General features: G+C 42.8%; 1 protein-coding gene across 3 annotated transcripts; it reads right to left on the bottom strand.

The window, feature by feature from the left end:
• Positions 1–44,949: 44,949 nt before the first annotated feature.
• Positions 44,950–116,774, bottom strand: MXRA7 (matrix remodeling associated 7). 3 transcript variants are annotated; one of them, XM_073606222.1, is made up of 5 exons: positions 116,218–116,760; positions 87,122–87,182; positions 81,718–81,814; positions 65,433–65,492; positions 44,950–48,406 (listed from the first exon to the last, which is right to left on the bottom strand). In XM_073606222.1, the coding sequence occupies exons 1-4, from the start codon at positions 116,575–116,577 to the stop codon at positions 65,459–65,461; spliced, it is 552 nt and encodes a 183-aa protein (XP_073462323.1). In that variant the 5' UTR covers positions 116,578–116,760; the 3' UTR covers positions 44,950–48,406; positions 65,433–65,458. The 3 variants fall into 3 exon arrangements, with proteins under 3 accessions (XP_073462323.1, XP_073462320.1, XP_073462322.1); XM_073606219.1 differs by lacking the exon at positions 65,433–65,492 and having other exon boundaries at positions 44,950–46,774; positions 116,218–116,774; XM_073606221.1 differs by lacking the exon at positions 65,433–65,492 and having other exon boundaries at positions 116,218–116,754.
• Between the last annotated feature and the right edge of the window lie 27,405 nt (positions 116,775–144,179).

Here is a 144,179-nt window from a genome sequence, read left to right as displayed (position 1 = left end):
CAGCCCCTGTTTAACAGGGGCATGTAATTACAATTTTTGATGCAATACTTTGCAGCAGGGCTTGTTCCTGCGTTCCAACTTGAGTATCTGTGAGGGGTTGCAGTGTTGTGACACCAGCACCAGTGACTAAGGCCCAATTTTTCAGCCCCTGTTCAACAGGGGTATGTAATTACAATTCTTGATCTAATATTTCACAGCAGGGCCCGTTTCTGCGCCCACCAAGAGCGAGTCAGGACTTACAGTGTTGTGGTACCAGCACCACCACCACCACCACCACCAAAGGCCCAATTTTTCAGCCCCTGTTAAACAGGGGCATGTAATTACAATTTTTCATGCAATACTTTGCAGCAGGGCTCGTTCCTGCGTTCCAACTAGAGTATCTGTGAGGGGTTGCAGTGTTGTGGCACCAGCACCAGTGTCTAAGGCCCAATTTTTCAGCCCCTGTTCAAAAGGGGCATGTAATTACAATTCTTGATCTAATATTTCACAGCAGGGCCCGTTTCTGCACCCACCAAGAGTGAGTGAGGACTTACAGTGTTGTGGCACCAGCACCACCAAAGGCCCAATTTTTCTGCCCTTGTTCAACAGGGGCATGTAATTACAATTCTTGATCTAATATTTCACAGCAGGGCCCGTTTCTGCACCCACCAAGAGCGAGTGAGAACTTACAGTGTTGTGGCACCAGCACCACCACCACCAAAGGCCCAATTTTTCTGCCCCTGTTCAACAGGGGCATGTAATTACAATTCTTGATCTAATATTTCACAGCAGGGCCCTGTGAGGGCTTACAGTGTTGTGGACACAACAACACCTAAGGCCCAAATTTCTGCTGAGTATATAGGGCCAGGCCCCTACTTTCAAACATCCAACTTACAAACGACTCCTACTTGCAAACGGAAGGAGACAACAGGAAGTGAGATGAAATCTACTACTAGGAAGGGAAATTCTCTCCTGGAAGAGTTAATATGGGAAAAACATTTCTCCTTTCCACTGATGCTTTATCACCAATCCTTGTTTCACAAAAAAACCCAAATTTTCAAAAAACATTTGTCATTGGGACAAAAAGTGAGGTGATATCTTCTGAAGAGGAGCACAGACAGCAAAACAAATGTCACAGGGGTGATAACCCTTCCCTATGTTTTCAAAAAAGCTTAAAAAGATTTTTTGGCTGGAGCTAAACACATTAAAAATGTACCCGTTCAAAATTACAAACAGATTCTACTTAACAACAAACCTACAGTCCCTGTCTTGTTTGTACCGCCTGTATACTGCTGTTCAGAGTATATAGGGCCTGGTGGCCCCACACCTTTCCTTTTTTTAATTTGGGTGCGGGGTTCCCCTTAATATCCATACAAGACCCAAAGGGCCTGGTAATGGACTGGGGGGTACCCATGTCGTTTGTCTCAATGATTTTCATCCATATTGCCAGGACCCGACATTACATTAAACCCGCAAGCAGTTTTAAATGACTTTTTTTCCTTTAAAAATTACATTTTGTGCAGGGACTGTTCTAAGCATGGGAATCACGCGCCACTTTACAGGCATACTATAGACACCACCCAGATATGATATTTAAAGGAATATTTCACTTTTTTTTCTTACTTTAACCACTTGCTTACAGGGCACTTAAACCCCCCTCCTATCCAGACCAATTTTCAGCTTTCAGCGCTGACGCACTTTGAATGACAATTGCGCGGACATACAACACTGTACCCAAATGAAATTTTTATCATTTTTTCAGCACAAATAGAGCTTTCTTTCAACAAACAAAAATTAATTTTTTTTCTTTCAAAAATGAATTTTTTTTTCAAAAATATATATTTTTTTTCATGGGGCGGTCATAATGTTTTGGCTGATCATGGGGTGGTCATAATGTTTTGGCTGATCATAGGGTTGTCAGCTTTTGGGACCAATTTCACCACAAAAACAACGATATTTCATGAAAAATTCAGCAAAACGTTCCACAAAGTAATAGCACACCATTCGAGAACAATCCGCACGTTTCGGTATATTACTTGTCTATGTAGTTTAAAAGCTGTGGGAGGAGTTAGGGTGGTATGATCATGGGGTTGTCAGCTTTTGTCACCTCCCACTCTAGTTTTGAACATTTCGCCGTTCATTCCTATGGGACCAATTTCGCCGCAAAAACAATGATATTTCATGAACCATTCGGTGAAAAGTTCCACAAAGTAATAGCACACCAATTAAATGACTGATTCCAGATTCACACTGGTATTTTTCAGCTTTTCATAAAGTTCCACAAGGTAATAGCACACCAATTAAATGACATTGAACATTTCGCCATTCATTCCTATGGGACCAATTTTGCCGCAAAAACAATGATATTTTGTGAACCATTTGGCGAAACGTTCCACAAAGTAATAGCACACCATTCGGGAACAATCCGCACGTTTCGGTATATTACTTGTCTATGTAGTGTAAAAACTGTGGGAGGAGTTAGGGTGGTAAATTTGGCTATAATAATAATAACTAGAAAATGCATTTCCTGGGGAAAATGCGTGGGAATGCTGAATAGCTGAATTGCTAAAACAGCAGCCATCAAAACTGCCCCCATCAGAATTGCCCCATCAAAATTGTCCCCGTCAAAACTGCCCCATCATATTGCCACCATCAAAACTGCCCCATCAGAATTGCCCCATCAAAATTGTCCCCATCAAAACTGCCCCATCATATTGCCACAATCAAAACTGCTCCATCAGAATTGCCCCATAAAAACTGCCCCTTCATATTGACACCATCAAAACTGCCCCATCAGAATTGCCCCATCAAAACTGCCCCATTAGAATTGCCACATCAAACTGCCCCATCATGTTGCCACCATCAAAACTGCCTCCATCATATTGCCATCAAAACTGCCCCATCAGAATTGCCCCATCAAAATTGGCCCCATCAAAACTGCCCCATCAGAATTGCCCCATCAAAACTGCCCCATCATATTGCCACCATCAAAACTGCCCCATCAGAATTGTCCCATCAAAACTTCCCCATCATATTGCCACCATCAAAACTGCCCCATCATTTTCCTCTATTATAAATCAGTACATGGTGTGTCTGTCCCCTCCCCCGGGCTCTGTAATCAGAGCTGAGATGCTCCAGCCACCTTCCCCCTGTGTATAACAGAAGCTTTGGTAACCATGGCAACAAATGCAACACAGTACACTCTATTTAATGGCTAAAATTTCCTGAAATTACTTCTAAACAAAAAAGCTTTTTCACAAAAACTGTAAAAGATATCAAACTGAAAAGATATAGCCAGATAGCTGAATATTTTGTGAACATTTTAAAGTTTGTTTGGCGTCTGTAGGTGAAAGTATGAAGGAGCTGAAACTTTTGGGAGCGGAAGAAGATTTTAAGGATCTGAAGCATGCTCCCATTGACTTCAATGTTAAAAAAGTGATAAAAAGCTTAATATTTTAAAAAGTATAAATGGTAGAAAAAAGTTGAAAAAGTCCCATCATCAACTGAAAGAGACAAGCATTTTAATAGTTGAATGGTTTTAATAGCTAAATGTATGCAGAAGTTACGCAGAGCCAAAAAACATACGGAATAATAAAAATATATAAAATCGAATAACAATAGTGGGACTGCTAAAGCATTCCCACGAATAATATATATGTGAGATAACAGTAAGTGGTCTTGCTATGCAAGAACACTTAATTTCTGGGGAAATTGTGTGATGTGTTCTTGCCTCCACCAGTAGTCTACAAGCATTATCAAGCCTAGCAGATGAAGGTGTGACCACATGCATTTGGGGGGTCTCAGCATCTTGTGTTTACAAACACTGTTTCCTAGCAACGCTCACGCCCTGTTTATGCTTCACAACCACTGCTCAATACACAATACACAGGATCATGATAGCTGTAATAACTGTGCGGTACTTCAAACGGTCGTATTTTAAAAACTATAAATCCTACAGCGAAGAGCTTTATATTGTGAGAATCACAAGACCCAGACCTAGATTTTGATGCATAGTATGTCTCCAAAATTTTAAAAATGAAGGCACAGTCGCAGTTTAGATATTGCCCTTCAAATTCGAAGTGGCTAGAGTGGCGTTTCAATGAATGTCAATGGACGGCGTGAGTTGCAAACAAATAATCATATTATGAAAACTATCAGGACTATGGCTTAGCCGTGGACATGTTCAGTGGCAGCAGGGATACCTGAACGTTTTGATATAAGATTTGTGTAGGTGGGATTGAAAATGAGGGAGTGATGGCAGTTTAGATATCATGTCCTGATTTTTCAGCTTTTGTCACCTCCCACTCTAGTTTTGAACATTTCGCCATTCATTCCTATGTGACCAATTTCGCCGCAAAAACAACGATATTTCGTGAACCATTCGGTGAAATGTTCCACAAAGTAATAGCACACCAATTAAATGACTGATTCCAGATTCACACTGGTATTTTTCAGCTTTTCATAAAGTTCCACAAGGTAATAGCACACCAATTAAATGACATTGAACATTTCGCCATTCATTCCTATGGGACCAATTTTTGCCGCAAAAACAATGATATTTTGTGAACCATTTGGCGAAATGTTCCACAAAGTAATAGCACACCATTCGGGAACAATCCGCACGTTTCGGTATATTACTTGTCTATGTAGTGTAAAAACTGTGGGAGGAGTTAGGGTGGTAAATTTGGCTATAATAATAATAACTAGAAAATGCATTTCCTGGGGAAAATGCATGGGAATGCTGAATAGCTGAATTGCTAAAACGGCATCCATCAAAACTGCCCCCATCAGAATTGCCCCATCAAAATTGTCCCCATCAAAACTGCCCCATCATATTGCCACCATCAAAACTGCCCCATCAGAATTGCCCCATCAAAATTGTCCCCATCAAAACTGCCCCATCATATTGCCACCATCAAAACTGCTCCATCAGAATTGCCCCATCAAAACTGCCCCTTGATATTGACACCATCAAAACTGCCCCATTAGAATTGCCCCATCAAAACTGCCCCATCATATTGCCATCATCAAAACTGCCCCATCATGTTGCCACCATCAAAACTGCCTCCATCATATTGCCATCAAAACTGCCCCATCAGAATTGCCCCATCAAAATTGTCCCCATCAAAACTGCCCCATCAGAATTCCCCCATCAAAACTGCCCCATCATATTGCCACCATCAAAACTGCCCCATCAGAATTGCTCCATCAAAACTGCCCCATCATATTGCCACCATCAAAACTGCCCCATCAGAATTGTCCCATCAAAACTACCCCATCATATTGCCACCATCAAAACTGCCCCATCAAAAATGCCCCATCATTTTCCTCTATTATAAATCAGTACATGGTGTGTCTGTCCCCTCCCCCGGGCTCTGTAATCAGAGCTGAGATGCTCCAGCCACCTTCCCCCTGTGTATAACAGAAGCTTTGGTAACCATGGCAACAAATGCAACACAGTACACTCTATTTAATGGCTAAAATTTCCTGAAATTACTTCTAAACAAAAAAGCTTTTTCACAAAAACTGTAAAAGATATCAAACTGAAAAGATATAGCCAGATAGCTGAATATTTTGTGAACATTTTAAAGTTTGTTTGGCGTCTGTAGGTGGAAGTATGAAGGAGCTGAAACTTTTGGGAGCGGAAGAAGATTTTAAGGATCTGAAGCATGCTCCCATTGACTTCAATGTTAAAAAAGTGATAAAAAGCTTAATATTTTAAAAAGTATAAATGGTAGAAAAAAGTTGAAAAAGTCCCATCATCAGCTGAAAGAGACGAACATTTTAATAGTTGAGTGGTTTTAATAGCTAAAAGTATGCAGAAGTTACGCAGAGCCAAAAAACATACGGAATAATAAAAATATATAAAATCGAATAACAATAGTGGGACTGCTAAAGCATTCCCACTAATAATATATATGTGAGATAACAGTAAGTGGTCTTGCTATGCAAGAACACTTAATTTCTGGGGAAATTGTGTGATGTGTTCTTGCCTCCACCAGTAGTCTACAAGCATTATCAAGCCTAGCAGATGAAGGTATGACCACATGCATTTGGGGGGTCTTAGCATCTTGTGTTTACAAACACTGTTTCCTAGCAACGCTCATGCCCTGTTTATGCTTCACAACCACTGCTCAATACACAATACACAGGATCATGATAGCTGTAATAACTGTGCAGTACTTCAAATGGTCGTATTTTAAAAACTATAAATCCTACAGCGAAGAGCTTTATATTGTGAGAATCACAAGACCTAGACCTAGATTTTGATGCATAGTATGTCTCCGAAATATTAAAAATGAAGGCACAGTCGCAGTTTAGATATTGCCCTTCAAATTTGAAGTGGCTAGAGTGGCGTTTCAATGAATGTCAATGGACGGCGTGAGTTGCAAACAAATGGTCATATTATGAAAACTATCAGGACTATGGCTTAGCCGTGGACATGTTAAGTGGCAGCAGGGATAGCTGAATGTTTTGATATAAGATTTGTGTAGGTGGGATTGAAAATGAGGGAGTGATGGCAGTTTAGATATCATGTCCTGATTTTTCAGCTTTTGTCACCTCCCACTCTAGTTTTGAACATTTCGCCATTCATTCCTATGGGACCAATTTCGCCGCAAAAGCAACGATATTTCGTGAACCATTCGGCGAAACGTTCCACAAAGTAATTCGGTATATTACTTGTCTATGTAGTGTAAAAACTGTGGGAGGAGTTAGGGTGGTAAATTTGGCTATAATAAGAATAATAATAATATATATGTGAGATAACAGTAAGTGGTCTTGCTATGCAAGAACACTTAACTAGAAAAGCTACAATTTCTGGGGAAATTGTGAAAAGTGTTCTTGCCTCTACAACTGGAGTGGGCGGAGTAACTTGGTGGAGTGGCTTGAGTAACTGTGAAAAGTGTTAAAAAGCTTAATATTTTAAAAAGTATAAATAGTAGTAAAACAGTTGAAGTCCCATCATTAGCTGAAAGAGCTGAACATTTTTTCAAAAAAAAAATTTTTTTTCAAAAATGATTTTTTTGTTCAAAAATGTTTTTTTTTTTTCAAAAATGTTTTTTTTTTATCAAAAATGATTTTTTTTTTTCAAAAATGATTTTTCTGTTTTTCTAAAATGATTTTTTTTTTTAAAAAATGATTTTTTTTTTAAAAATGATTATTTTTTAATCAAAAATGATTTTCTTTTTCAAAAATTATTTTTTTTTCAAAAATTTTTTTTTTTTAATTTTTTTTTTAATTTTTTTTTTTAAAATGATTTTTTTTCAAAAATTTTTTTTTCCAAAAATGATTTTTTTAATTTTTTTTTTTCAAAAATGATTTTTTGTTTTCAAAAATGATTTTTTTTTTCAAAAATGATTTTTTTTTTTTTAAATATTATTTTTTTTGATGGGGTAGTCATAATGTTTTGGCAGATCATGGGGGGGTCATAATGTCAGCTTTTGTAACCTCCCACTCTAGTTTTGAACACTTCGCCATTCATTCCTATGGGACCAATTTCGCCACAAAAACAACGATATTTCGTGAACCATTCGGCGAAATGTTCCACAAAGTAATAGCACACCAATTGGGAACAATCTGCACGTTTCGGTATATTACTTGTCTATGTAGTGTAAAAACTGTGGGAGGAGTTAGGGTGGTAAATTTGGCTATAATAATATATATGTGAGATAACAGTAAGTGGTCTTGCTATGCAAGAACACTTAATAATATATATGTGAGATAACAGTAAGTGGTCTTGCTATGCAAGAACACTTAGAGCCCTTTCACACTGGGGCAGTTTGCAGGCGTTATTGCGCTAAAAATACCACCTGCAAACCGACCCAAAACAGCCGCTACTGTTTGTTCAGTGTGAAAGCCCGAGGGCCTTCACACTGAAGCGGTGCGCTAGCAGGAGAAGAAAAAAACTCCTGCAAGCCGCATCTTTGGAGCGGTAAAGGAGCGGTGTATTCACCGCTCCTAAACCGCTCCTGCCCATTGAAATCAATGGGGCAGCGCGGCTATGGCCGCGCTATGCGAGCGGTTTTAACCCTTTTTCAGCCGCCAGCGGGGGTTAAAACCACGCCACTAGTGGCCGAATACCGCCGCAGAAACAATGGTAAAGCAGCGCCTCCACCACCCCAGTGTGAAAGCAGCCTTAACTAGAAAAGCTACAATTTCTGGGGAAATTGTGTGAAGTGTTCTTGCCTCTACAACTGGAGTGGGTGGAGTAACTGGGTGGAGTGGCTTGAGTACTGTAACTGTTGTGTGGTTGGAGTGGCTGGAGTAACTGTGAAAAGTGTTAAAAAGCTTAATATTTTAAAAAGTATAAATAGTAGTAAAAAAAGTTGAAAAAAAAAACTTGAAAAGTTTTTTTTCAAAACTAATTCTTATTTTTTTCAAAAATGTTTTTTTTTTTCAAAAATGTTTTTTTTTCAAAAATGATTTCTTTAAATATTTTTGTCATTTCAAAAATGATTTATTTTTTCTAAAATGATTTATTTTTTCAAAATTTTTTTTTTTTTTAATTATTTTTTTTTAAAATGTTTTTTTTCAAAAACTTTTTTTTTCAAAAATTTTTTTTTTTAATGATTTTTTTTCAAAAATGATTTTTTTTAAATCTTTTTTTCATTTCAAAAATGATTTTTTTTTCAAAAATGATTGTGATTAAGTCAATCTGTGACGAAACATGTTGGGGGCGTGGCTGTGATGCGTGACTTGTGACGCTGGAAGCCGCACCATAGGAGAGGTGATTCGATCGAGTGGAGGACCATTGAGGAGGGGGTGAGATCGGAAGATATAGCATTAGCACACCTGGGGTCCGCCGTGACCGTCCATTTTCAGCTGTGTTATCCACTGTGTTCGGAGTTGCTGTGTATTGCACTTTGCTTTTGCTGGTTTGAAACATGTAAAATGTGAGTGGATCTTTTAAAGATTGTAGTGGTTTTAATAAACTTGCTGTGCTGTTTTACACTATTGGAGCACTTTATTATTTTTCATATGGAGCGATCCTTATACACATGCTGGATTTCGGATTGATCTTATTACCCTGGTGTGTGGTAAAAATGCGTGTTTGCTTTGCATGAAAGTGCTGGCAATTGGAGTCAGTGAGTGCATTTCTAAAGGGAGTCGGTTCACCTATCACTTTGGTGAGGTGGAAGACACAGAAAAGTCACTGAATCATCAAGATTCCTATTTTTTGTCACTTTATTTTTGGACTTTTATTTATCATTTTTGTTCACTGTTATATATTTATGGACTATTAATTTAATATGTAATTCATTTAGTCACTCACTTTTAGCACATGGTGGTGTGATTAAGTTGATATACACGTTATCAACATATTGTGATTTTTTTTTAACACTGCACTCATGTCTGTATCAGGTTAGCACCTGGTGAACATTTTATCTTGTTTATATTTCATATAGTGTTTTCAGACACTGATTTGCACTGTTATATAATAGAGTGCCTCTTTGTTCTTCCTATATATCTATAACAGGGAGTGATTTAGGTGTATGGATATATTAGACAGAATATTGCTTTTGTGATTCTTTTTATTTATAGGGGCAGCTCAATACACTTTAATTCACTTTATGGTATTGGTGGCGCAATGGTGATATTTTGAGTAAAGGGCGGAATATTTTTCTATTATCTACATATTTTTGACCTACCGTTTATGACCCTGGCCTGGCTTGACTACGATTCCGGTATCCCCTTTTGTTATATTTACTGGTTGGTTTGTTGTCACTGTTTTAGTTATTTGGTTTTCTCACTCTGTTTGTTATTGGTGGTGTACTCACATTCATATGCATTTATCTTAATAAAATCACTTACTTTCACCTACTTATGTTTGGTTTACTCTGTCGCAGTCACACAGCTCTGGTCACATCCGGTTTATCACAGAATAAAAGGGCCATCCCTGACCAGAATTATTTATTTTAAACGATTTTTTTTTAATATATATTTTTTTTAAATATTTTTTTTTAATATTTATTTTTTTATCAAAAATGATTTTTTTTTTCAAAAATGATTTTTTTTTTCAAAAATGATTTTTTTAAAATATTTTTTTCATTTCAAAAATGATTTTTTTTTTAAATATTTTTTTTCAAAAATTTTTATTTTTTTTTTAAATGATTTTTTTTTCAAACATTTTTTTTCTCAAAAATCTTTTTTTTTTCAAAAATCATTTTTTTTTTCAAAAATGATTTTTTTTTCAAAAATAATTTTTTTTTATTAAAAAATGATTTTTTTTTCAAAAAATTTTTTTTTTTCAAAAATGAATTTTCTTTTTCAAAAATCTTTTTTTTTTATTGTTTTTTTTTTTTCAAAAATAATTTTTTTTTGTTTTTTCAAAAATTTTCTTTTTCTAAAAAATTTTTTTTTTCAAAAATATTTTTTTTTCAAAAATGAATTTTTTTTTTCAAAAATGATTTTGATTTTTTTCCAAAAATGATTTTGGTTTTTTATCAAAAATGATTTTGTTTTTTCTAAAATAATTATCTTTTTTTTCAAAAATATTTTTTTTTTGTTTTTTCAAAAATAATTTTTTTTTTTTCCAAAAGGATTTGTTTTTTCTAAAACGATTTTTTTTTTCAAAAATGATTTTTTTAAAATATTTTTTTCATTTCAAAAATGATTTTTTTTTTAAATATTTTTTTTCAAAAATTTTTATTTTTTTTTTAAATGATTTTTTTTTCAAACATTTTTTTTCTCAAAAATCTTTTTTTTTTCAAAAATCATTTTTTTTTTCAAAAATGATTTTTTTTTCAAAAATAATTTTTTTTTATTAAAAAATGATTTTTTTTTCAAAAAATTTTTTTTTTTCAAAAATGAATTTTCTTTTTCAAAAATCTTTTTTTTTTATTGTTTTTTTTTTTTCAAAAATAATTTTTTTTTGTTTTTTCAAAAATTTTCTTTTTCTAAAAAATTTTTTTTTTCAAAAATATTTTTTTTTCAAAAATGAATTTTTTTTTTCAAAAATGATTTTGATTTTTTTCCAAAAATGATTTTGGTTTTTTATCAAAAATGATTTTGTTTTTTCTAAAATAATTATCTTTTTTTTCAAAAATATTTTTTTTTTTGTTTTTTCAAAAATAATTTTTTTTTTTTTCCAAAAGGATTTGTTTTTTCTAAAACGATTTTTTTTTAACCACTTCAGCCCCGGAAGGATTTACCCCCTTCCTGACCAGGGCACTTTTTACAATTCGGCACTGCGTCGCTTTAACTGCTAATTGCGCGGTCATGCAATGCTGTACCCAAACGAAATTTGTGTCCTTTTCTTCCCACAAATAGAGCGTTCTTTTGATGGTATTTGATCACCTCTGCCATTTTTATTTTTTGCGCTATAAATGGAAAAAGACCGAAAATTTTGAAAAAAAATTATATTTTCTACTTTTTGTTATAAAAAAAATCCAATAAACTCAATTTTAGTCATACATTTAGGCCAAAATATATTCGGCCACATGTCTTTGGTTAAAAAAATGTCAATAAGTGTATATTTATTGGTTTGCACAAAAGTTATAGCGTCTACAAACTAGGGTACATTTTCTGGAATTTACACAGCTTTTAGTTTATGACTGCCTATGTCATTTCTTGAGGTGCTAAAATGGCAGGGCAGTACAACCCCCCACAAATGACCCCATTTTGGAAAGTAGACACCCCAAGGAAATTGCTGAGAGGCATGTTGAGCCCATTGAATATTTATTTTTTTTGTCCCAAGTGATTGAATAATGACAAAAAAAAAAATACAAAAAGTTGTCACTAAATGATATATTGCTCACACAGGCCATGGGCATATGTGGAATTGCACCCCAAAATACATTCAGCTGCTTCTCCTGAGTACGGGGATACCACATGTGTGGGACTTTTTGGGAGCCTAGCCGCGTACGGGGCCCCGAAAACCAAGCACCGCCTTCAGGATTTCTAAGGGCATAAATTTTTGATTTCACTCCTCACTACCTATCACAGTTTTAAAGGCCATAAAATGCCAAGATGGCACAACCCCCCCCCCCCCCAAATGACCCCATTTTGGAAAGCAGACACCCCAAGCTATTTGCTGAGAGGCATGATGAGTATTTTGCAGCTCTCATTTGTTTTTGAAAATGAAGAAAGACCAGAAAAAAAATGTTTTTTCTTTTTTCAATTTTCAAAACTTTGTGACAAAAAGTGAGGTCTGCAAAATACTCACTATACCTCTCAGAAAATAGCTTGGGGTGTCTACTTTCCAAAATGGGGTCATTTGGGGGGGTTTTGTGCCACCTGGGCATTCCATGGCCTCCGAAACTGTGATAGGCAGTGAAGAGTGAAATCAAAAATTTACGCCCTTAGAAAGCCTGAAGGCGGTGATTGGTTTTCGGGGTCCCGTGCGCGGCTAGGCACCACACATGTGGTATCCCCATACTCAGGAGAAGCAACAGAATTTATTTTGGGGTGTAATTTCACATATCCCCATGGCATGTTTGAGCAATATATCATTTAGTGACAACTTTGTGCAAAAAAAAAAAAAATGTGTCTCTTTCCCGCAACTTGTGTCACAATATAAAATATTCCATGGACTCGACATGCCTCTCAGCAAATAGCTTGAGGTGTCTACTTTCCAAAATGGGGTCATTTGGGGGGTTTTGAACTGTCTTGGCATTTTATGCACAACATTTAGAAGCTTATGTCAAACATCACCCACTCTTCTAACCACTTGAAGACAAAGTCCTTTCTGACACTTTTTGATTACATGAAAAAATTATTTTTTTTGCAAGAAAATTACTTTGAACCCCCAAACATTATATATTTTTTTAAAGCAAATGCCCTACAGATTAAAATGGTGGGTGTTTCTTTTTTTTTTCACACAGTATTTGCGCAGCGATTTTTCAAACGCATTTTTTGTGAAAAAAACACACTTTTTAAAATTTTAATGCACTAAAACACACTATATTGCCCAAATGTTTGATGAAATAAAAAATATGATCTTAGGCCGAGTACATAGATACCAAACATGACATGCTTTAAAATTGCGCACAAACGTGCAGTGGCAACAAAAGTAATACATTTTTAAAAGCCTTTAAAAGCCTTTACAGGTTACCACTTTAGATTTACAGAGGAGGTCTACTGGTAAAATTATTGCCCTCGATCTGACCTTCGTGGTGATACCTCACATGCATGGTGCAATTGCTGTTTACATTTGACGCCAGACCGACGCTTGCGTTCGCCTTAGTGCGAGAGCAGGGGGGACAGGGGTGCTTTTTTTTTTTTTTTTTTTTCTTTATTGTTTTTTTGCTTTTTTATCTTATTTTTAAACTGTTCCTTTCATTTTTTTTTTTTAAATCATATTTATTGTTATTTCAGGGAATGTAAATATCCCCTATGATAGCAATAGGTATTGACAGGTACTCTTTGTTGAAAAAATTGGGGTCTATTAGACCCTAGATCTTTCCTCTGCCCTCAAAGTATCTGACCACACCAAGATCGGTGTGATAAAATGCTTCCCCAATTTCCCAATGGCGCTGTTTACATCCGGCGAAATCTAAGTCATAAAATGCTCATAGCTTCCGGTTTCTTAGGCCATAGAGATGTTTGGAGCCACTCTGGTCTCTGATCAGCTCTATGGTCAGCTGGCTGAATCACCGGCTGCATTCTCAGGTTCCCTGTTGAGACAGGAGAGCCAGAGAAAAACACGGAAGACGGTGGGGGGGCATTCCCTCCCACTGCTTGTAAAAGCAGTCTAGAGGCTAATTAGCCCCTAGGATTGCTTTTACATGAAAGCCGACCGCTGGCTGAAAAGAATGAAACCAAGATGATACCTAAACCTGCAGGCATCATTCTGGTATAACCACTCAAAGTCGTGAATGGCGTACCTGAAGACAAAAAAATGGTTAACAATAAAGCACAGTAAACAGTAAAGTATAAAAAATTGCATACCTGAAAAGCAAACATGATAAAACATAATAACAATAAAACATTGCAGAATAGAATACAGTAAAAAAGAGCAGAGCAATAGAGAGAGAATAGAGAGAGAGAGAACAATAAAACGACAACTATTTTTTTATTTTATATTTTTGTTTGTGTTTTTTTTTTTTTTACACTTTTTTTTGTAACTGTAACTTTTATAACTGTAACCGGTTCCTGGTTCGGGTCTCTCAAAATGCGATGGCATCTTGGGAGACCCTGTGAAAGTGTGCCTAGTTTGTGCAATGCTGTACCCTACGCTAATACTCAACTAGTGAATGGTAGCGTTCAAAACATTCACCAATGCAAAGACCAGGATTGTCAGGACAGGAGGGACAATAATAGCGGGTGTCACGCCTATATCCGCGCTTGCTGCAGACACGACATCTTTTTTGGGGGGGTTCGTTGGGTAGGGGTACTCAGGAGGACATAAAAATGCCTCTCATGCAGCCGACTGCATTTGGTTGGGGATGTGAATGGGGGAAGTACGGGTGCTGCAGAAGCGGTGGGTTCCCAATTAGGATTGGCGAATGCAGCAGGAAGGGCATTATGGGCACGATGGCCTGTGTTTGTCTTTTTGGTGGCAGCGGAACACTACTTGTGCTTGCCACCTCACCAGCTTGAACTGCACTTATGGGACTCGCCACATCACCAAGTGTTACTGCAGTGCTGGTTTGACTACGACCGGGGTGTACTAGGCCGCTAGTGCTTGCCAGTTCACCAAAACGCTACAAAAAAAAACTGTTAGCGTTCGCAGGGATCAGGCCTGACTCTGCGAACGCTGCAGTTATGCGTTTAGTGTTTTGTATGTGACAGTGATCGATCGATACTGCACTTGGGTGGGCTGGGCTGGGCCGGGCGGATGGGCAAAACGCAGGTGCTAGCAGGTATCTGGGCTGATCCCGCTAACACTGCGTTTTTGGGAACCCTAAACTGCTGGGGACGCTAGTATAGATTTGATCGGATCAGATATTGATCCGATCAGATACTATACCACTAAGGGAGGTGTACGGTGCGTGCATGGGTGTTAGCGCTACTGGCACTAACCTGACGCTGCCTGGGGCTGGTGCTTTCCAGTTCACCAAAACACTACCAAAAAAACTGTTAGCGATCGCAGGGATCAGGCCTGACTCTGCGAACGCTGCAGTTATGCGTTTAGTGTTTTGTAAGTGACAGTGATCGATCGATACTGCACTTGGGTGGGCTGGGCTGGGCCGGGCGGAGGGGCAAAACGCAGGTGCTAGCAGGTATCTGCGCTGATCCCGCTAACACTGCGTTTTTGGGAACCCTAAACTGCTGGGACGCTAGTATAGATCTGATCGGATCAGATATTGATCCGTACAGATTCTATACCACTAAGGGAGGCGTATGCTGCGTGCGTGGGTGTTAGCGGTACTGGCGCTAATCTGACGCTGCCTGGGGCGACGCATATCACCGCCAAGCGATCAGGGGGCTAAACCTTTATTCGGTAATAAACGGCGGGTGCCCTGACACTATAAAAAATAAACAAACTAACCAGCATCACCCGTAACGGTTATACGGTGATTAGTGGTGAAAAGGTTAGCTAGGGGGCAATCAAGGGGTTAAAACATTTATTAGGTAGTATATGGGGGTCCCTGTCACTATAAAACGCTAACGGCGAACCTAAATATTTACCTCCCTAACTAGCGTCACCAGTGACACTAATACAGCGATCAGAAAAATGATCGCTTAGTGACACTGGCGACAGGGGGTGATCAAGGGGTTAAAACTTTATTAGGGGGGTTAGGGGGGTACCCTAGACCTACAGGGGGCTAATACTAACTGCCCTACCACTTCTAATGCCGCGTACACACGGTCGGACTTTCTATCCTACTTGGTCCGGCACACTTTCCGACGGACTTTGTCCGCCAGGTGCGCCGGACTTTAAAACGGACGGACTTGCCCACACACACCCGGACTTTCCGGCGGGCTAAGTCCGCCCGTCTTTCCGACGGACTTTCGCCGGAGTTCCGGCGGACTTTCAGAATGAACGGACTTGCCCACACACGGACAAGTCCGTTCATTTTGAACGTGACTCAGGTGCGACGGGACTAGAAAAGGATGTCAATCTTGCCGCTTTTATCGGCGAGATTGACACCTTGCGAGCCCCGTCGCGGGGCATACCAGGCCCTTAGGTCTGGTATGGATTATAAAGGGAACCCCCTACGCCGAAAAAACGGCGTGGGGTCCCCCCTAAAATCCATACCAGACCCCGATCCGAGCACGCAGCCTGGCCGGTCAGGAAAGGGGGTGGGGACGAGCGAGCGCCCCCCCCCCCTCCTGAACCGTACCAGGCCGCATGCCCTCAACATGGGGGGTGGGTGCTTTGGGGGAGGGGGGCGCCCTGCGGGGCCCCCCCACCCCAAAGCACCTTGTCCCCATGTTGATGAGGACAAGGGCCTCTTCCCGACAACCCTGGCCGTTGGTTGTCGGGGTCTGCGGGCGGGGGCTTATCGGAATCTGGGAGCCCCCTTTAATAAGGGGGCCCCCAGATCCCGGCCCCCCACCCTATGTGAATGAGTATGGGGTACATGGTACCCCTACCCATTCACCTAGGGAAAAAGTGTAAGTAATAAAACACACTACACAGGTTTTTAAAATATTTTATTAAACAGCTCCGGGGGGGGGATCTTCCTCCGGCTTCGGGGGTCTTCTTCCGGCTTCGGGGGTCCCTCCGCTTCATCTTCTCCCGGCGTCCGGTTGGTTCTTCTCCGCTCTCTTCTCCCGGTGTTCCTGTTCTTCGGCCGGCTCCTCTGCTGTCTTCAAGTAGCTCTCTTGCCAGCAGAGGTCCGGACTTCTGGGCTTCTGGGCTTCTGGGCTTCTCTTCCCCAGATGTTGACACAACGCTCTCTCCTGCTGGACTGCTCTCCGAGGGCTGCGTTGTGACTTATATAGGCGGAGACCCCGCCCCCTTTTGATGTCACAGTCCCTGGGCATGCTGGGACTGTGACGTTTTAGGGGGCGTGGTCACTGGGTGATGTTGACCACGCCCCCTAAAACATCACAGTCCCAGCATGCCCAGGGACTGTGACATCAAAAGGGGGCGGGGTCTCCGCCTATATAAGTCACAACGCAGCCCTCGGAGAGCAGTCCAGCAGGAGAGAGCGTCGTGTCAACATCTGGGGAAGAGAAGCCCAGAAGCCCAGAAGCCCAGAAGTCCGGACCTCTGCTGGCAAGAGAGCTACTTGAAGACAGCAGAGGAGCCGGCCGAAGAACAGGAACACCGGGAGAAGAGAGCGGAGAAGAACCAACCGGACGCCGGGAGAAGATGAAGCGGAGGGACCCCCGAAGCCGGAAGAAGACCCCCGAAGCCGGAGGAAGATCCCCCCCCCCGGAGCTGTTTAATAAAATATTTTAAAAACCTGTGTAGTGTGTTTTATTACTTACACTTTTTCCCTAGGTGAATGGGTAGGGGTACCATGTACCCCATACTCATTCACATAGGGTGGGGGGCCGGGATCTGGGGGCCCCCTTATTAAAGGGGGCTCCCAGATTCCGATAAGCCCCCGCCCGCAGACCCCGACAACCAACGGCCAGGGTTGTCGGGAAGAGGCCCTTGTCCTCATCAACATGGGGACAAGGTGCTTTGGGGTGGGGGGGCCCCGCAGGGCGCCCCCCTCCCCCAAAGCACCCACCCCCCATGTTGAGGGCATGCGGCCTGGTACGGTTCAGGAGGGGGGGGTGCTCGCTCGTCCCCACCCCCTTTCCTGACCGGCCAGGCTGCGTGCTCGGATCGGGGTCTGGTATGGATTTTAGGGGGGACCCCACGCCGTTTTTTCGGCGTAGGGGGTTCCCTTTATAATCCATACCAGACCTAAGGGCCTGGCATGCACCGCGCTCACCGCAATAGGAAAATTTGTTTTTCCTATTGCAGAGAGCGCGAGATGCAATACCCTGCCCTCGCGTCGTATCTGGTCTGTCGGACCAGCCTACACACAAGCGGGCTTTCCGTCGGACCAGCACACACACGAGCGGACTTTCCGCCCGAAACTGAGTCCTACGGAAAGATTTAAAACTTGTTTCAAATCTAGGTCCGGCGGGCTTTTGGGAAGAAGTCCGCCGGAAAAGTCCGCCGCCGCCCACACACGGGCGGATTGTCCGGCACACTCTGGTCCGCCGGACCAAGTATGCCGGAAAGTCCGACCGTGTGTACGCGGCATTACTGTCACAAACTGACACCATGCAGTAATCAGGAAAAAAAAAACCTGCTTGGTGTCAGTGTGACAGGGAGGGATGATTGGGGGGTGACCGGGGGGCGATCGGGGGGGATCGGGGGTGTAAAGTATGCCTGGCATGTTCTACTGTGTTGTGTTGTGTTTTACACTTACTCACATGTCTTCTCTCCTCGGCGCTGGAACGGAAACTGCCGAGCCGAGGAGAGATGACATCACATCCTCTGCCTCTGTGTACTATACTATTCTCATTGGCTGGGAGCGATCGCGAGGGGGGCCATGATCGGATGGCCTCCCCCTCATCTCTGATCGCTCCCAGACAAATGCCGACCGCCGCTGGCACCGGGGGGGTCCGATTGGACCCCCCGCCCGCGGGAAGGCTATCACGTACCAGGTACGTGATTTTGCCTGCCCGTGCCGCTCTGTTCACGTATATAGGCGTGAGGCGGTCGGCAAGTGGTTAAAAATAATTTTTTTTTTTCAAAAATGATTTTGGTTTTTTCTAAAATATTTTTTTTTCAAAAATGAATTTTTTTTCCAAAAATGATTTTTTTTTTAATTTTCAAAAATGAATTTTTTTTTCAAAAATAATATTTTTTTTCAAAAATTATTTTTTCTTTTCAAAAATGATTTTTTTTTTCTAAAATAATTTTTTTTCAAAAATATTTTTTTTTGTTTTTTCAACAATTTTTTTTTTCTAAAATGATTTTTTTTTTCAAAAATTAATTTTTTTTTTCAAAAATGATTTTATTTTCAAAATAGATTTTTTTTCAAAAATGATTTTGTTTTTTTTTTCAAAAAAGATTTTGTTTTTTTTCAAAAACTATTTATTTTTTCAAAAATTAATTTTTTTAATAAAAATGATTTTTTATTCAAATTTTTTCTTTCATGGGGTGGTCATAATGTTTTGGCTGATCATGGGATTGTCAGATTTTGTCACCTCCCAACTCTTTGAAAAAAAATTTTTTCAAAAATTAAATTTTTATTTTCAAAAATTATTTTTTTTTTTCAAAAATTAACTTTTTTTTCAAAAATTATTTTGTTTTTTTTTTCAAAAATTTTGTTTTTTTCATGGGGTGGTCATAATGTTTTGGCTGATCATGGGATTGTCAGCTTTTGTCTCCTCCCACTCTTTGAACATTTCGCCACTGATTCCTATGGGACCAATTTCACCACAAAAACGACGATATTTCGTGAACCATTCGCCAAAACATTTCACAAAGTAATAGCACACCAATTAAATGACATTGAGGCCGGATTCACACTGGTATTTTTCAGCTTTTCACAAAGTTCCACAAGGTAATAGCACACCAATTAAATGACATTGAACATTTCGCCATTCATTCCTATGGGACCAATTTTGCTGCAAAAACAATGATATTTTGTGAACCATTCGGTGAAACATTCCACAAAGTAATAGCACACCAGTCGGGAACAATCCGCATGTTTCGGTATAATACTGTCTATGTAGTGTAAAAGCTATGGGAGGAGTTAGGGTGGTAAATTTGGTTATAATAAGAATAATAAGAATATATATGTGAGATAACAGTAAGTGGTCTTGCTATGCAAGAACACAACTAGAAAAGCTACAATTTCTGGGGAAATTGTGTGAAGTGTTCTTGCCTCTACAACTGGAATATGCGGAGTAACTGGGTGGAGTGGCTTGAGTACTGTAACTGTTGTGTGGTTGGAGTGGCTGGAGTAACTGTGAAAAGTGTTAAAAAGCTTAATATTTTTAAAAGTATAAATAGTAGTAAAAAAGTTGAAGAAGTTCCATCATTAGCTGAAAGGATTTATTTTTTTCAAAAATGATTTTTTTAATGATTTTTTTTCAAAAATGATTCTTATTTTTTTTCAAAAATGTTATTTTTTTCAAAAATATTTTTTTTTTTAAATATTTTTTTTTTCAAAAATGATTTTTTTTTCAAAAATGTTTTTTTTTTCAAAAAAAAATGTTTTTATTCAAAAATGATTTTTTTTTCAAAATTTTTTTTTTTTTTCAAAAATTATTTAAAAAAAAAATTATTCAGCTCTTTTTTATGGGGTGGTCATAATGTTTTGGCTGATCATGGGGTGGTCATAATATTTTGGCTGATCATGTTGAGGTCATAATGTTTTGGCTGATAATGGGGTGGTCATAAATTAATTGGCTAATCATGGGGTGGTCATAATGTTTTGGCTGATCATAGGGGGTCATAATCTTTTGGCTGGTCATAAGGTTTTAGCTGATCATGGGGTGATCATAATGTTTTGGCTGATCATGGGGGGGGTCATAATGTTTTGGCTGATCATGAGGGGGGGTCATAATCTTTTGGCTGGTCATAATGTTTTGGCTCATCATGGGGGGTCATAATGTTTTAGCTGATCATGGGGCTGTCAGCTTTTGTCACCTCCCACTCTAGTTTTGAACATTCCGCCATTCATTCCTATGGGACCAATGGGACCAATATTTTGTGAACCATTCGGCGAAACGTTCCACAAAGTAATAGCACACCAATCGGGAACAATCCGCACGTTTTGGTATATTACTGTCTATGTAGCAGGTATTACCTTCTGCAGACAGGCATCACCTGACTTTACTAGCAGCTGTAGTATAAATACCCGGCAAGTGCAACACACCTTGCCCTGGTATTGTCCTTGAGCCCTGACCTGCATCCTGTTTCCTGTTACCTGTTATCCTGATCCTGAACTTGAACCTTGATTCCTGTATCCTGAACCTGTTGTACCTGATCCTGTCCATTCCTGCATCCCTGGAACCTTGTCCTGCAACCTGATCCCTTTCTCCTTGTCTCCCCATCTGCTGACCTCCCGTTTATGACCCTGGCCTGGCTTGACTACGATTCCGGTGTCCCCTTTTGTTATATTTACTGGTTGGTTTGTTGTCACTGTTTTAGTTATTTGGTTTTCTCACTCTGTTTGTTATTGGTGGTGTACTCACATTTAATGCATTTATCTTAATAAAATCACTTACTTTCACCTACTTATGTTTGGTTTACTCTGTCGCAGTCACACAGCTCTGGTCACATCTGGTTTATGACAGAATACCAGGGCCATCCCTGACCAGAAGTGGCTGCACAGAGGAACCATCTTGGTTCTGTTGGCTTTGCTGGAATGAATCCTAATGTGATTTCATATTATGCTCTTCAAGCCTCAGAGAGTGGTGAGTATCTCCGCCAGACACTGAAAGTGTGGACCAATGACCAGCTGCTTGAGATGATCCATTTGGCCCACTCCCTGGTTGACCAAGGCTGTATGTTGTTTGGGGATTTGCAGCCTTTGATCCAAATATGTGCTGAGCTAGCCCTGTCCTGTGTTCCAAGGACCGGTTGATTTTTCTCCCCCTTTCAGTGCTGATCAGGTGGAGTCTCTGGTGTGGCTGTTAGAGGATGATCCTGCATGCTTTTTTGAGCACTATTCCTTTTGTCCTCAGCAGAAGCTTATGGGATGTATTCACTCAGTACAGACCCTTGTTAGACAGGCAGCATGTGATCCGTTCTTTGTCCAACCAATACTCTCACCAAAAAGTCTGTTTCCCCATCACCCATGCCAAACTCAGTTGCAGCCCTGTATACGTTGCTCCCAACCAAATACTCATATCCGGTCTCTGCTCCCTGTACCTATCCTGCATTCAACCCACCTGCCTCTTCTCAGGTGCCTACTAATCCACAAGTAATTCCCCCAGCTACTGTTACCTCTTCCCTGCCATATCCCAATCCTCCTTTCCAGTCTGCTGCACCCCCCACCTACAGAGCTTCAGTGACTAAGCCAAAGAAAAAATTAAAGGTTTTCCCAACCAAGACAATCCCGCCATTAACCCAACCTGCCTCTACACCCACCAATCTGTCCCAGCCTGAAGTGCCAGAGTTCCAGTCGGAAGTGCCAGAGTTCCACCCTGAGGTGCCAGAGTTCCAGCCTGAGGTGCCAGAGTTCCAGCCTGAGGTGCCAGTGTTCCAGCCTGAGTGCCAGAGTTCCAGCCGGAAGAGCCAGAGCCAGCGTTCCTGCCTGAAGAGCCAGAGCCAGCATTCCAGCCTGAAGAGCCAGTGCCTACCTTCCAGTCTGATGTGCCCGCTTTCCAGTCTGATGTGCCCACTTTCCAGTCTGATGTCTCGTTGCCTGCTGCCCAGCTTGACGACCTGGAGCCTGCTGCCCAGCCTGATGAGCCTCTGTCTTCTGCCCAACCTGATGTGTTCCTGTCTGTTGCCCAGCCTGATGTGTTCCTGTCTGCTGCCCAGCCTGATGTGCCACTGTCTGTTGCCCAGTCTGAGTGCCACTGTCTGCTGCCCAGCCTGATGTGCTCCTGTCCACTGCCCTGCATGATGTGTTCCTGTCCGCTGTCCAGCCTGATGTGCCATTGTCCGCTGCCCAGCATAATGTGCCTCTGTCCACTGCCCAGCCTGCTGTGCCACTGTCTGCTGCCCAGCCTGATGTGTTCCTGTCCGCTGCCCAGCCTGATGTGCCACTGTCCGCTGCCCAGCCTGATGTGCCTCTGTCTGCTGCTCAGCCTGATGTGCCACTGTCCGCTGCCAAGCCTGATGAGCCTCTGTCTACTGCCCAGCCTGATGTACCACTGTCTGCTGCCCAGCCTGATGTGCCATTGTCTGCTGCCCAGCCTGATGTGCCACTGTCTGCTGCCCAGCCTGATGTGTTCCTGTCTGCTGCCCTGCATGATGTGTTCCTGTCCGCTGCCCAGCCTGATGTGCCACTGTCCGCTGCCCAGCCTGATGTGCCTCTGTCTGCTGCCCAGCCTGATGTGTCACTGTCTGCTGCCCAGCCTGATGTGTTCCTGTCTGCTGCCCCGCTTGATGTGCCCATGCCGGCTGCCCAGCCTGCTGTGCCTGTTGCCCAGTTCGAGGTGCCTGCCGCCCAGTTCGCTGTGCCTACTACTCAGCTTGAGGTTCCTGTGCCTGCTATTCAGCTTGACGGACTGATTGCCCAACCTGATGTGACTTTGCCTGCTGCCCGGTTTGACGCCATGGACTTTCCCCAGCAACGGCTAGTTGGAGCATCCTGAGGTCGCTCCTTCGAGGGGGGGTACTGTCAGGAAAGGTCTCTTCCGCTGGTAATATCGATCATTTGGCGTGCAGTACTGAGGTCCACCAGCAGGTGTCTCCTGGCAGTTTGGAGCTGTCAGAAGAGCTTTTTCCTGCTGGTATTTTGTCATCTTTGGGCTGCAGTACTGGCATCCACCAGTGGAGGGATCCTGGCAGTATGGAGCAGGTATTACCTTCTGCAGACAGGCATCACCTGACTTTATTAGCAGCTATAGTATAAATAGCCGGCAAGTTCACACATACCTTGCCCTGGTATTGTCCTTGAGCCCTGACCTGCATCCTGTTTCCTGTTACCTGTTATCCTGATCCTGAACCTGAACCTTGATTCCTGTATCCTGAACCTGTTGTACCTGATCATGTCCATTCCTGCATCCCTGGAACTTTGTCCTGCAACCTGATCCCTTTCTCCTTGTCCCCCCATCTGCTGACCTCCCGTTTATGACCCTGGCCTGGCTTGACTACGATTCCGGTATCCCCTTTTGTTATATTTACTGGTTGGTTTGTTGTCACTGTTTTAGTTATTTGGTTTTCTCACTCTGTTTGTTATTGGTGGTGTACTCACATTTGTATGCATTTATCTTAATAAAATCACTTACTTTCACCTACTTATGTTTGGTTAACTCTGTCGCAGTCACACAGTTCTGGTCACATCCGATTTATGACAGCAAGACACAACACAAGACAAACCCTAATGTCAGGCTAAACTCTCCTAATATTGTCCTAATATAGGCCTCAATCTATAAGCAGTATAGGTCACTGATGCCCCAAGTTAAAATTATACCTTCATTAGTATGATCGGTGCTTCCGCTACTCCGTCCTCCGCTCACAGATCATAGGTACGACGCATGTGTGTTACGCTTTATAGACACTGCGCATGCGTGAAACTCCGCCCGCCCCTGACCTTCTTTCTAGTATATTCTCCACCCTTCTCTTTTGGCGCAGTGGGAGAGCACATGGCGGAGAAAGAACAAGTGCATGAAGACAGCAGCAGCAACAACGAAATCCCAAAGCCACGAACGTCCCGATCCCGGAGGAGATTTAAGGCCTCAAATATGGCCTTTGTAGAGATGGTGGAGATGGTGGACATCTTGAAGAGGGCCGACTATGATAAGAAGCATGGACCTTACCCAAACCCAAATGTCAGAAAGGCCAAGATCATGGCTAAAGTTGTGAAAAGTTTGCACAGGAATTTTGTGGTACGGCAATCCAAGGATCAACTGAGGAAACGATGGTCAGACCTGAAATTGAGGGAGCATGATCAGTACAGAAGAAAAAAGTAAGTATTTTGTTGTGTGTTCCTATTATTATTATTATTATTACGTTCGTGCTGCTCCATGTGCTTTTCTTTACTGTTGTACAGTTTAAAATGGCAAGTTTCAGGTTCGTGGACACAGTAATCGTTTGTAGTAAACATCGTTCGTTCGCCCACTAATACGATGTTTTTGGCAGATGCAGGTTAACTACATTTGTTCATGCCTATTTGGATTAAAAGAAGTTTAGTACATTGTCTAGATGGGTTTGTAACTAGAATGAAATGCAAACTTGATTCAGTGTAAGGAGAGGACACTCAGCAGCTGTTTACTAGGAGCACTAGTGTAGGACACAAGAACACCCGTTTTAGGGTGTCCCACACAGGTGCTCCAGTGGATACTAGGGGTGTCTACATGTGTGATACTTTACCAAAAAAGGTAAGTATTCCAGCTTTAATAAAGAAAGGGAAAAAAATCATGTCTTCAGCTTGGAACTCTGCCAAAACAGACAATTGTACGACACTTCCAAGCAATGTTTTATATTACTATTTCTGCCCTCAAATATCTGTGTGCTAAGTATACCTTTCTTTTATTCACATAGGGGAGAAAAAATTGGGACATCAGAGGACACCAGGGACCCACAACCTCCTAAAGAAGGGGAAATCCCAAAACCACAACCTCAGGATGTGGAGGAAGGAGAGGTTTATGAAGTGGGTGAAATAGTGACCACAACAGGTGAGTGTCTGAGACCACAGCTACAGGTAATAGATGTATGCCTGCATATTTATAATGGTGTGTTTTTTTTATTTTAGGTGATGTGGATGTTGTGGAAGAAGAAACACATTTCACAAGTGCAAGTGCACACGTCCTCATCGGGGAGATCATGGTGTGCAATCGTGATTTACAGAGGATCAAGGAAGACATCAATAATGTGGAAAAAAGACTCAAAAACATCATTGATGTTTTAGGCAGAATCTAAAACACACCAAAATTTTTGTAATTTTTTTTTTTATAACTTTTCTAAAAAATGTTGAAAGCCAAATTTTGAAGATGCACACAGTGTGTCAACATGTGCTATCTGCCATCACGGGATATCAATGTACGCGTTTTGTGGGTACAACCCCTTCCTCGCAACTAAAGTAGCTGAGAGGAATGGGTTGCACCCCCGAAACACGTCCATTGATCCCCCATGATGGGAGCTAGCACATGTTGACCTTAGGCATGGGATCAGGAGGGAAATCCCCATTTTGACTCCCAATTTGTGTGCATCTTCATAATTTGGCTTTCACAGGGGTGACATCACCCCATCTGATGAAGGCAATATCAACACAGTTTGGACATACTAATGTCTGATATTACCTTCAATTTAAGTTGAACTTTGTAAGTTCCTGAGTTGTGTATTGTTTTATTTTTTTTAAAAACATGCCTGTTTACCACAAAAAAGGATATTTCTACTGTCCAAAAAAAAAATGTATTCAAAAAATAAGTTGGTTTGTTCAAAAACCCTTTTCTAAACGCACATGTAAATGTGCAGAGAGTAAAATTTTTTCTACTCTACAATGTGTGGCCTCTTCTTTCAATGCTCAATAGCATTTTTTTGCTTAAGTTGGTGTTTACAGTGACAATGGGGGTTATTTCCTAAAGGCAAATCCACTTTGCACTACAAGTGCACTTTCAGTGCAGTTTCAGTGCACTTCCAAGTGTACTTTTGCAGTGCACTTGTAGCGCAAAGTGGATTTTCCTTTAGTAAATACCACCCACAGTGCTTTATAATTTACATCAATCAGGCCATTTTCGTCACTCCAAAAAATTAATTCATGGTGCTGAAAATGATGAATATTTTTATCATTAATGCATTACATACATTAACAACAAAAACAAGGTGTGTGTGTAGCAGACCACAACATAATAGTTAGCTGAAGAAGAGATTATCACCTCATGCATCAAAGAAATTACATTTGCACTATTGAAGAAAATGGCCAAAAAAAAAAGCCCATTGGAGAACCTAGGAGACAGCTAAAAGAAACACAAGCAGTAAATCAAAGGAACTATTTTTCAGTTTAAAATACAAATTTATTTAAAAATGCATTTATTTAAATACATATAATGTGATGTTAAAGGAGAAATCTTACCTTAATATAGTCCTTCTGCAGGACCTGAATGATGGCAGAACAGGTCTCTGGAATAATGATCCCCAGAGCCTGGGGGGAGATGCCTGTCGAACTTGGTGTCCTGCAGACTTCTCCCCGTTGCCAAGTACCGCAAGGTGGCAACTAGCCTCTGCTCGGGAGTGATGGCTTGCCACATGCAGGTGTCCTGCTTCGTAATATAAGGGGACAGCAAAGCCAACAGACGGGGTCCATCATCCGGAGATAATTCCTGAAATCATCAGGATTATTCTCACGGATCTCCCGCAACAAAGGCATGCATGAGAATTGGTCATGCTGGAGCAACCAATTCTTGGTCCATGAACTCCTCCCCGCCCTGTTTATGGACTGGGCTTGGGTCAAAGTAAGAACCCCAACACCAAGCTCCTGCACAGTACGAACTCTACGATGAGTACGTACCCACAACATGGCCTCAAAACGGTCGTCTGGTCAGAACGAACTAACAGAACGCACTGAAAATCAGAAAGGCCTGAGAAGAGCAAGCTGAAATTCAGAAACAAGCGGACAAGAACGCACTGGAAATCAAATACGTAATATAAAAATATGCACTGAAAACCAGATAGGAACTGACTACACACACTGAAAACCATATATGAACCCACAAGCACAAACTGAAGAGCAGTAACGATCTGAAAAGCATGAGGCTGAAAATCGCGAATTGTCTCTCACCAAACTTCTACTAACACGAGATAAACACAAGATTAGCAGAAGGAGCCCAAAGGGGGGCACACTGGCTATTGAACTTCCTCTTTATAGTGCCGTCGTACGTGTTGTACGTCAGCGCGTTCTTGACGATTGGAATTTCCTACAACATTTGTGGGACAGTGTGTATGCAAGACAAGTTTCAGCCAACATCCATCGGAAATAAATCCCAGGATTTCGTTGTCGGAATGTCCGATCGTGTGTATGCGGCATAACACTGCTTATACTTTTAGCTTTCTCAACCATTAAAAATGAAGCAATTTAGATCAAAGTCTATGTTGAATCCCCTGGGTGCCAAAACCTTGGTTTCATACACCCAGGCCCACTCACGTTGACTTAAGGCTCTTATGAAATTCCCACCCTTCCAGTGGTGATTAACTTTTTCTACCCCACAGAATTTATGACCTTTGGGGTTCCTCCCATGGACCTCTTGAAAATGGTTAGATACATTATGTTCTTTTAGTCCTTTTCGAATATATTTTTAATATGTTCTCGCACCCTCACCAGTAGTGGTCTGGAAGTACAACCAACATACTGGAGCTGGCATGGACATTCCAATATATACACAACCCCCTCTGATGTACACGTAATAAATTCCTTAATTATATGAGGTTTACCCATAGCTGTCGCTAAAAATCCTTACGCTTCTTTACATTGCTCCCTTTTGTGGTTCTACATGCCAGACATCTCCCGCACGAATAGAAGACAGTGAGGAATGGTGCTAGGGTCCCCGTTACCTTTTTTGGGGTCTAATAGCCCTGGGGCTATTAGATGCCTTAAACTCGGGGCTTTTTTATATAGAAATGATGGGTATGGGGGAAGTACTGCCCCCAATACCCTATCCTTCATCAATATTCCTCAATGTTTCTTAATTATCTTTACAATTTAATTTTTCTGTATATTATACCCTAATACTAGTCTGAATTCCACACCTATTTTATTCAAACACCCCTTTTTCTCTTTTGCTATTATTAAATCCTTTCTTTCCATATTCCTAACCGCTTCAAATTCTCTCTTGATAAATGTCTCCTCGTACCCCTTTTGCACAAATTTCTCACCAAACTGCAATGCCTGTTGTACAAATTCTTCTTTCTTACTAAAATTTCTCCTAAGTCGGACAAACTGTCCCCTAGGAATATTAAGCAACCATGGTTTATGATCACAGCTATCTATTGCAATATAACCATTTCTGTCTGTAGGTTTACAGTAATTTCTAGTATGGATTCTCCCTTCCTGTATATACATTTCTACATCCAGAAAGACCATTTCTTCCTTGTCATATTTCCAGGACAGTACTATGTTTTTACTATTTGAATTTAGTTTTTTCATGAAGGAGAGGAGACTAGTTTCATCCCTCAAATCATCTATAAACCTATTATAGCACACTTGTTTCGTGGGTCTGTCTGTAAAAATCACTTGAAACTCCCAGTGAGCCAAAAATAAATTGGCCACACTGGGAGCAAAGCGAGCTCCCATGGCTACCCCCGTCTTTTGTAGGTAATAATTTTCATCGTACCAAAAGTAATTATGGAGTAATCCAAACTCCAAACACCTTAATAAGTATTTCTGATGCTTTCTTTCTATATTGGAGCCACTTAATGCCCATTTAACCGATTCTATAGCATCTGTGTGCTCTTTAATGGTATACAGAGATCCCACATCTGCTGTTACCAAAAAGCAAGGAGTATCATCTACTATGGCATTATCAAGAATTTGCAGCAAAAGTTTGGTGTCTTTAAGACATATTCAGAGGTTATGAAAAGACATCCAAATATTGTCCAAATCTAGATGTTAGGGAATCCACCCTGTCACGGAACGTCCCACACTCTTTTTGAGTGCTTCCGTCATATACCACTTCCTCCCAGTCTGTATACAGATATCAGATATTCCAACCTCTCTGAGCACAAAACAAGGTGACACTTGCTTGTTGCTAACATGAACTCACTTTATTTAGAATCAAAATTACAAGACTTTATATGCCGTTGGAACCTCCTCTAACAATACAACTGTAACCCAATTAACCTAATTAACCTAATTAACATGAGCTAATTAACTAATCCTTTATACAGCCTAGGTGACTGAGACATGACCTATTGCCCAGACTGAGTTAATTATCACAGGACATTTTCTCACAATAGCAGCAGCTCCAACAGGAGTTGTCCCGTCTCCTACATTGTATAGAGGACAATGTGATCAGCTCATTCAATTAACAGGTTGAGTTCAGAATCAACCAAACCAATAATAGTCTCTACATACATCCTGGGAGATATTGTGGACAAATATTACTGTCCCATTTTAAGTAGTCCAAGATATATTTTCTCACTCACCCTGTGCCAGGATAGCACAGGGTGACTTAGACATAAGATGTGTTCTGAGTTCCACAGGCCCTCCCGTCACATCTCTCCCCTTTCGGCAGAAGACTAACACAGGAGGAGACCCCAGACGGGTTGACTCCAAAGTTAGTAAGTAGCTCCAGTCCTCTAATGCCTGTACCCACACAGTACCCCAAATAAATTGTTCCAAACAAAGCATTACTCACCCAGCCAACCTCTGCCTCTCTCAGAGAACATATCTGCTGCTGGGGAGAGGCCTGGACTGGCCCTTCTCCCTGGAGTCCTTTCTGCCGCTGGAGAGAAGACAGGGTGACTGGGCTCACTCTGATCTGGGCCCACTGCCCAGCATCCCTGGGGTTTAAAGGTGGAGACTGAAGTCCCATCCACCTTTACAGGAAATCCATCCTCTGTTAGTTGAGGGCAGAGTCCAGCAGTCATCAGCCCTGTTGCCAGCCCTTCTGCTGGAAACCCCACACCATCTGTTCCGGCTAACTGTTGGGGAGGGAGGCCGACTGCCCCGCCTCCCTGGAACTCTGTAGTTGTTGCAGGTGCTGGGCAGAGGTTGGTAACACTCTGCCCTGTTGCCAGCACTTCTGCTGGGGACTCTGCATTCTCCACTACGGCTAACCGTTGGGGCAGGAGGCTGGCTTCCTCCACTCCCAAACTGTGTAGCTGCCATTGGGGAGGTGAGCCGGCTGCTTCCTTTTCCATTCTCTCATCTGGTTGCTTGGACAACATGTTTATGGTACTGTCTTCCAGGTGCACTGATCTTTGCCGGGGAGGGAAGGCCGCTTCCTCCACCCTGGCCAACTGTTGGGGAGGGACAACACACACCTCCTCTCCCTTCTCCCCCTGTATCTGCTGCTGGGAAGTGATTGCCACCTTCTCACCCTGGGCCTCCGAAACTGCCACAGGTGTGGGGCAGAGGTCTTGGACCCTCTGTCCGGTTGCCAGATCTTCAGCTGGAAAAGTTGGTTCTAACTCCACAGATACTGCTGTTGGTGCTGGGCATAGCACAGTGAAGTTTGGCCCTAATACCAGCTCTTCTGCTGGAGGCTCATCAGGTTGTTCTTCCTCAGCAGAAAAGTCTATTAAATCCCCTATCTCTATAACTGGTGTCTGGGGATAGAGGTTCACCATCTCCTGTCCATGGAACCCAGAAGATGTTATCAGTGCTGGACAGAGGTTAGCAGAGCTCTGCCCTGTTGTCAGCACTTCAGGTTTGGGGACAGCAATCTTCAGATTTTCCACTGCCGATTCTCTGGCATGGTGCTGAACGTGTTCTAGCAGTTTCCTTTATGCCTTTTCCAGATGCTGTTCATCCTAAGCAAATGGTCCAGATCAGGCTTGAGCTCTGAGACCCCTGCAAGACTGAGCATAGCCTCTCTATATTCTCGCAGGTCCTCAAGGTCAGGCTCCCCTTCATCGCCAAACATAAAATGATCTGTAAGGCTCTCCCACAGCAATTCAGGGCCTCCAAAGTCATATCCCTCCGGAGAGCATTCTGTTGTCTCCCCTAAATATCCCTCCTCTGCGTGCCATTGCAGAGCCTGATAATGATTGTCCAGCTCTATCTCCTGCTGGACCAGCCTGTCCAACTCAGTCACCCATTGCTCCTGGGGCCGCTCTCCCAGGAATGCCATCCGCAATGCCCGTTGGTCACTGGCCCATTGCTCTTGGGTTGGAAAGCACTTGCCCTGTTTTATACCAGCAAGCTGGAGGGCTCCAGTCCAGAGCTCCACCCGAATCTGCTGCCTGAGCTCCAGGTATTCATCCTTAGACACAGTCCTGATGTATGTTGAAAGGATGATCCGCAGCAGCCCCGGGAACTCTGATGCCAGGTCCATATCTCCGCTGGGGTGACTGAAGCCCGCTATCCTGATCTTGGATCCAGGTGGAGGTTTAGATTTCCCAGACTGCAGGAAGCTTTCCCGCTGCTTGCCACCAATGTCACGGAACGTCCCACACTCCGCTTGAGTGCTTCCGTCATATACCACTTCCTTTCAGTCTGTATACAGATATCAGATATTCCAACCTCTCTGAGCACAAAACAAGGCGACACTTGCTTGTTGCTAACATGAACTCACTTTATTTAGAATCAAAATTACAAGACTTTATATGCCGTTGGAACCTCCTCTAACAATACAACTGTAACCTAATTAACCTAATTAACCTAATTAACATGAGCTAATTAACTAATCCTTTATACAGCCTAGGTGACTGAGACAACTGGGACTGTGGACAAATATTACTGTCCCATTTTAAGTAGTCCAAGATATATTTTCTCACTCACCCTGTGCCAGGATAGCACAGGGTGACTTAGAATTAAGATGTATTCTGAGTTCCACGGGCCCTCCCGTCACACACCCCTTTTACAATAGGTCTTCCTTGGGGGTTCTGACTGTCCTTATGTATTTTTTGAAGAAAATAAATGATAGGGGTTCGACAGGAGGTGGGGTTTAAATATTCAGCCTCTTTTTTATTTAGAATATTTTTCTTAATACCCTTCTTTATTAATTGCAATAGCTCGTCCTTAAATTGTCTAACTGGGTTGGATAGAAGAAGTGTATCGTTGATATATTCACAAATCGTATATTCTCGTTCTGTGGCACATGAAACTACTGTCTTGTGTTGTCTATAGTGTCTACTACAGAAATGGCATGTGTTATTCCCACAAATGTAAGAGCCCATTCAACCAATGTTTTTTGTATTGCTGTGACTCAAACAAACTTGGGGACAAAAGGCCTCCTAGCGTTTTAGCAGCTTGAAAACCTACAGCCCAACCTAAGTATTGGTGCCAAATCTCCGTCCGTGGAAAGTATTGGTAAATATTTATCTATGATGTTTTTAATTTTATTAAGGCAGTTACAAAAGTGACAGTACTTGTTTTCTTGTCATTAGAACTCTTATGCCCCGTACACACGGTCTGATTTTCCGAAGGAAAATGTGCGATCAGAGCGTGTTGTCGGAAATTCCGACCGTGTGTGGGCTTCATCGGACATTTTCCATCAGATTTTCCGACACACAAAGTTTGAGAGCAGGCTATAAAATTTTCCGACAACAAAATCCGATCGCGTCAATTCCGACCGTGTGTGGACAATTCCGATGCACAAAGTGCCACGCATGCTCAGAAGACTGGTAAAAATAGCATTCGGAATGGATACAACACTTTCGTCAAGCTGCAATGTAAAAAATGGTTTAATACAGCGCACTCTCTTCTTCTTTATAATGTGAGAAAAATGAAGTAGTTTTGCTGCTCATATTCACACAGACTTCTCACAAACTTCTTTCTTTATTATTTATCATGATTCCCTCAATATATTTTGATTTGTCACATCTGAGCAAATTTCTTTTTTGTTGTTTTATTTTATTTTATTTTTTTTCAAGGCTGTTTTTTTTGGGGGGGTTTGTATTTTTTTCAAGGCTGATCTTTGTTTTATTTTATTTTTAGTTTTACTCCATAATATTTTTGTGTGTGTTTTGTGTGTCAAGTTACCACAACACCATTATTATCTTGTATTATTTAATCTCAAGAAGATTGCTTGGTGTTGGTGTCCCTTGTTAATTTCACATTGTATTTTTGAAATGTACCTGAATTCTCACAAACAAACTGTCCTTTTTTAAGGAAAACACACATAGGCGAGTATAATTGAAACAAAAAATCCTTTATTAAGGGCTCAGAACCAAACAAAGAGGGAAGCAACGCTGGAGAAACATCATAAATTGGCGAAGCCTTGGACCCCCAGGGCAGACATCAATTCTTTTACTGCAAAATTGGTGGCCTGAGGAGTCCATATCTAAGGGAGTGCAGTCTGGTCCAGAAGTCCCAGAGATCATGAAAGCAGCAGATGACATATATGTCCCCAGGCTGTGGTACTACAAGAGCCTGCATCTTTTGCCAGACCAGACTAGACCCAGGGTCATCACTCTCTGGTCTTCTTTCCACGCTTCCTTACCGGCTGTGGCACTGGTGTTGGAGATGTGGCAGGAGGAGGAGTAGGACCTGGAGGAGGAGGAGGAGGAGGAGGAGGACTATGTGTGAGGTTACAAATGTGGGTAGCACATGTTATTTGGCCCCTCAACCCCTTATTGAGAGCTTCCAAAATTAAGGACTCACACTGGAGTTGTTGGCCCTCCTCCATCTGCAGCATTTTGCAGGCAGTTATGCCAGCAAAGTCCTCCTCCACACTGTTCAGGGTTCTCAGGGCCTCTGTAGCCTTCCAAAAGAGGCCTATGGCAGCCTCCTCCAGGTTACTCCTCTTCCTGCCACTTTGTCTTTGAAGGTGTAGGGGAGGGACCTGGATATCAGGCAGCCTGCTTGGCCCGGCCACCTCCTGGCTGAGACTTCCCTGTGTATGAAAAAGGGCCATGGTTTTAGTTTTTGCATCATCAATCACAATCATAAATTAGTATTCCAAACTAACATCTAGTTAACATCATTGATTGGACAAACATGAAGATTTAGAGGAATGCTATACCTGGATCAAGCTGGGCTCCTCCACCTGTTGCTGCCTTGAAGGCCCAGGTTGGACATCAGAAGCCTCAGCTGGGGGGGAAGGAAGCCTGGAAGGAAGATTTGAGAGTGCTGGCCTGGGTTCAGTCTGACCTGCCAGAAAATGCAGCCTGTCATAGTACCACAGCCTGGGGACATAAATGTCATCTGCATCTCCTGATCTCTGGGAATCCTGGACCTTCTTGTGCTCCCTTAGATAAGTGCTCCTCAGGCCACCAATTAGGATCTTCAAATAGGTGATGTCTGCCGTGGGGATCACCGTCTTCACAAATTCCAGCAATTGATCCAGTGCTGACTTCCTCTTTGTTTGGTTCTTATATTCAGGGTGGTTTATCTCCCATAGACAGGGCAGCACCCTGAACATTTCAATGAAGATTGGCATAAAGTCCTTATCTTTCAAGATATCCATTTTCACTGCAAGACACAACGCAAGACAAACCCTAATGTCAGCCTAAAGTCTTCTAAACTTGTGCAAATACAGGCCTCAACCTAGAAGCAGTATAGGCCCAATGTTAAATCTTACCTTCGTAATCACGATCGGCGCCTTCGTTACTCCTTCCTTGGCTCACAGATCGCATGAACTACGCACGCGTGTTACACTTTATAGACATTGCGCATGCGTGAAACTCCACCCACCCCTGACATTCTTTATAGTCTAATTCCCGCCCCTTCTCGTTCGTCGCAGTGGGGAAGAGCACATGCGGAGTCAGAGCAGGTGTCTGATAATTACACCTACGAGGAGGAGGAAAGCCTGGAGGCAGAAACGTCACGATCCAGAAGGAGACGATTTAAGGCATCAAATATGTCCTTTGGGGAGATGTTGGAGATGGTCGACATCCTGAAGAAGACCAACTATGACGGGAAGTATGGACCTTACCCCAACCCCAATATCCGAAAGGCCAAGATCATGGCGAAAGTGGTCAAACGTCTGCACCAGAATTTCGGGGTACGTCGATCGAAAGATCAGCTCAGGAATCGGTGGTCGGACCTAAAATTAAGAGAGCACGAGCAGTACAGAAAGATCCAGAGTGTGCTGCAAAAAAGTAAGTAGTTGTGCTGTGTTCCTATTCTTTTTGTGTTTATTACGTTCGTGCTGCTACATGTGCTTTTCTTAACTGTTATCCAGTTTAAAATGTCAACTTTCATGTTCATGGGCACATTATTAGTTCGTATCAAACATTTTTCTTTCGGCCTATAAAACACCATTGTTTTGGCCATATGCATTTGCCCACATTTTTTAGGGCCTACTTGTGTGAAACTAATTTGGTTGTGTAGATGGGTTCGTTACTAGAATGAAATGCAAACTAGATTCTGTGTAAGGAGAGGACACTCAGCAGCTGTTTACACATCTGGACGCTGGAGCACTAGTGTGGGACACAAGAACACCCTTTTTATTAGTGGGCCCACACAGGTGCTCCAGTGTATACTATAGGGGTGTCTCCATCTGTGAAGCTTGTACAAAACAGGTAAGTATTGAAGCTTCACAAAGGACAAGAAAAATGCAACATCTTGGAACTCTGCCAAAACAGACAATTGTACCCCACTTCCAAGCAATGTTTCATATTTATAGTTCTGCCAACAAATATCTGTGTGCTAAGTAGACCTATTTTTTTTTTACATAGGGGAGAAAAGACTCGGAGGAAATCCACCCAGAACAAGCACAGCAGGAGGAGGAAGACGTGGTGGAAATTGGCACCACAACAGCTGAGTGTCTGCGACCACAGGCTCAGGTAAGAGATGGATGCCGGCATATTTATAATACATGGTGTTTTTTGGTTTCTATCTTTTTAGGTGATTGTGATGAAATGATGTTATTCATAAAATGAAGAACATCATTGATGTTTTAGGGAGAGTTTAAAACACCTCAAAATCCCTTTGTTTTTTGTGTGCTAAAACATTTTTGACATTTTTTGACAAATTTGAGAAAAGCCAAATTTTGAAGATGCACACAGTGTGTCAACATGTGCTATCTGCCATCACGGGAGATCAATGGACGCGTTTTGGGGGTGCAACCCCTTCCTCAATAATCAAGTAGCTGTGAGGAAGGGGTTGCACCCCCAAAACACGTCCCTTGATCCCCCGTGATGGCAGGTAGCACATGTTGACATTCGTAGATTTGTGTGCATCTTCAAAATTTGGCTTTTCCTGGGGTGACTTCACCCCATCTGAACGCAATATCAAACATAGTTTGTAAATACTCATGTCTGATATTGTCTTCAAGTTCTACCAAATGTGAACTTTGTAAGTTCAAGATTTGTGTCTTTCTTGTTGGTTTTAAACATGCCTGTTTTATATTAAATGGACATTTCTACTTTTTCTAATGTGACCCCAAAACTTGTTATACAACAAACAAACATGTTGGTTTGTTTTAGAAACCTTTTCTAAATGCACATGTGATTGTGCTGGTATTAAAAAGATTGTTAATCAAGAATGTGTGGATTATTGTTTCCAACGCTCCAACACTTTGTGTCTTTGTCTTTAGTAAATAACACCCACCAGTGCTTTGTAAGGTTACACAATCACGCCATTTTCAGGACTCATCACATTTCTGTCAGGGTCAGCTAAAACAAACACAAGCAGTAAATGTCATGAAAGATTTGAGTAGTTATTTGTTTTTTTTTATTTGAAACAGGGTTTCAGACATTGGCATATTGATAGCCCCCCTACCCGCAAAGAATTCAAGGTATCTTAGCCGGACATCACGGGCACTCGGGGGGGGCAAGCCAGGACGGCCACTTTCAAGCGCCGTCAGGCTTGTTTCATTTTGAAGTCCAGCCTCAGGCCCAACTGAGCCAGCATAGTTGGCAGAATGTTGCCGTAAAAAGTTGTGTAGAACACAGCACGCCAGGATAATATGATTCAGTTTGTACTCCGCCATGTGTATGGGTGTAAGAAATAGGCGCAATCGGCTGGCCATGATTCCAAATGTGTTCTCCACCACTCTTCTGGCTCTGGCCAGCCGGTAATTAAAAACCCTCTGGTCCGGGGTTAGGGTCCTCATCGGGAATGGCCGCATAAGATGGTACCCCAGCGCAAATGCTTCATCAGCAACGAAGATGAATGGCAGTCCTTCCACATTGTCTTCTGGAGGTGGCAAGTCCAAGCTGCCATTCTGGAGACGCCTGTAGAACTCCGTCTGGGCGATGACTCAACCATCGGACATTCGGCCATTCTTCCCCATGTCCACATACAGGAACTCATAAGTAGCCGACACCACTGCCAACATCACAATACTATTGAACCCCTTATAATTATAATAGTACGACCCCGAGTTGGGGGGGTGGGACAATGTGGACGTGTTTCCCATCAATTGCCCCTCCGCAGTTAGGAAAGTCCCACCGCTGGGCAAAGTGGGAGGCCACAGTCTGCCATTCCTGTGGCGTGGAAGGAAACTGTGGAGTCAAACAAAAAAAAATTAGTCATTTTGCACATAAACAGGGAAAGCTGATTAGACACAAACATTCTTGTCCAACAATCAAGATAACATTTATTTGAGGGAGTTTTTAAAGACCAAAGCATAAGGTACACCTATCAGATTCCGCCCCCCCCCCCCCCCCCCCATGGGCCATTTCTAACATTATAGGGGGGGGGACTCTTCGACAGGTAACCCTCTCCACTTCATTGAGAGATGAATGCCTAAATAATGTGTATTATTTGAACAGCCCCTCCTTAGTTACACTATTGACAGCCCACTGGACAGGTAAGAAGTGTCATAATACAAAGATATAAATACACATTGTACACATTTGAGCACATTTGGACATTCTGCTATTACCTATCAAGATAATAATAGTATACAGAAACTTGAAACAGCACCATTTGAAAGTATACAGGCAGGCCCTTGTACTACATGCTTTGGGGAATTCATCCATAAATCTGAGCACAAAAGAGATGGGTATAGTGTTATGGGTTTGGAAAAGTCAGCAGATAGATGATTGAGGATAGATAGAGAATTTGTATCAGCTGACTTAGCAGTTGGGGGGAGGGAGGGTATAAAATGATTTGGGGACCCCCCAAAAAAAGCCTCTGGCACTCTGCCTGAATTTAAAGCACAAATCACATTTAAAAACATTTTAGGGGGTGTTTGGGGTAAAGCACTACTATGAAGCTGATAAAATACATTGTTAAGTGACTACATGAGGTGAATATAAGGCCAGGAGACCATGCTGGGGAGGTAAGTGAAGGCAAATATGTATGAAGGACAAAAAAAATCGTTACATAAAAATCCAGCATGCATGAGGACAAAGGGGACATTCACAGCATATTATAATCATGGTAATTAGGGAATGAGGAAAGAAATACAAAATATTAGCAAACATTAAATACAATAAAATGTGATATTAAAGGATATAAATCTTACCTTAATATACTCCTTCTGCAGGACCTGGATGATGGCAAAACAGGTCTCTGGGATAATGATCCCCAGAGCCTGGGGGGAGATGCCTGTCGAGAACTTGAGGTCCTGCAGGCTTCTCCCGGTCGCCAAGTACCGCAGGGTGGCGACTAGCCTCTGCTCCGGAGTGATGGCTTGCCTCATGCAGGTATCCTGCCTGCTGATATAGGGGGTCAGCAAAGCCAACAAACGGTGAAATACGGGGTCCGTCATCCGGCGAGAGTTCCTAAAATCATCAGAATTATTCTCACGGATCTCACGGAGCAAAGGCATATGACAGAACTAGTCACGCTGAAGCAACTAATTCTTGGTCCATAAACTCCATGTCATGGTCAGGACCCCAACACCAAGCCCCTGCACAGCACGAACTCTACGAGGAGTACATGTACGCAACATGGCTAGAAAACGGTCGGCTGCTCAGAACGCAGTGACAGAACGCACTGAAGAACAGCAAGGCCTGTGAAGAGCGACCTGAAAAACAGTAACGAGCGGACAAGATCGCACTGAATAGTACAATACGAACTGACTGCACGCACTAAAGAGTAGATACAAACCCACAAGTAGGGATGACCAGAAGTTTTGGCCGGGGTTCCCCTTAATATCCATACCAGACCTGAAGGGCCTGGTATGGAATTTAGGGGGACTCCCACGTCATTTTTTTTTTTAAATTTTGGTTCGGGGTTTCCCTGTGTTGAATTCCCATGCCGTTTTTATCAATGAACTTCTATGTGTATTGTCGGCAATGCAATAGCCGCGGGTAGTTTTAAATGGAATTTTTCCTTCGAAATGTCATTTTGCTGTCAGACTGTTCTAAACAAGGGAAACATGCGCCCCTTTACAGGCATACTATAGACACCCCCCAGGTACGAAATTTAAAGGGATATTACACTTTTATTGTTTGACTTTAAGCATTATTAAAATCACTGCTCCTGAAAAAAGGGCCGTTTTTAAAACTTTTTTTTGCATTGATCCATGTCCCCTGGGGCAGGACCCGGGTCCCCAAACACTTTTTATGACAATAACTTGCATATAAGCCTTTAAAATTAGCACTTTTGATTTCTCCCATAGACTTTTAAAGGGTGTTCTGCGGCATTCGAATTTGCCGCGAACACCCCAAATTGTTCGCTGTTCGGCGAACTTGCGAACAGCCAATCTTCGAGTCGAACATGAGTTCAACTCGAACTCGAAGCTCATCCCTACCCACAAGCACAAACTGAACAGCAGAAAACGATCTGAAAACCACGAGTCTGAAAAAGCGCGAATTGTCTCTCACCAAACTTTTACTAACACGAGATTAGCAAAAGGAGCCCAAAGGGTGCCGCGCTTGGTTCTGAACTGGCCTTTTCTCGTCGTACGTGGTGTACGTCACCGTGTTCTTGGTGATCGGAAATTCCGACAACTTTGTGCGACCGTGTGTACGCAAAACAAGTTTGAGCCAACATGCGTCGGAAAAAACCCATGGATTTTGTTGTCGGAATGTCCGATCAATGTCCTATCGTGTGTACGGGGCATTACTGTTACTATTACTAAAGTTCTTCTTGCGACCAGCATTCTCCAAGAGGGTACCATATATACTCGAGTATAAGTCGAATTTTTCAGCCCTTTTTTTGGGGCTCAAAGTTCCCCCCTCGACTTATACTCAAGTCACTGCCGTCTGTCTGCATGATCAGCGTGTCATGCAGGCAGACGGCGGCCGGCGTGTGATAATACCGTTTGGAGGCTATTCCAGTTTTCAAAAGCCGCGCCTCCTGCTTGTCTGTGATAGGCTGAACACTCCATTTCCCAGCAGTCAGTGTACAGCCTATCACGGACATTCTCTCATCCTCGTCCGTGGTATGAGAATGAGAGAATGTCCGTGATAGGCAGAACACTCAGCAGCCTATCACAGACGAGGAGGAGGCGCGGCTTTTGAACAGTGGAATGGCCGAAGTGTATTATCATACGCTGATCGGAGGATGGAGATCGCCACAGGGAGTTTGTACAGGACACAGGCAGGCTGCACAGGGACACAGAACACATGCACACAGGACACATGCACATGTACAGGACACAGGGACACATACACAGGACACATGTACAGGACACATGTACAGGACACAGGGACACATACACATGTACAGGACACAGGGACACATGCACAGGATGGCATGCAGCTGCCTCTTTTTCCACTTACAGTAGCTGCTGCATTTCTCACCCTCGTCTTATTCTCGGGTCAATACGTTTTTCCCAGTTTTTTGTGGTAAATTAGGGGCCTCGACTTATACTCGGATCGACTTATACTCGAGTATATACGGTAATTCTATTTTTCTCTATGGCGAGACATGCTGCTCTATCTATATTCTATTTGTCGTACTCTTGTGAATGAAGTCGTGAGGCTATAATGTTGCACTCCTTATTAAAACCTTCCTCAGAGCAGATAAGTCTGGCCCTGGTGAACTCCCCCATCGGAATGGATCGTTTGGTGTGTGCAGGACATTGATTGTTTTAAACCAGTAGCATCCCACCATAGCCAAATTTCTTTCATGGAGGTCACTTTTAAATTATTAAAAGAGGTTGTACATGTATTTTCCTCTGACAGAGGGATGGGATCCTTAGTATATACTTGTGAAATTTTTGATTATCTATCCATGTTGTAGTCCTTGTAGCTGTGTTGTATAAACTGAAATGTTCAAAAATATATGACATGTACTCACTGTTGTAATTTGTGGCAGTGCATATAAGAGTCAGCAACTTCCATAAAATGTATAGATAAGGAAATCCTTACTTCCACGGAGCATATAACAGGAGATACAGAATGATTCGATCAAAGGTTGTATGGCTCAGAACAGTGGAAAACAAAGTCTTACTTTGGAAGTTTGCAGTCATGGTGTCCAAGCCGAGGTGTCCTCCGACACACCAATAGACAAATGGTCATCAAGAAAAAGAAGCATCCGGCAACTCCATAACATCAAGCGTATTTATTGTAAAGCCTTCACAGTGAGTACAGTCAGCAGCACATTAGTTTCGGCGATAAGCCTTGTTCACAGCACACATACTGTATATGTTGAAAAGCACAAGCGATGGGCATAGTACAATGCCCATAACTCCAGGACTTTTTTGAACTTCCATCTCAATTTGGAATTTAGTTTTGATAGTCATAAGGATGCCATTACTTTAACAGGCTGTCCAGCTCAGAGCTTGGTTGCAGGCAATGCCTTACTTCTGGCTACTAGTTGCCATCCTGTACACACTTAACGATCCATTCCGATGGGGGGTTCACCAGGGCCAGACGTAACTGCTCTACTGAGGAAGGTTTTAATAAGGAGTGCAACATTATAGCCTCAAGACTTAATTCACAAGAGCACGACAAATGGAATATAGATAGAGCAGCTTGTCTCGCCACGAAGAAAAATAGAATTACCCTCTTGGAGAATGCTGGTCGCAAGAAGAGCTTTAGTAATAGTAAGAGTTCTAATGACAGGGAAACAAGTTCAGTCACTTTTGTAACTGCCTTCTCCTTGGAATTTAATAAGATTAAAAACATTATTTTAGTTACATAGTTACAGTTGTGCTCATAAGTTTATATACCCTGGCAGAATTTATGATTTCTTGGCCATTTTTCAGAGAATATGACTGATAACACAAAAACTTTTCTTTCGCTCATGGTTAGTGTTTGGCTGAAGCCATTTATTATAAATCAACTGTGTTTCCTCTTTTTACATCATAATCATAACAGAAACTACCCAAAGGACCATGATCAAAAGTTTACATACCCCATTTCTTAATACCATGTATTGCCCCCATTAACATCAATGACAACTTGAAGTCTTTTGTGGTATTTGTGGATGAGGCTCTTTATCTTCTCAGATGGTAACGCTGCCCCTTCCTCTTGGCAAAAAGCCTCCAGTTCCTGTAAATTCTTGGGCTGTCTTGCATGAACTGCACGTTTGAGATCTCCTCAGAGTGGCTCAATGATAGGAGACTGAGATGGCCACTCCAGAACCTACACTTTATTATGCTGTAGCCAATGACAGGTCGACTTAGCCTTGTGTTTTGGATCATTGTCATGTTGGAATGTCCAAGTACGTCCCATGTGCAGCTTCCTGGCTGATGAATGCAAATTTTCCTCCAGTATTTTTTGATAACATACTGCATTCATCTTGCCATCAATTTTAATCAAATTTCCTGTGCCTTTGTAGCGCACACATCCCCAAAACATCAGCGATCCACGTCCTTGTTTCATATTAGGAATGATGTACCTTTCATCATAGGCCTTGTTGACTCTTCTCCAAATGTAGTGTTTATGGTTGTGGCCAAAAAGCTCAATTTTGGTCTCATCACTCCAAATGACTTTGTGCCAGAAGGTTTGAGGCTTGTCTCTGTGCTGTTTGGCGTATTGTAAGCGGGATACTTTGTGGCATTTGCATAGTAATGGCTTTCTTCTGGCGACTCAACCATGCAGCCCATCTTTCTTCAAGTGCCTCCTTATTGTGCATCTTGAAACAGCCAAACAACGTTTTCAGAGAGTCCTGTATTTTACCTGAAGTTATTTGTGTGTTTTTCTTTGCATCCCAAACAATTTTCCTGGCATTTGTGGCTGAAATTTTAGTTGTTCGACCTGTCCGTGGTTTGGTTTCAACAGAACCCCTCATTTTTCACTTCTTGATAAGAGTTTGAACACTGCTGATTGGCATTCTCAATTCCTTGGATATCTTTTTATATCCCTTTCCTGTTTTATTCAGTTCAACTACCTTTTCCTGCAGATCCTTTGACAATTCTTTTGCTTTCCCCATGATTCAGAATCCAGAAACGGCAGTGCAGCACTGGATGAAAGATGCAAGGGTCTGTCAGGAGTCCAGAAACTCATTGACCTTTTATACACACACACTAATTACAAGCAAGCAGATAACAGGTGAGGATGGTTACCTTTAATAGCCATTCAAATCCCTTTGTGTCAACTTTAGTGCATGTTATCAGGCCAAAATCACCAGGGTATGTAAACTTTTGATCAGGGTCATTTGGGTAGTTTTTGTTGTGATTATGATTTAGAAAGAGTAAACACAGTTGATTGATAATAAATGGCTGCAGCCAAACACTAGCCATGAGTGAAAGAAAAGTTTTTGTGTTATCATTCATATTCTCTGAAAAATGGCCAAGAAATCATAAATTTTGCCAGGGTATGTAAACTTATGAGCACAACTGTACATAGTTACATAGTAGGTGAGGTTGAAAAAAGACACAAGTCCATCAATAGTCCATTATAGATAAATATTTACCAATACTTGCCATGGATGGAGATTTGACACCAATACTTAGGTCGGGCTGTAGGTTTTCAAGACGCCGTGTTAAAACGCTAGGAGGCCTTTTGTCCCTAAGTTTGTTTGAGTCGCAGCAATACAAAAAAATTGGTTGAACACTGTGGGCCCTTACATTTGTGGGAATAACACATGACATTAACACACTCTAGATAACACAAGACAGTAGTTTCATGTGCCACAGGACGAGAATTCACGATTTGTGAATATATCAACTATGGCATTATCAATATTGTATATGTTGTGGAGTGCGATAAATGTAACAAACAATATGTGGGTTGCACCATGAGACCAATGAGAACTTGAGTCAGCAAACATTTTCATGGTGCATCTTACAGTACTGACAAAGGCTTATCCTAAGCACTTTAAGTATGAACATAATGACAATATGGCGTCCTTTTCGTACTCAGGTATGTAAAAAGTTAAATTATCCTCACGTGGGGGGGGGGACATCCACCGTGCACTTCTTTCACATGAAGTCTTGTGGATTTTCCACTTACAGACAAGGGTACCTGCGGGAATGAACCACCAATATGATGTGGACCTTTTCATGAAATAAGTTAAAAAAAAGTCCTGAAGTTATGGGCATTGTACTATGCCCATCGCTTGAGATACATATTTTTTTTATATTTTTACATATTTGTTCATTAAAGATTCTCTCATAGAGCTTTTAATATATGTATTTTCTCAGATGTCAAAATAGTCTTTGTATGTTTTGTATCTCATGTGTTGTATTATAGCTAGACTCTTTGCTTCTCACTTGTCATCTTCACATCTGTTGACAATTTGTAACCAATCACCTGATTTCAATTGAACACATTGTTGATTGGAGAGGAGCAGTAGTCACGTGATAGTCTCTTATGTATAAATGTTCATGCTTTTCAACATATATGTTTGCTGTGAGCAAGGCTTATCGCCGATACTAGTCTGCTGCTGACTGTACTCACTGTGAAGGCTTTACAATAAATATGCTTGATGTTATGGAGTTGCCGGCTGCTTCTTTTTCTTGATGACCTATTTTCTTTTTTCCCCTGGAATTCACCTTTAAAGCTAAAGCTATACATCCCTTAGTAAAAGCAACAATAAAAACAGTATGGTAAGTTAACTGCATATTTTGCTACAACCATACAAAATAAATAGTCACACACAAAAACAATAAGGCTTGCAAAATATTTTATTAGAAATGATAAGAAATGTTACAGAAGAAGAAGAAACATCTGTGCAATTAGCACAGTCACAAAAATCTTATTCCCATCACAGGATGGAGCTTCTAAGGTATACTAGGTGGAGCCTCTACTGTACTTAGGTCATATGATTTCCACAAGCCTGGCTATTGTGCAATCTGCAGCTATTACACCCTGTCTCTTGCATGGAAGTAAGCCATGCTAGCAAATTCCTATACAAAATCACTGAAAAAAACACCAATATATATCAAATGTCAGGAAAATAAACATAAAATCATCATAATGACAGAGTAGCTGTGTTTAAATCAATGATATATATAAAGAAACTATTGCTCAGTACAGTGAAGCACCAGGGTTTCCACTCCTGGCAAGCTTACTATGGGAAGGCTTGCAAGCCTCTTCTTGTCTGGTCAAGTAAACAGTACTTATTGCATGGGACCAGATTGAAGTATCAATGAATTCATAAGCTAGCTAGTGCAATCTTGGTGCCAGTAAAAAATTGTGAGGTGTCCAGGAATCTATGCTACCATTGACAATAATGGAAATGGCTTTAAACAGTTAGGTGGCAATGTTTTAGGTGTTCTGGTGACCTGGCTCCTGGGATTGTTCAAGCCAGTTTATTGCATTGCTGTAAAACTGTCACTCTGCACTGCTTTTTTTGATAGTCTATTTTATCTCCATTTTAGGTAGCTATTAATTTGGTGAATGTGGTAGAATGAAGATAGCACCAAGCACATGGTTCACAGTCCAGTTCAATTTTTATTTATCCAGCAGATTGGTGACCAGAGCATGCCCTTTATCCATGATAAAGAAATCTACTCCAGGATACAAATTCTCAGTCCAGCCTACTCTCAACCCTCACCTGCAGGAGCCCTAATAAAGGGGGATCGGTATCTTTTTTTTGATGACCATAATTTGATCTGATCTGTAAACCATACACCTGCCACTCATAATTCTATTACATCTACGATTGTGATTGGGTCCCTTTTCTTCTAACCCATCGGCTTTCAGAGAGCAGCCAGTTAACTAATACAACAAAAGATCTAAATGTCTACAAAAATCCTAAGCTAGCGCTCCACCGACATATCTTCATTATTATGGTGATACAGGATACTGCATAAGAAAAGATTATTTTGCAATGGATTATTTTTTTATTATAGTGAATAGGGATAAAGCTCTAGAAAAAAAATGGTGGTATTGATCTAAGCTTCCAATGTACCAGTATTTTAGGTTGGCTACTCAAGCTACACCAGTCCTTGTAACATTCAGTATGCATATTTTAAAGATTATTCCCTTCCTAAATGAAATGAAAAAGACTGCATAATTGGCGGCAGAATTTCTCCAGCATGATGGGAGATCTCTGGCCATCTTTACAACCCTTTCATTATGTGTATTAATGGTATTTGGAATCACCCACATAGTTGCTGAAATTGGAATATTCATACTTATTCTGTTGAATGTTCACAACAAACTCAGTAAGGTCCTCTGCTAATTACATAAATACAATTGCATTATTGAAAGGTCATGCATTAAGTTCTAGGACAGTGTATAGACACATTCCCAAAATAATGTTATAGCCATTACAAAATGTTAACACCATCCCACATGGCAAAGCAGGCCTCAAAATATTGAGTTTGTGATACAATCAGAGATTTTGATTTGCTTCTAGCAGCAGAGGAGAACTACATGTTGTAAAGCCTCAGCTGATCCTTCAAGTCGACTTCTGACATCATCCCAAAGGTCTCCTGATTCTTCTCCATCATCCTAAAGATGGCACCCAGCTGTTCCCTCTGTACCCTGGTAAGGAGAATACATGATGCATCCATCTGTGATATAACATATGCCACATACAGGACTACAATCCAATTCACCCTGGAGAGCTTGCAATCTAACTGGTGGGATTGATACAGTTTTTAAAAAACCTATAAAAGCTTAGCTGGGATTAAACCCATCTGAAGCTTCTCTCAAAAACCAATAAATTAACGCCAGGTGCAGCAAGAGAGTAAATGTTTAAGATCTTTTGATTTCATTGCACATGAGCTGCTTTGGGATGAATTCAGCTTGTCCCCTGTCAGTAGGTTGCAGAGAAGACCACTGTTCTCTTTAGATAAGCAGCAGACTCCCTGCAGCAGTTTGAAGCTCCATGCTACTTGCACAGCTCTAGCTATGAATCAGCATAGGGGTGGGGTTCGGACTGCTTCAGAGAAGCTGCTGCTTACAAACCGTGGCTCACAGGCAGAAGACAGGCTGCAAAGGTAAGAGCTCACCCATTTACTGCATCCTTAGTTGATTTATTGACTAAGGGGAGCTTCAGTTATTCTTTAAATGGGTATATTCCAAATACCACACATTATATAACAAAGAACATTTGTAACAATTTAGTGTAATACTTTTCAAGACTACCTGGAGAACAGGCAAGGTTCACTATATTATTACAAATAGCTCTGTCCACTGGCAGCCATTATGTGGACCTAGTAGGCAAGCTAAACAGGTAATGTGATAAAAGGCAAAACAAACAAAACATCTGTATAGTTATTATATTACTACTGCATATTATGTGTGAGGACAGCTAGTGAAGTATATATCATGGTGATAAGGGGGGGGGGGGGGGGGGCAGAGCACTTAGGGATAGCAATGTACTAATCAAATCACTGTATGTATATTATTGATAATTCAATGTAACAAAACCCAGCTACCTAATGCAATGGCAGATCAGCACTTTCAAGGAAATATGGACTTATTTAATAACATGCAAAATGTAATGGTATACAGTAACCCATAGCATCCATTCAGATATTCATCTTAAGCAGCTACGATTGGGCACAATACTGAAAGCTGATTTCTGACTGGTTGCTGGGGATTTCAGGTTTTCCAGCACTTTGCCCTGCTATTAAAAAAATCCATTATAAACATTTATATATCCACACTAATATCTAGCAATGACAGTCCAAAGTCAATGATACAATTAAAATATTTTTTTTATCTCCCATTGTTTACCACACTATATAGTGAAAATGTATATGTATTTATCTACAATGTATGTATCAAATACTTAAGGCATTATTTGCATAGTTTTTGGACTGGTTATTGCACTCAAAGAAAAAGCCTCTGGATCTTATTTTCAAGTGCTGGGATTCAAATGGCTAAAGCAAGACAGAGGTGCTATATAGACCTTTTGGTTAACAATACGTGATCAGCACTGGACTTTGCATTGGCCTTTACTGTTCAAGGCAATTCCATCTAACTCCCAGCTATACACCTCTAAAAACAGTTACTGGTTTAAATCCAACAGAAAACGGCTGGTGTTCTCCTATGGAACTGGTTCAGAATTTTGGTTTGCTCATATAATATTGTTGGGTGGGCAGGTCTGATCTTTTCAGTAAATCTCTTTAGCTGGACTGTAAGGATAACTTCTTATCATCTTCAGTTCTGTAGAAAGACAAAAACAAGAGGAAATCACTAGTTTTAATTTAACTGGAAAAGCAGGGAGTTCCTCCCAAAATTATTTCTGTTTGACCTCATGCTTGGTATAGGATTGATAATATTTCTAAGATGCAACTAAACCTAGATTTGGAGTGTTTTATATGTAAGCCACATGCCTTTTTTTCTCTAATAATTTATTATAACTGAATAATCTATGTGGTATTGGGACCAGCAGACTTTAGATGAGTGCCACTCAATTCCACTTTAGTTTCTGGCAATATCTACTGTACACCTCATTGTTTCATCTCTGTAGCTCTGACGTAGGATATTGTTCTCACATTATACTTTTACCTACTTTTCTTACAGTGGAAAGTTCAGTGAAAAAACTTGTGTATGAACCAAAAATCCTAAAGAAGAATTCCAGGTATGGATATTTTATACATAGTTACATTGGTCCAGCTTAGACCAATCAACTATGTATATACCGTACCTGGCTGATCCCTCTGGAAGGTGAAAATCAATGAAATAGGCACTGCTACTCCAGTGAACTTCACTTGCTTCTGGGTACCGCGCAGAGTGGCTGCCCTGCTGCATTGTGAAGAGAAGAGGTCAGCAGCTCGGCACCAGCGCCATCCAGAGAATTAATGCAATGCATTTTCTGACTGGGTGAGGTGAAGAGGTGAAGGTTGATATCATGATCTCTACCTCATCTAATCAGAAAACACTTTGCATTCTATGAATAGCGCCAAGCAGCTGACCTCCTGTGTTCAGAATGCAGCACGGAACCTGGAAGCCAGTTGAGATCTGGAGATTTGGAGTAACAGTGTCTACTTCATGTATATATATATATATATATATATATATATATATATATATATATATATATATACAGTGGGGATGGAAAGTATTCAGACCCCCTTAAATTTTTCACTCTTTGTTATATTGCAGCCATTTGCTAAAATCATTTAAGTTCATTTTTTTTCCTCATTAATGTACACACAGCACCCCATATTGACAGAAAAACACAGAATTGTTTACATTTTTGCAGATTTATTAAAAAAGAAAAACTGAAATATCACATGGTCCTAAGTATTCAGACCCTTTGCTGTGACACTCATATATTTAACTCAGGTGCTGTCCATTTCTTCTGATCATCCTTGAGATGTACACCTTCATTTGAGTCCAGCTGTGTTTGATTATACTGATTGGACTTGATTAGGAAAGCCACACACCTGTCTATATAAGACCTTACAGCACACAGTGCATGTCAGAGCAAATGAGAACCATGAGGTCAAAGGAACTGCCTGAAGAGCTCTGAGACAGAATTGTGGCAAGGCACAGATTTGGCCAAGGTTACAAAAAAATTCTGCTGCACTTAAGGTTCCTAAGAGCACAGTGGCCTCCATAATCCTTAAATGGAAGACGTTTGGAATGACCAGAACCCTTCCTAGAGCTGGCCGTCCAGCCAAACTGAGCTATGAGGGGAGAAGAGCCTTGGTGAGGGAGGTAAAGAAGAACCCAAAGATCACTGTGGCTGAGCTCCAGAGATGCAGTCAGGAGATGGGAGAAGGTTGTAGAAAGTCAAGCATCACTGCAGCCCTCCACCAGTCAGGGCTTTATGGCAGAGTGGCCTGACGGAAACCTCTCCTCAGTGCAAGACACATGAAAGCCCACATGGAGTTTGCTAAAAGACACCTGAAGGACTCCAAGATAGTGAGAAATAAGATTCTCTGGTCTGATGAGACCAAGATAGAACTTTTTGGCCTTAATTCTAAGTGGTATGTGTGGAGAAAACCAGGCATTGCTCATCACCTGTCCAATACAGTCCCAACAGTGAAGCATGGTGGTGGCAGTATCATGCTGTGGGGGTGTTTTTCAGCTGCAGGGACAGGACGACTGGTTGCAATCGAGGGAAAGATGGATGCAGCCAAGAACAGGGATTTCCTGGACGAAAACCTTCTGCAGAGTGCTCAGGACCTCAGACTGGGCCGAAGGTTTACCTTCCAACAAGACAATGACCCTAAGCACACAGCTAAAATAACGAAGGAATGGCTTCACAACAACTCTGTGACTGTTCTTGAATGGCCCAGCCAGAGCCCTGACTTAAACCCAATTGAGCATCTCTGGAGAGGCCTAAAAATGGCTGTCCACCAACGTTTACCATCCAACCTGACAGAACTGGAGAGGATCTGCAAGGAGGAATGGCAGAGGATCCCCAAATCCAGGTGTGAAAAACTTGTTGCATCTTTCCCAAAAAGACTCATGGCTGTATTAGATCAAAAGGGTGCTTCTACTAAATACTGAGCAAAGGGTCTGAATACTTAGGACCATGTGATATTTCAGTTTTTCTTTTTTAATAAATCTGCAAAAATGTCAACAATTTTGTGTTTTCTGTCAATATGGGGTGTGTACATTAATGAGGAAAAAAATGAACTTAAATGATTTTAGCTGCAATATAACAAATAGTGAAAAATGTAAGGGGGTCTGAATACTTTCTGTCCATACTGTATATATATATATATATGTATACAGTATCTCAAAAAAGTGAGTACACCCCTCACATTTTTTTGTGAATATTTTATTATATATTTTCATGTGACAACACTAAAGAAATGACACTTTGCTCCAATGTAAAGTAGTGAGTGTACAGCTTGTATAACAGTGTAAAGTTGCTGTCCCCTCAAAATAACTCAACACACAGCCATTAATGTCTAAACTGCTGGCAACAAAAGTGAGTACACTCCTAAGTGAAAATGTCCAAATTGGGCCCAAAGTGTCAATATTTTGTGTGACTATCTTTATTTTCCAGCATGGCCTAAACCCTCTTGAGCATGGAGTTCACCAGAGCTTCACAGGTTGCTACTGGAGTCCTCTTCCACACCTCCATGACCACATCACGGAGCTGGTGGATGTTAGAGACCTTGCGCTCCACCACCTTCCGTTTGAGGATGCCCCACAGATGCTCAATAGGGTTTAGGTCTGGAGACATGCTTGGCCAGTCCATCACCTTTACCCTCAGCTTCTTTAGCAAGGCAGTGGTCGTCTTGGAGGTGTGTTTGGGGTCATTATCATGTTGGAATACTGCTCCGCGGCCCTGTCTCCCAAGGGAGAGGATCATGCTTTGAGGTCTGGTATGGATTAAAAAAGGGAAGCCCCTACTCTGAAAAAACGGCGTGGGGTCCCCCATAAGATCCATACCAGACCCCGATCCGAGCACGCAGCCCAGCCGGTCAGGAAAGGGGGTGGGGACGAGCGCCCCCCCTCCTGAACCGTACCAGGCCGCATGCCCTCAACATGGGGGGTGGGTGCTTTGCAACATCTGGAGAAGAGAAGAGGGAAGAAGCCAAGAAGACAAGAAGCCCAGAAGTCCGGACCTCCACTGGCAAGAGATCGGCATGAAGACAGCGGAGGAGCCGGCAGAAGAACTGGAACACCGGGAGAAGAGGCCAGAGAGAGCGGGAGAAGAGGAACCGGAGGAACCCCCGAAGCCGGAAGAAGACCCCCGAAGCCGGAAGAAGACCCCCGAAGCCGAAGGAAGAACCCCCCCGAGCTGTTTAATAAATTATTTTAAAAACCTGTGTAGTGTTTTATTATTGACACTTTTTCCCTAGGTGAATGGGTAGGGGTACCATGTACCCCATACTCATTAACATAGGGTGGGGGGCCGGGATCTGGGGGCCCTCTTATAGGGGGCTCCCGGATTCCGATAAGCCCCCTGCCCGCAAACCCCGACAACCAACGGCCAGGGTTGTCGGGAAGAGGCCCTTGTCCTCATCAACATGGGGACAAGGTGCTTTGGGGTGGGGGGGGCCCGCAGGGCACCCCCCCAAAGCACCCACCCCCCCATGTTGAGGGCATGTGGCCTGGTACGGTTCAGGAGGGGGGGCGCTCGCTCGTCCCCACCCCCTTTCCTACCCGACCGGGCTGCGTGCTCGGATCGGGGTCTGGTATGGATTTTAGTGGGGACCCCACGTCGTTTTTACGGCATAGGGGCTTCCCTTTAAAATCCATAACAGACCTAAGGGCCTGGTATGCCCCGCGCTCGCCGCAATAGGAAAATTTGTTTTTCCTATTGCAGCGAGCGCGAGATGCAATACCCTGCCCTTGCGTCGTATCTGGTCTGTCGGACCAGCATACAGACGAGCGGGATTTCCGTCGGACCAGCACACAGACGAGCGGACTTTCTGTCAGAAACTGAGTCGGACGGAAAGATTTAAAATATGTTTTAAATCTAGGTCCGGCAGACTTTTGGGGAAAAAAAGTCCGCCGAAGCCTACACACGGTCGGATTGTCCAGCGGACCCTGGTCCAAGTATGCCGGAAAGTCCGCTCGTGTGTACGCGGCATTAGGCTGGCCACAATAAAAGGCCACTCTAAAATGTGCAGTTTTACTGTATTGTGGGGGGGTCCGAAAACAAGTCAATATCTGGTGTGACCACCATTTGCCTCACGCAGTGCAGCACATCTCCTTCGCATAGAGTTGATCAGGTTGTTGACTGTGGCCTGTGGAGTGTTGGTCCATTTCTCTTCAGTGGCTGTGCGAAGTTGCTGGATATTGGCAGGAACTGGAACACGCTGTAGTATACGCCGATCCAGAGCATCCCAAACATGCTCAATGGGTGACATGTCTGGTGAGTATGCTGGCCATGCAAGAACTGGGATGTTTTCAACTTCCAGAAATTATGTACAGATGCTAGCAACATGGGGCCGTGCATTATCATGCTGCAACACGAGGTGATGGTTGTGGATAAATGGCACAACAATGGGCCTCAGGATCTCGTCACGGTATCTCTGTGCATTCAAAATGCCATCAATAAAATGCACCTGTGTTCATTGTCCATAACATACACCTGCCCATACCATAACCCCACCGCCACCATGGGCCACTTGATCCACAACGTTGACATCAACATACCACTCACCCACACGGTGCCATACACACTGTATGCCCTCTGCCATCTGCCCTATACAGTGAAAACCAGGATCCATACTTGAAGAGAACACCTCTCCAAAGTGCTAGACACCATCGATCGAATGTAAGCATTTGTCCACTCAAGTCGGTTACGACGACGAACTACAGTCAGGTCGAGACGCCAATGAGGACAACGAGCATGCAGATGAGCTTCCCTGAGACAGTTTCTGACAGTTTGTGCAGACATTCTTTGGTTAGGGAAACCGATTGTTGCAGCAGCTGTCCGGGTGGCTGGTCTCAGACGATCTTGGAGGTGAAGATGCTGGATGTGGAGGTCCTGGGCTGGTGTGGTTACATGTGGTCTGCTGTTGTGAGGCCGGTTGGATGTACTGCCAAATTCTCTGAAATGCCTTTAGAGACAGCTTATGGTAGAGAAATGAACATTCAATTCAAGGGCAACAGCTCTGGTGGACATTCCTGCAGTCAGCATGCCAATTGCTTGCTCCCTCAAAACTTGCGACATCTGTGTGATAAAACTGCACATTTTAGAGTGGCCTTTTATTGTGGCCAGCCTAAGGCACACCTGTACAATAATCATGCTGTCTGATCAGCATCTTGATATGCCACACCTGTGAGGTGGATGGATTATCTCGCAAAGGAGAAGTGCTCACTAACACAGATTTAGACAAATTTGTGAACAATATTTGAGAGAAATAGGCCTTTTGTGTCCATAGAAAAAGTCGTAGATCTTTGAGTTCAGCTCATGATAAAAAAGGGACACAAAAGTGTTGCGTTTATAATTTTGCTCAGTGTATATATAGCTACATTGGTCCAAGCTGAAACAATGTGGTTATGTACAAAATATCCATACCTGAAATTTTTTTTTTACTACATGCGGCTTGACAGCATAGCTTACCTGTGGCAAACAGGATAAGCTCCTATTGAATTATGTGAGTAGGTCATTTTGTTTTTAAGATTTTAGGCCTATATCAATGAGCAAATGCATTTTGCTTTTCACATCATTTTGCCCTCATTCACACTGAAGGGGGTTTGAAATCGTGCGAGTTCAGCTGAACTTGCACAATTTCAAACCCGCATTTCAGTGCGAGTTCAGGGGGGATTTGACAGACATCTGTGCGGGATCATGCCCAGATGTCTATTGAAATCGCCCCCGAAGTCGCCAAAAGTAGTGCATGAACTACTTTTGGGAATCGGTGCAGTGCCATTGCCGGCAATAGGCTCTAATTTGGCATGCGATTTGACATGTCAAATCGGCCCAATGTGAACAGGGGCTAAGACATGCTTCTGAGATCATATAGCATCTTAACTTCACCGGGACTCTGTTGCTGGGTCTCTGCACTTATGTTACTAGTTCTATCCAGCCGTCAATGGCCATGGCCATTTTTGTGATCTCAGTTTTTCTGTTGGACAGTAGGGATCAGAACCAACATTTTTTTTTAATCTCTTTTATTAGTGTTTAGAGATAGTATACAAGCAAAAGAGAACAATATAAAAGATGAGCGATGAAACAGAACTAGCAATTTTATTGAGAAGGATTTGCTGCTGGAGTATATGAGACTTATAAGAAACAAGTGTGTGATTCATCTCGCTAGCTTTAACCAAAAAATAAAGCTCACAAGGCCTTGAAAACAGCAGAATAGGGCTGTTTAGGTGCATTCCTAATCAATGCTATGAATGAATAGGACAATATGTTTCTTATGCTATAAACAAACAGTTATTTTTGCCACCAGGAGTAGCACTCAGGCCACGTTCCTGATGTGATAAGCCTGGGTTTTAAAGGATTAGAGTTAAGGTTATGGTCTTCACCAATTGGCTTTTGTTTCCTTGAAACAAGTTTTACATTCCAAATCTATGAAAATGCAAATCCCATTTGAAGCAGGTCATAAGGAGGTCAATTGCCAGTCATATGCACTTGTCAATCAATTCTAAATGATCTCAGAAGTGTCTCACTTGATGTAAAACCAAAGTCCAAAGTCCATCAACACAGGCCTTTAGAGTAAGGATTTTAGGGGTTGTGTTAGATTAAAATTTAGGGTTAAAGTGATTGTAGAGGATTATTTTAAAATAACAAGCATGTCTATACTTACCTGCTCTGTGCAATAGATTTGCACAGAGCGGCCCCGATTCTCCTCTTCTTGGGTCCCCCACAAGCACTCCTGGCTCCTCCTCTCTTGCTGGTGCTCCCATTAGGAAACTGATTCCCATGGGCTCACTTCCGAGCCCCTCTGCTGCGTCCATTGACACAGACAATGGACGCAGCCCTGTCCCCCACTCCCTTGTCACTGGAGTTGACTGACAGGAGTGGAAGCCAATGTCTCTTGCTGATATCAATCTGCCCAATGAGGAGGGAGACAGCGGTAAAGGCTGCTGCTCTCGTGCACATTGCTGGATCAGATCGGGCTCAGGTAAGTCTAAGGCAGGGGGCTGGGGAGATCCTGCAGCAGAGAAGGAGTTTTACCTTAAAGCATAGAATGCATTAAGGTAAAAAAACCTTGAGGATTTAGAACTACTTTAAAGCTGAACTCTAGGCCAATAGATAAATGCGCATTTAAAATTAATACATGGAAACTGCTTTACCTGCCAATGATTGTCACTTCTATTCAGCCTGTAATCCCCTGTCAGATAATACAGCCAGGATCGTGACCTCACTACTCTCTACTGCAACTAAAGAACCGATCTTGGTCACCTAGCCTGCCAACTGCACAATGAAGGAACTGCAGAACAATGATTAGATCATCTCACATTATTGAATTACAGCACTGTTCACAGCATCAAAGCCCTGATTTGCCAACGGGGCTGCCCCTCTTTCTTCTGCTTGGGGGGTGCTGTGGGTAGGAATAAAAAAGGTGGGCAGCTAGACAGATTTGGGTATTTATGACAGTAAAAATACATTTAATGTTCTTCTAATAAGTGCATAACTAAAGCTTTATATTGCCACAGGGTTTAGCTTTAAGGTTAAGTGTTTGGCTTCAGGGTTAGGTTAAGGTTTAAGTGTTAACTATTTGGGCCAGGGTAAGAACATTGTTAGGGGTTATGTTAAAATATAACTGTATCTATTGAACAAGTTGTCCTTAAAGCATGTCCTCACCATCCTAAATGCAGCAGACCCAACCCTCTTCATCTTGCACTTGCGAGCCATGGCCCCTATATTCTTATGGGGTGCTGCACTATTGGCTGCCTCCATAGGTCCTGGGGAATACAGATCTTCCCATAGAAATAAATAAGGCTGCAGCGAGCATGTACAGCATGAAGAAGAGATGGTGGGGATGTTTTCAGGAGAAAGGCTGTGCAGCTCTGGGAAGTTCCACACAATTAAAATCACTGGAGTGGGTTAGAAGGAAAGTACTGGACCTGGTGGGCTGAACTCAGGGGTATGCCTTAAAGGACAAATTATACAATTTGTCCTATTTTACAGCCCAGGTAAAGGAAGGGGGTACATGTTAGGGTCACAGTTAGTACTAGGGCGTCAAGGCATGAGGTAGTGTACTTTAATCCACTTTTTTAACATGGAAAACTCCACACCAAACACTACCAGCATGGAGTTCTCTGCTTTAAAACATAAGGTGCTTAAACAACCTATATGGTGACTTGTTTTAGTCAAAACCAAGTAGCAAGAAAAAAGAATTAAAATAGTGCAATTGATGCTGCTAATGAGTTTGATGTTCTTTACTACCTGCGGGTCTTAGTAGGTTGGTTTGGCTAATCATACAGCATAAAAATAAAACAAGCGTCTTTTTGTGGTTGTAAGCAAGAAATCATACGACAGCAGCCAATGTAGCCTTACCAACCACCCCATGGAGTGAAATGTGACCCCATGCAATGAAATCATGTTCCATCATCTGATCAATGTCTTAGTAGATGAACCAGAGATGGGTAGACTGATGTGGGCTGACAGCTGACTAGTAAAAGAAGAACTACTGATACCTCCTAATTATGTAATTATCACAAATGTTTTATTATATGAAATAAGCTGCATACAGATATCTTCAAAAATCCATTGCTCTCTATGCAGTTCTTATGTCAGCGTGGCTGCCTATACGGCAAGTCCAGATGTGAATCTCTTATACATAAAAAAGCACTGGCATACTAGTCAAGGTTACTAATACCTCCAAACTTCAACAAATATAAAATCTATTTTCCTCAATGCAAAGGGGGGCACTGTACGGGTAAAAAAGTAAATAAACCAGCCAAAGGTTTTTCTGCATATTTTTTAAAACAAGAACACAGCTGCATTCCTTTATTCATTTACTTCCCTTGGAGTTTTTTAAATGATTATATGTGAATAACATTTAAGTAATACCCAATATTAATGGAATAATTCAGATTATGTTTATACTTGTATGAGGGTTGTGACTCATTTATGTTGTGTGCACAATGATATGACCTGTGAACCTGTTAGTGAGCAATGTCTTTGTTGTCCTTTTCTCAATACATTGGTCTGATACCAGTTTAAAAGACCACAATTGTAAATAATACTGTATTCCTATAATGTGTAATTAATGCATGTATTGATAGTATTCAGCATAATAACTCTTTTTTATTTTATGTGTGGTTCACATTCTTATCCATGTATAGATGCTGACCAAGCTGACCAAGCTGTCCTATAAAAATGACAGTCATACAAGTTGGGACAAACTATGTTGGTGGTTATGAATAGTGGCAACAAGTTTTGTTTTAAAGCGGAGTTTCGCCCCCCAACCAAAGAATGAAAAGTCAGCAGCTACACATGCTGTATCTGCTGACTTTTAACTTTTAATATTAGGACACTTACCTGTCCTGGAATACAGCGATGTTGGCACCCCAGCCGATGTCTTCATCGGCTCTCGGGTGCTGCTGCCGCCATTGCCTGTTAGGGAAACCAGCAGTAAAGCCTTGCAGCTTCACAGTCAGTTCCCTTCTACGCATGTGTGAAGCATGCTGCGCTTTCTGAATGGCTCGGCGGCGGGGGAAGGAGGAGGGGGGCCAAACTTCCGAGAGATCTCGCCGTGGATGCAGCACACTAAGTGACTAAATAGATAGGTGAGCTTCCCTTCCAAATTCATAAACAATTCATTATTTACCATAAAGTGCTCATGCTTGTGTAAACGATAACACATACAATCAGTACAGATCAATAAAAACTGTGAATGTGCTAATTTATATTGCAAACATTTTTTTTTTTTTTTTTTTTATGTGCAAAGACCATGCAATATTCTTCCAGCAAGTGCACGGCATAAACAGCAGGTAAATATTTCTCCACGTGACTACTTTACCAAGAAATAATCAGCCTCTTACCAGATGTAAATGATCCCCCATGGTTAGAGAGATCAATATGCACGCAATACATATTAGCTTCTTTAAGCTGCCTCCTTCAGCCAGCACACTTTCCCAGATCCCCAGCAAGCCAGACTCGAAAGAGTTAACAGCACAGCATGTAAAGGCAATGTATCCTCAAGAAATCACAAAGGAGTCGACATGCTGTAAACAGGATACCTTTTTTTTCATCCAAATATATACTTGCTCCATCCTCCTAACGATGCTCATTGGTAGCGAAACATGTCAGGCAGGGCCTAGATGGTGACGTCACGCCCGCTGTGTCTTGGAAGCTCAGTATTTCTGTTTGTACTCTCTGTTCCTGTGTACTGTAAGTATGTATTTGGCTGAAAAATAAAGGTATCCTGTTTGGCGGTATTAAACTATGTCGGCTTCTTTGTGATTTCTTGAGTATACATTCCCTTTACATGCCGTGCTGGTAAGTCTTCTACAAGTCTGGCTTGCTGGAGATCTGGGGAAGTGTGCTGGGTGAAGGAGGCAGTTTAAAGAAGCTTCTTTGAATTAAGAGCGTACTGATCTTCCTTACCATAGGGGATCAATTACATCCGGTAAGAGGCTGATTGTTTCTTGGTGGAGTAGTCTCATGGAGAAACACTTACCTGCCATTTATACCTTGCACTTGCTGAAAGAATATTACATGGACTTTGCACATAAAAAGAAAATTGCACTATAAATTAGTACGTTCACGGTTTTTATTGGTCTGTATTGATTGTATTGCTCTGGTCACAGTAGGTAAAAAAAAAGAATTGTGAAAAAATGTGATAAAAAAAGAACAAAATGTTTAAAAATTAATTTTTTTTTTACATACTGTCACCAGTCAGTGTTCCAGATCACCAGTTTTACAATGACGCTGTACTGCACTGGTGACGGTATGTAAAAATAATAAAAAATGTGGGGAAAAAAACATTTTTTTTTTTTTTTTTTATTTCTTCATTTTTCAACAAATTACAACTCTCCGTGCCTCTTACTATATACATTGGTCTGTCTACTTTCCAAAAAGGAGTAATTTGGGGGATATTTGTATTGTTCTGGCATTTTGGGGACTAAATAAGTGAGATAGGCCAGCAGTACATCAGGATAGATCAATTTTCAAAAATATATATCATAGTTTTTGGAATCTATACCTTTCCTACAGAATAAATAATAAATACCGATTTGGATTATTTTCACCAGATATAGCTGAATACATTTTGGCCTATATTTATGAAGAGATTATTTATTTGCAAAATTTTATAACAGAAATGAAAAATGTTCAACATTTTTGGCCCTTTTTTTTATAGAAAAAATAAAAAAAAAACAGTGGTGATTAAATACCACGAAAAGAAATCTCTATTTGACTGAAAAAATGTTTAAAAATTCATATGGGTACAGGGGTTGATTTACTAAGGGCAAATAGACTGTGCACTTTTGAAAGCGCAGTTGCACTCTGCAAGTGCAGTTGCTCCAGAGCTTAGAAAATGAGGTAAAACTTCACTTTATAAAAATCAACCAATCACATACAAGGAAAATAAAAGAACAGCATTTTTTCTTCCACATGATTGAAAGATGGAAGTCAGCAGAGCTTTTGCTCATTTACTAAGCTCTAGAGCAACTGCACTTGCAAAGTGAAACTGCATTTTCAAAAGTGCACAGTAAATTTGACTTTAGTAAATCAACCCCACAGAGTTGCATGACTGAGTAATTGTCACTCAAAGTGTGACAGCGCTGAAAGCTGAAAATTGGCCTGGGCAGGGAGTGAAAGTGTCCGGTAGTGAAGTGGTTAAACCATGGGAATAAATAGTGACCATTGCAGGCATTTCTAATATAGCTTGTCCCAACCATTGTCACTTTTGCCTGTTCAGCTTAGTCTACATGTAAGTGTAGAAAAATCTAAATTAAAAAAAATGATTATGAACATTGTAATATACAAGTATTAATGGTATGCATTTTTAAGAATTCAATATTTTTGGGATAGTGATGTGCTTATTCTACATAGGACATTCAACTACAGCTAACTGTAGTGAGACATTACAATACCTCTCACTAGAACCTCAAACGGAACAGGCTAGGTTTACACTAAAAAGTGTTAATGTTTTCACTGTGCAGTGTATATAAAATTGTGTACATTTCTGTTTCATTAATAAATGCAGACTGATAATTTATATCTTGAAATTGTCCTGTACATTCTGTACATTCTGTATAAATTACTCTACAAAACATGCTATTGTGCATTACTGCATTCTGAACACTAGATGGAGACCAAGTTTCATACATTGGTATGATTAAGACACTAGATACAGCAGGAGCATTCTCATGCACACAGTTTATTACCATAGCAGTTTAAAGTTTTACCTTTTGGGAAAAAATGTAAAAAAGCACATATTTTTGCAGAAAAAAATGTATTTATTAATATTTCCGCCTGCAAAACATTGCATCTGTGGTCAGTGGATCACACGGGGGCAATGTCAGGCCCTACAGCTTTCAGCCTGTACAGCTTGTGAATAAACTACGAGTGCACTCATCAGCACCCTCAAAATTCATTGAGAATTGCAAGCCATCTGCCATGGTGGAACATGTAGTTTATTAGTTCATAGATTTCTGTGACTTAATTATGTGGCTGTGTGGGCGAAGCCCTGAACACCTGTGCTGTTTTATAAAAGTGACAGCGGGTGCTAGGAGAGGATCCCCTGCCCGCTGTCACTGTGTGTGTGGGGGGGGGGTTGCGGGGGGATCTGAAGCATGTTACAGGTTGCATCGTAAATACGGATGTACCATGCTGTAAAAATTTTGGAGGTTGACTAAAAAAAGGTATTTCCAACTTTAACCACTTCAGCCCCGGAAGATTTGGCTGCTGAATGAGCGGGCCATTTTTTGCGATTCAGCACTGCGTCGCTTTAACTGACAATTGCGCGGTCGTGCGACGTTGTACCCAAACAAAATTGACGTCCTTTTTTTTCCCACAAATAGAGCTTTCTTTTGGAGGTATTTGATCGTCTCTGCATTTTTTTTTTTTTGCGCTATAAACAAAAAAAAGAGCGACAGTTTTGAAAAAAATGCATTATTTTGTACTTTTTGCTATAATAAATGTCCCCATTTTTTTAAAAAAAGCTCATTTTTTCTCAGTTTAGACCGATATGTATCTAAATATTTTTGGTAAAAAAAAATCGCAATAAGCATATATTGATTGGTTTGCACAAAAGTTATAGTGTCTACAAAATAGGTGATTGATTTATATTTTTTGACACTATTTTAGGACCATTGGCATTTATACAGCCATCAGTGTAAAAATGTCATTGGCAGTGAAAAGATTAACACTAGAGGGCGATCAAGGGGTTAACTGTGTTCCCTGCGTGTTTCTAACTGAAGGGGGAGGGGACTGACTAGAGGAAGTGACGGATTGTGGTTCCTAGCTAATAGGAACACAAGATCTCTCACTCCTCTCAGAACAGGACAGGGATTTGTGTGTTTACACACACACTTCCCTGTTCTGCCTCTCGTGATCGCTCGTGGCCCACGGTCATCGCAACCGTCGGCTACGGGCATCGCCACCCCCCGCTGTGCAGCGGGCATGCGCGCCTGCTATCCCGATCCCGCGAGCCAACGTATAGCTACGACGGGCCGCGGAATCGTGCCGACCTGCTGCAGAAAAATGACAGCGGCTGGTGGGCAAGGGGTTAACCTTTTCTTTATAAAGGTTGTGGGGGGGATTTGCAAAGAATGCCGCAAGAGTGGAGAAAATTGCACCAGTTTCTATAAGCACACTTATTTAGTGCTTTATGCACCAAATAAATAAGAAAGTTGTATGACAATTTGTTAATTTCCTGTATGATAGCGGTGCTTAATCCACCCATACACATCCTTCATCCTGCTCCTCGCTGTCTGCCTCCCTCTCTAGAGTATTTAAAACACTGTGGTAATGGTGTATATCACTGTCATTTGGCACAGCTTGCGTAAGCTTACAGGGTACACGCAGCTAAGTGTACAGGGCATAAAGGCAGGTAATAGAATTTTATTGTAGACATAGTGGGGTTGTTTTACTAAAACTGTTGAGTGCTAAATCCGGTGCAGCTGTACATGTGTCAGAGAACCATCGTAACTAGTGCTCGTTCCCGTGCACCAGCCGTCAGCCTTAGTTCTTCTGATACGAACGTGTGGCAAGAACGAACGAGTCCCGTTCCAAGCATGCACGTTGGCGCACCCACACGAACGAGTGTACGTCAGCGCCTGCACGTTCGCACGCCAACGAATCATGCCACACGGCACCCTATTTAAATGATCAGCTTACTAGTGTCAGTGCTGGATTGTCTCAGCTCGTTCCTGTATTCTTGTTGCTGTCTTGCTTGATTGATTCTGATCCTGAACACCCAGCTTCCTTGACCATTCTCTCAGATTATCCCTGCATCCTTGTCTACCTCTGCTTCCTGCACCGACACCGGCTTGGACTTCTGACCACGATTCTGTCTCCGGATCTTGTACTCCGCTGCCAACCTGTTGATAACCACTGCCTGTCCCCGACTACGAGTCTGCCTACTGATTGTGTACCTCGCTGCCAGCACGTTGCCAACTCCTGCTTGCCCCTGACTCTGCAAGTGTTCCTGTTGGACTTTTCCTGAACAAGTCTGGTGATCAGTGCCTCACCTCTTCCACAAAGGCTCCGGTGTTCCTGATCCTGCCTGCAGGCACCTGCACCCTTCCACCGCCCTAGCAGTTCCTGTCTCAACCTCCTGGGGTGCTAGGACCGGGACCGTGCAAGAGGCCACCCTCATCATTTCAGGCTCCGCTATACGTGACAACATGGTAGCCAATCAGCTTCTAACTTCAGCTTTGTTCAATTAAGCTTTGAGAATAAAACCTGGAAGCTGATTGGTTTCTTTGCAAAGCTGTACCAGATTTTGCACTCTCCAGTTTTAGTGAACCCCAGTATGTCTCTTCTGCCTTAAAATCCTGCCTGTTTGCTGTTATGATGATTTCTTACTTAAAGTTCCACTGCAAATGGGGAAGGTAAATCCCTCGTTTTTGTATTGGTTGCAAAAGTGATAAAATGTACAGTAGATAGTCTCTTTTTTAACCGCCTCCCGTCCAACCGCCGCAGTTATACTGCGGCAGGTTGGCTCCCCTTGCACGAGCCGTCGTAGCTATACGTCGGCTCGCGGAGTAGGGATAGCAGGTACGCTCGCTGCACAGCGGGGGTTCCGGTGCTTGTTGCCAACGGTCGCGATGACGGCCAGCCGCAAGCGATCGTGAGCAGGAGAGACAGAACAGGGACGAGTGTGTGTAAACACACACTCCCCTATTCTGTTCTGACAGGAGTGACACATCGTGTGCTCCTATTAGCTGGGAGCCACGATCCGTCACTTCCTCCAGTCAGTCCCCTCCCCCTTCAGTTAGAATCACCTCCCAGGGAACACAGTTAACCCCTGGATCGCCCCCTAGTGTTAACCCCTTCACTGGCAGTGACATTTTTACAGTAATCCATGCAATTTTATAGCATTGATTGCTGTATTAATGCCAATGGTCCCAAAAATGTGTCAAAATTGTCCGATGTGTCTGCCATAATGTCACAGTCACAATAAAAATCGCAGATCGCCGCCATTACTAGTAAAAAAAAAAAATAATAATAATAAAAATGCTATAAAACTATCCCCTATTTTGTAGATGCTATAACTTTTGCGCAAACCAATCAATATACGCTTATTGCGATTTTTTTTACCAAAAATATGTAGAAGAATATATATCGGCCTAAACTGAGGGAAAAAATGTTTTTATATATATTTTTGGGGGATATTTATTATAGCAAAAAGTAAAAAATAATGCATTTTTTTCAAAATTGTCGCTCTTTTTTTGTTTATAGCGCAAAAAATAAAAACCGCAGCGGCGATCAAATACCACTAAAAGAAAGCTCTATTTTTGGGAAAAAAAGGACATCAATTTTGTTTTGGGTACAACGTAGCACGACCGCGCAATTGTCAGTTAAAGTGATGCAGTGCCGAATCGCAAAAAGTGCTCTGGTCAGGAAGGGGATAAATTCTTCCGGGGCTGAAGTGGTTAATGAAAATTTGCATTGAGAAAATAATGAGTAGAACTGGCTACAGTATATACTTCCTGCATAAAATCTCATTGACCTTAAAGGCCTGATCACACTATGTGCTCTGAATGGTGTTTGAACCCTTGCTATCACACTAACAATATCATATGTCATAGCCACATAAACATGCCATTGGCATTGATGGGGATGGAGTGGTAGAAAAAGACAGTTTGCCCACTCTTTTGTCAGTACATCTAGAACCGACAGCTACAAGAGTAGAATAAACTGTTATCTGGTTCTTCTAGGATTCAAAGTGGAAATAAATCCCAAGATTTACCTCTTTTCCAAAACAGTTACATTTAGGCCATGAATATTAACTGTCACAGTTGCTTGTGTCACAGTTGGTTGGTCTCAAAACTCATCACATGTAGCACCATGGCAACTGCAGATCAAACAAAGGCTAAGATGGCAACTTCATTGGCTGTAAAGAATGGGAGGGTTTAGTTCCACTTTAAGTTCTAGGTGTGCAGAGCCAAGGTAGGTAAACTAAGCAATGCCTCAGCATCTATAGGGGGATGCATTATTAAAAAAAAATAATAATAATTTAGCTAAAAAAAGTACACATGCATGGAAATAAACCTTTGACCGTTTTATCACCTGAGGTATTGTAGTGATTAATGAAGGGTGACTGGGTCAGTGTGAAGGGATAAGGGATAATGTAACAGACATGTTAATGAGTATTACGGGAGTCTAAATACTAACACATTGGGTGCAGCATCTTACCACACAGTGTCTGGGCACTGTACGTGTTACAGGGATGTGAGATCTGAGGTCAACTCTATCCTGAAAGGCAAATTCATGGTGCTTACATCACACAATGTACATGGAACACATCACATGTGGACAACAAAGTGATGGAGGCATCCGTTTTGTGAGGATGATGTGCGTTCGCTCACTAAGTGCACAAAATGGCTGCCCCCACCATTCACTGAAGACTAATAACTTTTAATAACTGTACCTCCTCAGTAACAACATAGTTAAAGCATTATTACAATTTTCTGTGACTTAATATTGGATGATGATCAGAGTAGAAATGTATTTGTCTTTTTAAATATCTACAGTAAAAACTTTTTTTTTGTTGTTGCATTCTGTGGCCCAGTTGAGGAGATGTCCCTCTACTTTCTTGTCAGGACAGGATGTAAAGGGAAATCATTCTTTATATCAGCAATACAACTTCAGTAAAGAAGTGGCAGGACATCTATTGGTGTTAGCACCAGTATGGATCCGAGATGTCCCGACCCTCTGGGTCAAAGATACAAAGGTTCAGTAAAATGAAAAACGGGTTAGAACTTTTGTCATGTAATTATTATTGTCTTCCCATCCCATTGACAACTGCTCTCCTCATTTATTGTCCTGCTCCTCAGGCACAGGAAGTGAGGTGAAATCTCCCTAACGGAGATCACAGAAAATGATAAAAAATTGTCACACATAGTTAATAAGTCTATCTGACTAGAGTTGGGCCTTATTCAAGCAGATCTTACATGTACTGTAAATGGAACATTCACTTACATACATCACTCTTACCCACCCCTAAATACAAAAGAAACATAAAAAAAATGATCCAAAAAATGTACCTTGTCCCCTACTTCTTACGGTTTAAGGAAGTGGTGAGGAACACAAGAAAGCGTGGGAAGTTTGGGTGTCCAGCCCTCTCAGAAGGCACAGTGATCCCATGCATCTCAGAAGCGTGGAAGCTGGGCTAAGGTATTTTTATTATTATTTTTGGACATTTTTTGTTTATTTTTTCAATGGATTTTGTAAGCCATTTGTATTTACTGGGGTGGGGCTATAAGTATCATAGATCTTCCATGTTCATGGAAGGTCCACTTTAAATTATTTTTTTCTAAAGTGCTACTTTTTTTTTTTTTTTAGATGATGGGCAAGTGTAGCAGTCTGTCCTATGATTAAGTGGTACAGACCTGCTTTATAGGGTGATCAGTCTAATGATGGGATCACCAGCCAGGAAGTGATATATTAAAAGTGACTAAATGATATCTTAATTCTTCAAATATAATCCATACACATTCGCTACTTAATGGTTCTTTAACCTCCCTGGCGGTATGATTATGTCAGATTTTGATGCTCAAAGCGGTACAATGTTTTGCATGGATATTTGGCGTTTTATATTGTAGGCCTGTAATTCTTAGAAATAACACACTTAAATCTGTCCAAACAAGAGTCTAGTAGACATCCCGGACATGATAAAGTTTGAAACACGAAATCCTAAATTAGAATATAATAAATAACTATAAATACTTATAACAAATAATATAATAATAATAACATTTATTCAATAATGTAATCAAATCAAAAACACAGAAATTTGCTCAGTTGCAGAATTGTCCCTGTCGTCACTTTCAGTGTTTGATGACGAATTTCCCCACAAATCACTATCACTCAATTCTGCAAGTGATTCTAATTTATTATCACTGTTTTCTAGCTGATCTAAAACCGCTTTTGACGTAAAGGGACACTTTTTGGTTGCCATGGACAATCTCAAGTTTCCAGGCAGAACGTACAGTATATATAACATAAAACTGCATGGACACTGGGCATTGGACAAAGCACTAGGGACAAGGGATGGGAAGGGATGTGGAATAATTTGATACAGTAATGTAATCTGTAAGATTACAATGTACTGTATGTATTGTGTGTTTTTCACTTTTTGAATTTGGCGCCGTTCTCCGTCCCAGTGTGTCGTGATGCTCGCAGGGAACGGAGCCCGGCACTGTGATAGATCGAGCGGAGGACACGGCTCGCACACACAGTGGGGGGACTTCGCAGGATCCTGGGGACAAGGAAAGTAACTTTGCCTGGATCCTGTGATGCGATCCCGAGTGTGGCTCGGGGTTACCGCTTTTATTAATGAAAATTCACCCCGAGCCACACTCGGCAATACCGCCAGGGAGGTTCATCTATTTTTCATGAAATCATTTCTAATTGTGTTTTTCTGCCTCCTTGTATTATCCTCCGTGAGCATCCGAACCTCTGTAGTTGTGGCCTGGTGCACTGCTCTATGCACATTTCAAATCCCACAGTCCATAGTCCATCTTAGGAAAGAGCAAGAGAGGGTGGCTATGTTCCTACATACAGTGGGACCATGGAAAATGAAAGTAGTCACCCTCTAACAGGAAGTCAGATTACAACAGCAAAAAAGGGATTTGGAGATTTGGAGATTTGGAGGAGGCTGAGAGAAATAGCAAGTACTTTTCTGAGTTAAGAAGACGTACTTAAATATTTTTTTTAACAACCAGAGTTTAGTGTCACTTTAAGGTCCCAACCCACTCACTATAACTACAGCTGTTAGCATACCTCCCAATTTTTTGAGACGGGAATGAAGGACACCTATTAGCAAAAGTATGCAGACATAGGACACACCCCTTGCCACACCCCCTTAAAGGAGGATTGTACAAAAAAACAAGGTTGGTTAAACCCACAAGTGCCTTTTTTTTACCACTTCTATTCCTTTATACTGGCTTTTGGAAAAACAAATGCAGCAATTTAGAAATCAGAAAGGTTTAGCACTGGAAAACACTTTTTGATAGATAAAAAGTGCATTTTATATACATATATATAGATCAGACAAAAATGAGGGACATATGAGGAGGAATGAGGCACAGAGAGACATTGCCAACCCAATCAGGGACAGTCCCTCGAAATCAGGGACAGTTGGGAGTTAATAACAGTCTGACCCACCACACTTGTACTCCTGCTTGTGTACATCTCCATGTGTACAGATCAGTACAGGCTCCCATAATATGTGTTCATGTATTAATGGGTGTGTATACAAGTACTGCAAGAAATCAATATCCTGATATGAAACTCCCCAGCTGATTAGGGTGTGGATCTCTGCTGGTGGATCTTTAACAAGTTAATTACCTTGAAATGACTGTATCTTGATTTGGTATATTTGTATAGGCTTGTGATGCATGTACTGTGTTCAGAGGGGAATAGCAGCGCTTACCGTAGAGTTGCCACCTCGTCCCTTTAAACCCGAATACATATTAATTACACAGGTTCTGAGGCTAATTTAATGCGGATAAGTGAGTTTAATTACCACCTTAATCTGCCTCAGAACCTGTGTAATTAATATATGATCAGTTTTAAAGGGATGAGGTGGCAACTCTGCCTTACAGTCATGTCCACACTGTAAGGCCTGGTTCACACCTATGCATGTTTCAGTGCGTTTTCAGTTTTACAGAAACACACTACAGTCCATTTAACATGGTTTCCTATGGGTCACCTTCACATCTGTGCATTTTATGAAAAGGGCCAGGGACCAGCAGGTTATTTTTTTGGTTCCATAGACTTCAATGGATCAAAAATGTGCATCGAAAAATGCAAAATTCATCTGAAATATGCATCAACTGCAACCTGCATAGGTGTGAATCAAGCCTAAGAGAATTAAAGGGGAAGTCCACCCTAACAGTAAAATTGCTACATCTATCTAATGCTGTAAAGAAGAAATCGCTATACATACCTTTTTTAAAGCCGATCCGGTCCCGTCTCCAGCGGCGGAAGCTCTGTGGAGGACATAGCAGACAGACAGCTGTGAAATGAATGAGAAATTACGCCACCCATAGCTTTACTATGGGGCTTCCGTTGTTGGCTGCCTCCTCTGCACCTGCCTCCACAGCCAAGCCACCGCTGACAGCTCAGCGTGGGATCGGACCAGAGCGGTTTCAGAAAAAGTATGCATAGTAATTTCTCCTTTACAGGGCTAGATAGATTAGTTCGTGGATGTCTGTAAATGTAGTGATTTTAGTGTTAGGGTGGACTTACCCTTTAAGTCCAACAAAAACTTTTCTTTTTAGGCTGGGTTCACATACAGTATCTCACAAAAGTGAGTACACCCCTCACATTTTTGTAAATATTTTATTATATCTTTTCATGTGACAACACTGAAGAAATGACACTTTGCAACAATGTAAAGTAGTGAGTGTACAGCTTGTATAACAGTGTAAATTTGCTGTCCCCTCAAAATAACTCAACACACAGCCATTAATGTCTAAACCGCTGGCAATAAAAGAGAGTACACCCCTAAGTGAAAATGTCCAAATTGGGCCTAATTAGCCATTTTCCCTCCCCGGTGTCATGTGACTCGTTAGTGTTACAAGGTCTCAGGTGTGAATGGGGAGCAGGTGTGTTAAATATGGTGTTATCGCTCTCACTCTCTCATACTGGTCACTGGAAGTTCAAGACGCCACCTCATGGCAAAGAACTCTCTGGGGGTCTGAAAAAAAGAATTGTTGCTCTACATAAAGATGGCCTAGGCTATAAGAAGATTGACAAGACCCTGAAACTGAGTTACATAGTTACATTATGTTACATTGAAAAAAAGACACAAGTCCATCAAGTCCAACCTATGTGTGTGATTATAGGTCAGTATTACATTGTATATCCCTGTATGTTGGGGTCGTTCAGGTGCTTATATAATAGTTTTTTGAAACTATCAATGCTGCCCGCTGAAACCACCGCCTGTGGAAGGGAATTCCACATCCTTGCCACAGTTTAACCCTTTCATGACTAAGCCTATTTTTGAAATTTGGTGTTTACAAGTTAAAATCCATATTTTTTGCTAGAAAATTACTTAGAACCCCCAAACATTATATATAATTTTTTAGCAGAGAATCTAGAGAATAAAATGGAGATTATTGCAATATTTTATATCACACGGTATTTGTGCAGCGGTGTTTTAAACCCAAATTTTTGGAAAAGGGACACTTCCATGAATTTTAAAAAATCCAAACAGTAAAGTTACCCCAATTTTTTTGTATAATGTGAAAGATGATGTTACGCCGAGTAAATAGATACCAAACATGTCACGCTTTATAATTGCACGCACTCGTGGAATGGCGACAAACTATGGTAGCTATGAATTTCCATAGGCGACGCTTTAAATTTTTTTTTATGGTTACCAGGTTAGAGTTAAAGAGGAGGTCTAGGGCTAGAATTATTGCTCTCGCTCTGACGATCGCGGTGATACCTCACATGTGTGATTTGAACACCGTTTACATATGCAGGCGCGACTTCCGTATGCGTTTTCTTCGCTGCGTGAGCTCGCGGGGACGGGGGCGCTTTAAAAATTTTTTTTATTTATTTATTTTATTTATTTTTAGACTTATAAATTGTGTTTTAAAAAAAAAATTTTTTTTTTTTACTTTTATTGCTGTCACAAGGAATGTAAACATCCCTTGTGACAGTAATAGGTGGTGACAGGTACTCTTTATGGAGGGATCGGGGGTCAAAAAGACCCCCGATCCCTCCTCTGCACTTCAAAGTATTCAGATCGCCGAATTTTTAAAATTCGGCGCCATTGGCAGCCGAGTAAAGGGGAAGTGAAGTCATGACGTTGCTTCCGCGTTTACATTGAGAAGGCTGGAACGAAGCCGCCCACAGCTTCGTTCCAGCCCGCCCACAGCCGCCGGAGGCAGCTGATTGGACACCGGGCCTCCCGATCGCACGGGAAGCCCGGTGAGAGCGGCGGGAGGGGGGGACGTCCCCTCCCGCTCCTCCGGTATAACAGCCGAGCGGCTTTTAGCCACATCGGTTGTTATATATGGGTAGCCGATTGCCCGCTCGAAACAACGGTACCAGGATGATGCCTGCAGCTGTGGGCATCATCCCGGTATAACCCCCGAAAGCCAAGTACACACATATGCGTACGGTCGGCGGGAAGGGGTTAAGGTTAAACCTCTTTTCTTCTAATTTTAGTGAGTGGCCACGTGTCTTATTAAACTCACTTCCGTGAAAAAGGTTTATCCCTATTGTGGGGTCACCAGTACGGTATTTGTAAATTGAAATCATATCCCCTCTCAAGCGTCTCTTCTCCAGAGAGAATACGTTCAGTGCTCGCAACCTTTCCTCATAATTAATATCCTCCAGACCCTTTATTAGCTTTGTTGCCCTTCTTTGTACTCACTCCATTTCTAGTATATCCTTCCTGAGGACTGATGCCCAGAACTGGACAGCATCCAGGTGTGTCCGGACCAGAGTCTTGTAGAGCGGGAGAATTATCCCTTTATCCCTGGAGTTAATCCCCTTTTAATGCATGCCAATATTCTGTTTGCTTTGTTAGCAGCAGCTTCGCATTGCTTGCTATTGCTGAGCCTATCATCTACTAGGATCCCCAGGTCCTTTTCCATCCTAGTTTCCCCCCAGAGGTTCACCCCCTAGTGAGTAGATTGCATTCATATTTTTGCCACCCAAATGCATTATTTTACATTTTTCTAGATTAAACCTCATTTGCCATGTAGTTGCCCACCCCAATAATTTGTTCAGATCTTCTTGCAAGGTTTCCACATCCTGCAGAGGAGTTATTGCCCTGCTTAGCTTAGTGTCGTCCGCAAATACAGAGATTGAACTGTTTACACCATCCTCCAGGTCGTTTATGAACAAATTAAACAGGATTGGTCCCAGCACAGAACCCTGGGGGACCCTACTACCCACCCCTGACCATTCCAAGTATTCCCCATTTATCACCACCCTCTGAACTTGCACTTGCAGTTTTCAATCCATGTACTCACCCTATGGTCCATGCCAACGGACCTTACTTTGTACAGTAAATGTTTATGGGGAACTGTGTCAAATGCTTTTGCAAAATCCAGATACACCATGTCTACGGGCCTTCCTTTATCTAGATGGCAGCTCACCTCCTCATAGAAGGCTAATAGATAGGTTTGGCAAGAATGATTCTTCATGAATCCATGCTGATTACTGCTAATGATACCGTTTTCATTACTAAAATCTTGTATATAGTCCCTTATCATCCCCTCCAAGAGCTTGCATACTATTGATGTTAGGCTAACTGGTCTGTAATTCCTAGGGATGTATTTTGGCCCTTTTTTAAATATTGGTGCTACATTGGCTTTTCTCCAATCAGCTGGTACCATTCCAGTCAGTAGACTATCAGTAAAAATTAGGAACAATGGTCTGGCAATTACTTGACTTAGTTCCCTAAGTACCCTCGGGTGCAAGCTATTTGGTCCTGGTGATGTATTAATATTGAGTTTCCCAAGTCTATTTCTAATTCTGTCCTCCGTTAACCATGAGGGTGCTTCCTGTGATGTGTCACGAGGACAAACACTGCAGTTTAGGTTACTGAAGCCCCCCGATTCCCTCGTGAAGACTGAGCTGAAGAATAAATTCAATACCTTTGCCATCTCCCCATTCTTTGTAACCAGATGTCCTTCCCCATTCTTTATGGGGCCAATATGGTTTGTTCCCCCTTTTTTTACTGTTTATATACTTAAAGAATTTTTGGGGATTTTCTTTGCTCTCTTCTGCTATGTGTCTTTTGTGTTCTATCTTAGCCACCCCAATTGCACCCTTACATATCTTGTTGTATTCTTTGTAAAGTCTGAATGCTGATGATGATCCCTCAGCCTTGTATTTTTTGAAGGCCTTCTCCTTTGCTTCTATATGAATTTTTACATTAGAGTTAAGCCATCCAGGACTTTTGTTCGCTCTTTTAAATTTATTTCCCAATGGAATGCACTGGCTAATGCCCTTATTTAATATGCAGCACGGTGCCCAGGAATATATAGCGGTTTAACAGGACAAGTTCCACTCAGAACAGGCCTCGCCATGGTTGACCAAAGAAGTTGAATGCACGTGCTCAGCGTCATATCCAGAGGTTTTCTTTGGGAAATAGATGTATGAGTGCTGGCAGCATTACTGTAGAGGTTGAAGGGGTGTGGGGTCAGCCTGTCAGTGCTCAGACCATACGCTGCACACTGCATTAAATTGGTCTGCATGGCTGTCATCCCAGAAGGAAGAACCTTCTAAAGATGATGCACAAGAGAGCCTGCAAACAGTTTGCTGAAGACAAGCAGACTAAGGACATGGATTACTGGAACCATGTGCTGTGGTTTGATGAGACCAAGATAAACCTATTTGGTTCAGATGGTGTCAAGCATGGGTGGCAGCAACCAGGTGAGGAGACAAGTGTGTCTTGCCTACAGTCAAGCATGGTGGTGGGAGTGTCATGGTCTGGGACTGCATGAGTGCTGCTGGCACCGAGGAGCTACAGTTCATTGAGGGAACCATGAATGCCAACTTGTACTATGAGAAACTGAAGCAGAGCATGATCCCCTCCCTTCAGGGACTGGGCCAACATTATAATAACCCTAAACACACCACCAAGATGACCACTGCCTTGCTAAAGAAGCTGAGGGTAAAGGTGATGTACTGGCCAAGCATGTCTCCAAACTTAGACCCTATTGAGCATCTGTGGGGCATCCTCAAATGGAAGGTGGAGGAGCTCAAGGTCTCTAACATCCACAAGGTCTGTCATGTCATGGTGGAGGAGTGGAAGAGGACTCCACTGACAACCTGTGAAGCTCTGTGAACTCCATGCCCAAGAGGGTTAAGGCAGTGCTGGAAAATAATGGTGGTCACACAAAATATTGACACTTTGGGCCCAATTTGGACATTCTCACTTAGGGGTGTACTCACTTTTGTTGCCAGCGGTTTAGACATTAATACCTGTGCGTTGAGTTATTTTGAGGGGACAGCAAATTTACACTGTTATACAAGCTGTACACTCACTACTTTTCATTGTAGCAAATTGTCATTTCTTCAGTGTTGTCACATGAAAAGATAAAATAAAATATTTACAAAAATGTGAGGGGTGTACTCACTTTTGTGAAATACTGTAGGTGTGGGGGGTACCAAACTTTCATACCCTTTACCCTGATAGACCAACACAAAGTGGCACATAATTGTGAAGTGGAAGGAAAATAATAAATGGTTTTCAACATTTTTTACAAATAAATATGTGAAAAGTGCGGCGTGCATTTGTATTCAGCCCCCTTTACTCTGATACCCCTAACTAAAATCTAGTGAAACCGTTTGCCTTCAGAAATCACCTAATTATTAAATAAAGTCCACCTGCGTGTAATTTAATGTCATTATAAATACAGCTGTTCTGTGAAGCCCTCAGAGGTTTGTTAGAGAACCTTAGTGAACAAACAGCATCATAAAGGCCAAGGAAGACACCAGACAGGTCAGGGATAAAGTTGTGGAGAAGTTTAAAGCAGGGTTCGGTTACAAAAAAAATTCCCAAGCTTTGAACATCTCACAGAGGACTGTTCAATCCATCATTCAAAAATGGAAAGAGTATGGCACAACTGTAAACCTAGCAAGACATGGCCGTCCACCTAAACTGACAGGCCGGGCAAGGAGAGCATTAAAGCCCTTTAAAGCGCTTTACCATCGTTTTAGCGGTGCTATTCGGCTGCTAGTGGGGTGGTTTTAACCCCCACTAGCGGCTGAAAAAGGGTTAAAGCCGCCTGTAAAACGCCACTGCCAGGGGCAGGGGCGCTTTAGGAGCGGTGTATTCACTGCTCCTACAGCGCTGCAAAGAAGATGCTGGCAAGACTTTTTGTGTTGCCCTGCCAGCGCAGCGCCCCAGTGTGAAAGCACTCGGCCTTTCACACTGGGATTGCAGCTGAGGCTTTTTTCAGTTGCTTTACAGGCGCTATTTTTAGCACTAAAGAGCCTGAAAAACGTCTCCAGTGTGAAAGGGGTCTAATGGCCCGTACACACGATCCGAATATCGTACGAAAACAGTCATCCGGGGAAGGATCGTACGATATTCAGATCGTGTGTACACTACTTTCGACAGCCGATCACAACTGTACATCAGATATTATTCGATCGGACATACACGAAAATTTTCCTCGTACGATTCCAGATCATACGACTTTCGTTTAGTCTGTATAGTTGTCGTCCGAAAATACAATACAATACAATACAATACAAATACATTCTACTTGCGACTATTAAGCAAGAACGGTCGTACGATCAGTCTTACGATATTCGGAACGCGTGTATGAGGCATTAATCAGAGAAGCAGCCAAGAGGCCCATGGTAACTCTGGAGGAGCTGCAGAGATCCACAGCTCAGGTGGGAGAATCTGTTCACAGGACAACTATTAGTTTTGCACTCCACAAATCTTGCCTTTATGGAAGAGTGGAAAGAAGAAAGCCATAGTTGAAAGAAAGCCATAAGAAATCCAGTTTGCAGTTTGCGAGAAGCCATGTGGGGGACACAGCAAACATGTGGAAGAAGGTGCTCTGGTCAGATGAGACTAAAATTGAACTTTGTGCCCTAAAAGCAAAACACTATGTGTGGCTGAAAACTAACACTGCACATCACCCTGAACACAACATCCCCACTGTGAAACATGGTGGTGGCAGCATCATGTTGTGGGGTGGCTTTTCTTCAACTGGTCAGAGTTGATGGGAAGATGGATGGAGCCAAATACAGGGCAATCTTAGAAGAAAACCTGTTAGTCTGCAAAAGACTTGAGACTGGGGTGGAGGTTTCCCTTCCAGCAGGACAACAACCCTAAACATACAGCCAGAGCTACAATAGAATGGCTTAGATCAAAGAATATACATGTGTTCGAATGGCCCAGTCAAAATCTAGACCTAAATCCAATTGAGAATCTGTGGCAAGACTTTAAAATTGCTGTTCACAGACGCTCTCCATCCAATCCGACAGAGCTTCAGGTATTTTGCAAAGAAAAATGGGCAAAAATGTCACTCTCTATATGTGCAAAACTGGTATAGACATACCCAAAAAGACTTGCAGGTGTAATTGCCAGAAAAAGGTGGTTTACAAAGTATTGACTCAAATACAAATGCACGCCACACTTTTCACATATTTATTTGTAAAAAATGTTGAAAACCATTTATCATTTTCCTTCCACTCAACAATTAAGTGCCACTTTGTGTTGGTCTATCACATAAAATCCCAATAAAATACATTTACTTTTTTGGTTGTAACATGACAAAATGTGGAAAATTTCAAGGGGTATGAATACTTTTTTCAAGGCACTGTAAGTCATGGGTGGCCATTGGTGGATTGAATCACCAACTAGCTTCTAACATCCCTACAACTGTGGCAGTGGGATCCCTCAAACAGAATTTCAAATGCTACCACCGCCACAGCCATTATTAAAGCCAAGTAACTAGGTAGGAGAGTTTGACTTTTTTTTCCCAGAAAAGAGCATATGATTTGTTATAGCCATAGCAGGTTGGAGGAGTTCTAGCTCTGATGCAGAGATCTCACTGCTTCAGTCTCGGAAAAATAAAGAGGTCAATGAAGGTAATTAGGATGCTGGCTCCTCCCATATAGATAAATATAAGATATTGTGATGTGACATACGTTGCACATCATCATCCTATCACACTTATTATATAAGCCCAATGGAATGTTTTATCTGTGTGAATAATCTGTAGATTGTTCCAGGCAGACGCCCTTGGTAAGAAGCAAAAGACTGTAACTGGACACAACGCTTTGTACATTAGATAGGTATGAATTGCTACTGACAAAGCTTTCATTTCATTGACCTGTCAAAATAGGGTAAATATAACTATTAAGACATGCTAAGGAAAATTTTTAACATGCATCCATAAATCAATCAATATATATTTTTACATGACAGCACCATGTACAATTTATTTATACTGGCATATAGTAATGCTAAGATTTATGGAATGAACACTCCAAGAGTATATTATTTGTAGTTGGGGATTACACATACAGTAGCTAAGATTAGATTGCAAGCTCTTGAAGGGGGAATTGTAAAGACTCTTCACAAATATATACCAAGCAAAACAAACATATTATAGTAAGTTCATAATGGCTCTAATAACATTGTTAACGCCCAACTTCAGATATTAGAAAAAATCTAAACTTGCATTGGCCCTCCCCTGTGCTGCAAGGGTTAAACGCTTGTTATTTCTAGGGGGTACAGGAAGAAGCATTATTACTTATGACAGTCCCTTGGCTATTAAACCTGCATTTTATGTGGTGGGGATGTGCGTGCAACTGTGGTCAAAAGCGGCCTAAATGGGAGTCTATGGGGGACCGGTCACACCACTGGAAGGATCCTAGTGGAGCATGGACCAAGGTAAGTATTTCTCCTTATTCCAGCACTTCTAGACATGATGAGCATTTAACCCCTGCAGTATGGGGGGGGGGGGGGGGGATCACTGCAAGGGTAGATTTTCTCTAATTCCTGGAGTTGGGCTTTAAAGAACACTTTTACATAAGAGATACAATAAAGGATTGCAGGAAGAGAAGACACTGGGTTTTTTCTTGGAAAAGGTTTTAAGCCTCATTCACGCATCCTAAGCAACCATGGTCCAGAAAGTACTGTATACCTGTGAATACCTGCAACTGGGATCCTGGTGGTCCAATCAGCGACAATCTATCTGTATTCAGGGGCAGGCACCTGTCCTTACCAGAAAGGTGAACGCTGGATGTGCAGATACACTGCAGTGAACAGCCCCGACACTTGTTACCCTGCCAATCAGTTCAGAACAAGTTGAACAACCATTGCTAATCAGAACACCTGGAATTCCAGCCGCAAGTACCCGCAGTTATACATGCAGGACCAAGGTCAATTAAGATGTGTGAATTAGTCCTTAGTGTACTTTTACAGAATGAACTTCAAAGTGAACCTGTGATTTACCTATGCAAGAAAAAAGGTTGACTGAAAGTGGAACTAAACCCATCGATAACAGGCTCAAAAAACAGTTGCATTCCTGTCACATGTCGGGAATGTGACTGTCACATTGGTTGTGTTCTCAACCAATCTGTCAAACCATCAAATGGCTGCTGTCATAACATAACACATGTGCAGTCAGTTGAATGACTGGGGCCAAGATGGCAGCTTCCTTGGATGAAAATGACAGCAGAGTTTAGTTCTGCTTAAACTGTCTTCCTCCTCAGCATCATTTAAAGGACCACAATAGCAAAAATATTTTTGGTAACTATATTGGGTTAATATTTGTAATGACAGTATTAAGCACAGTGTATGAATTTCTTTTTATGCATTTGACAGGCCGTAATTTATTTATTATATATGTTTTCTCCACGTTGATGAGATCAAATTGTCCAGCAAAAGTAACAGTTATGCCGTGTACACACGATCGGAAATGCCGTCAGCAAAACTCCAATGAGAGCTTTTTGTAGGAAAATGCATCCGTGTGTATGCTCCATCTGTCTTTTGCTGGCGGAATTCCAGCCGGCAAAAGATTGAGAGCATGTGCTCTATTTTTCGGTCGGGAAAAGTTCCTACCCAAAAATGCGTTCGTCTGTATGCAATTCGGACGCGCAAAAAAATCACGCATGCTCGGAAACAATTCGACGCATGCTCGGAAGCATTGAACTTCATTTTCTCGGCTTGTCGTAGTGTTGTATGTCACCGCGTTCTTGATGGTCGAAAGTTCAGAGAACTTTTGTGTGACCATGTGTATGCAAGGCAAGCTTGAGTGGAATTCCGTCAGAAAAAACTTGGATGGTTCCGATTGTGTGTACGCGCCATTACAGGGAATGGGAGAAACCATAGAATACTGACAGGGGTCAGCTTTTATTCATATCGTTTAAACCTTCTTTCCAAAAGATAAAAAAATAAATAAAAACTGTCGCTGTAACTGCCTAATCACTCGAGCTCCGCTAGATTTTACCCCCTTCATGACCAGTCCAGTTTTTTGCTATTTAGCACTGCGCTACTTTAACAGGTAATTGCATGGTCATTTAATGCTGCACTCAAACGAAATTTATATAATTTTTTTTCCACATAAATAGAGCTTTCTTTTGGTATGATTACCACTGGGTTTTTTTTTTTTAGCGATATAAATGAAAAAAGACAGAACATTCTGAAAAAAAAAACAATATTTTTTACTTTCTGCTATAAAACATATCCAATAAAAAAAAACAAAAAAAAAATGAATTTCTTCATAAATTTTGGCCAAATTGTATTCTGCTATATGTCTTTAGTAAAAAAAAAAAAAAAAAAAAAAAAAGTGTATATTGATTGGTTTGTGTGAAAATTATAGTGTCTACAAACTTTGGTATAGATACTGAATTTTTATTTTATTTTACTAGTAATGATAGTGATCAGCCGCTTATAGTGGGCCTGCGATCTGCGATAGTGCAGTGGACAATGTGACACTAACTGACGCTGGGGGGGGCAACTGACTAACTGTCACTGACTGCCATTGATTGTGGCTGTACGAGCAGTAAATGTACTGCGGCAAGTCAGCAAGCAGTTAAAAAGTGTTAGCTGCAGCTTTAATTTGTTTTGTTGCCCACTTAAAACTAAAAATCCATTTAAGACTATCCTGTCCATAGTGTTGTCACCCTGTTAAAGTGGAGAAGTAACAGATCTTTTGCAGGAGTCAACAGGTAGTAAAACTATATTACGGGGTGATTTAACAAAACAATATCTCCTGTGTTAATGCTAGTGACAGACTGCATCACATATGTAATTTTTTATTTTATTTTTCCAGTAGTTCTGCTTTAATTATCTTTCTTTTCCATCACTGCAGCTTTTTTTTCAGCTTCCAGGAAGAAGGAGAGGAAGCCCTATGTAAGCTCCAAGTTCGAATAGCTTCTTAGCACCATCGGAAGGAAATAACGAACAAATTGCTAGCTTCCTAAACACAGAAATGCTGAGTATAGCTCTTACACCTTTTGTTTTGCATGGGTACATCACAAGCATAGAAAAATATAAGGACAGTGTCTACCTTTCCTATCCTTCACCTATGTAGCATAACATATAGCAAAATGAGGAGTACTTTTTATACAGTAGAAATCCACAAATAAGCTGTTTGCATGTAAGGTATAGATGGACTATCTACAGTATGTATATAGTAAACTTAAAAGCTGAATTCTAGATATAGATTTTTTTTTGCATAGTTACATTGGGGTCCAGCTTGGACCCCAATGTAACCATACCCGGCCAATCCCTGTAGAAGCTGTAGAATCATTGTAGTAGGCACTGCTGTTTTCCAGGTCCCATGCTGACAAATAGTCACCTTGTCAGCATGGGCACTATTCAGGGAAAACCTTGTATTTTCTCAATGAATAAAAGGCATTCCCTGACTGGCCAAGGTGGAGATTGTAATGTCACCATCCTCCTCTCCAACTTGTCCAATCAGGGAACGCTTTGCATCCATTTAGAATATGCAAAGCATTCACTATAGGGATCGACCGATTATCGGTGCAGCCGATTATCCGGGGCCAATATTCCCTTTTTTGGGAGTATCGGTCACAAACGTACCCGATATTGCTTCAAGGGGTTTTACAGGGGTGATGCATGCAGTGAAAAGGTGAGCTTTATTGTAATAACAACTGACGCAGCTCAGTAGCCACTCAGCTGTTGTTACAAGCAGCAGGAGTTGACGTTCCCCCCCCCCCCCCCCCCCCCCCCCGCCGCTTGCCCGGGCTCTCCTGTCCCACCGGGAGGCCTGAGCAACCAGCCGGCACGTCCGCTGGCTCGCCGAAGACCCGAACAAAGCTGATGCTTCGTTCGGGTCTCAGATCTAGTAACCTGGAAGCGATGTCATGACATCACTTCCCGGATTACTGGCATCTTAAAGGCTCCAGTTTTAAAAAATAGAAAGTATTCAAAAATGCCAATCTTGACGTTTTGAACATTTTCATGTGCAGAGGGGGGGTTTGGGGTCTTATAGACCCCCGATCCCTCCATAAAGAGTACCTGTCACTGCCTATTACTGTCAGGGATGTTTACATTCCTTGTGACAGTAATAACAGTGATGAAAAAACGTAAAAAGAACAGTGCAAAAATAGGTGAAAAGTGTAAAAAAGGTGGAAATAGGTAAAAAGAGGTGGCCGAAATATCGGTATCGTATTGGCACCGAAAAAAAAGATGTCGGTCGATCCCTAATTCACTAAATGGGGCCCATGCCAAGCGAGTGACCACCTGTGGTTACTATACAGCAGGGATGCTGCTTGGCACAGGATCCAGAAGACAGCAACACATACTTATGGCAATTCTCCACTTCCACAGAGATCAGCCAGATATCAAACATCGATACTTACATTGCTCCAAGCTAGGCCAATGTGACTATGCAAAAATATCTATACTTGGAATTCAGCTTTAATAATAAATAATTTGACACTGGATATACAGAAGTCAGGCAGTAGTGTCATGTTAATCCAAGGGGTTGTGGAGAAACGTTTTTACCTCTGCTCCTCCTCTAACTCATCCTTTGTCAGCATTTTCTCATAGTCACTGCCCCGTAGTTTTCCTGGCACGTATTTAAATGAGAAATCTTCATCATCTGTAAAATAAAAAAATAAAAAACAAAGGAAAGCGTAACCAATTATTTGATTGGTTAGATTTTTTAAAAAATCATAATCTTCCCTAAATGGACATTACATTTAAAGATGAACGCCAGCGAAAAATAAGATTAAAATTCTGGGAAATTATTAAGAACAGTTTTTGCTGCAATATTCATCTTCGATCCAGAAATTTTCCCCATAACCTTTTTTCAGCTTCTAACTGTCCTCTCTTTGATGGCCAAATGGTTGAACCTGCTTATTCTGAGCCCCAGTTATTCTGGACCTGCCCCAGTCTGTTATTGGACAGTGAAAGGTGAAGCTGACAACCAGGAACCAAGTCAGGGTCATTACTCACAAGTCCCCAGGACAGCTGTCACCTTTCAGCCTTGTCCAGACACAATCCAGTGATTAGACAGTCCTTCTCTAGACCCCTTTAGTGAATTCTTGTTGTCAGTTCCAGCTCACTTCCAGGTCCCAGTTCTGTCACTGCTGAGACTGCACAGAACAGCAGCACATTCCACAGGCTGCCTCAGGGGCAATAGTCCCTTGAGGCATGGAACTCTCCTCGCTGGGGAAAGACAATCTCTCCAGGCTTTCACACTATTTATCAGCTTCCCAGCCACCATCTGAGCACTCCTCTCCAGGGACTGGCTAGGTCCTGATCAATATTAAGGCTGGTAACTAGAATTTTCCCTCCCTAAGCTCTAGAAATGTCCTCTAAAGGCAGGGGGAAGCAATCAAACTGCCAGCCTGTGAAACTCTGAACAGACCAGAACAAACAAGTACTGCTCCGCTGGTTACAGAAAAGGCCAGCCATACACGTTTCATGGGCAGGCTGAATGTACAAAGCCCCTAGCGATAATCACTATCTTCTCCCAGCAGTGATGGCTTCCCCGGCCCTCCAATGCCACTTCCCCCACCCACGGGGAGAAGATAATGGCCTGGCAACACGTGCTTGCTCTGTGTATGGCCGGCCAAAGAGCCCAAAACTAAATTTACCTAGCAGCTTAACTAGAAGGGTGCTACAACTGTAAAAAAAAAAAAAGTCACCAGTTTCCAGTTATCAAGAAAGCTGTCATTAGCATTACACAGCATTACATTCCCAGCCAACATTCTAGAAGATTGTATGTCTGGTAGGAGCAGAGTTATCACAAGAAAAAGAAGTCTTATCTGTAATACTCATTCGTTTCTAGGTGCAGGGCTGACAAATGCCCCATTGTTTGGGTTAGAAGGCTTCTTTATCCAGGAATACTGATTCTTTACAAACACCTACACTGAAAACCATTGCCCAGACAAAGCTTCCACTGAGTTATTTCTCAATAGTGTCTGTTTGTTAGCTGCTGGCTGGGAATGCCCTGAGCAAAGGCTTTCCAGGGGACTTGTGGCTACTTTATGTTCTCATTTGAATATTACAACAATCAACCATAACATCATGACCACTGAAAGGTAAAGTACATTGAATATCTTGTTACAATGGCAACTGAAAGTGGGTGGGATATGTAAGACAGCAAGTGAACATGTTATCCCTGAAGTAGATGCTGTGAAAACAGAAAAAATGGACAAGCGTACGGATTTGAGCGACATTGACTTTGGGTCTAATTGTAATGGCTTGACGACTGAGTCATAGCAAGTCCAAAACTGCAGCTCTTGTGGGACAGTCTTGGTCTGCAGTGGTCAGGACCAACCAAAAGTGGTCTAAGGAAGAAAAACCTATGAAACGATGACAGGGCTGACTGATGCACATGAGGAGCGAAGACTGGCCCGTGTAGTCCGATCCAATAGAAGAGCTATTGTAGATCCTGTAGCTGCTGACTTTTAATATTAGGACACTTACCTGTCCAGGGAGCCCGTTATGTCAGCACCCTAGCTGATCAGCTCTCGGGTGGGGCTACCGCCATTCACATTAAGGGAAACCGGCAGTGAAGCCTTTTGCCTTTCGGCTTCACAGTCGGTTCCCTACTGCTCATGTGCGAAGCGCTCTGTACTTTCTAACTGGCCCGGCGGCGGAGGAGGGAGGAGGGGGCTGAACTTTCGAGGGACAGCGCCGGAAGATTTTACCCCCTTCCTGATCAGAGCACTTTTTGTGATTGGGCACTGCGTTGTTTAACTGACAATTGCGTGGTCGTGCGACGTTGCATCCAAACAAATTTGATGTCCTTTTTTCCCACAAATAGAGCATTCTTTTGGTGGTATTTGATCACCTCTGCGGTTTTTATTTTTTGCGCTATAAAGAAAAGAAGATCGACAATTTAAAAAAAAAAATGCATTATTTTATACTTTTTGCTATAATAAATATCCCCCAAAAATATATAAAAAAAACTATTTTTTTCCTCAGTTTAGGCCGATATGTATTTTTCCACATATTTTCGGTTAAAAAAAAAAATGCAATAAGCGTATATTGATCGGTTTGCGCAAAAGTTATAGCATCTACAAAATAGGGGATAGATTTATGGCATTTTTATTTTTTTTAATTAGTAATGGCGGTGATCTGCAGTTTTTATCGGGACTGCCACATTATGGCGGACACATCGGACACTTTTGACACTATTTTGGGACCATTGTCATTTATACAGCGATCAGCACATCCCCCACAGTTATTACCTTTTGTATCACTTGACCCTCCCTGCTAGATTGCAAGCTTTAATGAGCAGGACCCTCTGATTCCTCCTGTATTGTATTGTAACTGTACTGTCTGCCCTCATATTGTAAAGCACCATGCAAAGGCGCTATATAAATCCCGTATAATAATAATAATAATAATAATTATAGGTGTGAACAGGGCCAAAATGCAACCTTTGTGAACAGAAACATACAATCTGCCATTGCTAAGTTGTTTGTGAAAAAATGCATGCCCAGTGGTTGTTATCTTGATCTTTTTTTTCACTACTGCTTTACTACTAGTCATTGACCTTGTACAAATATGCAGATCAAGTGTCCTGAAGCTAATCTGGCAGCCCATAATTTTGCCCTGACAGTTTCCTTTCCCTCTTTCCTGTTCTCATCATCAGTAAAATAATTAGTACTTCCAGGTATGGAGGAGCATGTGATCTCCTCCCATAATGCTGTGCTTCGGAGCTTACACCAAACTAAACTTATGGAGTGGAGGGGAAGTGTGGCAAAGATGAGTATAAAGGGGTTAAGAGTTGAAATTAAGTGAGACTTTGTCCATTTTCCCTGTATGGACAAAGTGACAGAGTCTCTTTAGTGGAATAAATCCGTTTATAGATAAATGGCCTGATGATAAACCTTTCTTCCCTATCTTGGTTGGTTTTAAGCTGACTCTAGTATGGACTTGGTGTCTGTGTAATCAGGGGCCAAAAAATAAGAGAACCTCTTTTCATGCCACCTGTGAGATACCACATGAGACAATATTATTTTTCGGCCTTATACTAGGAACACATTTCTATTAATATATCTTAAACCAAAGGATAAATAAATCTTCCAATCAAAAGTTCTATCCAGTATATGACTGACTCTACGTCTCCTTGATGGGTGTGTTTGGCTATTCATGCCATTACAAATGTAGACATGTGGCATGTAGAGATAAAATTGGAAGACTTTCAGTGTTGACATTTGCTGACACTCATGAGTGGACACCATCAGCTGTTGGATGACTGTCATGCCTTAGATTGGGGAAGGTCATGAGATGATTAGATATTTTTTTTATATCAGTGGCATCTACACTGATCAGCCATAACATTATGACCACCCACTTAATACTGAGTAGGCTCCCTTTTGTCATCAAATCAGCCCCGACCTGTTGAGGCATGGACTTCACTAGACCATGAATGTATACTATGATATCTGGCACCAAGCCATCAGTAGCAGATTCTTTAAGCCTCTGCCGGCTTGATTCTTTTTATAGTGCATCCTTCCACAGGTAAGTGACACACATGCACACAGTCATCCACATGATGTAAAAGAAAACGTCACTCATTAACCACTTGCCGACCGCTGCACGCCGATATACGTCGGCACAATGGCAGGGGTGGGCAACTGGGCGTATCTGTATGTCCCCTTTAAGAGGCGGGGATAGCAAGTGTGTGCCACCGCGTACAGCGTGACCGTGCCCACGGGATCGGCGGACTCGATGCCCGCCGGTCTCCCGGCGATCGTGTCACTGAGCCACAGAAAGGGAAAGTGCCTATGTAAACAAAGCATTTCCCCGTTTTGGCTTGTGTCATGACAGAGATCACTGCTCCCTGTTATCGGGAGCAGTGATCGCTGTCATGTGGCTTGAAGCTCGTCCCCCCCACAGTTAGAATCACTCCCTAGGACACACTTAACCCCTTCATCGCCCCCTAGAGTTTAACCCCTTCCCTGACATTTTTATAGCACTGATCGCTGTATAAAGGACAATGGTCCCAAAATGGTGTCAAAAGTGTCCGATGTGTCCGCCATAATGTCGCAGACACAATAAAAATTGCAGATCGCCGCCATTACTAGTAAAAAAATATATAATAAAAAAATGGCATAAAACTATCCCCTATTTTGTAGACGCTATAACTTTTGCGCAAACCAATCAATATACGCTTATTGCGATTTTTTTTTACCAAAAATATGTAGAAGAATACGTATAGGCCTAAACTGAGGAAAAAATGTGGGGTTTTTTTTATATATTTTTGGGGGATATAGCAAAAAAGTAAAAAATATTGCTTTTTTCAAAATTGTTGCTCTTTTTTTGTTTATAGCGCAAAAAATAAAAACCGCAGAGGCGATCAAATACCACCAAAAGAAAGCTCTATTTGTGGGAAAAAAGGACGTCAATTTTGTTTGGGTGCAACGTCGCACGACCGCTCAATTGTCAGCTAAAGTGATGCAGTGCCGAATCACAAAAAATGCTCTGGTCAGGAAGGGGGTAAAATCTTCCGGGGCTGAAGTAGTTAAAGTATCGCCTATGGAAAATATAGGGTACTGTAGTTTGTTGCCATTTAACAGATGCACATTATTTTAAGGTTTGACATGTTGTGCATCTATTTACTCGGCACAACCTCATCTTTTATTTGATCAAAAAAATAAAAATTAAATAAATCATTAAATTATTGCATTTGTGTGCTAATTAACTTTAGTGTAATTGTAATGAGATTTTGCATTTCCTAAAATCTTGTAACATGAAAAATTAGAACTACCACTATTTTATTCTCTAAGGTTTCTGCTTTCAGAAAATATGTAATGTTTTGGTTGTATGCACTCTTCAGGGCTAAAATAATGTTTTAAACATGTTGCAAAAAACGCAAAAGTGGCTCTGGCAGCAAAAGAGTTAAATTATGTCACAGGTTATAGGTCACCGGGCCAAACACACTTACCTGCATCATCTGCTTCACTAATCTTCAAAACTTTATCATTTTCTGTTTCAACATCTTCTTCCTGCAACAAAAACAAGATTTTTTGTTTTATCATCTGTTTAGTTCCACATTCTCAGATGCTGTTTATGCCAGATTTACTGCAAAAATTGGTTTCACAGAGTAAGATCTGAAGGTTGCTGCCACACATGAACTGGAAGCAATACTTTAATGCAGGATTAGATTTACCATATCTTTAACACAGAGAAAAGAATCCATGATCTGAGTCCTTGAACAGCTGAACAGCACCCCAGATATTTCTGTCCTCATTTTTTGGGAGGCACATAAAGCGGTCATTAGGGGCCACTGCATACAACTTGCCACTTCCTTTAAAAAAAACATAAGGCCCAGCTTCTTGATTTGGAGTGCGAATTTACCGACAAAATCCAGAAGTTCCCCAAATGCCCTTCACACTCCACTAAGCGAGTGATGGACATGACAAGATGGAATCCCAATTAGCTTCTCCCTGATCGCGCGGAATACTCTCCAGTGTATGAAACACCTTTTTTAACCCCAAGGCAAATAATCCTTACTTACTCCTTACTAGAGCTAGACTTTGTACTCAGACTCAGTATTCAAACAGTACCATTTGTGTACAGGCAAACAGTGCTTTACGAGCAACCCCTCTAAGATAGCATATATACTATATTACCAAAAGTATTGTGACACCTGCCTTTACATGCACAAGAACTTTAATGGCATCCCAGTCTTAGGCCGTAGTATTGAGTTGGCCCACCCATTGCAGCTACAACGGCTTCAACTCTTCTGGGAAGGCTGTCCACAAGGTTTACAGTGCCTTGCAAAAGTATTCACCCCCTTGGCATTTTTCATATTTTGTTGCCTCACAACCTGGAATTAACATGGATTCTTTGAGGATTGAGGAGAACATGCCCACAACTTTGAAGATGTTTTTTGTTTTATTGTGAAGCAAACAACAAATAGGACAAAATAACAGAAAAAGTTAATGTGCATAACTATTCACCCCCCTAAAGTCAATACTTTGTAGAGCCACCTTTTGCGGCTATCACAGCTCCGGGTCGCTTTGGATAAGTCTCTATGAGCTTGCCACATCTTACCACTGGGATTTTTGCCCATTCCTCCTTGCAAAAACTGCTCCAGCTCCTTCAAGTTGGATGGTGTGCGCTTGTGAACAGCAATCTTTAAGTCTGACCACAGATTTTCTTTTGGATTGAGGTCTGGGCTTTGACTAGGCCATTCCAACACATTTACTTAAACCACTCAAGTGTTGCTTTAGCAGTGTGTTTGGGGTCATTGTCCTGCTGGAAGGTGAACCTCCCTCCTAGCCTCAAATCACACACAGAGTGGTACAGGTTTTGCTCAAGTATATCCCTGTATTTAGCACCATCCAGCTTTCCCTCAACTCTGACCAGTTTCCCAGTCCCGACTGCAGAAAAACATCCCCACATCATGATGCTGCCACCACCATGTTTCACTGTGGGGATGGTGTTCTTTGGATGATGTGATGTTTTGGGTTTGCGCCAGACATAGCGTTTTCTTTGTTTGCCAAAAAGTTCAATTTTAGTCTCATCAGACCAGAGCACCTTCCTCCATACATTTTGGGAGTCTCCCACATGCCTTTTCGTAAACTCAAAACGTGCCATTTTGTTTTTTGCTGAAAGTAATGGCTTTCTTCTGGCCACTCTGCCATAAAGCCCAACTCTATGGAGCGTATGGCTTATTGTCGTCCTATGTACAGATACTCCAGTCTCTGCTGTGGAACTCTGCAGCTCCTCCAGGATTACCTTAGGTCTCTGCGCTGCCTCTCTGATTAAAGCGGAGGTCCACCCTAAAAATAAATTTTACATTAATAGCTTCCTTTTAATGTACTAAAAATCATTTAGTTAAAAAAAAAATGTACTTGCCTGTAAGACCCTGTTGCTAGGCAGATTTCCTAATCTGCCTACTTCCTTTTCCGCGGTGGTTCCTGACTCGCCTGGCCTCATTTCCCAAGAGTCCTGTGGGCATTACTGTGTTTAAAAATCACGTTATTTCCATACAGGAAATGACACGATTTACTCTGTTATCTTAGTTGTCATAACTACGGGGCGGGACCTTCCGCCGCCCGTTGTTATGGCAACTATACAAACTAACGGCGCTACGAGCGCCGTTTAACTGTGCATGCACGAGATAGAGAGGTGCATGCTGGTTACCCAGCATGCACCTCTCTCATTGAAAACCAGGAAGAGCAAACAACTGGGCTTCACATGCCAATAGACAAGATGGAAACGGCCACAAGATCGCTCAGACAATATTCTGTAAGTTTATTAATTGAATACTGAACAGATCGGCATCTAATGATATTTATCAATGCACCTATATTATAATAATATTAAGTATATAAAAAAAAAAATTATGGCTGGAACACCGCTTTAATGCCCTCCTTGCCCGGTCCATGAGTTTTGGTGTGCGGCCGTCTCTTGGCAGGTTTGCTGTTGTGCCATGTTCTTTCCATTTGGTTATGATAAATTTGATGGTGCTCCTAGGAATCATCAAAGATTTGGATATTTTTTTATAACCCAACCCTGACTTGTACTTTTCAACAACATTGTACCTTACTTGTTTGGAGAGTTCCTTGGTCTTCATGGCAGTGTTTGGTTAGTGGTGCCTCTTGCTTAGGTGTTGCAGCCTCTGGGACCTTTCAAAAAGGTGTGTATATGTAATGACAGATCATGTGACACTTAGATTGCACACAGTGGACATCATTTCACTAATTATGTGACTTCTGAAGGTAATTGGTAGCACCAGAGCTTTTTATGGGCGTCACAACAAATTGGGTGAATACATACGCACATGCCAAGTTTTTTATTTCTCAAAAATAATTTTATGTATATGTTTCTCTAATTTTACTTCACCAATTTAGACTATTGTGTTCTGATCCATCACATATAGTTCAGATTAAAAAAAGCATTGAACTAAAGGCTGTAATGTAACAAATAAGTAAAAAGCCAAGGGGGGTGAATACTTTTGCAAGGCACTGTAGAAATGTGTCTATGGGAATGTTTGACCATTCTTCCAGAAGCGCATTTGTGAGGTCAGGCACTGATGTTGGAGGAGAAGGGCTGGCTCAGAGTCTCTGTTCTAATTCATCCCAAAGGTGTTCTATCGGGTTGAGGTCAGGACTTTGTGCAGGCCAGTCAAGTTCCTCCACCCCAAACTCGCTCATCCATGTCTTTATGTACCTTGCTTTGTGCACTGGTGTGCAGTCATCTTGGAACAGGAAGGGGCCACCCCCAAACTGTTCCCACAAAGTTGGCAGCATCAAATTGTCCAAGATGTTTTGGTATGCTAATGCCTTAAGAGTTCCCTTCACTGGAACTAAAGGACCAAGCCCAACCCCTGGAAAACAACCCCACACCATAACCCCCCTCCACTTTACCTTTCTGCATCCATACATCCCACCTGCATGCATGCATGTATACACTTTGATCATTGTTTACCAGTGTACAGTCACATACTGTCATTTATTTGTACAGCTGCACCAGTGACTCCACAGGCACAGAAATATGGCCATTTCTTTATGCTGTACAGCCCTCTGTCCCCTGTGCATGGGCCCTTAGACATCCTGTAAGTACTGAATTCCTCTTTCCTTAAACAGTCCCTTTATTACAAGTTACCAATTACTTACAGAAGAACTAGAGTCAGGAAAAATATGAACCCTATATAATGATAGGTAAAGCATGCTTGCTGATTAATTATATTACCCGTCAACTGAAGGACCATGTACAGTAGAAATCACAAATGAGTTAATTACAGTTTAGAGCAAATTTCAAAGCAATTGATGGGGCTGGGATTTGCATTGTGCATAGACTTGTTAGCAGCTGCAGTTAGCTAATCTGCCACAAGATGGTTGTGTTCCAAAATAGAGGGGAAATAGAAAGTTAAAGCAGAGCTCCACTAAAAAGGGAAAGCCCTGCTTGTCTGCCACACTGCCACATTTGGAACTTTTTGGGGGGAGGGGAATTGAGTACCCGGTATTGACAGGCACCCACACCCACTTCCGAGTAAAATTGGTACTCAGCGATTTATGACATTTCCAGCCCCTCCTCCTTCCCCTTGCTGCCTTCTGGGACGCACACAGGTCCCAGAAGACAGCGGGACCATTTAGAAAGCGCAGAGTGACTTGTGCATGCGCAGTAGAAAAACTGGCTGTGAAGTCTGAAGGCTTCACTTATTTACAATGCTGGCGACTGCACCCGAAACCGACTGACGAATCAGCTTGGGGTGCCGACATCGCGGGATCCCTGGACAGGTAAGTGACCTTCTACTAAAAGTGAGCAGCTACAGTATTTTAGTGAGGGTGGCTGAACCCTAATGCCTCATGCACAGTGGAGAGTAGGTGTGATTAGAATATTTGACCAGCCCAGACTGTAAAAATATATGAGAGACTGACAGCCGCTGTGGCTGGATAAGGCTGAATGGTGTACCAATCAGTACCAATTTTTAGGGCAGTGTGCGTCGAGGGACAAATGCTAGGGGTGCAAACTTCTTGGGTACTGAGCATTCATCCCTGGGTACATACTGTCCTAAACGTTAGTACCACTCGGTGCACCATTCAGGTCCATCCAGCCACAACAGCTGTCACCCTCTCATAGAGTTTACCAGGCAGTAATGGACAGTACCCACAGGCCTTGCACGCACACCTAATCTCTATTGTCTTATACACCAGGGCTCCAGAAACTCAATGAAACTCTGAGTAACCATAAGAAGATAGGCTCCTCCAGCTTTTGCCTGGAATTTAGGAGGTAGATAGACGTAGATAAGTAACCTTTCACTTTAAATATCTATTGTTTAAAGCAGACCTTCACTCCCCCCACCCACTTTCTGTCATCTCTGTCCTACCACCATACAATTCCTGGATTCTGGTTTGCAGTAGCCTGCAGTCTCCTGGGATACCCATGTTCCAGGAGGCCTCTGGTACTCTGCTGCACATACGCTGGTATCAGGTATCAGGGGGCTGGCCATCATTTCCTGGTTTTTGCAGATGGCCCCCTTAGCATGTATATCATCATGTGGGCGAGAACCGGGAAGAGATAGTTCTGATGATGTCAGAAGAGAAGATGGCAGCTAGGGACTGGTTGTGTTCTTACAGAAAACAACTGAATCAACCTCCATTTTCCTGTTACTAAGATGTGCAGGGTGTCTGAATATCACTACACAATTCAATAGGCACCAGAGTTTAATAGGCACCAATTTCTGGCTCTGTCAACACCAACAAGCTTGACGGAAGTCGATTTAAAAACCAACCAAGCTGGGTGAAAATGGTGAACAATTTAAATGATGAAAAAAAAGCAGTACCTATTCGAGTATTCAGGCAGCTAAAGATACTGTGGCTGTTTCAAAACAATAGTTTGTAGTGGAGATTCACGCAAAATGAATTTACATGCTATAACAAGCACTAAGAAAGATGGCCAGCTTAGTGCAGCTGCTGGCCTCCATCATGAGGACACAGGTATTGCCAGCTGCACAAATACACAAAGAGACTGACAACAGGGAGGGTGTAAGTACTTTTTCTCCTGTCACACATTTCTACTTTTTGCAAGTGGTACATACCAAAGATGCTTAATCTCATCCCAAAATGTTTTAATTAGTTAATTTGATTTTTTTCTACAACATGCAATATAAAATATATAAATGTATTTTTGTGTGTCTGGCTCCATCTTATTCCCAGAATATTCCTTTCCCACCCTCATCTATTTGCAGACTGGGTAAATGAACAGTCACCATGCACCACAAATCACAGAGCATGTCACTGTGTTCCAATTGTATTGTTTTCAGTTACTTGCTGCACTAAATCTCCCTGTCCATGTATCATGTATCATGGAAAATAAAGGGAAAGCACTCAACCCTTAAGGTGGATGCACACTGAAATGTTATTATAAATGCTATGTTACCAGTCTTACTGGGTGGTTAACGCTGCCCTGGGTTACTTCCAGCTGTGGTTACATATTCAAAACCTAGAGCAGGGTTTCTCAACCAAGATTCCATGTACCCTAGGGTTCCTCCGGAGGTTGTTAGGGGTTCTTTGAGCAATGAGAAAATTCTGCCTCTCATATTAGTTCCCACTGACACCATTGATCTTTTAAGCTATATGTAAGGGGGCAATTCTTTCCAATAACCACAAGTGTAATGCCCTGTACACACGATCAAATTTTCCGATGGAAAATGTGTGATAGGACCTTGTTGTCAGAAATTCTGACCGTGTGTAGGCTCCATCACACATTTTCCATAGGAATTTCCGACACACAAAGTTTGAGAGCAGGCTATAAAATTTTCCGACAACAAAATCCGTTGTCGGAAATTCCGATCGTGTGTGGAAAGCTATTGGCTACTGCATTGTTTATAGTCCCAATGTACGTGTTATACGTCACCGCGTTCAGAACGATCGGATTTTCCGACAACTTTGTGTGACCGTGTGTATGCAAGACAAGTTTGAGCCAACATCCGTCGGACAAAATCCATGGATTTTGTTGTCGGAATGTCCAATCAATGTCCGACCATGTGTACAGGGCATAAGGAGCATTCTTCCCACTGACCATCACGGTAATGTGTGGAGAGTTGTAGATACGGTAATTTTTAGCAGGGGTTCCCTGAAACCGGCAAGTTATTTCAAGGGTTCCTCATGTGACCTGAAGCTTAGATCTTTTGCTATGTAGGAAGCACTGTAGGGAGCCTGGAACATAATTTTCTCCTGAATAGTATTTAAGCCTTTCTGTTGATGTGGCCCTCTGTACACAAAGAAACACCTACTGATAAAATATCACTATAAATCCATCCATCCCAGAATTTTCCTTTCCCACCTTCATCTATTTGCAGATTGGATAACTAAACAGCCACCATGCACCACAAATCATTGTTGCAAAAAGTTATCAGTATATAAAGGCAGTGTAATAAACTGTGTGCGTTATTTGGTGATGTGTTGGTCAGGTCTCCATCTGTTTAAAGAATTGCCATTCCGGCACTCGGCTCCTATCTTCCGTGTCTCCCCTGCAGCTGTGCTTGTCACAGGCAGCTACAGAAGAAACAATACTTGTTTATTCCAGGGAGGGGGCAGGTAGTAAAGTGTCGGCACAGGGAGTAGGGAGGCGGGACTGTGATTGGGAGTGATTGGTTTTGTGCAGGGAGGGGGTATGTCCCTCACCTCTTGTTAACTAAACACCCAGTGCATATTTTGGCCCATTAATAAGATCTTTTCTATTTTGAATTGCTACAATTTAAACCCTAATCCATATTTTTGCACCTGAACATTACTGAACATCTGCAAGCTACTAAAGTAGGCCATGCATACCATTAAAATAAGTTAATGCAATGGCATTGGATTATGTCATGCTCTGAATTCCAGACAAGAGTCACTGAATGGGTGTCTCCTATACACATCATCCATGAGTTACTCATTCCCCAGCCAGCCAGCCAAGTCATTCTTACATCCACTGCTGTATTGTATTCCTTTTTTAGAAAGGGTGCTGAAAATAAACTGTTGAGAATGCAGGGCAGAAGCATTGTGAAAAAATCCCATTGCATGATGTCCAGTAGACCCTATTGTATGTTAGGTGATGAGAAACATGACTTATAAACACACCCAATGGTGTACTCAAAAATAGGGCGAACCATTTACTATATATAAGCTGGCAAATATAATTAGGGTATTTTTTAATTTAATTTTATTAATCCATGTATAGATTTCACAATGGAAGAGAAAGAACTAATATAGGCAGGTGGAATGTGCAGAACCTCTCAAATGACTATCTAAGGACAGACAAATGGAACAGGAATGTACATTAATAGGTATGCTGTACCTTTAGCAGAGCCTTTTTCAACCAGGGTGTCGTGGCACCCTGGGATACCTTCTGGTTTCTCCCACTGTGTCTTGGCAAAATGCCTGAAAATTGCCCCAAAAAATGTGAACAAGCCAGTTTTTGTTACAACAAAGCGACAGGTTTTTATTGTGCAGCATTATAACATCGGGCACCATGCATTTCAGCCATCGGAGTTCTAAAGACCAATAATGTACAATAAGTACCAGTGTGCAGAGGTACAGTATATTGCCTTGTAAAATAAAATCACCTCTAATGTTGGATGTCATATGTGTGTATGGATGCTGCTGCATTATGTAAACCTATTAGTTTCGTTTTTTACATTTTTGAATGGGGTGCCTCAAGATTGTGCAAAATTTTAAAGGGTGCCTTAACTGTAAAAAAAAGTTGAGAGCAGACATCTAAGGAAGTGACTGAACAATAAATTTATATGGTCAGTCCAAACAAAATGCTTTTTAAGATTTTGGTAGATAACGACCGTTACCCACAAGCAAACTGTAATCTGTTACCCTTTCACTGCAAGATCAACCCATCATATTATAGTTCTGTGCCCTGCTTCTTGTCTTGAAGTTGTGCTTGCATGGTTACGTTTTTAACCCTGGTGACAATAGTGATCAATTGATGACCAATAGAAAGGGTGTCCCCTTTACAATGGGGACACAGACAACAATAAAAAGCTTGAAGGAATGGATAAGTAGCACTGGAACTCTAATGCCCTGTACACACGGTCGGACATTGATCGGACATTCCGACAACAAAATCCATGGATTTTTTCCGACGGATGTTGGCTGAAACTTGTCTTGCATACACACGGTCACACAAAGTTGTCGGAAAATCCGATCGTTCTGAACGCGGTGATGTAAAACACGTATGTCGGGACTCTAAACGGGGCAGTAGCCAATAGCTTTCATCTCTTTATTTATTCTGAGCATGCGTGGCACTTTGTGCGTCGGATTTGTGTACACACGATCGGAAATTCCGACAACGGATTTTGTTGTCGGAAAATTTTATAGCCTGCTCTCAAACTTTGTGTGTCGGAAAATCCGATGGAAAATGTGTGATGGAGCCCACACACGCTCGGAATTTCCGACAACAAGGTCCTATCACACATTTTCCGTCGGAAAATCCGACCGCGTGTACGGGGCATTAAGCTGGCCATAGATGGATCGAAATTCGGCCAGTTTACCAGGACCAGCCAAATGCCAATCCATCCATGAGCAGGCTGGTTGTACAGAAGTTGAAATCTCGATTGACTTCTGTACAACCAGCCTGTCGTTTTTTTTGCTCGATCAGTGCCGCTAGCTATAGCCAGCATCATTGTATTCTGACTGTGGGGAACTCTCCCTGCTGTCAGAGTACAATAGCTCTGCAGGAGGGATTTCCCCATCAACACCGATCCGGTGTTGATGGGGGAATCTAGTAATTTTTTTTTTTCATTCAACACGCTGGCTGAATGAAAAAAAAGATGCATAATCTATGGCCTGTATAGGTTTCCCTATTACTATATGATAGTATGTTAGTAGTATTTGTGTAGGGGGTATCACTTGGTTGCTGCCAGAACCAGCTGCTGACAAAAGACTGTGCTAATCCACACAACGCTCAATACACCATACGATTTACTTTTTATCCAGTCCAAATACGTTCTTTCTTATGTCCTGATGAAGGGGTTCAGGTTTGGCTACTCAAAAGCATAGGCTTTCTTGTACAGTCTTCTTTACATTGTAATAGACTTGTATTTGGATTATATTATCAAAGCGTAGTGCTTCAATTCCAAATGTATTCAGCAATTAAAACTTTATTGGGGTTCTAACGCTCCCCTACTATATCCAAAAAGCACATGTGCACTACACCAAAGCCTGACTGGCTCTTTCCTCTCCCAGGCTGGGGAATACCAGAAGCCGCTATCAAAAGAAATGTAGGTGCTTACACTAGTTGTATTCAAACACACATTTATTTATTTTTAGTGAATATACTATATTCTCATATTTATCTGGATGGAGTTCAAAAATGTGCAAAATGGAAGGATCCCTTAAAAGTATGGAATTGTATTCTGTATTATTTACGCTTCATTTACATGGGCAAAAAGTGCCCTCCTGCGGGTTCCTGGGTCAAGTATAGTGCAGATACTTGAGACTGGATCCTAGGTGTTACGATCAGAGGCGGCTGCTCACCCTATACAACTAAATGTCAGGCTAAAAGGATCCAGGGCACTAAGTATCTATCCCCAGGTATCCGGTTACCTGTGGTTAGGAACAGATGTCTGGTCCAGGGGTGGACATCTGTCCCTAACCACATTTGTCCCTAACTACTGGGTGTGTGGATATGTGCACTTAGGTGCTTACAGCCCTGGGGTCTGGGATCCCAACTGCAGGTTTCCAGGATTCAGGAATCTGTGAATGAAGTCTAAGGTCCAAGTATTTTCCTAAGACTACACAGCAGTGGCAGTTTGTAGTTAGGCATTTTCTGATCTCCCAGAGTGTGGTTAGTCTCCTGTCTTTAGAATATCAGCTGGCAGTGAAGATTTAAATAGTTTAATCTTTTCAAGCTGTAATCTTCTTACTTCCTCTAGCAGGTCCAAGGCATACTGTGCAAGGTGCAGATAAGCCTGGGCGCCATTGTAAAACCTTACAATCTGGTATCTAACCTCAGAATGCCCCCTGTATTCACAGAGAGGACAACAGAATCAAAAGGCATGATCAGCGACATCAAACCACAGGAAGCCACATGGCACAATGCAGAAGCTGAAGAGGGAGCCCTGAGGCCTTAGGGTAATATATTGGCAGAGGAAGTCACAGAAATAGCAGAGCAGAGTAATACACAGTTTGAGTGGTGCCCGTTGGACAGATTTACTGTATGCTAGCAGAAAAAAGGGAACTACTTAGATCCTGGATCACAGCTCAACACCGAGTAAGGCTCTTTGCCTTGTAAGGCCGGATCTCTGCTGCAAGTGACTCACTTGGGAATGAGTTTTATTCACTCCTTTGAGCCAGAGTCAGAATAAGATATTTTAACCCTTTCGGATCATATCTCTTGTAGGCAAGTGCATGACAGACACTGGTGCATTTTTTAGGGAAAGTTAGACTAACACTTTTGGGAACATGGCGTTTTAAATAAAAAAGAAGTGTATGTAAACTCCAACAATTAACTTTTATTTACATCCTCCTTTTTTGGTCTGTTAAAGCCGAGTTCCACCCAACTATACAACTAGGTCTTAAACTAAAGACCAACCCCCCCCCGTTTTTGGATATATATTTTTTTTCTTTTTGAAGTATAAAGATGTACTTCCATCCCAACCTCGCCGCAGCGAGGTACATCATTTCCTCTTCTGTCTCCTCTTCTGCTGCCTCCTCTTCGATACAGAAGAAGAAATTATGTACCTTGCTGCGGCACGGTTGGGATGGAAGTACATCTTTGTACTTCAAAAAGAAAAAAATATATATACAAAAATGAGGGTGGGGGGGTGGTCTTTAGTTTAAGACCTAGTTGTATAGTTGGTTGGAACTCTGCTTTAACTCTGCTTTGACCAAAAAAGGAGGATGTAAATAAAAGTTAATTGTTGGAGTTTACATACACTTCGAGGCCTGAAGGCTCCACTGCCGGTTTCCCTTAGTTGCAATGGTGGCGCCTGCACCCGAGCCGACACATGAATTGGCTTCAGGGGGCCGACATCGCGGGCTCCCTGGACAGGTAAGTGTCCGTATTAAAAGTCAGCAGCTACATTATTTGTAGCTGCTGACTTAAAAAAAAAAAAAAAAACATTTTTGAGGCTGGAATTCAGCTTTAAAGATGGATGGTGCCCCCCTTCCTCAAATAGCGATGGCTTCCCCCCAGGTAATCGCAAACTGCCCTATTCGCAAGTGTGAATGGGGCCTTAATGGAACACTTTGATAAGTTTTTAAAAGGTCTGTCTTAAAGGGCCCTGGTGTGTAATCCGACTTATTGGCAGGCTGACATGATGAGAATCAGAAAAGGGGCTGGCAGCACAGGGAAGGTTATTCACTGGCAGCTAATGATGACAGCTCCCCTTTTTGTAGTGTTACTTTTGTCATTTCACTGGGCTACAGGTCAGCTTTTAGGCAAATGGCATTTTGTTCAGAAGTAATAAAAAATGGATTATGTCATTCCTCCACTTACTGAATGCATGTAATAATTAATTTCATAATAGTAAAATATATAGTAAAATATAATCATTATCTGTTCAGAATGTATTTGGAATGAGGGTGCCATATCTGCCATGTAGGATAGCTTTTTCTGCAGCCAGTGGAAAATCTGACAAAGCTAAGATGTGGCATTAAATATTAAAGCAGAAGTCTAGCTACTAGGAATGAGCTATTTCAGAGAGATCTGATTTTCAAAAGATTTCAGCAAAAAATCTGGTGATTTTAGTGAATTTAACTATTTTGGGAAAATGTTTGGAGTCAATGGGGAAGGAAGAATGATTTGTTTTGGTGGTTTTCACAGGTTCATATCTGTGTGTTGCATTACTGCACTGTAAAATGCAAACAGAAACGTATGTAATGCAGTCCATTGCCAGCATTCCAATGCCTTAATATCTGTGTAGAATAAAAAAATGATTGAATGAGTATTTTTTCCAATAGCCCATTTCCAAAAAGGCAGTGTGATTCAAAGGAAGGTGTGGAAGCAGCATTGTATGAGAAGCAAAAAGATGAGGCAAGCTACACTGGTTATATGTGTTGAGTCTAGCATATTGATTTATGTAATGCTTGTGCTTTTATATAAGAGGGAGAAGGTAGAGGTCTGTTTTAGGTTTTTAGCTTCCTGCCTGATCATTGGGCGATGATCCGATTGCCTCTTGAGGGATCAGGAAGGAATTTTTTCCCCTGCTGGAGCAAATTGGATCATGCTTTGCTGTTGTTTTGCCTTCCTCTGGATCAACTGTAGGTATAGGATTGTGTATATAGGATTGTATAATTTTTTCTTTTATTGGTTGAACTAGAACGGGGGTCAGCAACCTGTAGATCATGATCTACCAGTAGATCGTGGCCAGGTGACTAGTAGATCACGGTTTGGGCTTGGTGAGCTGCCATCCCAGAGCATCAAATAGAGTGCAATTCAGAGGGACTTCTTGTAAAGTTGGGGCTGTAGTAGGGAGCAAGAGCCGTATAGGCCGATACCTCTTCTGTAGTGCTGGCTCCTGTCCCATGTAGAGTGATACCAACTGCACTCCATCTCTTATCTCTGCTAGCGGTCTCCAGCGTGGTGCCAGCAGCAGGAAAGAAGAGATCTTTAGGTCATTGTGAAACAATACACTGGGCATAATAGTATTAGGCTGCTTTCACACTGATGTACTGTGGTTTACCCATACCGCAGGTGCAGTGCAGTGTACTGGCAGCTTTCCTGCTGGTTTTCTGCACTTAGCCATAGAGTTCTACTATATCTTGCGAGTTTGGTGCACTTTCTGAAAGCGCACCAAAACGCAGGAGTTTTGGTGCGCTGTCAGAAAGTGTGCCACACCGGCAGGATATAGTAGAAGTTTATGGCAAAGCGCAGCTAACCCAGGAAAGTTGCAGATGCACTACGCTGCACCCGTGGTGCAGGTAAACTGCAGCACATCAGCGTGAAAGCAGCTTTATAGGGGGCACAGAACGCCATAGTTAAGACGTGTTTTTATGTGTTGCTGCAGTGGCTAGGGGTGTACACATGTCACAGCCGCAGCAGGAGTTATACGCCCTGTCATGGTTGGTGGGTGTTGTACCTGCCAAGCATGACCCATTCAAGTGAATGAGGCTGCTCTGCAAGTGCCCTGCAATCTTGCGCAGAAAAGCAAACAAGGGGTTAAAGCAGGCAGCGTTGTGTTGCTTTCTCATCACCTGCTTTAATGCCTTGGACCCCGCAGAAGCATGCATTTGCAGGATGCTTGCAGAGTTCCCCTATTTACTTGAATGGGTCGCAATTGACAGGCAGTAACACTCACCAAAAGCAACAGGGGGCTTAGATCCTGCTGCAGCATGTGTACACCTTTGACTGCTTGCACCCAGTCCCTTCAGACATGCCTCTCAGTCCTCTGACTGTAACACACACCAGCGCTCCTGGCTGTCTTCCTTCCTGGAGATTTGTCTGGCAATGTTCTTCTGCTGTCCTCTCCCTGCTCCCATACTTCCTGGTCAGGATCCCCCTGTGTATCATGAGAAGGGTCCCTTCTGCACCCGAGCCCAGGCCTGAGTTCACCCCCCCAGACTAAGGGGTTACTCTAAAAGGCCTCCGACAGCCTAACACTCCATCTCCATCTTCCACCTGAACTCCATTGCCCCAGCTGAGCTGACCCTAAATATCTGGGGAGGCCTGCCCCCTGCAAACTGATCTGTTGGGGATTGGTCAGGGCCCTCATGAATACTCCTCGCAGCTCCTCCTTCCCTTCTACTCCCGTTCTTCTGGAATCTTCTTCTAGTGTTCAGAAGTTACATAGTAGCTTTGGTTGAAAAAAGACACAAGTCCATCAAGTCCAACCCATGTGTGTGATTATTTGTCAGTATTAAATTGTATATACCTGTATGTTGCGGTCGTTCAGGTGCTTATCTAATAGTTTCTTGAAACTATCGATGCTCCCCGCTGAGACCACCGCCTGTGGAAGGGAATGCCACATCCTTGCAGCTCTTACAGTAAAGAACCCTCTACGTAGTTTAAGGTTAAACCTCTTTTCTTCTAATTTTAATGAGTGGCCACGAGTCTTGTTAAATTCCCTTCTGTGAAAAGTTTTATCCCTATTGTGGGGTCACCAGTATGGTATTTGAATATTGAAATCATATCCCCTCTCAAGCGTCTCTTCTCCAGAGAGAATAAGTTCAGTGCTTGCAACCTTTCCTCACAATTAATATCCTCCAGACCCTTTATTAGCTTTGTTGCCCTTCTTTGTACTCGCTCCATTTCCAGTACATGCTTCCTGAGGACTGGTGCCCAGAACTGGACAGCATACACTAGCTGCGGCCAGGACAGAGTCTTGTAGAGCGGGAGAATTATCGCTTTATCTCTGGAGTTGATCCCCTTTTTAATGCATGCCAATATTCTGTTTGCTTTATTAGCAGCAGCTTGGCATTGCATGCCATTGCTGAGCCTATCATCTACTAGGACCCCCAGGTCCTTTTCCATCCTAGATTCCCCCAGAGGTTCTCCCCCCCCCCCCCAGTGTATAGATTGTATTTATATTTTTGCCACCTAAATGCATTATTTTACATTTTTCTACATTGAACCTCATTTGCCATGTAGCTGCCCACTCCATTAATTTGTTCAGATCTTTTTGCAAGGTTTCCACATCCTGCGGAGAAGTTATTGCCCTGCTTAGCTTAGTGTCGTTCACAAATACAGAGATTGAACTGTTTACCCCATCCTCCAGGTCGTTTATGAACAAATTAAATAGGATTGGTCCCAGCACAGAACCCTGTGGGACCCCACTACCCACCCCTGACCATTCCGAGTACTCCCCATTTATCACCATCCTCTGAACTCGCACTTGTAGCCAGTTTTTAATCCATGTACTCACCCAATGGTCCATGCCAACGGACCTTATTTTGTACAGTAAACATTTATGGGGAACTGTGTCAAATGCTTTTGCAAAATCCAGATACACCACGTCTACGGGCCTTCCTTTATCTAGATGGCAACTCACTTCCTCATAGAAGGTTAATAGACTGGTTTGGCAGAACGATTCTTCATAAATCCATGCTGATTACTGCTAATGATACCGTTTTCATTACTAAAATCTTGTATATAGTCCCTTATCATCCCCTCCAAGAGTTTACATACTATTGATGTTAGGCTAACTGGTCTGTAATTCCCAGGGATGTATTTTGGGCCCTTTTTAAATATTGGTGCTACATTGGCTTTTCTCCAATCAGCTGGTACCATTCCAGTCAGTAGACTGTCAGTAAAAATTAGGAATAATGGTCTTGCAATTACTTGACTGAGTTCCCTAAGTACCCTAGGTACCCTTGGGAGCAAGCCATCTGGTCCCGGTGAAGGCCTTCTCCTTTGCTTTTATATGCATTTTTACATTGGAGTTAAGCCATCCAGGACTTTTGTTCGCTCTTTTAAATTTATTACCCAATGGGATGCATTGGCTAATGCTCTTATTTAATATGCTCTTAAAGAAAACCCATCTCTCCTCCGTGTTCTTTGTTCCTAAGATTTTATCCCAATTTATGCCTTCTAGCAAGGCTCACAGTTTAGGGAAGTTGGCTCTTTTGAAATTCATTGTCTTTGTATTCCCCTTATGTTTCCTATTTGTGTGATTTATACTGAAGCCAATTGACCTGTCATTACTGTTACCTAAATTGCCCTGTATTTCCACATCCGTGATCAGGTCTGTATTATTGGTAATAAGTAGATCCAGTAACGCTTTATTTCTAGTTGGTGCCTCCCTCTAGAAGTAGAGGGAGGTATCAGAGATGCTGCCCGTGAGTCATGCCAGCCCTTCCTGAGTCACTCAACCCTGACCCAGAAAAACACACAGGCTTAGCTGCCAGCCAAGCCTGAATTTACCTACTTAAGCCTCATGTACACTGCTGCTGGTAAACGGATGTTAAGGAGCAGTTGGGCATTTTTTTCATTCGCTCCTGAACTCTCCTCTATGTTATCTTATCTGTCCATGTACACAGGGTCATTTACAGTCATTTCTAGGCAGTTGAGTTTAGAGGCTTTTTTTGGAACGCAAAAACAATTGGTTCAGAAGCTCTGTTTAGAGGCATTTCAAGCGCCAAACGCTTCTAAACATGTTTTTGTATACAGGCGTTTTTCATTTTTGACTATTTTGAAAAGAAAAACATTTTTTTTTTTTTTTTTAGAAACACTTCTAAACGCAAATGCGGCATGTAAACACAGCAAAACAAACATTTTAAATGTGGGTTACTATCTGTCAAGTTAAATCGTTCAGGAGAGGTTGTAAAAATGTCCCGTGTACAGGAAGCCTAACAGAAAAAAAAATAACTAACACTAGCACACTAGCATTGCTGGGGGTGCTACATACTGAAGGCCTATAGTGTAAACTTGAAGAGGTGGCTGTACAGCCTGTTATCCTATTATTTCACAGTAAAAATGTTGAAAAGCTATTTGTGTGGACATTCTTTATTGAAAAGGGTGGGCTTCAGGCCTGGAGTATGTGGGACACAATATGGTCTCTCCTTTACAGGTGTGTGCAAACCTTATCTAAAGAAGAAGAGGGGAGGTGCCCTTGGCCTATATGACAATTGATGGTGAATTGGGGCTGCTATGAAGCACATCATTGGTTTCTAGGAGGCCAGTGGTGGTGGTGGGGGAGGTCTAGGCAGTCAGAAGTGGAGACCCTAGCCAGCCTTGGCTGACCTAAATCCACAATCTGTGCACAGTGATGATACGCTAGTAAACCTAGTTGTGTGCCAGATAAAATCTTGTAGCATACCATATTGTTTCTGCAGCTTAATGAATTCATAGTTTTATGACCAATGTTATCTTTATCTTGGCCATTTATGACCAATGTTATCTTCCAACAGCAAAGTATTCCTATATACTAAAATGTTTAGAGCAAATTTTCCCTGGTGATCCACACACAAACCCAAAGTACAAAAAAGCTGACATACTATTTTTGCACTCTACTGGGAATAGTTCTACCAGAGTAAATCTCATTCTACAAAGTCTATAAATGCATAAATAAGGCCTTGTATATTAGGCTTCATCTTGTATAAGGTCATTGTGTACAAAGCATTTGCATGGCTTTCAGAAAGTTTAGAGCAGCATTTGAAAATATTTTGAGTTCCAATTTGGGAATGGTATAGAGAATGTTAATTTAATTCCTAGAAAATGCCTCCTGCTGGTCCTTTAAGGAGTTTTCGAATGACAGAAGGTAGAGGTGGATGTCCTGATCATGTCACAACAACCAACCACAGAATGACCAGGAGCCCCTTCCACCGCAGTGAGGGTGATCTAAGCACAACAGCCCTGCTGATGCACAGATGTGTTGGGTGGATTGGCAAAAGGTTAAAGTGGCAACTCAGAACCAGGCGGCTGGCTCCTCTTCTGATCCACTTATGCTCACCTTCACCATGCCTGCCTGATGCTCTGATGCTCCTTTTTTTTAACTTTTTTATTGTTTATCCTTTTTTGTGATATATTTTTTGCACACATTTGCATGTATGTACTATAATGTACATACATCCCACATTCCTTACACACATTATTTTTTTTCTTGTCAACACCTACTTGGTAGTTTTATGTCATGTATACTAACACATAAAACACATCTTTCACAGCTATCACGGTGGGGGACTTGTTGGATTGCGCTCCATGCCCACAATTCTATCTTGTCCTGTTTGCACTGCTGGGCCCTCCGAATCCCACACCCTCAGTTCCTGGGTCATGAGTCCTATTGTCATGAGCATGTGATGTCTTGCAGTTTTGTAAGTATGGGTCCCCTTTTGGTTGATACCCAATCTTTGCAATAACATAATACATTGTATTATGTATCATATATTCCTAAACTATTTCTACTTTTATAGACAATTGAGCCCCTGAGGAAGTGACGCTATGTCACTAAACGTGTCGGATAACAAAGATGCCAGTTCACACCTATTATGGATTGATCCTTGAAACCCTGTACTTGGCTACAGAATTAATATTTACTGTATATATTGACCTATCTGCTTGACTATATGGCAATTATGTCACTGTTGATCTGTTGGAAATTGTATTTACCAATAAATCTTTACTTTATTTCATTATTGAGTGTGTTGCATCCCACGAGCAATTCATGTTTCTCTGAAGCTCCTTCAGAGCCATTGAAAAAAATATTCCACATATTGGGAACCTCCTCCCATGATGCAATGCTTGGGTGTAAGGGCAGGCTTGAACACTGTCATAGTAAGAGGAGGACAATGACATGGGGAAGGACTTGTCATTTGACTTTGATGTCCAAAATTGCGTCGCACAAGTGTGGATGGAGCCTCAAACCAACATTTCTTTATTTCTCCAGAGAGTATCAAGTCTGCCTTTTGACAAATCTAAACTCCATCTGTCCTTTTATGAGTTATCTAAACAAAGGCCTCACCCAACAAAAGTGCATGCAATAAACCACTGTCAGAGCTGAAGATGGAAGAGATATCTCTGATTTGTGCAGTCATTCCCTGCACTTCTCCTTTTCTGTCTCATCTGTGCTTTAATGAAAGGTCAACCAAATGTTTTTCTCTTTTATGTAGATGTGTATATGGGTTAGAACAGCCTTTCTCAACCTTTTCAACATGGGGGAACCCTTGAAATAACTTTCCAGTCTCAGGGAACCCCTGCTAAAAATGACTATATCTACAACTCCTGATACATTAGTGTGATGGTGTGATGGTCAGTGGGAAGTATGCTCCTTACATTTGTGGTCATTGGGAAGAATTACCCCCTTACAGATAGCTAAAAAGATCAATGGTGTTAGTGGGGACTTATCTGAAATTGATCATTGCTCTAGGAACCCCTGGCAACCTCTGGAGGAATCCTAGGGTTCCATGGAACCCCAGTTGAGATACCCTGGGTTAGAATGTCTGTCACATTTGTATTGTGGTGTGCACATTAGGGAGGACTCCCCTCATTCTTGTCCTGGGAGAGGAAGTGAGGGGAAAAGTGCTCTTTAGAGACTAGGGATGAGCTACGATTCAGGCCACACTCATTGGCCAGGGTCCACACGGAAATTGTCACATAACAGGCCACCACCCAATAAGCTACAGCCATGGAATCTCAAACCCTGCAGCTGCCACTACTTTAAAATAAAACACATCTTTTTTATCCTACCTAAATCTTGACTTTTGACCCTTGGCATAAAGTGTGACCCATTCCATTACCTTGACCCTGTCCATGATCTTTGACCCTAACACTAATCTGGATCGGGTCCTGACCTAGCCATTTAATCTTTATTTTTTTATTTATGGGCCAGTTCACACCATAGAAACGCAGTCCGGATGCGTTCCAGGTGCTTTTCTGCATGTGCGTTTTTGATGCATTCCAGTGCGTTTTTGATGCATTCCATTGCTTCCCCCCCCCCTCTTTTTTTCTTAACAATAAATAAGCACGAGTGTGTTGCAGTGCGTTTTTGGTGCATTTAGGTGCGTTCCGATGCGTTTTTGATGCGTTTTACAGCGTTCCAGTAGAGTCCAGTGCAGAAAAAATGGAGCATGTTCTCCTTTTTTTTCAGGAACTGGAACGCACTGGAACTGCAAGCACTGGTGTGAACTATGCCATTGAAAACCATATAACCTACTTTCCATGCGTTTTTGATGCAGAAAAAAATACTCACTGGACTGCACGTGGTGTGAACTGGCCCTATAATTTTTTTCCCTTACATACAGAATTTTTTAAAACACTTCTCCTCTAACTAGGTGAAAAAGATACATTGTATATTCCACACTGCAAGACCATTTTCCTATTGGGGGATGATTGGAGTATGCTGTAGTAACCACTGGTGCTGTGGTTCTCTGGTTTGCTTGCTGCTTTTTTTGTTTGGTCTACTGTCTTGTATGACATATCTGTTTTTCTACTGTATTGAAAAAAAAAAAAAAGAATAAAAAAAAAAAGTAGATACATTTTTTTTTCCATTCAGAGAAGATAAACAGTGCAGAGACGGGTTCTACTGAGTGATCACTGTGATAGCTTAGTCACAGGCTATCACAGCCATCATGTGATAGAGAGGCAGTCTGCTCGCCTCCAAATTGTTAGTAGGAGATCGAGAGCTATCAGCGACAGCCCGGTCTCTGTGCTGGGAACATGCTATATAGACCACTCTTCCAGCAAAAACAGAGCATATAAAAAAACAGGACCCTGCATTCACTATATCTGGTCTCCCACAATACACAGAACATGGAAATGCAATAGTTTTATTAAATATAAACTGCTAAACACCTTTTCTCATCAGCAGTATATAGCAGTCTTATCACGTCTATCAGTGTCTGGTTAAAGCTTTTAGGAGGAGTTTTCATTCTCCCCTGATTGTCCTATGAGGCTGCAGAACCCCTGAAAAACAACAATTGTCCCAAACAGGAGGGGGACCAAGAAAAAGTGGGGCTCAAAGGAAAGGCAATCTGACTAAATGTATATGTAATCAAACAAGTGTTTATTGTGGTACAAAAATATGATACATGTAGATAAGAGAGCATAAACCGATAGTTACATAGCCCCGATAAAAATTGATCGGTAACATGGAACCGATCAACCCCTGACCCTCTGTCTGGACAGTGCTGATTGGCCCTGTGCTGATTGCATCCATTCTCCCAAGCAAAAAAAAAAAAAACTAGCAATACACAACAAACTGAGCATGTGCAGCTAGCCCTCAAGGCTCTGTTCTATCAGGAGATGGATTGGGGACTGTGGAAGAAGTGGAGGATCAGAGAAGACAGGATGAAACAGACGTTTTACACAATAAACCCCTTAGGTTCCACAGTGAGTATAGCAAGCATGCTTTACTGCATAGACTGATTTTACTATTGAGTGTTTAGTAAAACTTTAACTGGATTTCACGTCTTTCACTACTGGAGACTCAGCACCATCTGTGGGCATACCTAGGACAGCTTTCATGCAAATGACCCCTGCTTTAGACTGATAACCACCCCATCAAAGCATTTTGATATTCGCATAACCAGGGCTTTTTTTCTCAGAGAATAGGTGCAGGAACTCCTCCCTTCCGTGTCACCCCCTGACTCCGCCCCTACCCACCTCCAAGCAACCATTCCTTTGTCCACCCCTTACCCCTTTAAAGAATACAGAACCAAGTATCATTTTGTGGTGCTAAGTATTTTGTATGGAATTTGTTAATGATAACAAGAAAGGCAGTCAAATAAATCTAGCAACAATGGACACCCCAGCGACAATAGATCTACCTTAGCAACAATTGGCTCCCAAATGCCAACATCACTAGACCCTCCAACAGCCAGGAACATTAGACCCTAACCTCAACAGTAGATCCCTCCCAGCACTGAATGACCCCTGCAACAAAAGACCCAACCCAGCAACAATAGATCCCCCACCAGCAACAATAGACCCCACTGCAAAAATAGATCCCTTCCAGCAACAATAGATTCTCCAGCAGCCAGCATCATTAGATCATCAATCAATGAGCAACAAAGACCCCTCCCTCAACAGTAGATCCCTCCCCGCAACGATTGACCACCCAGCAACATAAGACCCACCCCAAGCCACAATAGATCCCCCACAAGCAACAGAAGACCTCCCCAAAAATAGATCCCCTCCAACAACAATAGATTCCCCAGCATCAATAGACCCTCCAGCACACCCCAGCACCCATTGCTATTACATACATGCAGTGATGGAGGTGCCGGAACTACGTTCCCCCGCGTTCCAGCTGAAAAAAAGCCCTGCACATAACCCCTCCCAAAAACCAGCCTACAGCTTGCATATTGTACTGATGCGGGGTGCTGTGATGTTTTCAGGAAGCTTCAGCTGGCTCTGCCCACCAGTTATAATCTGACTGCATTGCATAGGGAAGCACAGTGACCCAGTAATGTGATCAATGTGTTTAAAAAAAGATTTGTAATGAAGATGGAAAAGGTTTTATTTTAATCAACATGCTGATGAAGGGGGAAAGGAGGAACCAGGAAAGGCCAAATTCTGTATAAGCAGATTAAACTTTAGCTTTAATCAAGCCAGCCAAAAGCAAGCATGTACTATTTTTATAAGACTTGTATGCTGTAGGGTTTTAGGCAATGCGTGTATTGTGCACAAGCTATGAAGAAGAAATAGTAGAAGCTAATCTTAGAGGGTTATGACAGGCTAACATCAATTTCAAATAAAACGTCTATTACTTCTCTGGTTATATAATCCCTTGCATGTTGTCAAAACATCTGCTTGGAGCATGCAGAGCCCGGGGAGTAGATGTGTCACTTCGGTGATCCTGGGCAACATGCGGTTTCTAGGCCTTATATTTTTACACCTCCGCCCAGTCTTTGAAGATCCAGCCATGTGGATTGCTCTGCCTCTAATCTCTCAGCCTTTTCCAGTGAGGCATGTTATTAAACATTAATTGCACGGAGCAGCCTGGATCCTCCTCTCCCTTGGGCATCCAAGCAGGCTCGCTCCCAAGTCGCTGCTCTGCGTGTCTATTCACACACAGAGCTGCAGCTTGGTCCCGCCCTCTCTCTCTCTCCTCATTGGCTCAGTGGCTGTGACTGCATGCCTCAGCCAATGAGGAGTGAGAGTCTCCAGAGAGACAAGTCTCTTTTGCACATTGCTGGATTGAGATGGGACTCAGGTAAGTATTAGGGGGGATGGCTGCTGCACAAAGAAGGCTTTTAATGCATGAAGGTAAAAAACCTTAAGCCTTTAATGGCCCTGTAATCTATTTTTGTAACCTCTCCTTTTCCCCCTCTCTTTGGTTTGTTTTGAATGAGCAGTGCACGTTCATTGTGGCCATGTGCACTGCTCTATGCACACTACAAATCCCATAGCTCCTAATCCATTTCAGGAGCGAGCAACAGAGGGTGGCTACGTTCCTGCATCCAGTCCAAATTATTTGGTGGAGGGAGGATTATGACATTTTGGACAATTTCATGCTTCCAACTTTGTGGGAACAGTTTGAGGATGGCCCCTTCCTGTTCCAACACGACTGCGCACCACTGCACAAAGCAAGGTCCTTAAAGAAATGAATGAGCGAGTTTGGGGTGGAGGAACTGGACTGGCTTGCACAGAGTCCTGACCTCAATCTGATAGAACACCTTTGGGATGAATTCGAGCGGAGACTGGGAGCCAGGCCTTCTCGTCCAACATCAGTGCCTGACCTCACAAATGCACTTCTGGAAGAATGGTTAAACCTTCCCATAGACACACTCCTAAACTTTGTGGGCAGCCTTCCCAGAAGAATTGAAGCTGTTATAGCTACAAATGGTGGGCAACTCAATATAGAACCCTACGGACTAAGACTGGGATGCTATTAAAGTTCATGTGCGTGTAAAGGAAGGCGTCCCATTAGTTATACTGTATCTAAAGCCTATCTTTTTTTTGGTTTTAGCACATTTATTATATCTTTTCGCTGTCATGTCCCATTGAAAAGATAACCCCCTTACTTCCTGTTCTGGAGATACCACAGGAAGTGGGAGGAAATCTATTCAAATCCAAATTCACCCTTAGACATTTGTCACCAATACAAATGTCACTATTGAATCACCTCCTGTTCCAGTGACAACTGTAAAAGTTTGCATTTCTTATCACTGTCTATCACATTGAGAGTGGTTACCAGGACAAATAGAGAGGGTACATTTTACCTATTGGGGACACAGACAACAATGAAAACCTTACAGAGGTTTTAACAATTTCACATTAAAGCAGAGTTCCACCAAAAATGGAACTTCCGCTTATTCGTCTCCTCTCCCTCTCTCCGGTGCCACATTTGGCACCTTTCAGTGTGGACCTGTTTTTGACAGGTCCCCTTCCCCACCTCTGGAGACATTGCCATGGCGAAGCTCGGCCCTCTCCCCCTTCCCCTATCGCCGAGCCAATTAGAAAGCGCAGCGCACTTCGCGCATGCGTAGTAGGGAATCGGCTGTGAAGCCAAAAGGCTTCACTGCTGGGTCCCCTTACCGGCAATGGTGGCGGCTGCACCCGACAGCCGATCCAAAAATCAGCTGGGGTGCCGACATCGCGGGCTCCCTGGACAGATAAGTGTCCTAATATTAAAAGTCAGCCGTTGCAGTATTTTTAGCTGCTGACTTTTAATTTTTCGTGGGGTGGGCAGACCTCTGCTTTAAATCATTTTCACATTCACTACTAAAAAGGTTTTGACTTTAGATGCAATTAATACATCAGACTTAAAGGCTATGATGTGCAGAGCCTAGTAAATCAGAACATCCAATCAGATATTCATTAACTGTATTTAGATCAGTTTAAGAGACACTCTAGGTAGAGTTTCAAATGTAGACTGTGTTTTCAAAAATATCTAAAATATGTCCACAAGAGGTTTATATGTTGTTACATCTGCATTGCACCCATTTGAATGGTTTGCACAGATGATCCAGTGACACCAGCAAAACATTGTATTGATTGCTCATCTTTCAGTGTTGGCACACATCCAGATGTGGAGAGTTAGGAACTGTGGGCCTAATGAGCTTTACTAGAGACATTGTTGTCAACTCTGGTTAATACCTATGCCTTTGCTCTGGCCTGCATTACTTAGAGGCGAGTGGAGGGTTGGGCAGTGAGAGAAGTTTGGTAGCTGTACCCTTTCTCTGGACTGGATTCCCCAAGATGCATGTGGAGGGTTGGGCAGTGAGAGAAGTTTGGTAGCTGTGCTCCTGCTCTGGCCTGGCTTTCTTTAGAGGCATGTGGAGGGTTCGGCAATGAAAGAAGTTTGGTAGTTGTACCCCTTCTCTGGACTGGCTTCCTGTGAGACGTGGAAGGTTGGGCAGTGAGAGATGTTTGATTGCTGGGCCCCTGCTCTAGCCTGCCTTCCTCGAAGGAATGTGGAGGGTTAGGCAGTGAGAGATGTTTGGTAGCTGTGCTCCTGATCTGGCCTGGCTTCCTCAGAGGCATGTGGAGGGTTGGGCAATAGGTGAAGTGTAGTAGCTTATCATTTCTCTGGACTGGCTTCCTCTGAGGCACGTGGAGGGTTGGGTAGTGAAAGATGTTTGGTTGCTGTGCCCCTGCTCTGGCCTGCTATCCTCAAAGGCATGTGGAGGATTAGGCAATGAGATAAGTTTGGTAGCTGTGCCCCTGCTCTGACCTGGCTTCCTCAGAGGCATTTTTAAGGGTTGGACAGTTAGAGAAGTTTGGTAGCTGTGCTCCTGCTCTTGCCTGGCTTCCTCAGAGGCATGTAGAAGTATTAGCAGTGAGAGAAATTTAGTAGCTGTGCTCCTGCCCTGGCCTGGCTTCCTCAGAGGCATATAGAGGGTTGGACAATGAGAGAAGTTTAGTAGTTGTGTCCCTGCCCTGGCCTGGCTTCCTCAGATTCATATAGAGGGTTGGACAATGAGAGAAGTTTAGTAGTTGTGTCCCTTCTCTGGCCTGGCTTCCTCAGAGGCATTTGGAGGTATGAGCAGTGAGAGAAGTTTGGTAGCTGTGCTCCTGCTCTGGCCTGGCTTCCTCTGAGGCATGTGGAGGGTCAGGCAGTGAGAGACGTTCGGTGGCTGTGCCCCTGCTCTAACCTGGCTTCCTCAGAGGCATGTGAAGGGTTGGGCAAGAATAAAAGATTGGTAGATGTGCTCCTGCTCTGGCCTTGCTTCCTCAGAGGCATATGGAGGGTCGGGCAGTGAGAGATGGTTGGTGGCTTGCCCCTTGCTCTAGCCTGGGGGGTTGGTGAAAGTGGAGTCCAAAATAGCAAAATTGCCCAGCACACCAAAAATTAAAGGTCTCCAATCTTTACTGGGATCTTAGTTGTACTAATAACATAGCTTGTGCAAAAGAGAATGTAAAACCACTAAAATTGTGGAGACACCATGGTCCCTCTTCTCAAGGTGGTAGACCCTAAAAAGGGGACCAAAGAGTGGATTTACTAAAGGCAAATAAACTGTGCACTTTTCAAGTGCAGTTGCACTCTGCAAGTGTAATTGCTCAAGAGCTTAGTAAATAAGGTGAAGCTTCGCTTTGCAAAGAATAGCCAATCACATGCAAGGAATATTTAAAAAAAAAAAGTGATTGGATGATGGGAGTCAGAAGAGCTTCCCCTCATGTACTATGCTCTGGAGCAACTGCACTTGCAGAGTCAACAGTCTATTTTCTTTTAGTAAATCCATTCCATAGGGGTTGATTTACTAATGGCAAATAGACTGTGCACCTTCCAAGTGCAGTTGCACTCTGCAAGAGCAGTTGCTCCAGATCTTAGTAAATGAGCAAAAGCTCTGCTGACTTCCATCATCCAATCATGTACAAGCGAAAATGCTGTTTTTGTTTTTTTTTGTTATTTCCTTGCACGTGATTGGGTATTCATTGCAAAGTGAAGCTTTACCTCATTTAATAAACACAAAAAGTGCACAGCCTATTTGCCTTTAGTAAATCAACTCCATAGTGTCTCCAAAACCAGGTCGGTGGTTTGACATTTCCTTTTGCGCAAGCTATGTTGTTAGTACAATTAAGATCTCAGTATAGATTGGAGATCTTTCATTTTTGATGTGCAAGAATGTTAAATTCTCGTGGTATCTCCATTGTCCGTGCACTTTCCTCAAGGCATTGAAGGATAGATAGATTTTTGCTCGGGAGACAGGGGGGTGATGGGGAAACTCAGCCAACATCCATACAGTTTCTCCTGTAAAGCGAACCTGTTGCTTTACCCAGTGTTGGCAAAGTACAGGTCCACTTTACAAGATTATTTCTCATTGGTTGTTATGGGCTGTTGCACTTTGTCCTAATAAACAAGCCCAATGGTAAGTCTGTAGTTTATGTAGCCAGGGATGCTTTCAAGCCCCTGTCATGGGAATGGGTTACGAAGGAGGAATGTGGACAGGAAATGAAGCAGCTCCTGGGTATGAGACAGGCATTCCTAAGCCAGAGGGCAGAATTCAGTATAAACAAGGCCAGACATAGGGGGCAGAACACAAACATCGGCTAACACAGGGAGGTGAGCCAGACCAAGAGACAAGCATTTCTGTATATACATGCTAACACATTCCTCTGTGCTCCAGATGTACAGTACAGACTCAGAGACAAGGGTGAATACCAGACACACTATGATAAATACAATCCTTCATACAGACAAAAACATATACATGTGCGGATATATATAGAATGTGTTTTTACGCAATGTGTTCATCCACCATCTCTGATCAGATGCCAAGCTGACACCCACTTTGCACCAATTTAATTAAAGTCAGTCTTGATTTAACTTTTTCAAAGTCAGTTGTGTTTGTTTTCAGCTATACAGGGGTTACCCCATCAAGTCTGCATGGACTAATCTCAGTGACATCATTCTGTCCAATAACAATGCACAGAGAGAAATATTCCGGAGCCAAGGCAGACGGGCAGGGTGGGTGCACACAGCTGTGCGCCGTCTGGATGCCAGTTACACGCTGGCACTGGAAGTCCATCTGCAGCCATTTTAAAAGGACACTAGAAATTAACCCAGCGGTCAATCTTTTTACTGAAGTTTACACAGAATATAATCTCGCAGTCCACATTGAAAAGTTTGCGCAACTACTGGGACAATATTACAGAAGTTCCTCTAAGGCTGGCCATACATTATACAATTTTCTTGTTCAATTTTCCTTTCGATTTACCAAAACCATATAATGTGAGGCCAAACCTAAACACTTTCAATTTGTATGCAGTCAGGCAGGCTCTTGCACTAAATCTAAAGAAAATTGAATAAGAAAATTGTACAATGTATGGCCAGCTTAAGGATCATAGTGCTATACATCATACAGAACCCATGCTAGCTCTTGGATCCAAGGCATGACCCCAAACGCAATGTTCTCTAATGGTTGGTGTGACTCTTAAGTATCTATGGAATTCAGCTTTTACAGAATATATGCAAAGCTTTTAGGGGACAGTCTCCCCCTTTATTGGGGTGGTTTAGCCCTCAGAAAGGGGAAAGTTTTAGCCCCTGAAACGCGTTGGATTTTGTATGATTATTTTATGAACTATTAAAGTACTTTTAGATTCTTCTAACCATTAGTCTGGTGAGTTTTGTATATGCCTTTAGCGAGCTTCAGGTTTGCTGATGACTTTAAAGCAAACTTCAGCTCTTGTTTGGGGGCGGTTAAACATAGATCTTAGGCTGGGTTCACACATTTGCAAATTGGATGTGGGATTCCTCGTATCCAATTCCCATGACAGGCAAGTGTGACCGGCTCTCAATGAAGCTGGTTCACACATGTCCGGGGTGGCCGCGGTCTGGATTGAAAAAGGGTCAGGTGCGTGTTTGGGTCCGGTTCAGGTGCGAATTCAGGCAAAAATTTGGACCTGAATCACACCTGAGCTGGTGAACAGACACACACTGGACCCTCAGGCACGAACCGCGGCCGCACTTGTGTGAACCCGGCCTCAATTGGAATGCTGACTGTCACTTTATATATGCTGTAAGCAGGCTTCACTTGGTTTTCGACTCTACTCGAAGCTTGACGAAAACCCACTGCCAGCTTTTTTAAAGTAACATCCACCACTCCCATTATGATCTATCTTTAATATTACAAAACTGGAGCTGTAGGTTGCCTTATAGTCATCACCAACGTGTCTTAAATGCTTTATAAAATCTTGCATTGCTCTTATACAAGCTGAGGCCCATGTGTAAAAGGCCTGTCATGGTCTATTAGGACAATGTAAGTCTGGTCTTACTTTACTGTCCTCCTCTTCTTGACTAGATTGGCTGGATGGAGTCGCCTCCTTCTCTCCACACTCAGTCGCGTCTGTCTCACTTTCTTTGGCCTCGGTCAGTTCCTCCATCGCCCCAACTTCTTCCACTGGGACATTCTCTGTCCTTTCAGGCACTTCTTCCTCTGTCGCATGATCCTCTTGGTCTTTCTGCTCTTCTTCTAACGTTTCTACCACTTTCTCCTTCACCTCTTCTTCATGGGATTCCTTGGCTGGCTGCTTTTCTCCTGCAGAGCGCAGCTTCACCCAAAGCATGGCCAAGATGACGGCCAGCGCCGTGAAGATGAGTGGAACTGTCAGTGAGAAGTCCCCTTCGAGCTCCATGCTGTCTGGGATGAGATGGCTTTTGTTCTCCTCTCTGGTAGAAGCTGTACAGACTGATCCTCACTCCTCCCAGCAAGCCTTCCACAACACAGCTGTCACCGGCCTGGCCCTGCCTCTTCCATTAGAAGCAATATCCCAGCAGCTCTCCGCCTACCTATATAGTGTGCAGCATGCAAGCTGGAAAAATCCGTTATCCATCCAAGCTTGTCAGCGTCACAGTTTCAAGTGGCATTGTGCTGCTCTTTTTACACCTTTCATAAGCACTTCTGATTGTGATTTCAACATTTCTACATGCACCAAGCTACACAGAATCATTTTGATCTGACCACCCTGCAAAAAAACAAACATGACCCTACGACCACAGCAGTCACTTCCTGCCAATCCGAATTTATATCACATGACTGTCTAGGCACAAAGATGTCATCTCTCATTACAAATATTTATCCAGATGTTTATTTATTTTTTTGTCTTTTAATACAATCAGATGTATTGCCCAGGATGCTAAAATATTTATTCTGCTGCTGAAACTGATTTTTTTTTAAATCACTTATTGAAACGTAGAAGATTTTAGGCAGAACTGGCGATTTTTTGTTAAAGCCTATCCCTGGGGAAAGTAAAAGTGCACCCTTGCAGTGGGGCTGCCCCGGACTCTAAGGTTTAAATGCTCCATTCACGCCAATGCGTATTTTTCATGCTTTTTGCAGAAATGCAGGACATTATTTTTAACATGGGTTCCTATGGAACACATTAACATCAATGCATTTTTGTGCTTCTGCGTTTTTTGGAAAGGGTCAGGCACTTTTTTAAAAGCAAAATGGTCCATTTTTTTGCCTAAGGGCTGGTTCACGCCACAAAAACACACTCCCGATCCGTTCCGGATGCGTCTTTGCATGCGCCTTTTTAACACACTTTCCTGTTTGTTTTTAAATGCGTTTCCGGATGCATTCCAGATGCTTTTTTCCCTTCTTTTTTCCTGAGTTTTTTCACTGTTGGGGTCCGGTGCATTTTTGATGCGTTCCAATGCATTTCAGTGCATTTTTACTGCATTCCAGTACAGTCCAGTGCAGGAAAAATGCAGTATGTTCTACTTTTTTTCTGGAACTGGAAAGACCTGGAACTAACTGCACCAGAGTAAACTATGCCATTGGAAACCATATAACCTACTTTCCATGAAAAAAAAAAAAAAAAACCCCAGCAAAACGCAACTCGCAGCAAAATCACGGTAAAATCGCTTTAAAAAAGAATGCAAAAAGCAATGCAGAAACGCTCAAAAGCAACGTGCATAGGTGTAAATGTGGCCTTAGATCTAGGGAATGGGAATAATAGTTTTACCAACCCGATCCCCTGCTCTCCTCTACTCCCCAATGCTCCTGCGGTGGACTGTTCTACTGCGTCCTTACATCCAATACAGGGCTATGGGCTATGACATCAGAGGAATTGTATTGCAGTCCAATTAACTTTGTGTTCAGCGGCGGAACTGCCTCCAAACACTACAGAGGGTATGATTTTTGCTGTGATCCATATGCATGTATAAAACCACGTCTGCCTGCTTTTGCTGCTTAAATCCTTCCCGCCGCTGCCTCTCGGCCCCCCCCTTAAGAGGATAAAAATGTCCGGAGGCAGAGGCGGGCATTCCAATTATGTGACCATTTGGATCGACTTTCACAGCGGTCACATAATTGCAGGTATGCATTAGGAACTTATCGGTACATGTTCGTTACTGTGCTGGGAGCGAGCAGAGAGCTCACTCTTCGCACCATAAAGTGTGAAAATTGGGTGTCGTTTTCATCCGATCATATCCGATCCGCATGGTCCTATTTTCCATCTATCTGGATTTGGCGGACAGGATCGGATCGAATAGTGGCGGATGTCAGCAGACATGTCACAGCTGACATCGGTCGCTCCATAGGGGAGAGTGCAAGGTCCGATCAGGTCCGCCTGAAAAACTGATGTGCAAGGGGCCTTAGGGCTAGTTCACACAACAAAAATGTCCTCCAGATCCGTTCTAGATTAGTTTCTGCATGTGCGTTTTTAACATATTTTTGATGTGTTCCAGTGCGTTTTTGATGCATTTCTTAATGCATTCCAGATGCTTTTTTTCTTTTTGTTTTCACGGTACTGGCGTTTTACCACGTTCCAGTACAGTTCTGTGCAGGAAAAATGCAGCATGTTCTACTTTTTTTTCTAGAACTGGAACGCACTGGAACTGTAAGCACTGGTGTGAACTATGCCATAGAAAACCATGTAATCTACTTTCTATGCATTTTGGATGCAGAAAAAAAGCACTGGAATGCATGTGGCGTGAATTAGTCCTTAACCACTTCCCGACCAGTGCACGCTGACGTACGTCGGCAGAATAGCACGGCTGGGCAAATGGACTTACAGGTACGTCCATTTGAATTCCCCGCCGTGACATTGCGTGCGCTCCACCGGCAGGGCACGCCTGCCGGGAGCTCCGTGAGTCGGGTCGCGGGTCCCGCGGACTCGATCGCCGCAGGGATACCCGCGATCTCCTCACGGAGAGGACGAATGTGGAGATGCTGATGTAAACAGCATCTCCCCGTTCTGCCTAGTGACAGTGTCACTCGATCTCTGCTCCCTGTAATCGGGAGCAGTGATCAGTGTAGTGACACAAACAGCCCATCCCCCCTACAGTTAGAATCACTCCACTAGGACATACTTAACCCCTCCCCGCCCCCTAGTGTTTAACCCCTTCACTGCCAGTGTCATTTACACAGTAATCAGTGCATTTTTAATCGCACTGATCGCTGTATAAATGACAATGGTCCCAAAAATGTGTCAAAAATGTCCAACATGTCCGCCATAATGTCGCAGTCACAATAAAAATCGCTGATCGCCACCATTACTAGTAAAAAAAAAAAAATATTAATAAAAAATGCCATAAAACTATCCCCTACTTTGTAAACGCTATAACTTTTGCACAAACCAATCAATAAACGCTTATTGCGATTTTTTCTTTTTACCAAAAATATATAGAAGAATACGATCGGCCTAAACTGAGGAAAAAAAATGTTTTTATATATTTTTGGGAGATATTTATTATAGCAAAATGTAAAAAATAATGCTTTTTTTCAAAATTGTTGCTCTTATTTTGTTTATAGCGCAAAAAATAAAAATCGCAGAGGTGATCAAATACCACCAAAAGAAAGCTCTATTTGTGGAAAAAAAAAAGGACGTCAATTTTGTTTGAGAGCCACGTCGCACGACCGCGTAATTGTCAGTTAAAGCGACGCAGTGCCGAATCGCAAAAAGTGCTCTGGTCAGGAAGGGGTAAAATCTTCTCTGAGCTGAAGTGGTTAAAGATTTAATTGAGGTGTGAAACAACTGGCTATCTTTGCAGACAATAGCGTAGCGTGGGGCGGGCAGCTAGTGCGCTCGCTCCAAGCACAACATTTAGAGGGGTGCAAAATTATTCCTGCGCCATCCTGAGTGTGCTGTGCTGTGGTCTATTGCCTTCCGCTACACCTCCGATAAGGCATGTCCCGGGCATACCTATGCAGCACCCTATTCCTCCTTCCCTCTCCCCGGGACTCCTCCGGTCCAGCCTGCCCCCCTGGGATACCTCTGGTAGGGCCTGTGTGTGTGAGAACAGAGGAGGGGCGGTGCATGGTGCAGATGGCGGAGGTACGGGGGCTGTTTTATGGACCTCCCAACAGGGGATGCCAAGGAGCGGCTGGGTGGTGGGACCCTAAAACAGTACTGTCCAGTGTTGGGGAGAGTCCTGATCAGCCGATGGAGGCCATGGAGAGGTGAGGAGGAGCCACTGATCTACATTGTCCTGGTTGTGTGTGTGTGTGGGGGGGGGGGGAGTGTGAGCAGTGCAGGGCTGTACTGAGGACTGGAGATCACTTCTCAGCAGATGTACAGGACTTTCCAGTCAGAGTTAGTAGGTGGTCAGGTAGGTCAGTGTAGGAATCAGGAAAGTCAGTGTAGTAGTCAATGCAGTGGTCAGGTAGGTCAGTGTAGGGGTCAGGTAAGTCAGTATAGGAGTCAGGTGGGTCAGTGTAGGGTCAGTGTAGGAATCAGGTAGGTCAGTGTAGGAGGTCAGGTAGGTCAGTGTAGTGGTCAGGTAGGTTAGTCTAGTGGTCAGGCAGGTCAGTGTAGGAATCAGGTACGTCAGTGTAGTGATCAGGTAGGTCAGTGTAGGGGTCAGGTAAGTCAGTATAGGAGTCAGGTAGGTCAGTGTAGGGTCAGTGTAGGAATCAGGAAGGTCAGTGTAGGGGTCAGGTAAGTCAGTATAGGAGTCAGGTGGGTCAGTGTAGGGTCAGTGTAGGAATCAGTTAGGTCAGTGTAAGAGGTCAGGTAGGTCAGTGTAGGGTCGATGTAGGAATCAGGTAGGTCAGTGTAGGGTCGGTGTAGGAATCAGGTAGGTCAGTGTAGTGGTCAGGTAGGTTAGTCTAGTGGTCAGGCAGGTCAGTGTAGGAATCAGGTACGTCAGTGTAGTGATCAGGTAGGGCAGTGTAGGGGTCAGTGTAGTGGTCAGGTACCCAGATAGCAAGGATAATTTGCCCCAAATGTGTGGCAGTGTTGAATTGTAAGTCTTGTTAACTTGCTGCTCATTTTCACTGGCAAGTTGTACACTTGCAGAGCACTTGAACCACAAGTTCTAGTTGACACTTTTCCAATTTGTAGCAAACTTGCATGGCAAGTGTCTAGCAAGAGCAAAGTTGCAGTGGTGAGTCTACAGCAGGGGTGCCCAACCTTTTGAAGAGCGAAGACCACTTAAGCAACTTCGTAACCAGTTGCGGGCCACAATGAGCAGAGTGGGCAGATGACAGCTCCGTGTCCACTCTGCCTATGCAAAGCGGACACAGACACAGCCCACTCTTCTCTATGGGCCTTCTGATCTGATCAAATGGAAGGGGACGGATCCACTTCTGTTTTTTTAGCAGATCCGATTGGAGGTAGGCGGGTATAAACAGACACAAGTCTGTTTACATCTGCAGCTCCAGAGAGGTGAATGGAGGGTCTGGTTGGGTCAGACCGATCATGTTAAAGGGGCCCAAGGCTGCTTTTACACTGATGGTCTGTGGTCTACCCACACCATGGGTGCAGCGCAGTGCAGCTGTGGCTTTCCTGCGCGTTAGCTGTACTTTACCATAGAATTCTATTATATCCTGCAGGCGTGGTGCACTTTCTGAAAGTGCACCAAACCCACAGGTAAAACCAGAAGTCTATGGCTCAGTGCAGGTAAGCCACAGGTGCTCTGCACTACACCTGCGGATCAGTTTGAGAGCCCAGTAACCACTACAGAACAAATATGTCCCTATATACACTGTGATTTTAGTAATAAACTTGCTGTCCCGGGCAGATTGCATTTGGTATCACTCTGCCTATGACAGGAGCCGGTGCTATACAGGAAGCATTGGCTTTAGCTCTGTTCCGCAGCTGCTTGCTTTCTCTACCGCTGTCTTCATTCACAACACTGATGCTCTGGCATGGTGGGTAGGCAACCTGCAATCTGGGCTTGCCAACCCGCCATCCCAGAGCAGGAGGTCGCAGGCCATATCAGAGGGCTCCGTGGGCCACTGGTTGGGCACCCCTGGTCTACAGCATGAACTCTGTAAGTCTACAGCAAAAACCCCGCAAGTCTATAGCAAGAGCCCCGCAAGTCTATAGCAACAGCTCTGCAAGTCTACAGCAATGAGTTATGCAAGTCTCAGTTTTTATAGGGTCTATTCACTTAAAAGTGAAGTAAGGAGAATTGCAAAATGTAAGCCAAAATGGCTGAAGTAGAAAAAAAAAACCTTAGTTAGACTTACCGGTATTTCTACGAGTCTTTCAGGACAGCACCTGGAGAGAGCGCAGCTCCACCCACTTCCCAGGATACACTGCAGTCATTTCTTTAACCACTTCCGGACCGCCGCACGCCGATGTATGTCCCTACTTTGGGGACGGATATCGTTCGGTATCCCTGTGTTCAGCTGGCGGTCCGGTACAAGATAAAAGTGATCTCTGCGACGGATTCACCGCAAGATCACTTTTATCGGAGGCGGGAAAGGGCCCCCCCTCCCGCCGAGATCTGGTGCCCTCCACCGCTTACCGGAGCCGTCAGTAACGGCGGAGGCTATTGAGTCTGTCCCCTGGGCTGACATGGAGACGAGTGAGGGGAAGAAGGCCCCCACCCATCTCCATGACACTGCAAGGCGGAAGCAACGTCAAAACTGCACTTCCGCCCACAGCTCTTAAAGGGCCAATTTATTTTGTTTATTTTTTTAAATGACAATTTTTTTTTATTGCATTTTAGTGTAAATATGAGATCTAGGGTCTTTTTGACCCCAGATCTCACATTTAAGAGGTCCTGTCATGCTTTTTTTCTATTACAAGGGATGTTTACATTCCTTGTAATAGAAATAAAAGTGAAACATTTTTTTTTTAAATAGTGTAAAAATAAAAAGTGAAAGGTAAAATAAATTTTTTAAATGTCGCCTATGGATATTTTTAAAGGTAAATGTTTGTCGCCATTCCCCGAGCGGGCGCAATTTTGAAGCGTGACATGTTGGGTATCAATTTACTCGGCGTAACATATTTTTCACAGTATTAAAAAAAATTGGGCTAACTTTACTGTTGTCTTTTTTTTTAATTCAAAAAAGTGTATTTTTAAAAAAAAAAAGTGCGCTTGTAAGACCGCTGCGCAAATACGGTGCGACAGAAAGTATTGAAACAACCACCATTTTATTCTCTAGGATGTTAGAAAAAAAATGTATAAGGTTTGGGAGTTCTAAGTAATTTTCTAGCAAAAAAAAATTTGTAACTTGTAAACACCACATCTAAAAAAGAGGCCCGGTCTTAAAGTGGTTAAAGCCGGGACACTTCCACCATGGCCTCAGTCATTATCAAGTACCTCCAGCCATGCTGAAATTATATAAGCAGAACATAGCAATAACACCATTATAACATTCATAACCAAGGGAGGGTCATCGGCACTGTCCTGAAAGACTTGTAGACATACCATTAACGGTAAGTCTAACTAAGGTTTTCTCACCTCGTCTTTCAGGACAGTACCTGGAGATAATAACCGTGTACTCACTTCTGCAGCCCTATAAGCTTTGTGGATAGCCATCCAAAGCCACCTTCCAATCATGCTTTTAGAAGCTCTGTAACCCTTACGAGACCCAGAAAATAAAACAAATAGAGAATTTGACTTTCTAAATTCTCTTGTAACCTCCAGATAGCGTAAAACGCATCTCTTTACATCCAGACTTTAAAAATCTCTCTCCTTAGGGCATGTTGGAATTGGACAGAACGTTGGCAGAATTATCTCTTGGGTTCTGTGAAAAACTGAAGCAACCTATGGGAAAAACCCCGGGTCTGTCCTCAGTACTACCCGATCTGGGAAATCTGATAATGCCACCATAACTTCTTCTTGACTAGAGAGGGAATCCTGATTTGTTTCTCCAGAGACTCTCCTTATGTCCAATTTTGTAGAATCGCCTGCTGGAGGTCTCTCGACTGGAGGCGGGCCCACTGAAAAGCTGGGATTGAGGCTGTGAGAAGCCCCAGTGTGGACATGGCTGCCCGAACTGTCACAGATAAATTTGTCTGTACTTTCCTTACTGCAAATCCTTTCCTGTACTGTCGATGGTATACACCAGGAAAATTATCCTCTGAGAGGGAATTAGATTTGATTTTTCCTTGCTCAAAATCCAAAACAAATTTTCTAAATGGCTCTGCGCCCTCCTCAAATCCTTGTTCAGCAAGTCCCTTGAGCTGGCAAATAAAAGGAGGTCGTCCAGATAAGGTACCACCGAGACCCCTTCCAGCCTGAGCGGTGCCAGCGCTTCTGTCATAATCTTCGTGAAGATCCTTGGGGAAGAGGAGAGACCGTACGGGAGGGCCCTGAACTGAAAGTGAGACACTACCCCCCCTGCTCTGATTGCCAAACGCAGACACCTCTGCGATGCTGGAGCTATGGGTACGTGTAAATACTCGTCTCTGAGATCTATCGAGGCTAGAAAACACCCCAGGGGGAAGAAGCTTTCTCACGGAATATATTGTGTTCATACGGTATTTTTTGTATCGGATAGACCTGTTCAAGATCTTTAAATTCAGTATCAACCTGAACTTTTCCGACGGCTTTTTTACTAGAAAAACATGTGAATAGCACCCTAGTCCTTCCTCTTCCCTGGGCACTGGGATGATTACCTTCTTTTGCTGTCCTCGCCACAGATTTTTCTTGATCTTTGGGGACCTGCATCACATAGAACCGAGAGGTGGGTTCTCGGAGAACTCCAGCGTGTAGCCCTCCCAGATACATGCAAAAGTATTCACCCCCCCCCCCTTGGCTTTTTACCTATTTTGTTACATTACAGCCTTTAGTTCAATGTTTTTTTTTAATCTGAATTATATGTGATGGATCAGAACACAATAGTCTAAGTTGGTGAAGTAAAATTAGAAAAATATATACATAAAACAATTTTTCAGAAATTAAAAACTGATAATTGGCACGTGCGTATGTATTCATCCCCTTTGTTATGAAGCCCATTAAAAGCTCTGGTGCAACCAATTACCTTCAGAAATCACATAATTAGTGAAATGATGTCCACCTGTGTGCAATCTAAGTGTCACATGATCTGTCATTATATATACACACCTTTTTGAGCTGCAACACCTAAGCAGGGGGCACCCCTAACCAAACACTGCCATGAAGACCAATGAACTCTCCAAACAAGTAAGGGGCAATGTTGTTGAGAAATACAAGTCAGGGTTAGGTTATAAAAAAAAAAAATCTAAATCTTTGATGATCCCTAGGAGCACCATCAAATCTATCATAAACAAATGGAAAGAACATGGCACAACAGCAAACCTGCCAAGAGATGGACGCACACCAAAACTCAGGGACCGGGCAAGGAGGGCATTAATCAGAGAGGCAGAACAGAGACCTAAGGTAACCCTGGAGGAGCTGCAGAGTTCCACAGCACAGACTGGAGTATCTGTACATAGGACGACAATAAGCCATACGTTACATAGAGTTGGGCTTTATGACAGAGTGGCCAGAAGAAAGCCATTACTTTCAGCAAAAAACAAAATGGCACGTTTTGAGTTAGCGAAAAGGCATGTGGGACACTCCCAAAATGTATGGAGGAAGGTGCTCTGGTGTGATGAGACTAAAATTGAACTTTTTGGCCATCAAAGAAAAAGATTTTCTATGTCTGGCGAAAAACCCAACACATCACATCACCCAAAGAACACCATCCCCACAGTGAAACATGGTGGTGGCAGCATCATGCTGTGGGGATGTTTTTCAGCAGTCGGGACTGGGAAACTGGTCAGAGTTGAGGGGAAGATGGATGGTGCTAAATACAGGGATATTCTTGAGCAAAACCTGTACCACTCTGTGTGTGATTTGAGGCTAGGATTGAGGTTCACCTTCCAGCAGGACAATGACCCAAAACACACTGCTGAGGCAACACTTAAGTGGTTTAAGGGGAAACATGTAAATGTGTTGAAATGGCCTAGTCAAAGCCCACACCTCAATCCAATAGAAAATCTGTGGTCAGACTTAAAAATTGCTGTTCACAAGCGCAAAGCATCCAACTTGAAGAAGCTGGAGCAATTTTGCAAGGAGGAATGGGCAAAAATCCCAGTGGTAAGATGTGGCAAGCTCATAGAGACTTATCCAAAGCGACTTGGAGCTGTGATAGCCGCAAAAGGTGGCTCTACAAAGTATACTTTGTAGTGGCTCTACAAAGTATTGACTTTCACTTAGGGGGGTGAATAGTTATGCACATTGACTTTTTCTGTTATTTTGTCCTATTTGGTGTTTGCTTCACAATAAAAAAAGAAAAAAACATCTTCAAAGTTGTGGGCATGTTCTGTAAATTAAATTATGCAAAACCTCAAACAATCCATGTAAATTCCAAAAGGCAACAAAACACGAAAAATGCCAAGGGACTGTAATTTTGAGAACAAACGGGCTGGATGTCGCCTCCTCCCACTGTGGGTAAAAGGACTGTAGCTTTCCTCGCACAGTCGGGAGACCATCACTGGGTTTTTGCGGGTTGACTGGGGGGACCAAACAACACCCCAGTCCTCCCCTGACCCCTTTGGGACTGCCACGGTTTTTTCAGTCCCGTTTCCTTTGCATCCCAGGTTCTGGTGAAAAGGACGAAAATTTTTCTTAGCTTGCGGTGCGACCTTCTTTTTGGCTGGAAAGGCTTTTTTCTTATCCGCTGTTCTGTCCAGGACAGCGTCAAGGTCAGGTCCAAATACCAGATCCCCTTCAAGGGGTAGGCCACACAGCTTTGATTTGGATGCTGAATCGCCCAACCAGGTTTTTACCCATAAAGCTCTTCTAGCTGAATTAATCAAAGCTTAAGATCTTGCGGACATTCTCACTGACTCAGCCAAGGCATCTGCCATATAACCTACTGCCTTTTGTAGGACTGGCAGAGTATACAGAAAATCTTTGCGAGAGGTCCCAGCCTCAATATGGCCTTTTAGTTGTTCCAACCAGTGTTCTAAATTCCTGGCTACCACTGTTCATGCCATTGCTGGTTTGAGATTGGCTAGCGTAGAATCCCAAGCCTTCTTTAACAAAGAATCAATCCTCTTGTCCATAGTGTCCTTCAAGACACCCATGTCCTCAAAAGCTAAGTCGGTGTTACGCGATACTTGCCAGAAAGCTGCGTCAAGTTTAGGTCTCTTATTCCAAACTTGCATGCTATCTTCATCAAAAGGAAATATCCTTTTAAGAGACCTGGAGAAAAAGGGGGCTCTCTCTGGGTCCTTCTACTCCCTCTTTATAGCCTCTGTTAACACCTTGTGCACCGGGAACACCCGATGCTTGACCTCATCCATACCCTGAAAAATTTTTTTTGGCAGCGACAATTGGGCCTTATTCTCCTTGATATTAGGGTCATGTGTATGGTCTTTAAAAGGTCGTCTACCTCTTCCAAAGACAACCTGTAACAGGAGGAAGATACCTCTTTTTCCTCACCTTCCCCCTCGTCTGACTTTGAAGACTCACTTTTCTCCTCCTCCTCTGACTCGCTAACCACTGTCTGAGCTACAGAGGATGTGTGAGGGCAGGGTGGAGAACCCTCGGTTGATTGTGCCACCGGCTGTTTGTCCAAATAGGAGCAGAAGGACTGAATGGTGTCTTCCAACTCCTTCCAGAATGAAGTGAGCATCTCACTAGGTTGGGCAGAGGGTGCTTTAGTGGAAGTCTCCTCTCTGACCAAATCCACTATGCAAGACCTGCACAAAGGCTTGGTCCAAGACTCCCTAAGGGAAGCTTTACATGAAGCACATCTTTTCTTGGGGGGAGGGGAACCATGCTTAGCCTTTTCTTTAACTTTTGTCTGAAAATACATCAAGCAGACAAAACATATCATCAACACATTTACATAGTTACATAGTTACATAGTAGGTGAGGTTGAAAAAAGACACATCAAGTCCATCAAGTCCAACCTATGTGTGTGATTATGTGTCAGTATTACATTGTATATCCCTGTATGTTGCGGTCATTCAGGTGATTATCTAATAGTTTCTTGAAGCTATCAATGCTCCCCGCTGAGACCACCGCCTGTGGAAGGGAATTCCACATCCTTGCCGCTCTTACAATAAAGAACCCTCTACGTAGTTTAAGGTTAAACCTCTTTTCTTCTAATTGTAATGAGTGGCCAGGAGTCTTATTAAACTCTCTTCTGTGAAAAAGTTTTATCCCTATTGTGAGGTCACCAGTACAGTATTTGTAAATTGAATTCATATCCCCTCTCAAGCATCTCTTCTCCAGAGAGAATACGTTCAGTGCTCGCAACCTTTCCTCATAACTAAGATCCTCCAGACCCTTTATTATTTTTTTTTTTGTTAAGGTTATCTGAAAGATGGGTTTCAAATGTTTTGACAGGGGAGCAGTTTCAGTGCTTGCCATAGACGCCCTTTACACTAGATATGCCTCTGGGGTTAGGGCATACCCGGTGTTGTTTTTTTGTTTTGCATTTTTACAGATTGGATCTCCTCCCCAGCAGATCCCAAAACAACAGTCAGTGAACAAAAAAACATATCCCACAATATCACTGCTGTACAAACAAACCCACATTACTCAGAGAAGTCACCTGAGGAGTGTGAGGCAGCCTCCCCCCCCCTCCTACAGGGGGGGGGGGAGGAGGAACAAAACATACATGGTCTAGGTTAACTAACATAGGCCACTGCCTCTCCTATCTGGGTCTGGTTGGTCCGTCCCTCTGGCTCCATCTCTCCCAGGGTTCCAGCAGACATCCGGCAGTCTTTTTATTTTACATTTTCATGGTCCTTTCACCACTGCGAGGATCGGAAATGCACCCGCCGAGGCCGCCTCCCCCTCCTGCTCTCCAACAGCCAGAACCGGAAGCCGTCGCGTGCCTCCGGAAGTCCCACCCCGTCCGGCAGTGATGTCACCCACCACTCGGGACACAGAAGAGGACGCAGGCTGGAAGCCAGAGATGCCGCACTGCCTAGTGCAGCCCCGCACTCCGCCAAAGGCCCCCTGGTCTATTGGCACGGGACCCTCAGCCAGCCTCTGCCCTCGCCGGACTAGATGAAGGGAAAGGCACCGGAACACCCCCCACCCATCAGGGGTGGTGTTGGGCTGGCCAGCAGAACAAATAAACAACACCGGGTATGCCCTAACCCCAGAGGCGTATCTAGTGTAAAGGGCGTCTATGGCAAGCACTGAAACTGCTCCCCTGTCAAAACATTTGAAACCCATCTTTCAGATAACCTTAACAAAAAAAAAAAAAAGCTAACAAAACTACAAGTTCAAGCTCTTTAATCTTTCAATTAACAAATGATATTATATACAATAGTGTAGTATATCCTCTTCTGCCCAATTCACCCCCCACAGTAGTGTAGTAGTATATCCTCCTCTGTCCAATTCACCCCCCACAGTAGTGTAGTGTCCTGAGCTTCTTTGCTGTGGGGGAGTGCCACTGCCTCCTGAGCCGCTGAGACCATCACTGAGTGCCTTGCCTTTCTTTGATCCTCCATGATCCATCCCTCCTGCCTCCATTACACCATCCCTCCTGTCACCATCACACCATCCCTCCTGTCACCATGACACCATCCCTCCTGCCTCCATCAAACCATCTTTCCTGCCTTCATCACACCATCTCTCCTGCCTCCATCACACCATCCCTCCTGTCACCATCCCACCATCCGTCCTGTCACCATCAAACCATCCCTTCTGTCACCATCACAACATCCCTCCTGCCTCCATCACAACATCCCTCCTGCCTCCATCACACCATTCCTCCTGTCACCATCACACCATCCCTCCTGTCACTATCACGCCATAAAATGCAGTATATACCGTATTTCAGAGCGGCGCTCACATGACCAGCCAGCTCTCTCCTCTCCCGACTGGCATCAGTGGGGAAATCTTGGCCCCGCCTGCTGCAGCTGTCAGACGGGGAGAGGAGAGAGCCGGATGGTCACGTGAGCGCCGAACAGCGATCTGAAATATGGTATATACTGCTTTTTTTTTTTAAATCACAGAGATAGAAGCATACAGCATTACCAAATACACAGGTTTCTATAAAGTTAAATGAGTGGGTTAACAACCACTTAAGACAAAACCGATCAAAACTGTAGCACCCTCTAGTCTCCTAGAAGTGTATATAGGGTTTTCTCTGTTGTGTAGATAAATTCAGGCTTGGCAGGCAGCCAGGCCTGTGTGTTGTGAATCTGGGTCAGGGTGAGTGACTCAGGGAGGCTGGATGACTCAGCAGGCAGCATATCTGGTACCTCCCCCTACTTATGGAACTTTTGAAAAACTCCCAGAAGAATGGGAGGAAGGTTAGGAGAAGCTGCTTGGTGTATTTATGAGGGCCCTGACCAATCCCCAACAGGATGGGTTGGCAGGGGGCAGGCCACCACATAAATACTCAGTGTCAGCCCAGCAGGGGCAGCAAAGTTCAGGTGGAAGCTGGAGATGGAGTGCTGAGGAGGCTGTCGGCAGACCCTTGAGGGTAGCCCCCTAGTCTAGGGGGAGTGACCTCGGGTCTGGGGCTCGGGTACTGGAGGGACCCTCTACAACACACGGAGGAATCCTTCCTGGATGCATGGAGCAAGTGTGAAGACAGCAGGAACCAGTGAGGACTTTGTCTACACTTGTCTAGCAAACCAAAGTGGCCCACAGTCTCTGCCTGTAATGGGCTTTTGCTGCATCTGTCAGATCCCATCCAAACAGTGTTCCAGCTGGTTCTTTGATTTTTGTTCTGCAAGCAAGTTTGTGCAGGAGGCAGAAGAGGAGGGTATGTAGAAATTGTACATAGAGACTGTATATAGGTTAGGTGTCCCTGAAGAAGTTATTCAAGTCAAGTGGGCATCCCATGATACCCCTATCCCCATCCAAGTTTATTCCCCTCAATAAAACAAAAAAGCAAAGAACTGGACTGTTTCCTGACTCAAGTGTGCTGTGAAAAATGTGCTGTGCCTGGCTGCGCAGGGTATCCCTTTCTACTTGCAGCTCCTTAGGGGGTGTGCTGCAAAATATTTTAATAAAATCAATACATAACACTGTATTACATCTTTCAAACTGTCTTTTTTTTTATTACGTTGAACATTTAACAAAACGTGAAAAACAAAACATTTATAAAACTATGAAAAAGAACATTTTACAAAAACAATACTAAAATGGTATAATAAAAATATATAATCGTTATCTGTCCTATGGGCTTGGATCTGGAACTGGCCTGTTAAAATAATTATTAAATACAGTAGCACCAAAATAAACACTTTTAATCCATAGCCAAAACCAAAAAAAAATATTGTAGAAAATGGACTTTTAAATGGTAGTCCCCATGGTTAAGATAAAACACATATATATACACCAATCATTATTATAATGATAAAAAAATTATATATATATATATATATATATATATATATATATATATATATATATATATATATATATATATATATATATATATATATATACACACACACACACACACACACACACACAAAGCAAGAGAGGGAAGCAAGCCCGGCAGCGGACAGAGGGAGAAGAACCGGAGAGAGAGTGAAGAAGAGACGGAGAGGGGAAAAGAACCAGAGAGGGCTAGAAGACATCAGCAGGGAAGACCCGGAGAAGGGAGAAGAAGTCGGAAGAGACACCAGAGCTGCCTAATAAATTACTTTAACACCCTGTGTACTGTGTTTTATTTTTAACACTTTTTTTTCCAGGTGAATGGGTAGGGGTACAATGTACCCCATACTCATTCACATAGGGTGGGGGGCCGGGATCTGGGAGCCCCCTTGTTAAAGGGGGCTTCCAGATTCCGATAAGACCCCCGCCCGCAGACCCCGACAACCAATGGCCAGGGTTGTCGGGAAGAGGCCCTTGTTCTCATCAACATGGGGACAAGGTGCTTTGGGTTGGGGGGAGCAGGGCCCCCCCCTGCTCCAAAGCACCCACCCCCCCATGTTGAGTGCATCGGGCCCGGTACGGTTCAGGGGGGGGGGGGCTCGCTCATCCCCACCCCCTTTCCTGACCTGCCGGGCCATGTGCTCGGATAAGGGTCTGGTATGGATTTTGGGGGGACCCCAACACCGTTTCAGAATCAGTTAGGTCAGTGTAGTGGTCATTGTAGGAATCAGTTAGGTCAGTGTAGTGATAAGGTAGGTCAGTGTAGTGGTCAGGTAGGTCAGTGTAGGGGTCAGTGTAGTGGTCAGGTAGGTCAGTGAATTGGTCAGGTAGGTCAGTGTAGGGTGTCAGTGTATCCTTCCTTCCTGCCCTATTGATCCTTCCCTTCTTCCTTCCATGTGCCATAATGATCCTTCCTGCCTTCCATATGCCATAGTGATCCTTCCTGCCTTCCATGTGCCTTAGTGATCCTTTTGAGGTTTATGTACCCCTGAGACTCCAGCTTGTGGCACAGCAATCAAAGCATATTTCTTAGGCACAAGGAAGCCCAGGTTTTGTCTAACCACAGCCCCTACCACTATCATGTTTGGCCACACCCACTTTTTGCTGCAGCACACACAAGTCATTGTCTCCCTGAAATGTCCCTCATTCTCAAGTTCAAAAGTTGGGAGGTATGGTTATACTTTAACAAAATTACAATCCAACAATCTGGCGCACAATGCACAGCAGATAAATAACACACACAAAAAAAAAGTAAGAAAAAAGGGTGTTCTTGATTGCAAAACAACCAATTAGTATACTAGAGCAAGAGTCTGGAAACTACTGCACAAATAGGCAGTAGGACCAAGTCTGTTCCGGTGCAAGATTTTATCCAGCCTTGCAATGTAAGTAGGGACTGATGGGGATGCTCATGTAATGCAGCGTACACACGGTCGGACTTTTCGGCTACAAAAGTCCGACAGCCCGTCCGACGGACTTGTGGCAGACTTGTGGCAGACTTGTGGCAGACTTGTGGCAGACTTGTGGCAGACTTGTGGCAGACTTGTGGCAGACTTGTGGCAGACTTTCTAACGAACGGACTTGCCTACACACGATCACACAAAAGTCAGACGGATTCGTACGTGATGACATACACCGGACTAAAATAAGGAAGTTGATAGCCAGTAGCCAATAGCTGCCCTAGCGTGGGTTTTTGTCCATCGGACTAGCATACAGACGAGCGGATTTCTGGGTCCGGCGTAGTTACGACATAAAGATTTGAAGCATGTTCCAAATCTAAAGTCCGTCAGATTTGCGGCTGGAAAAGTCAACTGAAAGTCCGGGGAAGCCCACACACGATCGGATTGTCAGCTGGCTTTAGTCCGTCGGCGTCCGTCGGACTTTTGTAGACGAAAAGTCTGACCGCGTGTACGCGGCATTAGGGGAAACTCTGAAATACGGGGGACTTTGATGTAAGGGAAGCTTCGATGAGGACTTTGATGTAAGGGGTTCTAATAGGGACTCTGATGGGCTCATGTACCATGCTGATTTAAAAAAAAAAAAAAAAAAAAACATTTTAAGTAAAACTTATTCATTTAAATTTGATTCATTCATTTAAAAAACAGATTTTTTTCAACCAGTGAATATTTGCAAAAAATATATAATGTGGCCCCCGTACTAAAAAGTTTGAAGGCCCCTGCACTAAAGTATGGAGCCAGGCACCTCAAGATGTCATGCAGCACAAGGAAATTTCAGATGAGAAGAACCTCAGTCAAATAGGCTAGGGCAAAAATAAGACTCATATCCCACAGATGGTCATGGCCTGGGGCGGCTGATGGGTTTTTCTTTTTGGGCGGGGGGGGCGGCAAACAACCACCCCCCGGTCGGACAGCGGCACATGCCCCCCCCCCACAGCGGGCGGGCAGCGCTCCTATGGGCGGCAGGTGGCGGCTTCCATTGCGTCTTTTCCTCTGCATCACGTCTCAAAACCCACTTCCTGATTGACCGGGAGGAGGATCAGTGTGACAATAGCGAATTGGCTATTGTCACACAACTGGGTGGGCTCAGGGCGCAGTGCTCTGTGCCCCCGAGCCTACCCTTTTTTGTAGTCTATCGAATCACGTGCTTAAAAAAAAACCCCATTGGAATCCATGTGCCCGGTGCCCTACACGTAGATTAGGGGGTTGGACACATGGACAGGGGGGCGCCGCCAATGTGCCCCTAATGGACGGGCCGTCACTGGTCATGGCTAATGGAAAGATGTCTCTGGAGCAATAAAAATGCTTCAAAACTTTATTCAATGCTGGTAAATACATAGCCAAAAAAAGCCAATACGTTTCAGCCTTTAGGCCTTAACAACCTTCTGCCCACTGTATTGTCAATTAGGGATGGGCTGAACATCCCCTCATTTGGTTCGCATCAGAACATGCGAACAGGCAAAAAAGTCTAGCGAACATGCGAGCCCTATTAAAGTCTATGGGACACGAACATGAAAAATCAAAAGTGCTAATTTTAAAGGCTTATATGCAAGTTATTGCCATAAAAAGTGTATGGGGACCCGGGTACTGCCCCAATGCAAAAAAAGTTTTTAAAACAACCGTATTTTCAGGAGCAATGATTTTAATAATGCTTAAAGTGAAACAATAAAAATGAAATATTCCTTTAAATATCGTGCCTGGGGGGGGGGGGGGGGGGGTGTCTTCTTAATCTGCCTGTAAAGTGGCGCATCTGTGCAATGTGTAGAACAGTGCCGCAGCAAAATTAAATTCCTAAAGGAAGAAATGTCATTTAATCTTGCTCACGGCTGTAATGTATTGCCGGCTCCCTGCAATATAGATGAAAAACCAAGGAAAAAATTGGCGTGGGTTTCCCCCAGAGTCCATACCAGGCCCTTCGGGTCTGGTATAAATTTTAAGGGGAACTCCACACCAAAATGAAAAAAAAGTGTGCGCCACCCATCTCCTGAAATATACCAGGCCAACATTGTGTTCCTTGACTACTCTACTGCCTTATCCCAACCTGCAGCTACTCGTTACCGAGCTTTTGACTTGTTTCTTGACCATGCTGCTGTTTGATCCTTATCTGCTCATCCGCTACTGGACCCCGGCTTGCTCACACCCTTGTGGGGCAAACCTGAGGACTGCGACCTGGTACTAACGCACAGCTAAATCCATCTCCACCATCAGGAGCTCTGGTGAAGACCGGTTAGTACTTAGACTCCGCATCTCACGCGAGCCTGTGTCATCTGCCAGGGTGACTGCCTGTATACCTATCCTGCTGTTCGGCAGTAGTCCTGCAACTGCTATAGCAACTGGTCTTGAAGCCTGACGCCTGATTGTGACACACCGTGTCCTCATGTTGATGGGGACAAGGGCCTCTTCCCGACAACCCCCGCTATTGGTTGTCGGGGTCTGCGGGTGGGGGGCTTATCAGAATCTGGAAGCCCCCTTTAACAAGGGTGCCCCCCCAGGTGAATAGGGTACATTGTACCCCTACCCATTCACCCAAAAAAGTGTCAAAAAGTAAAAACCACAATAGACAGTTTTAGACAATTCCCTTACTTCACTGGGTGGCCCCACCCTTGCCTATATAACAGCTGTCACAGCCAAGAGACAGCAGTCACCGGGAGGCCTCCCATTGAGGCGGAGCTTTTTTATTTTTACATTTTTCGGCTCCGTCGGACGGCATGACTGAACATGGATGGACATCACGGAACACTTTTTTTTAATAACGGAATTATCAAAAACTGTCTGTTGTAGGGGGGCAGGATCTGGGTGCCCCCTTGTTAAAGGGGTCTTCCATATACCCATAAGCCCACCGCCTGCAGACTCTGACAACCAATGGCCAAGGTTGTCGGGAAGAGACCCTTGTTCCCATCAACCCCAAAGAACCCTCCCCATGTTGAGGGCAAACGGCCTGGTATGGTTCAGGAGATGGGGGGGTCGCTCGCTCGTCCCCCCCTTCTTGGCCTGCCAGGCTGTTTGCTCTGATAAGGGTCTGGTATGGATTTTGGGGGGGGACCCCGCGCCAATGTTTTTTTAAATTTTGGCGTGGAGATCCTCTTAAAATCTATGCCAGACCCAAAGGGCCTGGTATTGATTTTAAGGGAACCCGACACATTTTTTTTTTTAACATTTTGTCGTGGAGTTCCTCTTAAAATCTATACCAGACCCAAAGGGCCAGGTATGGATTGTGGGGGGGACCCCATGCCGTTTTTTTCTTAATTCTGTCATAGGGATCTCCTTTACCACTTCGATGCACTAGTCTACTCATTGAATGCACTGTGTATGTGTATATATATATATATATATATTATATATATATATATATATATATATATATATATATATATATATATATATATATATATATGTATACCAAACTGCCTGCACGCCACTAACCTGCCTAATCTAGCTCGGGTTTTCTCAATCTTTTCCACGTGACACACTACATACGGCCCTTGTGTAAGCAGCCTTATATAGCAGGGGCGTTGCTAGGTGGGAAAAAGACCAGGGGCTTCAGCCCGAAGTCTGAGCCTGACACTGAGGGGGTGGGTAAACTCACCTGCTGGTTGCTGCCTGGCTTACCAGTGCCCATCAATGCTAACCACTAAAAACTGACCTACCTGACACACACTGACCTACCTGACAGACACTGACCCACACTGACTTACCTGACCCACACTGATCATTACACTGACCTACCCGACACACACTGACCTACCCGACACACATTGACCATTACACTGACCCACACTGACCCAAACTGACCATTACACTGACCTACCTAACCCACACTGATCATTACACTGACCCACACTGACCTACCTAACGCACACTGACCTATCTAACACACACTGACCTACCTAACGCACACTGACCATTACACTGACCCACACAGACCTACCTGTCTCGCACGGACCTACCTGATGCACACGGACCTACCTGATGCACATGGACCTACCTGATGCACATGGACCTACCTAACACACACTGACCTACCTGACGTACACTGACCTACCTGACATACACTGACCCACCTGACGCACACTGACCATTACACTGGCCCACACTGATCTACATGAGACACACACTGACCTGACATACACTGACCATTACACTGACCCAGACCCACAGTGACCTACCAGACACACACTGACATGCACTGACCTACCTGACCATTACACGTGACGTCAGAATTCAGGTGACCGTGACCTCTGGCTCCTCCTGCAGCTCAGCCGTAGTTAATCCAATAAACCTCATTTCACTACTGAAATATTACTTCAGTCCTTCAGTTATTTGATAGATCAAAATGAAATTGCTGATCCAAACACCCAAATATTTATAAATGACAATCATGAAAATTGTCAGGGGTTCCTAAACTTTTGCATACAACTGTACCTGACCCACACTGACCTACCTGACCCACACTGATCATTACACTGACCCACACTGACCTACCTGATCCACACTGACCTACCTGCCCATTACATTGACCTACCTGACCCACACTGACCTACCTGATCCACACTGACCTACCCGACACACACTGACCATTACACTGACCTACCTAACGCACACTGACCTACCTGATGCACACGGACCTAACACACACTGACCTACCTGACGTACACTGACCTACCTGACATACACTGACCTACCCGACGCACACTGACCATTACACTGGCCCACACTGATCTACCTGAGACACACACTGACCTATCTGACATACACTGACCATTACACTGACCCAGACCCACAGTGACCTACCAGACACACACTGACATGCGCTGACCTACCTGACCATTACACATGATGTCAGAATTCAGGTGACCGTGACCTCCGGCTCCTCCTGCAGCTCAGCCGTAGTGTGCGGCTCTGGCGCGCCCATCCTAGTAGACAGCAGGCAGCCAGAGACAGGAGAGGACAGGAGAGGAGAGCCACCCGCCTGAGCGCAGAGTGGGGATATTCTCATAGTGATGTGGCCGCATTGTAATTCCTGCCTTCTGGAGCCTGCAGTGCCTATGATGGATGTAACACGTCCCACGGTCCCGGCATTGGACCAGTGGGACGTCCATCATAGGTGCTGCAGGCTCCAGAAGGCGGGACCTGCTATGTCACTCGGCCACACTCCGAGTCAGATCGGTCCCCGCTCGGGGCTAATAGATTAGTGAATGCCCGAGACCCGGAGCTTTTTGGGGGCCCACTCGGGGCTCCAGCCCCCCTTAGCCCCCCCTCCCGACACCACTGGCAGGGGGCGTGGACTTAGCCCCCTGAGCCATGATTGGCCAAAGGCAGGGTGCATGGCTCTCACAGCAGATCGCTAAAGCATGAAGGTCAGGTGCATGCTTTGGCCAATCAGAAGCCCTCAATGACTGCGATCTCGCAGGTTTTAATATGCAGGAGAACATTCACTCTGACATTTTAAATTGTATTCTATTCTTCATTTAGTGTAGTCATTTAAAAAAACACCAAACTCACATTTGCTGGTACGGCAAAACCCATGTGTGAACGTTGCTACCATGCAGACGAGCATTATAGCGTCACATTCACCTCCTTGCATGTATCATCATTTATAGGCTTTGTCTTGCTTCCTGACAAAGTCAGAAACTTACAAAACGTTAAGGAAGATGAATGTGCTGCTATTACGTACACTTGTGCAGCAACAGCGTTCATGCAAAGCAACTTTGAAGTCCAGTCAAAAGCTAAGGTAGCTCGCTATGGGGAAATTTGAGCAGGCTCACTCCCGAGCCACTGCTCTGTCTGTCCATTCAGACACAGAGCGTGGCTCAGCCCCACTCTTGCCTCATTGGCTCACTGGCTGTGATTGACAGATTGCTTTCTCAGCCAATGAGGAGGTAGAGACGCGCTGCTCTCATGCAAATTGCTGGATCGAGATGGGGCTCAGGTAAATATGGGGGGGGGGGGGGGGGGCTGGGGGGGCTGCTGCACACAGAAGGTTTTTTTACCTGTCAGTTTTAAATAAAGCAAAGAAGGGTAAAAAAAAAAAAAAAAAAAAAAAAAAAGCACAAAAAACATACAAACATAACCCATGACCATCTCCTACCTTCCTCTTGCAACCTTCCCAGAAACTTGTACAAGAGAATGGTAGGTAACAATTAGTAGGGTTTCATCAGCACTCCCACATTATTAACATTGCCACATACATTAAGCAGTGTCGTTCTTCTTTTTAACCAGATAGATAATACCCTAGTCATAGATCCATATTAGTGTAGAGAAATGATTGCATGCCATTTCTGGGAGTAATAATATTTTATGACCTCGCCTATATTTTTTGATTGTCAATAAGGCAGCTTGGAAAACTGGATCCCTGTCAGCATTTAATTGTTTTCTGTATCCCAGCTGTGTAGATTCTCCCTTCCTATTTGTTTTGGTGACCATTGTCACCACAACAAAAAGTGATGGGAGAAAGAAAAATATAGGAACCAATAGGTTCCAAACCCGTGCAAATCAATAACCAAAAAACAAATAAACTACAATAAAGAGCTGCGTGTTGTAAAGTGTAAAAACACCTATAATGTGAAAAGAAAAAAAGGAACTGCACTCTTATATCATAAATTACATATCACCATAGTGAATAAACAAATAAATACTTCTTCATTTAAATTATAAAAGATACACAAAAATTGTGAAGTTCATGTATATATTCCACACATGAATAATGTCCTCAGTGAGTATAGGAAAGGTTCCTCTCCACCAGCATGCCGATACACTATGCACTCAAATATGAAGAAAAAATTGCATAATGTGTAATATAGTAATTCCTTAAAGCAGCAACTCCTCTGCGAGATATACACAGTTTAGGACAAAAGGTTCAATCTGAGTCACGCTAACACAATATAATTGTATAGTGAAAATTTGTTAACAAAATTAAATTGAATAAAGTAAATGTGCTGAGGTAGAAAAGTTTCTGATTGGATATCAACGGCATCCACCACCATAAGTAAATGGATCCTCTTGTGATATCACCACCACCAAGTACAGAAATGTTTTCTTACCAGCTATTGTTGACCCCGTGTTACAGGAGGTCAATCTTAAAGCGGGGGTCCACCTATCTATCGTTTTTTTTTTTTTCATTCATTCACAAACTTTTCTTCTCAGCATTACATACTCACATATTGTGTGTAATATGTCCGCCTGTGTCAGATTTAGTCGGAAAGAATAACTTATTTTATTCACTGAAGGCGGTTTCCATCTTCATTGTGGGCATTTGAAGCCCACAAGCATTTATTTCCTGGATGCAGTGAATGCTGTGCTCCCAGCATTCACCGCTCGTTCCCGCACATGCTCAGTGGCATCCTGGGAAGCCTGAGACTAGCTCCCAGGAGACTGTGCGGAGTCTGGGAGAGGCTAGAAACACGCCTACTCCCACGGGAGGAGAACCAGGAAGTGCAAAGAAGAATAGAAAAATAAAAGGTAATTACGGCGATTTAAATTTTTTTAAAGGGCATGTCAGCATCTAGGCAAGGAAGAGAATACATACAGATATTGTTCAAAATTTGGGTGGATCCCCGCTTTAATACCCAGCCGGGGCCTTTATACACCTATAGGTCCTCCTAGGTGCCTACATCAATCAACTTTACCACTTTTATTAAAAGCAATCAAAGACATATTTTCAGGAAAAATTACACTAAAATGAATTTTAGCACACACAAACACAATTCACCTATTTTACGAAAAATAAATAAAAGATGGGTTTTACAATCAGTGAAGAGATATCAAACATGTCAAGCCTAAAAATCACATGTGCCCAGTGTAACCACCCAGCCCTAAGCAGTAGTGTCTATTTAAATTTAGTGATGAATATTTTTTTTCTCTTTGGCCAACCAGAAGTTTCCTGGCAACTGGTGCATGCTGGGAGAGGGTATAAATACTCAGGGTGTGACCTTGGGGAGTCACTCTGTTCTCCCCTGGGCCTCTGCCTGGGAAGTTGGTGCTTGCTGCTGAAATTTCCTAGGCCTGCTGGCTGAGATGGTGGTAATTCGGCTGTAGAGAGACCTGGATTTGGGGCCTAGCTTGAAGAGCATTAAGCGGGATACACACTATACAACTTTTGTTGTTTGATTTCCTTTAGATTTACCAAAACCATGTAGTGCAAGGTCCTGCCTGATTGCATACGATTGAAACTGTTTGATCTCATATTACCGGTATATGGTTTTGGTAAATCTCTAAAGGAAAAAATCTAAAGAAAATTGTATAGTGTGTATGGCCCCTTAACCACTTCAGCCCCGGATGGATTTACCCCCTTCCTGACCAGCTACATTTGGGGGCTGTAAAACATCCTCCCAACCGTTCTAGGTCCTGAATGACTGGGTCGCACGGGCCCTGTGGTTGTCATGGAATGGAGTGCTGGAACACTGGTCACTGGCTATATGGCTGTAATGTTGAGTGGACCATGCATAATTCCGACTGTGAAGTCGTACACCTGGCACCTAGTTTGGGAGTACAAAAAACATGGTTTACATGATGGTTTATTACCATTCGTCATGTGGTTTTTATCTTTGAATTTGTAAATCTTTTTGTGTTTATGCGGCCCATTGGGTGATTTTTAACACTTTGATGTCAATAAAAGTTTTGTAATTTTTATTACATTCATGTGTGTGTATAGTGGGTGCCTAAAAAGTCCTGTTATTTTCCCTGTGTTCTATTTATTATCATTGTATTGGAATGTGGCACCACAACCTTTGTCGTTTCTGATGTAGGATGATGTTACAAGCATAAGTATTGGTGTGGGACACCAAGCATCATTTCAGGTAAGTAACCCACTGTGTACCAATGCTCGGGAAACTTACTTATACTGAGCAGCATGACTGGGGATTTTTCACACAAGCACTAAAGATGGGGCATTCCTCCAACTAATCACTTACGCCAGGCTATTTCTCCCACTGACCAGTGAGGCCAAGGCATTCTTCCCACTTCTTCCCAAGGCATTTTTCTTCATACCACTGACTCCTACAGTACGTCAGTGTAATTTTTTCCCACTGATCACTGACACCAGAGATTTCTTCCGTCCACTCAGACCTCTGTGGAGCATTATTTACAACTGACTTTTTTGTGAATTAGTAGGGGTACTGTGTAGCCCTTACTCATTCACGTGAGAAGGAAGTGGATACCTGGGGGCCCTCTTATCCTAAAGGGGTTTTCAGATTCAGATAAGTCCCCTCGCACCCCCACAACCACTGAGCCAGGATTGTGGAAGAAGCCCCTGTTCTCATGAACATGGCACCTGTTCCCCATGTTGAGAGAATATGGCCTGATATGGTCTAAGTGTGCCAGGATTAAGGGTCTGGTATGTATTTGGGGGGGGGGGGGGGGGGGGGCTATGCCATTTTTTGGGTGGAGTTGCCCCTTAAAATCTGCAACAGATCCGAAGGGTCTGATATGGATTTTGGGGGAACCCCATGTACTTTTTTGTTTTTTGAATGGTGTTCCCCCTTAAAATCCATACCAGATCTGAAGGGTCTGGTACTTATTTTGGCAGGGACCCCCCCTCCCATTTATCAATGAGCCCCCTGCAATGTTATTAGCCAGCTGAACCTCAGCACTGGGGGGGCACACAACAAACACTGAAAAGGTGACTTCCTGGAGCTCCCTGTGACATCACGAACTACAAGCCCATATCTGATATAAGTTCAAATATGGGCAGTGATGTAATCTAGAGTGCTTGGATTCCCCTCACTTCTCAACCAGACCCCTAGCTGGACGGTTTTAGATACTGAACCTTGAAGATGCTGTAAGTATTACTAAGAATTGAGAACTAATCAGCATGGTCCCAGATGCTTTGATCTCCATGACAGCCATTCGTGATCACATGCATTTACAAAATAATCCTCTTCAGCCTGCAGATGCCTCAGAAACATGAAGATGGCAGTGTTCCGCCATTTAGTACTGTAAATGTTAAAATATATATTTCTCCCCTATTTTTGAACAATTATTTACATATGCTAATTAGTTAGCTGATAAATATTGTCATGAATGGGGTTGATTTACTAAAACTGAAGAGTGCAAAATCTGGTGCAGCTCTGCATAGAAAACAATCAGCTTCCAGTTTCTTTTTTTAAAAGCTGTACCACTTCCCTACCGGCGCATAGTAATATGACACCGGCAGGAAAACTTCCTCCCTCCAGGCGGGCGTCCTATGACGTCTGCCCGTTCTCGCCGCTCCTGCGCTCCCACGCTCAAAAGTGTCAAAATAAGCCACGCCCAAATAGGCGTGGCCTATTTTGACGCTTTTGCATCATCTCCCAGAGGATCACCAATTTGAATCTGACGCTCTCCTGTTTTGATGACATTTGGTTGCCTATTATAAACTGCTTAAATGTGAGTACCATTCTGTCATCTGCGTTCAATAAAGAGTGTTTATGGTTTTACGCTATGGAATCTCCTCTTTCTTTTCTTATGCCAAAAATGTCACTGTGACCCAGAAACAGCCTGTGGACTGCCGCACAGTGGCATATACTGTGACTGCGTATTAACCCCGCAGGGGTTAAAGAAGCTGGTGAGTGGCCACATGATCACAAGACACGAGCACCTGGTCACCAAGATTAATATCAATATAAATACCTGCCTTGATTCACAAAGATGTCAAGATTTTCACTTAAGTTGCACTGAGCACTAGTCACGATTTAACCTATGCAATTATTCAGCAATTTTATGTGTTCAAAAGACTTTTACATTAATCACTGTATGGGGTCTTTATGTGGATGGAATAATTTTAGTTAAAGTTGTTATTCCCCCCCCTTATCTAAAGGGGGTCACTTTTGCTGTTTACTTTGGTTTATTTGTTATATGCGATTTTGCTCACATTTTTCTTATGCAACTTTACATATGAGATTTGGCTACACACGATTTATAAAGTATTCCTATAAACTAGGACAGTGCTACACCCACACACCGCATAGGGGGGCACTTTGTTGTTTTATTTTTGGTCTATTTTTCGTTGAATTTGTCATATGCGATTTTTGTTCATATTTCATATGCGACTTACCTATGGAATTTGGCTACACATGACTTACAAAGCATTTCTATGAATTAGGACAGCGCCACACCCACACACTAACCCTTCACTTACCTTCTGTGTTTTCCACCCTGGTGGAAATCACATCTGTGGAGGCAGCAGTCCTTTATGCGATTTCTTCAAGTTTTTTTTTTTTTTTTTTTTTATTATTTCCACTCCTTATTTAATCTTCTGTTCCATTGCGCGGATACACCACCCAGATTTCATTACAGCC

This window comes from Aquarana catesbeiana, linkage group LG12 (assembly GCF_042186555.1).
Source record: "Aquarana catesbeiana isolate 2022-GZ linkage group LG12, ASM4218655v1, whole genome shotgun sequence".
Taxonomy (NCBI): domain Eukaryota; kingdom Metazoa; phylum Chordata; class Amphibia; order Anura; family Ranidae; genus Aquarana; species Aquarana catesbeiana.
The sequence above is the reverse complement of the archived record's forward strand: the minus strand, read 5'-3'. Positions and strand labels throughout refer to the sequence as shown.

Bases quoted from the DNA above. Each gene is read 5' to 3' on its own strand.
- MXRA7 (XM_073606219.1), bottom strand. From the start codon at position 116,577: ATGGAGCTCGAAGGGGACTTCTCACTGACAGTTCCACTCATCTTCACG. The intron at 87,183-116,217 runs GTAAGACCAGAC...TTTTTGTTGCAG, and splicing joins AAGAAGAGGAGGACAGTAAA to GAAGAAGATGTTGAAACAGA. The intron at 81,815-87,121 runs GTAAGTGTGTTT...TTTATTTTACAG, and splicing joins TAGTGAAGCAGATGATGCAG to ATGATGAAGATTTCTCATTT.